We start from the raw sequence: 144,179 nt of genomic DNA, 5'->3' as shown, positions 1-144,179 counted from the left end.
AGGAAAAAAAAAAAAAAAAAATAGGCAGAACTGGAATCAACTTGAAGAAAAGCAGATTCCAAAGCAAATAAATAGTTTCATTAACATATCTTAAGAAAAGCATTTCCATAAGCAAAACGCATTGATTAGCTCAAAGTTTGATAAAAGTTAAGTTAATGTAGAACCAGGTGTCATCAACAGAAAAGGCAAAAAGGTCTGTCACTTGCAGTTTATTTCCTCTTGCCACTTGGGGATCTCTGGCCTCCCTACAGAGGCTGTTAACACTCTCAGTGTCATCTGCATATTTTAGGTTATTAGTATTTCTCCCAGAAATCTTGATTCCAGCTGGATTCGTCCAGCTTGGCATTTCAGATGATGAACTCTGCATATAAGTTGAATAAGCAGGGTGACAAAATATAGACTTGACATACACTCCTTTCCCAATTTGGAACCAGTCCATTGTTCCATGTCTGGTTCTAACTGTTTCTTCTTGACCTGCATACAAGTTTCTCAGGAGGCAGGTAAGCTGGTCTGGTAGTTTCATCTATTTAAGTACTTTCCACAGTTTGTTGTGATCTACACAGTCAAAGCCATAGTTAATGAAGCAGATGTTTGTTTATTTGTTTGTTTGTTTAATCTTCTTGCTTTTTCTATGATCCAATATATGTTGGCAACTTGATCTCTGGTTCCTCTGCCTTTTCTAAATCCAGCTTGTACATCTGAAAGGTTTCAGTTCATGTACTGTTGAAGCCTAGCTTGAAGGATTTAGAGCATTATCTTCTTAGCTTGTGAATTGATTCTGATTGTGTGATACTTTGAACATTCTTTGGCATTGCCCTTCTTTGGGATTGGAATGAAAGCTGATCTTTTCCAGTCCTGTGGCCTCTGCTGAGTTTTCCAAATTTTCTGGCATATTGAGCACAGCACTTTAATAGCATCATCTTTTAGGATTTAAAATAGCTCAGCTGCAATTCCATCAGCTCCGCTAGCTTTGTTCATAGTAATACTTCCTAAGGCACACTTGACTTCATATTCTAGGATGTCTGACTCTAGATGAGTGATGGCACCATCAAGGGTGTATGGGTCATTAAGACTACTATACCCTACACAGTCAACCTTTTTTTTTTTCCCGCCATTTATACATTGGTTTATTTCCAAGACAAGATAAAGCGTATTCCAATATGATGTAAGTGAATAGCAAATACTGAATTTTGTAGAATCACTCTGGGATCACCTTAGAAAAACACTGGGTCTACTCTTCACTCCTCATGGAAAGAGCCATGCAGAGACACTGCATGTATAACTCTTTACAGTCCAACTCTCACATCCATACATAACTACTGGAAAGACCATATTTTTGCCTATATGGACCTTTGTCAGCAAAATGATGTCTCTGCTCTTTTAATACACTGTTTAGGTTTGTCATAGCTTTTCTTCCTAGGAGCAAGCCTCCTCTAATTTCATGGTTGCAGTCACCATCCATAGTGACATTGGAGCCATAAGCAGCTGTGCCACTGAAGCCCAAACCCTGCCCCACTCTGGGCCTCAGTGGTTCTGTCTGAAGAGGACCAGTTTTTTACATTTTCAAGCTCTACACCCTGATGCACCTTTTTGCAGGCTCATTTAAACCAAATTTTGTCCCCACTTTGCCCTGCCTATTCAAGTTTGTGTGCTCTGGGGAAGGGACTACTGGCTTTCTGTCACCCAAAGAATGGTAAGAACTGTCATGAGGGAAACAAAAGCCTCTTATTTGAAGTGTCACATCAGCTTCTACAAAAAGACTTTTTTAAAAAGTACTATGGTTCTTGAAAGAACAAGATGGCAGAGGAGTAGGTGGATGTGGAGTACATCTGTCTCCACAGATACATCAGGAATACACCTTCAGACACAGAAGTGTGTGCTGAACACCAGCTGAGAGTGGACAGGAGTACCTGACCAGCCAAAAAGAATATATAGAACCATGCAAAACTTGGTAGGATGAAGGAACTAGGGGGGAAAATAGAAGTGTTAGTAAGACTGGACCTGCCCTTGGTGGGTTGGGGAACAGAAACAAGGGTCCAATCCCCACATCAGGGCAATTGTCTGAGTCAGAGGAGAAAAATTTAAGGCTGATAGTGAAAGAGCTGAACTGTGGCAGCCTAAATGGAATGAGAAATCAGACAGTTCTTGCTGCAGACATACACATCCCAGGTAGGGACACAGTTCCCCTGGAAAGCGCAGTGGCTGGGAGCTGGAGTTTAGGTATTGTGGAGTAATCCCAGGGCAAGGGCTGCTGTTGACTGAAGAGAGATGGATCAAGGGGATGTTAGGGAGGAGACTGTGGTGGGAAATGCCTGTGAAGGAAAGCCAGGCAGCCATGGAAGCAAGACAATACAGCTGAGTCACACATAGGGGGTAGAGCCATCACCAAAGTCTCTCTCTCCCCATACAGCCAGCATCCTATTGGCAGCTGAACAATAAAGAGACTGGCCCATTAAAAGCCAGACACACTGGACTACAGAGTAGGACCCCACCCAGGGTGCCCCTTTAAGTGCCTGATGCACCGATCTAGAGAGTAGGACCCCAGCTAGAGGAGCCCCTCTATGTGCCTGATGCACTGAACAACAGAGAAGGACCCCAAGCAAGGGAGTCCTCTAAGTGCCTGAACAGGAGGAGCTGCAGAGAAAAAACTGGCCAAAGAGGCCTTCTGATTGCCAGCTACAAGAGGCTCGAAAAAAGACTCTGATAGGGCCATAATTTCTGTGATGGAGGCAGTCCGTGTCCCTGCACACTTGGTGCTGCCAGGGTCCTCACAAGCCAAGCAGCTGTGCCACCTTCATGCTCAACTCACACTGGGGTAGAGCTGCCACAAGCAAAAAAGTCTTGCATCTGTGTGCACAGGGTGACTTCAGTCATGTCCAACTCTTTGAGACCCTGTAGACTGTGGCCTGCCAGGCTTCTCTGTCAGGGTTTTTCTCCGGTACTGGTTAGAGCACTATATTTCCTGCTGCCCTAGCTGCCAACTCCCCTGAGTACCTAGTGCTGCCAAAACCCATGCAACCCAAGCAGCTGCACCACCTTCACACTTGGCCTTCATAGGGCAGACCCACATCTTCTAGGGCAGCCTCAGGGGCAAACCCCAGTGAACGACCCACATGCAGAGGTGGAAATAAAACCACAATTGAAACCCAGGTCAGTGTGGCTAAGGAAGAAGACCAAAATGTTTCTACCAGCTGTATAAGCTGTAGATTAAACCCACATGATTAACTAGGTAGATTCTGTGTCTTTGGAATATATAAAAGGTCATTGAGAGCTCCCCCAAAAGAAAGCACACTAGTTCTGATAGCTGTGGCCATTGGAAGCAAGAACACAAGAAGTAGGACCAGATTAGAATCTGAGCTGCCCCCACAGAAGGTCCATAAATCGGCACAGTGTTGGAGAGTATCATAGGGATGTGAGGTGGGCTCTGACTCCCAGTGAGGGAAAGGACTCTTACAGCAGTGACTCAAGAAAAACATGTATTATATTTATGTTTTGACCTGTTCTGTAGATTCCTTTGAATTTTTTTTCTTTTTTTTTCTCCCCACACTCTCATGTTGTAGTTGTCAATTTTATTGTCACTATGAAATCTAATTAGGCTTTTGAGCTTTTTTTGTTTTGTTTTGTTTTGTGGTCACTTTTTTTATTGTTTTTATAAACCTCTGCATCTTTGTTGGGCTTTTGCTATTCTGTGGAGTTTTCCTTTTTTTTTTTCCCCTCTTTCTTTTTTAATTTTTTAAACTTATTATTATTTTTTATACATCTATTCCTTTGATTGCTTTTTCTACTGTTCTTTCCCCCCTTGCAGTTAATCTTTAATGTATATACATCTTTGTTATCTACCTCTATTTAATTTTGCATATCTATTCTTTCTTTCTTTTCTTTTTTTCCTTTCCTCTCAATATATTTGTTAGTTTTGTTTTCATTGCTTTATTCCCCCACTTGGCACCTTGATTTAGTTTTGTTTTCCAGTTTTCACTGTATTTATTTTTCTTCTTAACTGGTAAATATAATTTTTTGTTTCCTTTGTTCACTGGGTCAATCTACTATACTTTATTTTTGTTGGACTGGTTTGACATTGGTTATGGGTGTCTATGTATATGAATATATTCCATTATTTTAATTATTATTTGCCTGATTTTGTAACTGCCATTTGTCTGGGGCTCATCTTTGGTTTCTCGTTTTGGGGTACTTGTTTTAATCTCACTTAATGCCATAACAAAATACTTGTGGAATCTTCATTCCTGACCAGAGATCAAGCCCTGAGCCTTTGATGTGGGAGTACTGACTCCAAGACCCTAGACTACCAGAGAACTAACTCTAGGGAGTATAAAATAGTGAGAACTCAAACAAAGAAAACCACTTGAATACAAAATGTGGCATCACTCAACTACCAGTAGCACCTATACGAGTAAGACACTTCATATAAACAACAAACAAAACAAAAATACAAACCCAATATTCAGCAGACAGGATTATCATCTCATTCAGCCTTGCCCATTAGAGAAAAACAAACAAACAAAAAACTCAGCACAAATCCCACCTTATACAAAGCTTACACAAACCACTGGACCAACTTTAGCAGGGCAGAAACCAAAAGGAAGAAAGAATTCAACCTTGAAGCCTGGGAAAAGGAGGCTGGAAACACAATAACTTAAAAAAACAAAATAAGGAAAATGCAGAGAAATACTACACAAATTAAGGAAAAAACTAGAAACACGGAAGTCCAAATAAATGAAGATAAAATAAGCACACTACCTAAAAAGAATTCAGAATAATGACAGTAAAGATGATAAAAAACCTTGAAAATGTAATGGAGAAAATACATGATTCATTAACAAAGACCTAGAAAAATTAAAGAATAAACCTACAGAGACAAACAACACAGTTACTTATATTAAAAATACTCTAGAAGGAATCAATAGCAAAATATCTGAAACATAAGAAAGAATCAGTGAGCTGGAAGATAAAATGGTGGGAATAACTCTGAAGAGCAGAATAAGGTAAAAAGAATGAAAAGAACTGAGGATACTCTCAGAGATCTCTGGGACAATGTCAAATACAATAACATTCAAATTATAGGGGTCCCAGAAGAAGAAGAGAAAAAGAAAGGGTATAAGAAAATTTTTGAAGAGATTATAGTTGAAAATTTCCCCAACATGGAAAAGGAAATAGTCAAGTCCAAGAGGCACAAAGAGTCCCATATAGGATAAACCCAAGGAGAAACACATCAAGACACATACTAATCAAACTAACAAATACTAAATACAAAGAAAGAATATTAAAAGCAGCAAAGGAGAGGCAAGAAGGAACATACAAGGGAAACCCCATATGCTTAACAGCTGATCTTTCATCAAAAACTCTGCAGGCCAGAAGGGAATGGCAGGATATATTCAAAGTACTGAAAGGGAAAATCTACAACCAAGATTACTGTACCTGGCAAGGATCTTATTCAAAATTGATGGAGAAATATAAAGCTCTTCAGACAAGCAAAAGTTAAGAGAATTTGTACCACCAAACCAGTTTTACAACAAATGTTAAAGGGACTTACATAGTCAAGAAATACAAGAGAAGAAAAAGATCTACAAAATCAACCCCAAACAACTAAGAAAATGGCAATAGGAACATATATATCAATAATTACTTTAAATCTAAATGGATTAAATGCTCTAACACAAACTAGCTGAATGGACTCAAAAACAAGACCCATATATATGCTGTCTATAAGAAACCCACTTCAGACCTAAAAACACATATAGACTTGAAGTGAGAGGATGGAAGAATATATTTCATGCAAATGGGAAGCAAAAGAAAGCTGGAGTAGCAATCCTCATATCAGACAAAATAGACCTTAATATAAAGAAGATTACAAGAGATGAAGAAGGACACTACATAATGATCAAGGGATCAATACAAGAAGAAGACAAAACAATTATAAGTATCTGCACCCAACATAGGAGCACCCCAATACATAAGACAAACACTAACAGACATAAAAGGAGAAATTGACAGTAACACAATAATAGTAGGAGATTTCAACACTCCACTCACACTAATGGACAGATCATCAAAACAGAAAATTAATAAGGAAACACAAGTCTTAAATGAGACTGATCTCATTGATATCTTCAGGACATTGCATCCAAATGTGGAAGAATACACCTTCTTCTCAAGTGCACATAGAACATTCTCCAGGATAGACCACATCTTGGGTCACAAATTGAGCCTCAGTAAGAAAATTGAAATCATATCAAGCATCTTCCCTGACCACAACACTATAAGACTAGATATCAGTTAAAAAAAAAAAAAAAAACTAAGAAATACAAACACATGGAAATTAAGCAACACATTTCTAAATAACTAACAGGTTACTGAAGAAATCAAAAGGGAAATCCAAACATTTCTAGAAACAAATATCAATGAAAACACAACTCAAAACCTATGGGATGCAACAAAAGCCGTTGTAAGAGGGAAGTTTACAGCAATACAATCATACTTCAAGAAACAAGAAAAACATTGACTAGATAACCTAACTTTACACCTAAAACAACAGGAAAAAGAAGAACAAAAAAACACACCAAAATTAGTAGAAGGAAAGAAATAACAAAGATCAGAGCAGAAATGAATGAAAAAGAAATCAAAGAAACAATAGCAAAGATTAATAAAACAAAAAGCTGGTTGCTTGAGAAAATGAACAAAATTGGCAAACCTTTAGCCAGACTCATCAAGAAAAAACAAGAGAAGAATCAAATCAACAAAATTAGAAATGAAAAAAGAGAGGTTGCAAGAGACAATACAGAAATACAAAGGATTATGAAACTATTGTGAACAATTACATGGCAATAAAAGGGATAACCTTGAAGAAATGGACAGATTCTTAGAAAAGTTCAATCTTCCAAGACTGAACCAGGAAGAATTATAAATTATAAACAATCCAATGTCAAGCACTGAAATTGAAGCTGTGATCAAAAATCTCCCCCCAAAAAACAAAAGCCCAGAACAAGATGGTTTTGCAGAAGTTTATCAAACATTTAAGAAGAGCTAAATGCCTATCCTTCTGAAACTCTTTCCAAAAATTGCAGAGGAAGGAACACTTCCAAACTCATTCTATGAGGCCACCATCACCCTGATACCAAAACCAGACAAAGACAACACACACACACACACAAAAACTACAGGCCAATATCACTGATAAACATAAATGCAAAAATCCTCAACAAAATTTTAGCAAACAGAATTCAGTAACACATTGAAAAGCTCATACACCATGATCAAACTGGATTTATTCCAGAGATGCAAGGAGTCTACATAATACAAAAATCAATGTGATACACCATATTAACAAACAGAAAGATTAAAAACCATATGATAATCTCAGTAGATGAAGAAAAAAAAACACATTTGACAAAATTCAGCACCCAGTTATGATCAAACTCTTCAAAAAATGGGTATAGAAGGAACCTACGTCAGCATAGGAAAGACCATATATGATAAGCCTATAGCAAACATTATTCTTCATGGTGAAAATCTGAAAGCATTCCTAAGATCAGGAACAAGACAAGTGTGTGCACTTTCACCACTACTATTCAACATAGTTCTGGAAGTCCTAAGCACAGCAATCAGAGAAGAAAAAGAAATGAAAAGAATCCAGATCAGAAAAGAAGTAAAGCTCTCACTATTTGCAGATGACATGATACTGTACATAGAAAACGCTAAAGATAGTATCAGAAAATTACTAGAGCTAATTGGTGATTTTAGCAAAGTTGAAGAAAGCAAAAGCAATACACAGAAATCACTTGCCTTTATATATACTAACATTGAAAAATCAGAAAGAGAAATCAAGGAATCAATCCCATTCATCATGGCAACAAAAATAATTAAATAAGAATAAACTTACCCAAGGAGACAAAAGAACTGTACACAGAAAATTATAAGACACTGATGAAAGAAATCAAAGACAACATAAACAGATGGAGAGATAGTCCATGTTCCTGGGTAGGAAGAATCAATATTGTGAAAATGACTATACTACAAAACACAATCCACAGATTCAATGTTATCCCTATCAAATTACCTATGACATTTTTTAACATAACTAGAACAAAAAATTTCACAATTCATATGAAAACATAAAAGGCCCTGAATAGTCAAAGCAGTCTTAAGAAAGAAGAATGGAGCTGGAGAAATCAACCTTCCTGACTTCGGATTATACTGCAAAGCTACAGTCATCAAGACAGTATGATACTGACACAAAATAGAAATGTAGACCAATGGAATAAGATAGAAAGCCCAGAAATAAGACCATGCACCAATGGATACCTTATTTTTGACAAAGGAGGCAAGAATATACAATAGGAAAAGACAGCCTCTTCAATACATGGTGCTGGGAAAACTGGACAGCTACATGTAAAAGAATGAAATCAGAATACTTCCTAACACCATGCACAGAGATAAACTCAAAATGGATTAAAGACCTAAATGTAAGACCAAAAACTATAAAACTCTTAGAGGAAAACATAGGCAGAACACTCGATGACATAAATCAAAGCAGGGTCCTCTATGACCCACCTCCTAGAGTAAGGGAAATAAAAACAAAAGTAAGCAAGTGGAACCTGATTAAACTCAAAAGCTTTTGCACAGAAAAGGAAATTATAAGCAAGGTGAAAAAACAACCCTCAGAATGGGAGAAAATAATAGCAAATGAAAAAATGAATGAAGGATTAATTTCCAAAATATACAAGCAGTCATACAACTCAACACCAGAAAAACAAACAACCCAATCAAAGAGTGGGGAAAAGACCTAAACAGACATTTCTCCAAAGAAGACATAAAGATTGCTAGCAAACACATGAAAAGATGCTCAACATCATTCATTATTATGAGACCAGCGCCTTATCACTTAGCTACCACACCTGCGTTACATCACTCATTATTAGACAAATGCAAATCAAAATGACAATGAGATATCACCTCAGACTGGTCAGAATGGCCATCAACAAAAAGTCTGCAAACAATAAATGCTGGAGAGGGTGTGGAGAAAAGGGGACGCTCTTGCACTGTTGGTGGGAATGCAAATTGATACAGCCACTATGGAAGATGGTATGGAGATTCCTTTAAAAACTAGGAATAAAACCACCATATGACTCAGCAATCCCACTCCTAGGCATATACCCCAAGGATACCAAAATTGCAAAAGACACGTGTACCCCATTTTTCATTGCAGCACTGTTTACAATAGCTAGAACATGGAAGCAACCTAGACGTCCATCAACAGATGAATGGATAAAGAAGTCTGATTCATATACACAATGGAATACTACTTAGCCATAAAAAGGAAGAGATTTGAGTCAGTTTTAATGAGGTGGATGAACCTAGAACCTATATATAGTGAAGTAAGTCAGAAAGAGAAAAATAAATATCATATTCTAACACATATATACAGAATCCATAAAAATGGTACTGAAGAATTTATTTACAGGGCAGCAATGGAGAAACAGACATAGAGAATAGACTTATGGACATGAGGAGAGGAGAGGAGAGGGTGAAATGTATGGAAAGAGTAACATGGAAACTTATATTACCATGTGTAAAATAGATAGCCAATTGGAATTTGCCGTATGGCTCAGAAAACTCAAACAGGGGCTCTGTATCAACCTAGAGGGGTGGGATGGGGAGGGAAATGAGAGGGAGGTTCAAAAGGGAGGGGATATATGTATACCTATGGCTGATTCATGTCGAGGTTTGACAGAAAACAACAAAATTCTGTAAAGCAATTATCCTTCAATAAAAAAAAAAATTTTAAAAAAAGTACTATGCTGTCAGGGAAACATCTGTTTTTCCTTTTTACTCTATGAAAATACAAGGTTCCTTATAACCTAGTGATTCGCAGATTTGTATTTGGATTAAAGAAAACTTCGAGTTATTTTATGCACTATTATCAATGAAATCTTTATAGCAAATTATAGTATAAGGTACGACTTTCACTCTGTGGCTGACTAACTTATTTATAGGGTCATAAAACATAAAGTATAGATTCAAGGGAACTGTAAGTCATTGGCCTGAAAGTCAGGGATCTTCCAAGCTTTCTTGAGGAAGATTATCCACTCTCTGCCTTACCTAGTCGAGTGAGAGCAGCTTCCCAGTCTCCAGGAAGGTGGTTCCATTCTGGGATAGCCCTTCCATTGCTTAGCATCACACTGCTGCTTTTGTAAAAGCCCTAACAATAACTTGCAATGATATAGCTTATTTTCAGCTTGTCCAAATATTGTACCTTTTACCAGAAGGATTAATTGCCCATAGGATACTCCCAAAACTAAATGAAGATTCACCTGAAGTTCTAGACAAAGAGACAGTCACTTATATTAGGCACAGGCTTACACTTCCCTGAGGTTCAGGGTTTCAACAGCACTCTCCAGTTTCCAATACCCATCACATGCTCTACCTCAGTGGTCCTTCCAAAGACTACTGCAGAAAAAGGGCAGTATTGATCAAAGCCATCAAGAGAAAAGAAGTCTCAGTGGAAAAAGGTGATGAATCCCAAACTACATGCACCTGGGAATGGCCAAGGTGCATGGCTCTTCATCCTATTCAGTTCAGTTCAATTGCTCAGTCATGGCCGACTCTGCAACCCCATGAATTCCAGCACGCCAGGCCAGTCCATCACCAACTCCAAGAGTTCACTCAGACTCACGTCCATCGTGTCGGTGATGCCATCCAGCCATCTCATCCTCTGTCGTCCCCTTCTCCCCCTGCCCCCAATCCCTCCCAGCATCAGAGGCTTTTCCAATGAGTCAACTCTTTGCATGAGGTGGCCAAAGTACTGGAGTTTCAGCTTTAGCATCATTCCTTCCAAAGAACACCCAAGACTGATTTTTAGAATGGACTGGTTGGGTCTCCTTGCAGTCCAAGGGACTCTCAAGAGTCTTCTCCAACACCACAGTTCAAAAGCATCATTTCTTCGGCACTCAGCTTTCTTCACAGTCCAACTCTCACATCCATACATGACTCCATCGGGAAAGGAGTACATCAATGCTATATACTGTCACCCTGATTATTTAACTTATATGACCACTGGAAAAACCATAGTCTTGACTAGATGGGCCTTTGTTGGCAAAGTAATATCTCTGCTTTTGAATATGCTATCTAGGTTGGTTATAACTTTCCTTCCAAGGAGTAAGCATCTTTTAATTTCATGGCTGCAATCACCATCTGCTGTGATTTTGGAGCCCAAAAAAATAAAGTCTGACACTGTTTTCACTGTTTCCCATCTATTTCCCATGAAGTGATGGGACCAGATGCTATGATCTTAGTTTTCTGAATGTTGAGCTTTAAGTCAACTTTTTCACTCTCCTCTTTCACCTTTCTCAAGAGGCTTTTGAGTTCCTCCTCACTTTCTGCCATAAGGGTGATGTCATCTGCATATCTGAGGTTATTGATATTTCTTCCAGCAATCTTGATTCAAGCTTCAGCTTCATCCAGCCTAGTATTTCTCATGATGTACTCTGCATATAAGTTAAATAATCAGAGTGACAATATATAGCATTGATGTACTCCTTTCCCGATTTGGAACCAGTCTGTTGTTCCATATGTAGTTCTAACTGTTGCTTCCTGACCTGCATACAGATTTCTCAAGAGGAAGGTTAGGTGGTCTGGTATTCCCATCTCTTGAAGAATTTTCCAAAGTTTATTGTGATCAACACAGTCAAAGGCATTGGCATAGTCAATAAAGCAGAAGTAAATATTTTTCTGGAACTCTCTTGCTTTTTCGATGATACAGTGGATGTTGGCAAGTTGATCTTTGGTTCTTCTGCCTTTTCTAAATCCAACTTGAATATCTGAAGTTCACGGTTCTCCAAGCCTGGCTTAGAGAATTTTGAGCATCACTTTGCTAGTGTGTGAGATTAGGCAATTGTGCGGTAGTTTGAGCATTCTTTGGCATTGCCTTTCTTTGGGATTGGAATGAAAACTGACCTTTTCCAGTCCTGTGGCCACTGCTGAGTTTTCCAAATTTGCTGCCATATTGAGTGAAGCACTTTCACAGCATCATCTTTTAGGATTTGAAATAGCTCAACTGGAATTCTATCACCTCCACTAGCTTTGTTTGTAGTGATGCTTCTGAAGACCCACTTGAGTTTGCAACTAGGATGTCTAGCTCTAGGTCAGTGATCACACCATTGTGGTTATCTGAGTCTTGAAGATATTTTTTTGTGTAGTTCGTCTGTGTATTCTTGCCACCTCTTTTTAATATCTTCTGCTTCTGTTAGGTCCATACTATTTCTGTCCTTTATTGTGCCTATCTTTGCACGAAATGCTCCCTTGGTATCTCTAATTTTCTGATGAGATCTATAATCTTTCCCATTCAATTGTTTTCCTCTGTTTCTTTGCACTGATCACTGAGGAAGGCTTTCTTATCTCTCCTTGCTGTTCTTTGGAACTCTGCCCTCAAATGGTTATATCTTTCCTTTTCTCCTTTGCCTTTTGCTATTCTTCTTTTCACAGCTATTTGTAAGGCCTCGTCCAACAACTATTTTGCTTTTTTGGATTTCTTTTTCTTGGGGATGATCTTGATCCCTGCCTCTTGTACAGTGTCATGAACCTCCATCCATAGTTCTTCAGGCACTCTGTCTATCAGATCTAATCCTTGAATTTATATCTCAGTTCCACTGTATAATCATAGGGTTTTGATTTAGGTAATACCTGAATGGTCTAGTGGTTTTTCCTACTTTTTTCAATTTAAGTATGAATTTGGCAATCAGGAGTTCATGATCTGAGCCACAGTCAGCTCCTGGTCTTGTTTTTGCTGACTGTATAGAGCTTCTCCGTCTTTGGCTGCAAAGAATATAATCAATCTGATTTCGGTATTGACCATGTGGTGATATCCATGTCTAAAGTTTTCTCTTGTGTTGTTGGAAGAGGGTGTTTCCAATGACCAGTGTGTTCTCTTGGCAAAACTCTATTCTCCTTTGCCCTGCGTCATTTTGTACTCAAAGGCAAAAGTTGCCTGTTATTCCAGGATTTTTTGACTTCCTATTTTGCATTCCAGTCCCCTATAATGAAAAGGGCATCTTTTTGGGGTGTTAGCTCTAGAAGGTTTTGTAGGTCTTCATAGAACAGTTCAACTTCAGCTTCTTCAGAATTACTGGTCAGGGCATAGACTTGTATTACTATGATATTGAATAGTTTGCCTTGGAAATGAACAGAGATCATTCTGTCATATTTGAGATTGCATCCAAGTACTGCATTCCAAACTCTTTTGTTGACTGTGATGGCTACTCTATTTCTTCTGTTCACAGTAGTAGATACAATGGTCATCTGAGTTAAATTCACCCTTTCCAGTCCATTTTAGTCCTCTGATTCCTAGAATTTCTATGTTCACTCTTGCTATCTCCTGTTTGACTACTTCTAATTTGCCTTGATTCATGGACCTAACATTCCAGTTTCCTATGCAATATTGCTCTTTACAACATCTGACTACTTCCATCAGCAGTCATATCCACAACTGGGTGTTGTTTTTGCTATAGCTCTGTCTCTTCATTCTTTCTGGAGTTATTTCTCCACTGATTTCCAATAGCATTTTGGGCACCACCGACCTGGGGAGTTCCTCTTTCAGTGTCCTATGTTTTTGCTTTTTCATACTGTTCATGGAGTTCTCAAGGCAAGAATACTGAAGTGGTTTGCCATTCCCTTCTCCAGTGGACCACGTTTTGTCAGAACTCTCCACCATGACCCGTCCATCTTGGGTGGCCGTATGTGGTTAGCTCAGTTTCATTGAGTTAGACAAGGCTCTGGTCTATGTAATCAGATTGGTTAGTTTTCTGTGATTGTAGTTTTTAGTCTGTCTACACTCTGGTGGAGAAGGATAATAGATGTGTGGAAGCGTCCTGATGGCAGAGACTGACGGAGGGGGAAACTGGGTTTTGTTCTGATGTGTGGGGCCAGGCTCAGTAAATCTTTAATCCAATGTTCTTTTGATGGGTAGGGCTGAGTTCCCTCTCTGTTATTTACCTGAGGCCAAACTATGGTCCCATGCATGCACTGCTATACTCAGTGCCCCCAACCCTGCAGCAGGCTCCTGCCAACCCAGGGCTCTGTCAGAAGCTCCTCAACACTCTAGGCAAGTCTTAGTCAGTCTTTTGTGGGGTCACTGCTCCTTTCTCCTGGGTCCTGGTGCACACAACTTTCTGTTTGTGCCCTCCAAGAATCTGTTTCCCCAGTCTTGTATAAGTTCTGGCAGCTCTGTGGTGTGGTTAATGGCGGCCTTTTCCAAGAGAGCTTATGCAATACCCAAGTCTACTGCATCCAGAGTCCCTGCCCCTGCAGCAGTCCACTGCTGACCCGTAACCTCCTCATGAGACACTCAAACACAGTTCTATCTCAGTCTCTGTGGGGTCTCTGGGTCCTGGTGTGCACGATGTTTATTTGAGCCCTCTGAGGGTCTCTGGCGGGTATGGGGTTTGAGTCTAAACACGATTTTGTCCCATCTTACCATCTTGCTGGGGCTTCTCTGCCCTTGGACATGGGATATCTCCTCACAGTCGCTCTAGCACCATGCAGCCACCACTCTAGCCAAGTTTCCGGTAGGTGTATCCAAATTTCCCCTGGATTCTCAACTTGGATGTCCACAGGTACCTTAAAATCAACAAGTCCAACACAGAATTGACTATTTCTTCTCACTTCCCACAAAATCAAAACAAAGCAAATCAGAATACAACATGCTCTGCCTCTCAATTTTCCTATCTCCAATACACTGCCATCAAGCAGTATCTCATTATCTCTGCCCCTCTTCATCATCACATCCAGAAAATATCCAAGTATTGTGATTTTACTTCCTAAGTGTCCCATATGAGGTTAAGAAGTTTTTTTCACAATCATTCCCTTTTTCAGATGGAGCATAGAGAGCAGATGTGGCCTGACTAAGGACACTTTCAAAATTGCTGATGAGTGTTTGCTTCAGAAAAGATGTAAGAATCAAGCTGAATACATTATAGGCTGGGTGTGCTCTGCTGCAGTAAAACCCCAAACTCCATTGATTTAACAAAGAAAAGACTTATTCCTCACTTAAGCAAAGTCCAAAGGTGTTAGGTGGGACCCTTTTCCCTGTTTACACCTTGAACAGGGAACCCAGTGTTGTCCTCATCACAGAAGAAGAAGAAATGGCTAGAGTATAGGTGGGAGAGCTTTAAGGTCCAGATGTGGAATTGGTTTACATCACATGTGGCTATAACCCACTGCCCACTTGTAAAAGTAATGGAGAAGGCTGGGAATGGACATTTCCAACAATCTCTGTGAGGAATATGTTTTGGTGTAAATGACCATATGAACTGGAAAGAACTCTAAGTTGATCAAGTCCTGAGTATAAAGAGTTTAAATGTCAGTTAAATCTGACTGTCTTTTAGTAAGATAAAAATGCAATACCTTGCTTCTCTGATGAGGTTTAGAAGAAATGGTGGGCCCTCCTTCACTGAAGAGACTGGTGAGCCCTGCTTCACTGCAGCACCTCTAGAAGACTGTGTCCTGGCCACTTGCCTTGTTCTGATCATCAGGAGCTGGAGAGAGAAGCACACAGAAACCTGAGTTTCACCAGTGTTGGGACTTATTTGTTGGTTGTTTCAGCAGCTCACATGATATTTGATGATAATTTAACCTTTTATGAGTTATTCTGTGGAATTAACCACTGAAAACCTGATGTTTAGGGCAGTCATGGTCTCAGATCATCTCCTGATTTTTGCACCCATGTGAGGCCTCAAGAAAGTCTTTCAATGGGAACAAAGTTAGAAGGAGAGGTAGTGGGTGGGGAATTGGTGCCAATAGTACCTACTTTTCCCAGGAAGTCTGGCCCCTCTTCCTTCTGAGAGCAAGCAATTTGTTAGGTGAGGAAGAATTTACCCTACTGATCAGAAGGAATTTTTGATACGCAACTTTAGGTTACAAAACTTGCTTTAACCTACTGAGAAAAACAATCTACCATGTTGCCTCTATAACTCATCTGTAATCTCAATTTTGTCTGCCTCTCCTGATGTTCACAGCAGCATTGTCTGAGTTACTAAAATGAACTCTTAAGTGGATTCTCAGCTCCCCTGGTCCCACCAGACCCGTTCTACAGAGAAGAGTTATTTCCTGCCCCACTTTGAATCCATTCTCCATATCATAACCAAAAGCACTGCTTTTTCTCAGTCTGAAATCTAAATGTTATGCCCACCTTTAAAATGTTTCCAACTGTCCATCCTGTCTAATCTGAGTCCCATAGCCTAGCATGATCAGGCCCTTCTCACTTCTTGATTCTCACCTCTCCTTCCCCCTTCCAGGCTCTACTTAAGCTCAAATTCTTTCACTTCCTTGAAAGTGCCAACATTTTTCTAATTTCTCATCCTTCACATATGCTCTCCCTTCCACCTGAAATGCTGTTCTGTTCACATACACCACCTAACTCCTGCCAAGCATTCAAGTCTCATTTTAAGACATTCCCAATACACCTCCACCCTGCCCCTGCCAACCAGGTTAGAGATACAATGGTCATCCTTTAGCAACTTCCACCTCCCCTTTAGAAGCACCTGTGACTCCATGCCTTCACTGCCTCCTTGGACAAAGGTTCTGTCTTATTCATCATTTTGTAATTGGAGCACAGGACAACAGAGAAGTGCTAAACCAGTAATTATTGAATGGTTGTTTTTTCAGTCACCAAGTCATGTCTGACTCTTTATGACCCCATGGACTGCAGCACGCTAGGCTTCCTTGTGCCTCATCTCCCAGAGTTTGCTCAAGTTCATGTCCATTGAATTAGTGATGCCATCCAACCATCTCATCCTCTGTCACCTTCTTTTCCTTCTGCTTTTAATCCTTCCCAGCATCAGGATCTTTTCCAATGAGTCAGCTTTTCACATCAGGTGGCCAAAGTATTGGACTTTAAGCTTAAGCATCAGTCCTTCCAAAGAAAGGTTGACTTCCTTTCAGATTGACTGGTTTGATCTCCTTGCTTTCAAAGGGAGTCTCAAGAGTCTTCTCCAGCAGCACAATTGAAAAGTATCAATTCTTTAGCACTCTGTCTTCTTTATTGTCCAACTCTCACATAAAAGATCATAACCTTGACTATACAGTCCTTTGTAGGCAAAGTGATGTCTTTGCTTTTTAACACACTGTCTAGGTTTGTCGTATCTTTCCTGCCAAGAAGCAAAGGTCTTCTAATTTGACAGCTTCAGTCACCATCCACAGTGACTTTAGAGCCCAAGAAGAGGAAATGTGTCACTGCTTCCCTTTCCCCTTCTATTTGTCATGAAGTGATGGAACAAGATACCATGATCTTAGCTTTCTTAATTTTGAGTTTTAAGCTGCCTTTTTCACTCTCCTCCTTCACCCTCCTCAGGAGGCTCTTTATTTCCTCTTTGCTTTCTGCCTTTAGAGTGATATCATCCACATATCTGAGGTTACTGAAATTTCTCCTGGCGTTCTTAACTCTAGCTTGTAACTCATCTAGCCCGGCATTTTGCAAGTTGTCATCTGCATATAAGTTAAATAAACAGTGTGACAGTAAATAGCCTTGTTATATTCCTTTCTCAATCCTGAACTAGTCAGTTGTTTCATACAAGGTTCTAAATGTTGCTTTTTGGCCCACATACAGGTTTCTCAGGAGACAGGTAAGATGGTCTGGTATTTCCATCTCTAAGATTTTCCCACAGATATTTATGATCCACACAGTCAAAGGCACTGGTATAGCCAATGAAACAGAGATAGATGTTTTTCTCGAATTCCCTTGCTATCTCTATGATCCAGCAGACACTGGCAATTGGATCTCTGGTTCCTTTGCAATTTCTAAACCCAACTTGAACACCTGGAATGATTGCATGAAGAGGTTCCCATTTCCCCCTTTTCCATCTGCCCAATTCCTACTTGTCTTTCTGACCTTAGTTCAGGTATGACCTCACTTTTTGAAGTCCCCTGTGGTCCTTGTATGGACTTAGCACAAAGTAATTCCCTCCATCATTCATCTCACTCTACTGTAATTGTCTGTTCTCATGAATTGAAGAGGGCTTCCCTGGTGGCTCATATCTGCCTGCAATGCAGGAGAACTGGGTTCAATCCCTGAGTCAGGAAAATCCCCTGGAGAAAGGAATGGCTACCCACTCCCATATTCTTGCCTGGAGAATTCCATGGGCAGAGGAGCCTGGTGGGCTACAGTTCATGGGGTTGCAAAGAGTTGGACACCATTGAGTGACTAACACTTTCACTTTTTCACTTTTTTCATCACTGGAAGAAAGGACAGGAATGGTGCTCACTCAATGTTTTATCCCCAGATATTGCTACAATATCCAGTAAAGATTAGTACCAATGAGTAACCATGGGATGCAAGAATGAATCCAGCATAACCTTGGTGCCTAAGTTGGTATATTTATGTAATCTGAAATGCAGACAGTGCATGATTGGAATAATCTTATTTAAGTGATCTTAATAGAAGGAAACTCTGCTTTATTGACCTATCTGAAAAGTATCTGCCATCCACCTGTGCAGTATCTAATCATCTGTGCATGATTAGGGAGCCCTTCTAGGCAGAGCCAGGATCATTCTGTATAACCTTTCTTGTTCTGCTTCAGTGCTCAGCCAGGCTCTCAGGCAAAGCCCAAAGGCTTACCACTCATGGCGGGGATCACTTTTTGTTGACCTAAACACTATGGAGGGACCTTTACAATGACCTTCAAGTCACTGTAATTTCACTTTCTGATACCCAGCAACACAGTCAAGCCCATTTCTTATAGGAAATGTCAGTGCAGAATGAGAAAGATGAATCCTAGTATAACAAACAGGGACTTTCAAAGAATGCTGCATTCATTTCTTTTTTTCCTGTGAGCATTTATTGAACCTAGGGTGAGCACCAAAGGGATGGGTTAAACTCTACACATGCATGAACGCTTCACTCCCTATGACTCCTTTGAGAAGCAGATATTATTCCTGTATTAATGATGAAGAAACTGAAGCTGAGAGAAGTTAAATAAACGGCACAGGTACTCAGCCCCATGTTTGTATAATCCCCAAGCCTATGCTCTGTGCACCAATATCCTCTCAAGGACAGGATGTGTTCGACCATTAAAAGAGGACTGTACTGAAGAACAATCTCCCTGAGTTGGTCAGGTTCACATTGTTCCTAACTCCTCCTTTCACTTGTTCTCCCTAAATCCTTGAGACTTGCAAAGCCTCATCCTATTCCATCTAGTCAAAACTATGGTTTTTCCAGTAGTCATGTAAGAATGTGAGAGTTGGACTATAAAAAAAGCTGAGCACTGAAGAATTGATGCTTTTGAACTGGTGTTGGAGAAGACTCTTGAGAGTCCTTTGAACTGAAAGGAGATCAAACGAGTCAATCCTAAAGGAAATCAGTCCTGATCATTCATTGGAAAGATTGATGTTGAAGCTGAAACCCCAATACTTTGGCCACTTGATGCAAATAACTGACTCATCGGAAAAGACCCTGATGTTGGGAAAGATTGAAGGCAGGAGAAGGGGATGGCAGAGGATAAGAATGTTGGATGGCATCACCGACTCAATGGACATGAGTTTGAGCAAGCTGAAGAGTTGGTGGTGGACAGAGAGGCCTGGCAGGTGCAGTCCATGGAGTCACAAAGAGTGGGACATAACTGAGCTACTGAACTGACTGACTGATGCCATATAGGAATCACCAAGAAAAGCCTCATACATGATCATGTGTCCTCTACTTCCAAAGTACTGTTGTTGTCTTCTACCCAGAATAGACCTCAGTGTGCTGTGGTAAAGATTTCTCCCTTTGTAGGCAGGATCTCAGGATCTCACCACTCAGGGCCTTGTGTCCCTTCTAGTTTTTAGCAGAAATTAAGTCCTGCTACACTGCACTCTATGAATCCCAGCCCATATCCACAGGGAGCATGGGCAGGGGCTATGATCTGCCTCTGCCTGGGCTGCTAGACCAGTCTCCCTGTACCTTGAGCCTTTTTTCCTTCTCCCTGCCATCTTTCAGACACTGTGAAAATAGACTTCCCTTGGCCTATCCATGTACTCCCTTTTAGGGTCCGGTTTGGGATCTTGCTACATAAGTACCTTCTTCATATAGTTAAGGATCCCAACCCAGATTCTGTATGTACAACCAAGGACAGATAAGAACACAAAGGTCTATTTAAGCCTCATACTATAAAGGACAAGGAGACTGAATCAAGACTCCCAGTCTATTTTGTGCTTTTAGTTCAGCTCCTGGGCTCTTCACTCTCCTCCTTCACAGGAGGTTGTCCTGTGGCTTTGAAAAGTGCCAAGCTGCAGAATTCTGTTACAAAACTGCAGCAGTGGTGATATCCTGCCCCCTCATCTCAGAGTTCATGGGCATTCTCATGTGATTCCCTCTGTTCATTCAGAGAATTCTGCTCCAGCACTGCTCCAGAGGCACTTATGTTGTTGCCACCACCCACCACCAGTGAGAGTGACTCTCTAGGATTTAGGAGTGTCCCAACATGCCCACTCTGCAGGGCATCCATCTGTAAGCACTGCCCTGACACTACTGGTTCTCTGAGTAGGTGATCAGGGAGCTCTCAGCCTTTTTTCTGAAGACCACTTGCAAGATTTGGCTGCCAGCTGCCTTAAAGGGGGAGTCAACAAGAACAATCTCTGGGAATCAGTGGGGAGAAAGGGAGAGAACACACCAGCAAGAAATAACCTTGCAGATCCAAGTGAAGAGAGGTCTGTGGACAAAAACATACCAGTTTCAAGGTTGAGAACAAAGTCCCATGAAAGGTAACATGGTCTGAGCTCAGAGGAAACTGGCCTGGGGCTCAACTGCTGTGGCTTTGTCCCCACAAGCATGTAGACTGATGTGGGACTGTGTGCCCTTATAAAATTGCTTCTGGAACTCTGGGACCTTTGTTTACTATCCTGAGGAACCACTACTGGTTAAAGACAATGACATAAATAACTGTATGGGTCTTGTGGCATTTGGAAACACACACAAACACACACACATACACAAACACTGCATTATTTTATACTGCTTATGAATCCCTGAAATAAATCATCTAAGTTACGTGGCTTAACATTTGAGTGGAGATCCTCAATGATTTTACAAAACCCTCCCAAGAAACTAGTAAATTGGCCTTGAATTATTTGTAGTGTTTATCTGAATATTTAATAGAAGTGGCTGGAAAACTGTTTTACTCAGACTGGTAGGTGGCTTTCTGCTTTCTTTGGAGGACTATAAACATGGTAATCTTGCTATACATAAAATGCTTTCATAGAGAAACAAAGTTATGTTTCAGCCAAGAAACCCCAAGATGTGGACCACTATATAAAAAAAAATGGGTTGGTAAAGGAAAGATATACCCATCTGAATGCAGGGTTCCAAAAAATATCATGAAGATATAAGAAAGCTTTCCTAAGAGAACAATGCAAAGAAACAGAGGAAAGCAATAAAATGGGAAAGATTAGAGATCTCTTCAAGAAAACTAGAGATACCAAGTGAGCATTTCATGCAAAGATGGGCACAATAAAAGACAGAAATGGTATGGCAGAAGATATTAAAAATAGGTGGCAAGAATACACCAAAGAACTATATTAAAAAGATCTTAATGAGGCAGATGACTATGAAGCTGTGATCACTCACCTAGAACCAGACATCTTGGAGTGTAAAGTCAAGTGGGCCTTAGGAAGCATCACTATGAACAAAGCTAGTGGAGGTGATGGAATTCCAGTAGAGCTATTCCAAATCCTAAAAGACAATGCTGTTGAAGTGCTGCACTCAATATGCTAGCAAATTTGGAAAACTCAGCAGTGGCCATGGGACTAGAAAAAGGTCAGTTTTCATTCCAATCTCAAAGAAAGGCAATGCCAAAAATACTCAAACTACCACACAATTGCACTCATCTCACACTCATTCTCCAAGTGAGGCTTCAACAATACGTGAAGTGAGAACTTCAGATGTGCAAGCTGGATTTAGAAAAGGCAGAGGAACCAGAGGTTAAATCACCAACATCTGTTGGATCATTGAAAAAAAGCAAGAGAGTTCCAGAAAATTATCTACTTCTGCTTTACTGACTATGCCAAAGCCTTGGACTGTGTGGAATACAGTGGAATACAACAAACTGTGGAAAATTTTTAAAGAGATAGGAATACCAGAGCACCTTACCTGCCTCTTGAGAAATCTGTATGAAGGTCAAGAAGCAACAGTTAGAACCAGATATGGACCAACATACTGTTTCCAAATAGGAAAAGGCTGTATATTGTCACCCTGCTTATTAACTTCTATGCAGAGTACATCATGAAAAACGCTGGGCTGGATGAAGCACAAGTTGGAATCAAGATTTCCAGGAGAAATATCAGTAACCTCAGATATGCAGATGACACCACCCTTATGACAGAAAGTGAAGAGGAACTAAGGAGCCTTTTGATGAAAGTGGAAGAGAGTGAAAAAGCTGGCTTAAAACTCAACATTCAAAAAACTAAGATAATGGCATCCAGTCCCATCACTTCATGGCAAATGGACGGGGAAACAGTGAGAAACTTTTTTTTTTTTTTTTGGATCTGCAAAATCACTGCAGATGGTGAGTGCTTTCATGAAATTGAAAGATGTTTGCTCCTTGGAAGAAAAGCAATGACACACCTAGACAGCATATTAAAAAACAGAGACCTTACTTTGCCAACAAATGTCCATCTAGTCAAAGCTATGGTTTTTCCTAATCATGTATGAATGTGAGAGTTGTACCATAAAGAAAGTTGAGCACCTAAGAATTGATGCCTTTGAACTGTGGTGTTAGAGAAGACTCTTGAGAGTCCTTTGGACTTCAAGGATATCAAACCAGTAATCCTAAAGGAAATCAGTCTTGAATAATCACTGAAAGGACTGATGCTGAAGCTGAAGCTCCAATATTTTGGACACCTGACATGAATAACTGACTCAATGGAAAATACCCTGATGCTGAGAAAGGTTGAGGGCAAGAAGAGAAGGGGATGAGACAGAGGATAAGATGATTGGATGGCATCATTGATTCAGTGGACAAGAGTCTGAACAAACTCAGGGAGATAGTCAAGGACAAGAAAGTCTGACCTGCTGTGTTTGTGGGGTCACGAAGAGTTGGACTTGACTGAGCTCCTGAACAACATCAACAACTGTGGGGTTTATGAGCACAATTACATTTTTTCCATCCACTTGGTTTCACTGCCAATATTACTATAACTTGCACAGATCACACACCTGATATGTTTTAGGTCCTGTGTTTTGTACTTTGGATCTACAGTAAGTGACATAAAAACAGATATTGTATAGGATAGAAATATGTTACTTTTTACTTAATTTTATTTTACCAATGCTTTAAAGAATAATTATGAAGCAGTCTTTAAATTTTCTAAGTATCAATTTCATCTTACATAAAATGTGACTAATAATATCTACTTATAGAGTTGATATTGAGATAAATAAGATGGTCTTCTGGTCTGATTTTGGTGTTATAGGGTTGCAGAATCAGTGGGCTGGAATGCTATGAACGTAGAGCTTAAAGTAGGGTTAGGCACATGTTGAGAGGCTGATACCCTAAAGACTTGATGGAATGCCTTTTCTCAACATCCAGACTGATCTAGAATTTCATGGTTGATATGGATGACATGGCTCTTCTCCACACTGAGAACTGTGATGAAACCCTCTCTGTTCCCAGTACATTCTATAGAGCTTGGTATAAAGCATGAGCTCATGACATTTTAATCAAACTGAAGTGCAGTCACTACTATGAAATTCCAGGACTATGACTAGATCTCTTTAGGAACTGGAGATGACCTCAGACTTTGAAGATAACAGGAAAATACACAGAATTAGCCAGCAGGGGAAATACGTGTGTGGATTTGGTGGCCAATGCAAAGCCCCTGGTGGCAGTTTTGTTAAAGTGTTTGTGTGCTTACTGATAAAGCTCCATCTCTAAAAACTGCTTGCAGACTTATACTTAGCTGGAATAATGAAACAGAAACCCTCCTGCACGGCGGGGGGGGGGGGGGGGGGGGGGGGAGCTAATGACAACACCACCATAAATAATCAGACCAAATATATAAACCAGTGATTTTCAAGATACCAAACATCTGAGGATGAAACCTGGATCATTTAGCAGGGGTATATTTTAGGAAGCTGTCAAACTTTCCCAGGATGGTTGTACCATTTCCTTCTTCCCCTCCTTCCTTCCTTCCTTTTTTTTCCTTACACTTCAACCAGCAGAGTTCTGGTTCCTATACATTCTCATCACTAATACATATGGTCAGACTTTCGCATTTAATCTAATCACACTTACAGTGACTTGTGGTTTTAATTTGCATTTCTCCAGTACTCCATAGATTGTGCCTTTGATGTCGTTACTAAAATCCAAGGTCACAATTTTTTTTTTCTTTTCTGTTGTCTTGTAGAAGTTTCATAATGTAGGTTTTAATTAGGTGTATGATCCACTTTGAGTTAAATGTTGCATATAGTATGAGGTAAGGATCCTTGTACTACAGTGTTGGATTCCATTTGATAAAATTTTATTTAGAACTTTTGACTATATGTTCATGAAGGATATCAGTTTGTAGATGTTTTGTTTGTTTTCAGGGCAAAAAAAAATTAATGATAAAAAAGCCAGTCTCCTTATTTTCTGCATCTAATTTTTCAAGATAATAATACAACTCCAAAGTAAAAGCATTTGTCAATCAAGGTAAAATTAAGCTTTTAATTTTGTTGAAATTTCTATTTTGTTTTTATTTCCAAGAGTGAGAGCTAATAATGAGGGAAGGAAAGTTAACTTTGATTTAGCATGGCTTAATATATATACCATGTTTATAAATTAAAATTAATGCAAATGAAAGCCCTGATATATGTTAGTAAAATCAAGCAAGATGTGTTGGTTTAAGGGGATCAGTTTTTTTGGTGGAAGGCATAGCCAGTAATCTGAATTACCTACCTCCAGCACTCCCATTTATAAAACTAGTGTCCAGTAATGAGTGGTTGGTGTTGATTTAATTATATCTGTTTAAAATAATATGGATGTTGAATTCTAGATGGGGCAAAGGGATAAAAATAATAATTAGCAGCCTAACTAGAAGCCAGGCTTCCATCTACAGTATTTAAAAAAAAAAAAAAAAAAGGAGCAAATGATCTGGGGAACATAAGTAAAGTAAATCCAACAAGGGAGCAATAATGCAGATATATCAAACTTAGAACTAGGAAATGATGACTGTCACCTTCTGATGGCTAACAGAACATTCTGAGTTATGTTTTTCTTGCTGTGGATGCTTTCTAGGGAGATGAGTTACTGACGGTCTCTCCTCTGCAGAAAGTAACCATCTAGGAGAACAGCACTCGAAGATCAGGTCCAGAGGGTGTCTGATGCAGTGCAAAGATTGTGGGATATGGAATCAGTATCTTACTTGCTGGGGACATCAGCAAGCAACTTCACCACTCTCTCTGATCATGTCCTTTCCACTGATGATTGGAAGCAATTTTCCTCTCTCACTGGAGTGAGGAATATACCAGCCATCAAAAGGGTGTCATTGGCTTTGCCAGTAGAGCTGAATGACCACCCTGTGTACCCACTGCATCTTATCAGTCTGCATGAAGGCCCTTTAGGCACCTGCTATCCTCTTCCCGACCCTGTGCAGGAGCAGTTCCAGGTGAGGTCCCCCACCCAGCTGGCCCCAACATGGTGAATGATCTGGACCTAGAGAGGCTCTTGCCTACACACTCACCCTTGCCGGTCCACAAGACCAGGCCTGACTCAAGGCAGTACCTAAGGAAACATTGAAATGGAGACCCACCAGCTCTTGACTGAATGCTGCCAATTATTTTTATGAATACTTCAGAAGTCAAAATCTGGCAGAAAGGAAAAGCATACAGAGATATTTACCCCATAAATAAATAAATCAACCTTTCTTCCTTGTGAATAGCATAAAAATGTCTTTGCTTTAGTGGAAACTTTGTAAGTGTGATCTTGGCTTTTTGCCATCAGCAGATGTCTATAATAAGCTTAAGGTCTCAGACAGAGATGAATTGATTTTTTTTTTTTTTTTACCTCAAAGCCTCACAAAAGACAGTGTGCCTGAGAGTTCACTAGAAAAACAGGATTTGTTGTTGTTTCTAGTTTTATTATTTAATGGCAAACAGTTTAAAGCTTCAAGTAATTGGTTTTTTTGTGTTTCATTGACTGCCTTTGATTACCATGCTAATTATATTGTAAACAGACTCCTAGATTCTCAGACAGTAGTGACTTTAATGTTCTTTCAAGGTAAAGAACCATTTCAGAGATCAGCAGAGCAGGACTCACACACCATTCTTCTGTGCATTGAAAAGAAAACAGAAAATGTCCTGCAAGCTAATTTTATTCTTTTCACATATATTGTGAGGCATGCTTGCAACCCTAGGGGCCAGGCAGTTGATTTCCGTATAGGTCCAAAGCAGAGTGTAGTGTGTGTGCCTGTGTGTGCATGTGTGTACAAATGGGTGTGTTAGGGGCAATTGCCAGGTCTTGGATATGCCTCTGAAGTCTGCATGAGTCCATTCACTCCACCTTGGAAAGCTCATGGGATACCCCATGCTGCTACCATACCCAAAAGTATACCCTGGGCTCCTACAGCACTTCTTCTAAGATACAATAAATAAGGCACAGCAGGCCTCTAATTAGGGGGTAAAATGCCTATTTATTGTGACATCACATGACCAACAAGCTAGAAGATAAAAGATCAACCCTTGGTCTGTTATTCTTACCCCCAGGTTTAGAGGGCAAGGTCCATATTCTATGACTGATTCCTTGCTCTATAATTTCATATGATTGACTTCTCCCCATGTATAATTGTTGCTTCCTTCCCTGACTCTCATTAACAGGGAAAAAAGCATGGAGTTAGGTGGTGCTTGAAGGTGTGTACCAGCCCCCACATTCCTGCCACCTAGTACCATGGAGACCAAGGTCATGTGCATGGCAAAGAAAATCTTTGCCTATGTCCAGATGCTTATGACGCAATGGGGTTCGCTTCTCCTTCTCTACACAGTGACCCAACATCACCTGACTTGTTCCTCATGTCAATCTCAGGACTCTGGAGAGCTCAATCCCTTTGTCTTTCCACTGAACCTGGTGGATTGAATGGGATCTGTGATAGACAGGAAGGACACCAATAATCAATGCTCCCCTCCTGTGGTAACTGTGGCTAGAGCAGAACTGCCTATCCCAGCACTCACCTCCCAGCTCTCTTTTCATTCAAGTGTAATCACATCACTGGTTCTTGCTGGAGCAGTGCCAGTGGAGATGATGTGAACCATTCTTAGGCTTAGGGTGTTAAATATTAGATGTGAGAACCTTTGGTCTGCCTATCTAGGGACATCCACAGTGGCATGGGTGAGAATGAAACTTCATGAGAGTAAATCACTGAAATTTGCAGGCTGCTAATTAGAGAAGTTATGAATACAAATCTGCTGTATAAATGGTCAAATTGTTCTAAATTTGAATCTAGTCTGTGCCATGTGACTGTTAATCCTGGGCAAGACTACAGTCAAGATTATGTGTGGTTGTGAACACAATATATACATGGAGCAAAACCCAAAAAACTTCTACAGACCTTTCACTGGACTTAACTATAAAGGGGAGGCATAGGCTCACAAAATCAACAAGGAAGCCTATGGAATAGAGAAGGAAATGGCACCCCACTCCAGTGTTTTTACCTGGAAAATCCCAAGGACAGAGGAACCTGGTGGGCTACAGTCCATGGGGTCACAAAGAATCAGACAAAAGTTAGCTAAAACACTAAACTACAACTAACCACAGAGAGAAGGGAAGGCTTTCCACTGGAAGATGACCAGTCCCAAGCTTCTGTGTCAGGGCCAATATCACTGTGTCACAGTCTAATTCTCATCTTTGCAGGCTGTGGATACCATTCTAATTTTCACTCACTTGAGATTACCTTTCTCTACACCACCAAAAATGTAAAAATAGAGCTGCCAACAACACTTATGCTTTATTTCCACTTCAGGAGAGGAGTGATTTGATTTTCCAGTTCCAAGTCCAAGATGCCAACACAGAGATCTATGGCCAGTGCTTGTGTTTGGAGCAATAGGCTATAGCAGGTGGGAGTGGGGTGGCAAGTGGCGTGTGTGTGGGGGGAGGCAGGGGGCACGAAGGTACAGGCCGCATCCCAAAATAATCAGATTTCGTGGAAGCCAGATGCCCAGAGTAGGATCCACACTGCCAATGTCCACCGTATAATGCAAACGCTGGGGAATCAGCAGTAGAAGGAAAGAGACAGATAGCCCGAGCACTAGCTCTCCTTCAGAGTGGAAATAATTTCTGTAGTTCCAGGTTTCAGACGCCTAACCAACCTCACCACAATCTGTCTGAAGCTGACCGTTAGTGTCTCCAGCCAGCTGGCCTCCCTGGGTCCCTGCTCTTGTGAAAAGTCCAACCACATAGCCACAGGCTGAAAATCAGAGGCACGGTGTACCTCTCCCATCTCTGGCCAGTCCCCAAGCCCTCTTGTTGTCCAGACAATAAAGCGTGGTTTCCCCAAACACTCAGCAGTGAGCTGTCTCTGGCCTCAGGTCAGCTATGCCCCTTCTTGGAATGCTCGTCCCTCACCCATTCTCCCCTCTGATCGCGATCAGCTCGGTGTAAAGCCTCCAGAAATCCCATGGTCCTGATCTCAAGCAGGTTGCTCTGGAGAGCTGCCTGTTTCAAGTCCACCTTGTATTTTAATAACCTCCCCAAATCCAACTCTTCCGCTGGACTCTGCCTCTGTAAAGACTACATGGACAGTTGTGTTCCTGTGGTAGTATTTTATCACTGACGTCCAGCAGGGCACCTGGCATGTGGCAGGTGCCCTAAAACTTCATGAAGTTGCAGCAAGTCCAAAGGAAAAAAATGTGATACATCTAAGCGATCTGCTCCAGAGTTCCTCCTCTAACTGCCTCCCCCCGCCCACCCCCCTGCTTTGTGGTTCACCTGGAGTGGCTCTCTCCAAGCAGCCTCCTGCGATCTCTGCAGTCACAGGGCATGCCCCACCCCTCTACCCCCAGGCTTGATAAACGTTGTCATGCTGAGGTTTCACTGGCCTCCCTGGATTACACTTGCCTGGACTGAGTTTTTTCACAGCACAGCACAGGGACTGGAACAAGCACAAACCAGATACAACTTTTACTGAGGAAACTGATAACTTGTAGAAAATAAATCTTACATTATATTGTATTACAATACAATTAACAGTAAAAGGTATGGGGTTTGATAAATTGTACCCAGAATCTTCCCTTTATAGCTGAGTAACTTTGAGAGATTCACTGGCCCTCTGTGATGGCAGCTGTGACTTCTGTCAGACAAAGGTAAGAATAGGATCTCTGGAGTTGTGCAGACTATGTGAGATGAGGGCCATAAGGATTGCACCAGAATCTGTGGAATGGGGAGCCCTCAGCAATAGCAAGTTGTTGTCATTACTGACCTCAAAGAATGTCTCTTAGTTGATACATTTTACTAATTTATATTCCATAGTCAGCAAGTGCTTCCCTGGTGACTCAGATCTTCCTGCAATGCAAGAGACCGGGTTTGATCCCCAGGTCAGAAAGATCTCTTGAAGAATGGAGTGGTTACACACTCCAGTGTTCTTGCCTGGAGAATTCCATGGACAGAGGAGCCTGGCAGGCTACCCAGGGTCACAAAGACTCAAACACGCACAAACAACTAACACTTTGACTTTTTTCATTCTTCAGTAGGTGAGTAAATACAATAGTAAGATTTTAGAACATTTTATAAAATGCAGTTTTAAAGAGTACTAATAATAGCTTACCCATACACCAGGTCCATTCCAAATACTTCCATAAATTGTGTAGCTTAATCCTCATAACAATCCCAGAAGTAGAATTACTATTATCCCTGTTTTGAAGATGAGAAACTAAGACTAGAGAAGTTCAGTAACTTGACCAAGGTCCCCCAGGTTTAATGGGCAAAGGTGGAATTTAAAGAAAACCATGGAACTCCAGACTCTATGCCCCTAAGAGGGTGTTGTGGAATCAATGTATCCCTATGAAGTTCCTTTGTAGAAGCGATAACTTAAAGTACGGCTGTATTTGGAGATAGGACCTCTAAGAAGGCAATTAAGGCTAAATGAGATCATAAAGGTGAGGCCCTGATCTGATAGGATTAGTGTCCTTGTAACAAGTAATGCCAGAGAGCTCACCTTCCATCCTACACCCCTCCTCTCTTCTCTCAACATGTTCTCCTCTCTTTTCTTCCTCTTCCCTCCCCTTCCTTCTGCCTTCTTCCCTCTCTCTCTGTCTCACCTCTCACTGTGTCAGGACACCGTGAAAAGGCAGCCATCCATAAACCAAGAAAAGATCCTTCATCAGAAACCAAATCTGCCAGCCCCTTGATTTTGGCTTTCCTAGCCTCTAGGACTGTGAGTTTCAAAAAACTAAGATCATGGCATCCAGTGCCATCGCTTCATGGCAAATAGATGTAGAAAAAATGGAAATAGTGGCAGATTTTATTTTCTTTGGCTCCAAAATCATTGCAGATAATGACTGTATCCATGAAATTAAAAGATGCTTACTCCTTGTAACAAAAGTTATGACCAATCTAGACAATATATTAAAAAGCAGAGACATCATTTGCCAACAAAGGTTTCTATGGTCAAAGCTATGGTTTTTCCAGTGGTCATGTGTGAATGTGATAGTTGGACCATAAAGAAGGCTGAGTACCAAAGAATTGATGCTTTTGAGCTGTGGTGTTGGAGAAGACTCTTGACAAATCTTTGGACTGTAAGAAGATCAAACAAGTCAATCCTAAAGGAAATCAATCCTGAATATTTATTGGAAGGACTGATGCTGAAGCTGAATCTCCAATACTTTGGGCACCTGATGCAAAGAGCTAACTCACTGGAAAAGACCCTGATGTTAAGAAAGACTGAGGGCAGGAGAAGAAAGGCAGGACAGAGAATGATATGGTTGGATGGCATCATGGACTCAATGGACATGAGTTTGACCAAATTTAAGGAGACTGTGAAGGACAAGGAAGCCTGACATTCTGCAGTCCATGGGGTGGCATAGAGTTGGACAGGACTTAGAAACTGAGAAACAAATAAGAACATAGGCAAAACACTCTCTGACATACATCACAGCAGGATCCTCTATGACCCATCTCCCAGAATATTGGTAATAAAAGCAAAAATAAACAAATGGGACCTAATTAAACTTAAAACCTTCTGCACAACAAAGGAAACTATAAGCAAGGTGAAAAAACAGCCTTCAGAATGGGAGAAAATAATAGCAAATGAAGCAACTGACAAACAACTAATCTCAAAAATATACAAGTAACTCCTACAGCTCAATTCCAGAAAAATAAACGACCCAATCAAAAAATGGGCCAAAGAACTAAATAGACATTTCTCCAAAGAAGACATACAGATGGCTAACAAACACATGAAAAGATGCTCAACATCACTCATTATCAGAGAAATGCAAATCAAAACCACTATGAGGTACCATTTCACGCCAGTCAGAATGGCTGCAATCGAAAAGTCTACAAGCAATAAATGCTGGACAGGGTGTGGAGAAAAGGGAATCCTCTTACACTGTTGGTGGGAATGCAAACTAGTACAGCCACTATGGAGAACAGTGTGGAGATTCCTTAAAAAACTGGAAATAGAACTGCCTTATGACCCAGCAATCCCACTGCTGGGCATACGCACTGAGGAAACCAGAATTGAAAGAGACACGTGTACCCCAATATTCATCGCAGCACTGTTTATAATAGCCAGGACATGGAAGCACCCTAGATGTCCATCAGCAGAAGAATGGATAAGAAAGCAGTGGTACATATACACAATGGAGTATTACTCAGCCATTAAAAAGAATACATTTGAATCAGTTCTAATGAGGTGGATGAAACTGGAGCCTATAATACAGAGTGAAGTAAGCCAGAAAGAAAGACACCAATACAGTATACTAATGCATATATATGGAATTTAGAAAGATGGTAACAATAACCTTGTATCAGATCAGATCATATCAGTCACTCAGTCGTGTCCAACTCTTTGCGACCCCATGAATCGCAGCACGCCAGGCCTCCCTGTCCATCACCAACTCCCAGAGTTCCCCCAGACTCACGTCCATTGAGTCAGTGATGCCATCCAGCCATCTCATCCTCTGTCATCCCCTTCTCCTCTTGCCCCCAATACCTCCAAGCATCAGGGTCTTTTCCAATGAGTCAACTCTTCACATGAGGTGGCCAAAGTCCTGGAGTTTCAGCTTAGCATCATTCCTTCCAAAGAAATCCCAGAGCTGATCTCCTTCAGAATGGACTGGTTAGATCTCCTTGCAGTCCAAGGGACTCTCAAGAGTCTTTTCCAACACCACAGTTCAAAAGCATCAATTCTTCGGAGCTCAGCCTTCTTCACAGTCCAACTCTCACATCCATACATGACCACAGGGAAAACCATAGCCTTGACTAAATGGACCTTTGTTGGCAAAGTAATGTCTCTGCTTTTGAATATGCTATCTAGGTTGGTCATAACTTTCCTTCCAAGGAGTAAGCGTCTTTTAATTTCATGACTGCAGTCACCATCTGCAGTGATTTTGGAGCCCAGAAAAATAAAGTCTGACACTGTTTCCACTGTTTCCCCATCTATTTCCCATGAAGTGATGGGACCGTATGCCATGATCTTCGTTTTCTGAATGTTGAGCTTTAAGCCAAATTTTTCACTCTCCACTTTCACTTTCATCAAGAGGATTTTGAGTTCCTCTTCACTTTCTGCCATAAGGATGGTGTCATCTGCATATTTGAGGTTATTGATATTTCTCCCGGCAATCTTGATTCCCACTTGTGCTTCATCCAGTCCAGCGTTTCTCATGATGTTCTCTGCATAGAAGTTAAATAAATAGGGTGACAATATACAGCCTTGACGTACTCCTTTTCCTATTTGGAACCAGTCTGTTGTTCCATGTCCAGTTCTAACTGTTGCTTCCTGACCTGCATACAAATTTCTCAAGAGGCAGATCAGGTGGTCTGGTATTCCCATCTCTTTCAGAATTTTCCACAGTTTATTGTGATCCACACAGTCAAAGGCTTTGGCATAGTCAATAAAGCAGAAATAGATGCTTTTCTGGAACTCTCTTGCCTTTTCCATGATCCAGCAGATGTTGGCAATTTGATCTCTGGTTCCTTTGCCTTTTCTAAAACCAGCTTGAACATCAGGAAGTTCACAGTTCACATATTGCTGAAGCCTGTCTCGGAGAATTTTTAGCATTACTTTACTAGCATGTGAGATGAGTGCAATTGAGCAGTAGTCTGAGCATTCTTTGGCATTGCCTTTCTTTGGGATTGGAATGAAAACTGACCTTTTCCAGTCCTGTGGCCACTGCTGAGTTTTCCAAATTTGCTGGCATATCGAGTGCAGCACTTTCACAGCATCATCCTTCAGGATTTGGAATAGCTCAACTGGAATTCTATCACCTCCACTAGCTTTGTTCATAGTGATGCTTTCTAAGGCCCACTTGACTTCACATTCCAGGATGTCTGGTTCTAGGTCAGTGATCACACCATCGTGATTATCTGGGTCGTGAAGGTCTTTTTTGTACAGTTCTTCTGTGTATTCTTGCCATCTCTTCTTAATATCTTCTGCTTCTATTAGGTCCATACCATTTCTGTCCTTTATCAAGCCCATCTTTGCATGAACAAGACAGCATAAGAGACACAGATGTATAGAATAGTCTTTTGGAGTCTGTGGGAGAGGGAGAGGATGGGATGATTTGGGAGAATGGCATTCAAACATGTATAATATCATATATGAAACGAGTCACCAGTCCAGGTTCAATGCACGATACTGGATGCTTGGGGCTGGTGCGCTGGGACGACCCAGAGGGATGGTACGGGAGGGAGGAGGGAGGAGAGTTCAGGATGGGGAACACGTGTGTACCAGTGGTGGATTCATGTTGATATATGGCAAAACCAATACAATACTGTAAAGTTAAAAATTAAAATAAAAGAAAAAAATGTGAGAAATAAAAGTCCATTTTTTAAGCCTCCTTAAACAATGTGTTTGTTTGTTACTGCAGCCCAAGCTGACTAATACAAAGTGGAACACAATGGGCACTGCCTCTTATAAGTGAAAATAACATTTGTGTCATAGATAATTAGCAATAGTTCATCTCATGGAAGAAATCATTGTATCTCATGAAATATTGTCAATATCAGGAGCTAGAGAGAGGTTGGAGTGAGCAGAGGGAACTCTGACCACAGCTTATTCTCCTGCCATACCCACTGGGTGCCCGTCACTCCTAAGAGCTGGATCAGACACATGGTCTCTTCCTCCCACACCCACCAAGGACTTAGAAGGAAGCTGATAGGAGGTATATATTCTCAGCAAGGCTGACATGGCCTGGTTTGGATGGTACTCATGTGGTGACAACACACTGGATGTCTATGTGCTCTTCTCACGTAAGATGCAAGGATTTGTGTCATTGGTCCTCATTGAGTTTATGGAGATTTGCCCTTTGCACTCTGTTATCCTGTTCATCTGCACCCACATTTAAAAACATAGTGCCATCTTTTACTCTTTGATTCACAAGTTCAGCAAAATTGACTTTCCTAAAGTATTTTCTAAGCTGCTATGCAGACTAAAGGAACCGTTTTCTGTCTTTGCTTAAGAGAAAGTGTGTCCAATGTTAACAGTGGAAACAGTTAATGAAAACACATTACTCCCTCACATCCCCTAGACCACGTGTCCAGCCTCACCTCACAGCAGGCAGGCAGAAGCCCATTTGGGGTCACTGGGGTGCATTGTAGGAAAGAACGCAGCTTCAGAGGAGGCAGGCTCAGCCCCAACTGTGCTTTGGTCCTATTGTTGGCTGAATAACCTTAGGCAAATCACAGAGCATTTCTTAATCTTAGCTTCTTAGTTCTAAAACAGAGCTAGAATCACCTGCCCTTTGGGGCTGTTAAAGTAATTAAATCACTGAAAGTGAGTCTGGGGCCTAGCCCCATACAGAGAACTCCACACCTCATAAATGTTGTCTTGAAGCAGTAGTTTAGGTACTAACATCACACATTTCTTGAGGTTCCATCTCTTTGGATGCTTGGAGTGTCTTCCTCAAGTGCCCGCTCTGGAGGGTTTGGGGGTCTGTATACTGTGTGTGCTGTTGAGCCACACCCATGGGCTAGAAGGGGACTCACCCCCCAGAGGGTTGCTGTGCCTTTTCAGTGAGAATAGGGGCTCGGTATATGTTTCATGGTGGTTCTATGCCAGGAGGATTTGCAGGGCCCTACTCTTGCCTGGCAAATCCCATGGATGGAGGAGCCTGGTGGGCTGCAGTCCATGGGGTCGCTGAGGGCCAGACACGACTGAGCGACTTCACTTTCACTTTTCACTTTCATGCATTGGAGAAGGAAATGGCAACCCACTCCATTGTTCTTGCCTGGAGAATCCCAGGGATGGGGGAGCTTGGTGGGCTGCCGTCTATGGGGTCTCACAGAGTTGGACACGACTGAAGCAAATTAGCAGCAGCAGCAGCACAGAGGGTGCAGCCCCTTATGTGCAGAAGGAAGCCCATACTGTTGCCCCCAGCCAGGAGAGATGGGAGGGTTCATATCTGAGCACTTTCTATCAGCTCTGGAGTTTATCATGCTTTCCCCATGCAGTTAGTTTTGATTCTCTGTGTTCCCCTCACTGACCCATTGCAGGGGACCCAGGTACACTGGGAGGTGGGTGGAGTTTGGACAGGGCACTGGCGGCTGCTCTCTTGGAACACCTTCCCTAGGCTGTGGGTTTAGGACAAACTGGACTTTAAAATACTTGCTGCCTTGTACCCCAATTAAATATCAGATTTCCACAGGCATAGATTGGAGCTCACTCACATCACACCCCAAACCACTTTAACACCCGGTAAGCAGCCTTAGCACAGGCAGGCTAAGTGGTCCATAACCCCCAGAGGCAGAACTCCTGGTAAATACTACAATATCAGACTCTGTTTCTGCCTTTTTCTCTAATTTTTAGTTTGATAAAAGTTGTGAGGCAGAAGGGACTTCCCAGGTGACTCTAGTGGTAAAGAATACACCTAGCAATGCAGAAGATATAAAAGACACAAGTTCAATCCCTGGGTTGGGAAGATCCCTGGAGGAAGGCATGGCAACCCACTCCAGTATTCTTCCCTGGAGAATCCCATGGACAGAGAAGCCATATGGGCTACAGTCCATGGGGTTACAAAGAGTCGAATATGACTGAAACAATTTAGCATGCACGCAAGTGAGGCAGAAGAGGTTATAGAAGTGAGATTTGCTTCTCAGTGTCTCTTCCATCTCAGAGAAATGAATATATATATTTTTAAGTATCAAACTTTTCTTAGTTAGACATCACGGTGCTGTGTTTGTCCACAAGGGAAGAAGAGAATTAATGCTCCTCACAGCATGAAGCCTCACAGATTGCAGTGCCAGCCTGCTGACACAGGTATGAGCTTGCCCTGCCTGACACAGAGCTGGCTGAGGTGCACAGTGTAGAGCCCCAGGGGGAGTCAGTTACCAAGACATACTGGGCTCTGCTTGCTGCTGAGAGCTGTCTGTCTGTGGAAGACACAGCCCCAAACACAGAAAAGGACAATCCCACATGCTGGTTTTAGAAAGAGAGAAGAAGGTGTGGAGTCCAGAACTCTGACCCCCTGGAGGAGCTCAGAAAATTTTCACCTGTAGCTGGAGATGTTCCTCTCATCTCTACTGCCTGCAGAAATTCTGAAGGCATCTTATAAACCATGAAAGCTTTCCTTAGAAGAAAGGAATCTTTGAACCCAAAGGGAACTACTCTAACAATATAATTGTGGAGAATATATTTTCATTATTAATTAACTCATTAATGTCTTTATTTGCACTTATCAGTCCCTAGTCTGGGCCAGTTTCTATATTAGAAATAAGGATGAAATAATAGGTGCAGTGTGGACCCTGTGTAGAGTTTAGGAAAGGAGAAGAAAGTAAAAACTATGAATTGCTCCATGACTGAATTTTACATACACTTTTCATCACCAATGACATGTTTTATACCAGACCCTTAACTACAAACATGAGAAGAGCCTCCTAGATGCTTCCTCATTACAGCCTGGCCTTGCGCTGGAGTCTGTGATGAAAAGGGTTTTGAAAGCTTTCTAAACTTTGGGAGGGAGTTGCCTACCCTCAAGGGAGGACCATGGGATCAGTCTGATGAGGAAGCTGACACCTGGGCCAGATCTCCAAGGAGAAGTGGGAAGTTATGAACTGGGTGGACAGTAGAGGAGGACCTTTCTGCAAAGCACAAGTAAGGCAGTCTGGGGACCTGGTCTGGCTCCCAGGAGCTCTGTCAAGAGCCAGTGGGTTCACCTTGTCACATCCACTCATGACTCACCTGGCCTGTCCCTGGGAGTGAGGCCTCAGAAGTGGTAGGTAGAAAAGCCAATTCTGACTTCACAGTTTCTTTGACTTGATTTTCATTGCTTTTATTATTATAATCATACATAATGACCTTCATCAGAGAATCCTGCCCCTCTGCCTGTTAAAATAAAGTGCCTTTGTTCAGAACCCTGTCCACATGTAGATGGCAGGAAGGAAGAAATTAATCCATCCCCTACCTGATGCTTGCCATTCTAGGGGATATGTGCAAGATTAATGGCCTTTTTATTTTGTCTCTTCAACACCCCCATCTCTAATCTCTAAAAGAATCTGGCATCCATATCCCATAAGATGGTTATGCCCAGGTTGGGACATATTCTATTCATTTCCAAATCCTTCCAGGTATCAGAACGTCTGCTTCAGACTCTGAGCTTCATAAAAGTTTGTTAACTGTGAATTAAGAAAACTGGAAAACTTTTCATCCTCACTGAGGAACAGACCTTCTATCAAACCTTAAGTCACTTTAAAGGAACAAAGTAAATTACAGAAACAAAAGTTTCACATGCAAATCAAACTGCACTGGGCAAAGTCTGCCTGGAAATTAAGCTCCAAGAATTCTAAAAAGAACGGCTTCTGTATCAGACCTGGCTTGTATTATCAGGGGTGTTTGTTCCATTGCCACTTATTGGTTGAAAAGTTAAACACTGGAGAAAAGGAAGCAAGATCCTCCAAGTTTTCAAAGTCAGCTGAAGCCAATATTCAAAGACATCAAGCAGCTGACATTTCACAGCTGTGGAATTAAGCAAATGTAATTTGCAGATCCTCTACAAGGTTTAGTAATAAAATGTAACTTTAAATATTACAGTCTCCAGAGAAACCCCACCATTGCTATATAGACTAAAAGCATCCTGAATGTCTCATTAATTTTTGCCTACTGAGAGACAAGATTTCTTTTAACCTATCTAAAGGAATTCAGTTAATGTCATTTGCTTCCAGCTGCCATCTTGTGAAATCCAAGAGTGGGCTTCAGTCTGAGTTGTGTTTCAGACTGCTCAGATGGTCTTTAAGATGTAGATGTGTTCTAGACTTGTGAGACTATTGTAATGTGTCTCAGGGAAGTAAGACAATAAATGAAATTATGACTAGGTTTCTAGAGTTGTATTGCTGTATCAAGACTCAGGGGGAAGGTAAGCAAGTGTCCTTTTTAACTTGTCAGCCTGTCAGAGTTGGGTTTCTGATTCTTCTAAGCAGCCCAGGCTCTGGGTGGAATTTCAATGGCCATCGATTAGTTTGTTTTGTTAATACTGAAACATCCATTTTGCTTCCCAGGTGGTGCTAGTGGTACAGATCTTGCTTGCCAATGCAGGAGATGTGAAAGATGCAGGTTTGATCCCTGGGTCCGGAAGATCGCCTGGAGGAGGAAATGGCAACCCATTGCAGTGTCCTGTCCAGGAGAACCCCATGGACAGAGGAGCCTGGCAGGCTATAGTCCATAGGGTCACAAAGAGTCAGATATGACTGAAGTTACTTAGCACTCAACCATTCATCTCAGAATGTAAAGAACTATGTACAGAGAATCTGTGTTGTATGAGGATATTATCTATAGATCTGGGGTTCAGAGGGTTTCGGTTTCTCCTTTTAATAATTGTACTTGGCTGATCTCATTAATGGTCTTCTGGTATCTGCATGTTTGTTTATGTAATTTTATAATCTCTGATTACAAGCTAAACCATGTAAGTTGCTTTGACAAAGGAAGCGATGGTATCAAGACTGACACAAGAAAATTCTTGACAAAGTGCTTATGTATTTCATTTCTTGCTTGCTTCTCTGCCATTGCTATTAATCAACAATAACAGAATTCTTCCAAATCCAGTGAGATAAATGGGAGGTGAGACATTTACACAGAACAGTTTCACAGAGAAGACCAACTTGTCCTAGCTGAGTCATTCTGAACCAGATATGTGAGTGAGCCCAGCCAAGAGTAGCAGACTTGTCTGCTCAATCTGCCACTGAGCATAGACACAAGAGACCAGGGGAACCACCCAGCCACCTCATTGACTTGGGAGGCATAGTAAATGCTCATTATTCTTAGCCTCTGAGTTTTAGAGCAGTTTGTTACACAGAAATAGACAGTGAAACACTAACTATGAGGATGTAAGCAAAGTAATATGACATCACACACACATGCACAAACACACAGACGTGTGCATGCTCATCTCTTTGTATTGTTTTGAGTACTAAGATAATATACCCAAAACTGAGGTATCTAAAACATAGAAGTCACTCTATCTGTTATCCTGCAGTTTCATATTCATATGGGTTTCTCTAATCCCTCTTCTATTCAAAAGAGTTTTCTGTTTGCTACTTGATAAAGTTCAAATTTACTGATGAGCTATTCAAAAGATTCTATCCCATATATATTTCTCTATTTCCTCTATTTCTATTGTTGTCAACTCTACTCAGAGAATATTGTTTATTAGAAGAGAGATGGTAAGACTGAAAGCATTTTCATTTGAACACGTGTGGCATGATTTTTCAAGCATGGTACTGAATGCTCTATATACATGATCTCATTTAATTCATTCCACTGGATAAGTGTGGCCATGTCACTTTGTTAGTAAGTATACTGAGACTTGGAGAAATTAAGGAGCCAGTAATTAGTGGCTAAACAGGGGGTTGAGCACATAAGGGTGGGGCATTAAAACAGGCGCTTTCGGAAATATTCCCAAAAGTCCTAAAATTTATGTGGACTGGACCAAGTTAAAACACCAAGGAGATTGTAGATATAATCTCAGTCAGAACTCTGTGGACAATGAAAGTGAAGTGAGCATTAAGTGAAGAGTTCTCAAAATTTTAGAACTTACTTCTTGGAGATACTGTGCCAAGGGATTGGATGGGGGAATATATATAATGGATATTGAGCCAAAAGTTAAAATATTAGCATATATTCTGGGAGAATGTGTTCCTTGAGAAGAAATGTAAAATAAGTGGATAAGGACTTGTATCTCCTGGCTTGGTGTTCAGGATCCAAAAGGGAGAGTTTTAGTAGACAGGTTTATAATGTGACAGTAAATCAGTCAAGTGGGCCTTAGGAAGCATCACTATGAACAAAGCTAGTGGAGGTGATGGAACTCCAGTTAAACTAATTCAAACCCTAAAAGATGATGCTGTGAAAGTGCTTCATTCAATATTCCAGCAAATTTGGAAAACTCAGCAGTGACCACAGGTATGGAAAAGGTCAGTTTTCATTCCAATCCCAAAGAAAGGCAATACCAAAGAATGTTCAATCTATGACAAAGTTGCACACATCTCACACTCTAGCAAAGTAATGCTCAAAATTCTCCATGCCAGGCTTCAACAATACGTGAACTGTGAACTTCCAGATGTTCAAGCTGGATTTAGAAAAGGCAGAAATCAAATTGCCAACATCTACTGGAAATTCAAAAAAGCAAAAGAGTTCCAGAAAAACATTTACTTATGATTTGTTGACTATGCCAAAGCCATTGACTGTGTGGATCACAACAAACTGTGGGAAATTCTTCAAGAGAAGGGAATACCAGACCACCTCACCTGCCTCCTGAAAAATCTGTATGCAGGTCAGGAAGCAACAATTAGAACTGGACATGGAACAACAGACTGGTTCCAAATTGGGAAAGGAGTACGTTAAGGATGTACACTGTCACCCTGCTTATTTAACTTATATGCAGAGTACATCATGAGAAATGCCAGCTGGATGAAGCACAAGCTGGAATCAAGATTGCTGGGAATATTGATTATGCAGATGACATGACCCTTATAGCAGAAAGCAAGAAGGATCTGATGAGCCACTTGATTAAAGTAAAAGAGGAGAGTGAAAATTTTGACTTAAAACTCAAAGTTCAGAAAACTAGGATCATGGCATCCAGTCCCATCACTTCATGGCAAATAGATGGGGAAGCAATAGAAACAGTGAGAGACCTTACTTTGAGGGATCCAAAATCACTGCAGATGGTGACTGCAGCCATGAAATTAAAAGACGCTTGCTCTTTGCAAAATAAGCTATGACCAACCTAGAAAGCATATTAAAAAGCAGAGACATTACTTTGCCAACAAAGGTCCATCTAGTCAAAGCTATGGTTTTCCATTAGTCATGCATGATGTGAGTTGGACTATAAAGAAAGCTGAGCACTGAAGAATTAATGCTTTTGAACTATGGTGTTGGAGAAGACTTGAGAGTCCCTTGGACTGAAAGGAGATCCAACCAGTCCATCCTAAAGGAGATCAGTCCTGGGTGTTCTTTGGAAGGACTGATGTTGAAGCTGAAACTCCAATATTTTGGCCACCTGATGTGAAGAATTGGCTCATTGGTAAAGACTCTGATGCTGGGAAAGATTGAAGGCAGAAGGAGAAGTGGATGACAGAGGATAAGATGGTTGGATGGCATCACTGACTTGATGGACATGAGTTTGAGCAAGCTCCGGAAGTTGGTGATGGACAGGGAGGCCTGGCATGCTGCAGTCCATGGTGCTGCAAAGAGTTGGACACCACTAAGTGACTGAACTGACTGACTGAGATCTGTGTTGAAGTCTTACTACTCCCCTCATGTTTTTACCTACTCTCATCCATTCTAATAATAATTTTAAAAAGTGCATAGAGCTTTCTCTTTTAAATAAAATCACAACTTTTCTACTACAAATCTACTTGAAATTATGGTTTTTCTCTGGATATGTGTGCATGAGTGGCATTTCTGGATTATACAGTAGCTCTATTGGAAAACAGTTTTTTAAGAAATCTCCATACTGTTTTCCATAGTGGCTGTACCACTTTACATTCCTACCAACAGTGTAGGAGGGTTTCCTTTTCTCCATAACTTCTCCAACATTTACTATTTGTAGATATTTAGATAATGGCCATTCTGACCTGTGTGAGGTGATACCTTGTAATTTTGATTTGCATTTCTCTAATAACTATTGATATTGAGTATCTTTTCATGTGCCTTTTGGCCATCTGTATGTCTTTGGAGAAATGTCTATTTAGGTTTTCTGCCCATTTTTTGTTTGGGTTGTTTTTATGATATCTAGTTGCATAAGCTGTTTGTATAGTTTGGAGGTTAATATATACACTACTATGTATAAAATAAGCTTTTCGTGGTAGCTCGGCTGGTAAAGAATCTACCTGCAATGTGGGAGACCTGAGTATGATCCCTAGATTGGGAAGATCCCCCTGAGAAGGGAACAGCTACCCACTCCAGTATTCTGGCCTGGACAGTTCCATGAACTGTAGGCCATGGGTCTGAAAGAGTCAGTCATGACTGAGTGACTTTCACTTTAATGTATAAAATAGATAATTAATGAGAACCTACTGTAGTACAGGGAGCCATATTGAATGCTCCATGGTGACATAAATGAGAAGGAAATTCACAAAAGAAGGAATATATGTACACATATAACTGATTCACTTTACTATACAGCAGAAACTAACACAACATTGTAAAGAAACTATATTCCAATAAAAATTATAAGAAACAAAATACCTCACTTATGCCATCTGCTAAAAAACCATAAATTCTTCTATTGCCTTATTTATTATATTTTTAAACTCTTTTATTTTGAAATAAAGTTTTATATAAAACTGCAAAAAAAAATTTCCAAAGAATTCCTGTGCAACATTCATCAGCCTCTCCCAGTGTTAATATCTTGCAAAGCTATCCTTCAGTTTTCAAGCCAGGACACTAACACTGATGCAACCCAAAGGGCTTATTCAGATTTCACCAGTCATACTAATTTGTGTCCAAAATGCAGCACTTGTATACAATCTCAAAAACGACAGAATGATCTCTGTTCATTTCCAAGGCAAACCATTCAATATCACGATAATCTAAGTCTATGCCCTGACCAGTAATGCGGAAGAAGCCGATGATGAACGGTTCTATGAAGACCTGCAAAACCTTCTAGAACTAACACCAGAAAAGATGTCCTTTTCATTATAGGGGACTAGAATGTAAAAGTAGGAAGTCAAGAAATATCTGTAATAACAGGGAAATTTGGCCTTGAAGTTCAGAATGAAGCAGGGCAAAGGCTAACAGAGTTTTGCCAAGAGAACATACTGGTCACAGCAAACACCCTCTTCCAACAGCACAAGAGAAGACTGTACACATGGACATCACTAGATGGTCAATACCGAAATCAGATTGATTATACTTTTTGCAGCCAAAGATGGAGAAGCTCTACACATTCAGTAAAAATAAGTCTGGGGGCTGACTGTGGCTCAGATTATGAACTACTTATTGCCAAATTCAGACTTAAGATGAAGAAAGTATTGAAAACCACTAGACCATTCAGGTATGACCTAAATCAAACCCCTTATGATTATACAGTGGAAGTGAGAAATAGATTCAAGGAATTAGATCTTATAGACAGAGTGCCTGAAAACTATGGATGGAGGTTTGTGACATTGTACAGGAGGCAAGGATCAAGACCATCCCCAAGAAAAAGAAATGCAAAAAGCAAAATGGTTGTCTGAGGAGGCCTTACAAATAGCTGTGAAAAGAAGAGAAGTGAAAAACAAAGGAGAAAGGGAAAGATTTACCCGTTTGAATGCAGAGTTCCAAAGAATAGCAAAGAGAGATAAGAAAGCCTTCTTCAGTGATCAGTGCAAAGAAATAGAGGAAAACAATACAATGGGAAAGATTAGAGATCTCTTCAAGAAAATTAGAGATACCAAGGGAACATTTCATGCAAAGATGGGCTCTAAAGGAGAGAAATGCGATGGACCTAACAGAAGCAGAAGATATTAAGAAGAGGCGGCAAGAATACACAGAACTATACAAAAAAGATCTTCATGACCCAGATAATCACGATGGTGTGATCACTGACCTAGAGCCAGACATCCTGGAATGTGAAGTCAAGTGGGCCTTAGGAAGCATAACTGAAAACAAAGCTAGTGGAGATGATGGAATTCCAGTTGAAATATTTCAAATCCTGAAAGATGGTGCTGTGAAAGTGCTGCACTTAATATGCCAGCAAATTTGGAAAACTCAGCAGTGGCCATGGGACTGGAAAAGGTCAGTTTTCATTCCAATCCCAAAGAAAGGCAATGCCAAAGAATACTCAAACTACCACACCATTGCATCTCACATGCTTGTAAAGTTAATGCTCAAAATTCTCCAAGCCAGGCTTCAATAGTTCATGAACTGTGAAATTCCAGATGTTCAAGATGGATTTAAGAAAGGCAGAGGAACCAGAGATCAAATTGCCAACATCCACTGGATCATCGAAATACAAAAGAGTTTCAGAAAAACATCTACTTCTGCTTTATTGACTATGCCAAAGCTGTTGACTGTGTGAATCACAACAAACTGTGGAAAATTCTTCAAGACATGTGAATACCAGACCACCTGATCTGCCTACTGAGAAATCTGTATGCACATCAAGAAGTGACAGTTAGAACTGGACACGGAACAACAGACTGGTTTCAAGTTGGGAAAGGAGTATATCAAGGATGTATATTGTCACCCTGCTTATTTAACTTATATGCAGAGTACATCATGAGAAACGCTGGGCTGGATGAAGCACAGGTGGGAATCAAGATTGCCAGGAGAAATATCAATAACCTCAGATATGCAGATGACACCCTGCTTATGACAGAAAGTGAAGGAATGCAAAATCTCTTGATGAAAGTGAAAGAGGAGAGTGAAAAAGTTGACTGAAAACTCAACATTCAAAAAACTAAGATCATGGCCTTTGGTCCCATCACTTTGTGGCAAACAGATGGGGAAACAATGGAAATAGTGATAGACTTTATTTTTCTTAGCTCCAACATCACTGCAGATGGTGATTGCAGCCATGAAATTAAAAGACGCTTGCTTCTTGGAAGAAAAGCTATGAAACACCTAAATGTCATTTTAAAAAGCAGAGATTACTTTGCCAACAAAGTCCCTCTAGTCAAAGCTATGGTTTTCCAGTAGTTATGTATGGATGTGAGAGTTGACTGTAAAGGAAGCTGAGTGCCGACGAGTTGGTGATTTTGAAAAGTGGTGTTAGAGAAGACTCTTGAGAGTCCTTGGATAGCAAGGAGATGATGCAACCAGTCCCTCCTAAAGAAAATCAATCCTGAATATTCTTTGGAAGGAATGATGCTAAAGCTGAAACTCCAATACTTTGGCCACCAGATGTAAAGAACTGACTCATTCGTTGGAAAAGACCCTGATGCTTGGAAAGATTGAAGGCAGGAGGAGAAGGGGATGACAGAGGATGAGATGGTTGGATGGCATCACCCAGTCAATGGACATGATTTCATAGGCTCCAGGAGTTGGTGATGGACAGGGAAGCCTGGAGTGCTACAGTCAATGGGGTCACCAAGAGTTGGACACAACTGAGCTACTGAACTGAACTAATGTGTGTGTATGTATATGTGTGTGACTGTGTGTAATTTTAACACATGTAGCTTTGTGGAATCATCACCATTATCTACATACTTAACTGTCAAATTACTACAGTATCTGCTCAGATATCCTCTATAGCCTCACCTACCCTGACAGTCACTTCTCTGTTTTTCACATCTGCAGCTTTGTTATTTCATGTATTATCTTCTATAAGACATCCTGCAGTTTGAGTTATCTTGAGATTTTTTTTTTCATTCACCATAACTTCTATGAGGTTCACCCATATCATATGTCTATAAATAATTTGTTTATATTTAGTAATAGGGATAATCCATGCTGCTGCTGCTGCTGCTGCTGCTAAGTCGCTTCAGTTGTGTCCGACTCTGTGCGACCCCATAGACAGCAGCCCACCAGGATCCCCTGTCCCTGGGATTCTCCAGGCAGGAATACTGGAGTGGGTTGCCATTTCCTTCTCCAGTGCCTGAAAGTGAGAAGTCAAAGTGAAGTTGCTCAGTCGTGTCTGACTCAGCGACCCCATGGACTGCAGCCTACCAGGCTCCTCCGTCCATGGGATTTTCCAGGCAAGAGTATTGGAGTGGGGTGCCACTGCCTTCTCCTAATCCATGCTATGGATATACAAATTTATTTATCCATGCAGGACATTTAGGTGGTTTCCAATTAAGTCTATTTACAAATACACCTGATGTAAGCGTTTGTTTATAAATATCTGCCTGGAAATAATCTTTAATTCCTTTAGGATATATGCCCAAGAGGCAATTGCTGGGTTGTATGGAAATTTCATCTTTACATTGAAAAGGAACTGTTGAGCTATTTTCCAGAACAGTTGTACTATGTTACATCCTTAACATTAATGTATGAGAGATCTAGTTTCTTGGGCATCTTCACAAGCACATAGTAATCATTTTTATTTTATTTTATTCTGATGGGTATGTAACATCTCTCATGTTTTTTTTTTTCATTTATCTAACTAATAATGATGTTAAACATCTTTTCATTTACTTTTATGACATTTATATAATGTGCTTCTTCAGTGAATTGTCTGCATTTCTTTGCCCATTTTCTTTTGAATCCCTTGGGTTTTATTGCTGAGTTTTGAGTCTTTTATCACATGAATAATTGGCAAATATTTCTCAAGCTGTAGTTCATATTTTTATACTCAACAGAATACTTCACAGAGGAAAAGTTTTTAATTTTCATAAAGTTCAATTTATCAATTTTTCTTTTTAAGTATAATACAAATGGTTTCATGTCTAATAGTTTTCATAGTTTTATTCTAGAAGTTTTACAGTTTTATATTTTATATTTAAAATTGATGATCCATTTTGAGTTAATTTTAATGTAAAGTGTGAAGCCAAGATTCACTTTTATGCTTATGAATATCCAAATACTGTTGAATATTTATTGAAAGGCTGTTTCTCTTCAATTGAGTTCCTTTAGCTCGTTTGTTGAAAATTAATAGGGCATATTTGTGTTGATCTGTTTCTGGGTTTTCTGTTGATCCCTGAATATCCCTCTGCTAATACCACAACACTTTGATCACTGCAATTATATAGCAAGTCTTAATGTGAGAAAGAGTGATTTCTCCATGTTTATACTTTTGAAACTTGTTCTAGCTATTCTAGAGTATTTCCCTTTCTTATAACTTTTAGAACATGTTTGTCTACAAGAAACACCTTGCTGAAATTTCAATATTAATTTTATTAAACCTACATTTCAGTTTAGGAAGCATTGACTTCTTTACTATGTCAAGCCATCCACTCCTGGAACACTGCATTTCATGAAACATTTAGGTCTTCCTTGATTTTTTTCATTAGCAATTTGTAATTTTTATCAGATAGATCTGTGCAGGTTTCATCATATTTATACTTCTAATTCATTTTTTAAGCAAGTATTGAATTTCTAAATAGGTTTCCACTTGTTCATTCCATTTGTTCATCAGTGTATAGAAATGCAATTGATTTTTGTGTTTATTGTTTTAAACTTTTTTTATTTTGTATTGGAGTATAATTGATTAATAATGTCATTTTAGTTTCAGGTATACAGCAAAGTGATTCAGTTATGCATATACATATATCTATTCTTTTTGTAATTCTTTCCCCATTTAGTTTGTTACATAATATTGAGATTTCCCTGTGCTATACAGTAGATCTTTATTGGTTATCCATATGAAAAATAGTAGTGGATACATGTCATCTCAAACTCCCTGATGACCCCTCCTCCCCTACACTTCTCCTTGAAAACCATAAGTTCATATATATCCACAGAAAAACATTATCTAAGAGAATATATGCACCCTAATTCCATTGCAGTCTGCTTTACAGTAGCCAAGACATGGAAGCAACCTACATGTCCATCAACAGAGGAATGAATAAAGAAGATGTGATGCATACATGCAATAGAATATTACCCATCCTTTAAAAAATAAAATAATGTCATTTGTAGCAACACTGAAGGACCTAGTGATTGTTATACTGGGTGAATGGAGTCAAACAGAGAATGAGAAATAGTGTGAGATATCACTTATATGTGGTATATTAAAAACAATGTTTAAAAAACTTATTTACAAAAGAGAAACAAACTCAGATGTCGTATGATTATCTTATATCTTATGACCTAATTTAACTCAGTTATTGGTTCTGCAAGTCATTGGTCCCTAACTTTTTACCTTCATTCTTTAGCATCATCTCTTTGCTTGTTGTATAATTTCCGTGGTATTAGGGCTTCCCCTGTGGCTCAGCTGGTAAAGAATCCTCCAGCAATGCAGGAGACCTGGGTTCAATCCCTGGGTTGGGAAGATCTTCTGGAGAAGGGAAGGCTACCCACTCCAGTATTCCAGCCTGGAGAATTCCATGGACTGTATAGTCCATGGGGTCGCAAAGAGTCGGACATAACTGAGCTACTTTCACTTTCACTTTTGTTGGATTTAGAGAGATGCAAACAAGACTGCTTGTCAGAAAAAGTAAGTCTTTTCCACTTTGTTTTGGAACTGATCAAGAATATTTTTTGCCTTTTGTAAATATTTTTAGCTGTGGTCTGGTATGGGGAAGTGGTTGATATTCCCATTTAGTTGCTGGACTCAGTATGAACCGTATCTCAAGAAAGAGAAAGAAAAAAGCTACCTATCCATTGCTGTTTAGTCCTTAAGTCACATCTGACTCTTTGAGATCTCATGGACTGTAGCCTACCAGTCTCCTCTAACCATGGAATTCCCAGGCAGAATACTGGAGTGGGTAGCCATTTCCTTCTCCAGGGGATGAGAAGGAAACCACATCTCCTGCATTGGCAGGTGGGTTCTTTACCACTGAGCCACCAGGGAAGCTACTACCTATACATAGCAACTATGAAAATCTTTCCCCATACCTATTTTGCAACATCTGGAATTAATTATTTTCCCCTTGAACTGATGTGTCAGTCTTTAAAGTTATCCTTCCTTGTAGTAAAAGATACCTACAATTTTTAGTCATTAACATTGTGGTAAAGATAGATTAGTTGGCCACTATAGTCACTGCCAGCTGGAGACTGCGAGGTTTAAAGATTTTCTCAAACAATAAATGGAAGAATTCTTAGATAGCAGATGTTTTCTGAAAGAAAAAAAGTTAAATAAGCTTTTCAAAAAGAAGAAAAAATTATATAGAACAGCAACTTGAATCTATATAAAGCAAGGAAGAGCATCAGAGAAGGAATAAATGAAGATAAAGTAAATATTCATTGTTTTTTAATCTTTGGGGCTTCCCTGGTGGCTCAGACGGTAAAGCGTCTGCCTGCAATGCGGGAGACCCGGCTCGATTCCTGGGTCGGGAAGATCCCCTGGAGAAGGAAATGGCAATCCACTCCAGCACTCTTGCCTGGAAAATCCCATGGACAGAGGAGCCTGATAGGCTACAGTCCATGGGGTCACAAAGAGTCGGACAGGACTGAGCGACTTCACTTTCACTTTTTAATCTTAATTGATTTAAAAGATAACTGATTGATTAAAGCAAGAATAGTGATAACGTACTGGATAATTTAGCACATGAATAAGTAAAATGAATCACAGCAATGTCCCAGGGGATGGAAGGGGAAAATTGTAACTATAAGACAACTATACTACACATTTAATGGTATAGTCTTTTACTATTTGAAGGCTTACTGCGGTTAGTTAAGAATTTACAGAGTAAACTCCAAGAAAATTGTTATTTTTAAAGTGTAAATGACATTTGCCAGGAGACAAAGTGAAGTCATATAAAATGCCCAAAACAGAAGAAGGCAGAAAAGGAGGGGAAAAGAAACAAAGAGCAAATGTAGTGAATAGAAAATAGTTACAAGAAGGGAGACATTGATCTAGCTACATCAATAGTCACTTAAACTGTAAATGATATAAATATACCAATTAAAACATAGAGAAATCCAGAGTGGATTAAAAAAATAAACCCAACTATATGTTAGTATAAGAATCCAATTTTAAATCCAGAGATTCAGGTTAAAAATAACATTTGCCCTGCTAACATTTAATCAACAGAGAGCTGTAGTAGCTCTATTGTTTAAACAAAGCAGACTTCAGAACAAGGAAAATTATCAGGATTAAAGAGGGACATTGCTTAATTTTAAAGAATCAGTTTTCTAAGAAAAACAAAACAGTGATCCTAAATGTGTATGTATTTAACAAAAAAGCATAAAAATATGTGAAAAATTACTAACAGAAGTGAAAGGAAAATCAGACAAATCCTCTTTTAGCTGGTTGCTTCAACATGTCTCTCATTAATACACAGAAAAGCAGACAAAAATAAGAAAAAAACAAAAACAAAACTGTAGGGATATAGATGAGCAACACTAATTGACACAATATAATTGACCCTTATAGACTAGGTCATATATCAACAGCAAAATGCACATTTTTGTCAAGCTAACATGGAAAGTTCAACAAGGTAGACCATGCATGCTAAGTCATTTCAGTCATGTCTGACTCTTTATGATCCTATGGACTGTAGCTCACCAAGTTCCTCTGTCCACGGGATTTTCCAGTCAAAAATACTGGAGTGGGCTGTCATGCCCCTCTCCAGGGGATCTTCCTTAGCCAGGGATAGTACCCACATCTCCTGCATTGGCAGACAGGTTCTTTACCACTAGCACCACCCTGGAAAGCCCCAATATAGACCATATGCTGGATCACAAAAAACACCCAAATTTAAAATAATAGAAATTGTTTCCAGATAATTTAAGGTTCTTTCCTTGTCATGAGAGAATTTGGAGATGAAGTAATAGGTAAGAACTTGCTTTATTTAGAGAGAAATAGGCTCCACAGACAGAGCAGGGGCCATCTCAGAAAGTGAGAGGCTCTGGAATATGGCATGGATAGTTTTCCTGGGTTAGGTAATTTCATAGGATAATTTAAGTGGGTGGATTATTTCAATTATTTGGGGGATTTCCAGGAATTGGGCCACACCCACTATTTAACCTATTATGGTCAGTCTCAAAACAATCATGGGTCTTTCTGGATATGTCATTTAGCTAATGTATTATAATGAATGTATAATGAGGGTCAAGGTCTACTGGAAGTCAACTCTTTCACCATCTTAGATATGTGCATGAGAAGTCACTTCAGTTGTGTCTGATTCTTTGTGACCCCATGGACTATAGACCTCCAGGGTCTTCTGTCTATGGGATTCTCCAGGCAAGAATACTGGAGTGGGTTACCATGCCCTCCTATAGGGGATCTTCATAACCCAGGGATCGAACCCACATCTGGTACATCTCCTACATTGGCAGGCAAGTTCTTTATCATTAATGCTACCTGGGAAACTCATCTTAGACCTATGTACTTCTAACCATACTTTGTCACTATGTCACCATAGTCCTATGGCTATACCACTCTTTTAAATGTTGTGCCCTGCTCAATTTCCTCCTGTTTCAAAACCATACAGAGTACATTTATAGATGACAATGAAAATAAATTAGAAGTCAAGAGCAAAAAGAAAGCTGGAAACTCCCCTAATACTTGGAGATTAAATAACACACATTTGAGAGAAATTTTAAAATATTTTAAACAAAACAAAAATGCAACTCATCAGAATGGGAGGAAGGGCAGCTAGAACAATATTGAAAGGAATATTTATGCCATTAAGTTCATTATATTAGTGTAAGTGAGAAAAACTTGCCACTCTAAAATGTCTCTATGACATGTGGATTATTTTGAGCTGAAACAGACAAGGCCCAAAAGACTCAGGAAGAAACTTTTTGACCTTCCTCCTGTTTAAAGAATGTATTAGAGGGCCTGTACCAGGAAGAGAGCTAATACCATACGTAACCAGAGGATAAGCTAGATTTATAAACAGAAAGGAATCTAGCAAAGTCTGTTTGTTAAAATTCTTCTCTGTGTCTAATTGTCTCTGATGGCCCTGCAGAGGTTTGTTTATCAAACATTTGCTTTTCCATCTCCATGTGAATTACCTTTTTCCCCTTCAGAAGTCACAAACCCCTGCACCAAACATCCTCTTTGTCTTCACTTGAAGATGGCATTTAAGGCAAAGCTTTCAATCATTTTGGTTAGTTACTCAGTTATTTTGAATTTCTTCCAAGAATACATATTATATAAATATTATTTAGCTTTCTTTTATCTGTATCATGCCAATTTAGTTCTTAGACCAGCCAGAAGTACCTGGAAGGGTAGCTGAAATTTTCTTTCTCTCTGACATTAGAAAATAAAAAACCTAATATCAATTACCTGAGCTTCTACTTCAAGATATTAAGGAAAAAATAAGGAAGTTAAATTTCAACATTCAGAAGAAAGAAAATAATTAAAACTAGAAGAAAAATGAATGAAATTGGAAATAAAGCAACAACAACAAATAGAAAAACAACAAAACCAAACTCTAGGTTTTTTTTAAAAAAGAACAATAACATTGAAAATTCTCTTGCTTATCTAATCAAGAGAAAAAGAGATAAGACATAAGTTACTAGTATCAGGAATGAAAGAGGATTCAATCATCACTGATTCCATGGGCACTAAATGGATAAAAAGGGAATACTATGAAGAATACTTGGAAGAAAAGTTATGACCAACCTAGATAGCATATTCAAAAGCAAAGGCATTACTTTGCCAACAAAGGTCCGTCTAGTCAAGGCTATGGTTTTTCCAGTGGTCATGTATGGATGAAAGAGTTGGACTGTGAAGAAAGCTGAGCACCGAAGAATTGATGCTTTTGAACTGTGGTGTTGGAGAAGACTCTTGAGAGTCCCTTGGACTGCAAGGAGATCCAACCAGTCCATTCTGAAGGAGATCAGCCCTGGGATTTCTTTGGAAGGAATGATGCTAAAGCTGAAACTCCAGTACTTTGGCCACCTCATGTGAAGAGTTGACTCATTGGAAAAGACCCTGATTCTGGGAGGGATTGGGGGCAGGAGGAGAAGGGGACGACAGCGGATGAGATGGCATCACTGACTTGATGGACGTGAGTCTGAGTGAACTCTGGGAGTTAGTGATGGACAGGGAGGGCTGGCGTGCTGCAATTCATGGGGTTGCAAAGAGTCGGACACGACTGAGTGACTGAACTGAACTGAACTGATGAACAATTTTGGGATTCCCAGGGGGCTCTTTGGTAAAGAATCCACCTGCCAATGCAGGAGATATGAACTTGATCCCTGGGTCAGGAATATCTCCTGGAGAAGGAAATGGCAACCCACTCCAATATTCTTGCCCAGGAAATCCCATAGACAGAAGAGCCTGGCAGGCTACAGTACATAGGGGTCACAAAAAAGTCAGACACAACAGCAATTAATAAAACAACAGCATGAACAGTTTCATGGTCACAAATTTGAAAACTTAGATGAAACAGACCAATTCCTAGAAAGAGTCACACAACTAAAACCTATTCCAGGAGAAATGAATAACTACTGAATAAGTATGAATAACTTGAATATATATTAAGTATAATATATATAAATACTATTAAAGAAATGAGATTAATAATTAGAATCTTTCAAAGCCCAAAAAGTTTCATTGAAGAATTCTATAAATATTTTGTGTGAATTCATAATAATAATAATAAAAACTAACTTTTAAAAAATGAATGGATAAGAAAGCAGTGGTACATATACACAACAGAGTATTACTCAGCCATTAAAAAGAATACATTTGAATCAGTTCTAATGAGGTGGATGAAACTGGAGCCTATTATACAGAGTGAAGTAAGCCAGAAAGAAAAACACCAATACAGTATACTAACACATACATATGGAATTTTAAAAGATGCTGACAATAACCCTGTAAGCGAGACAGCAAAAGAGACACAGATGTATAGAACAGTCTTTTGGACTCTGTGGGAGAGGGCGAGGGTGGGATGATTTAGGAGAATGGCATTGAAACATGTATAATTCCATATATGAAACAAATTGCCAGTCTAGGTCCAGTGCATGATACTGGATGCTTGGGGCTGGTGCACTGGGACAAACCAGAGGGATGGTATGGGGAGGGTGGAGGGAGAGGGGTTCAGGATGGGAACACGTGTATACCTGTGGTGGATTCATGTTGATGTATGGCAAAACCAATACAATATTGTAAAGTAATTAACCTCCAATTAAAAAAAAATAAAATAATAATAATAATAAAATAAAATCTAAAAAAAATAAAAATGTAGGTTTAAAAAACGCTCTAAGTTAATAAAGGAATATGTGAAAACATAGAGCTAACATCATATTCAAAGATGAGCAACTGAATACTTTCTCTCCTAAGATAGGGAGAAAGACAGGATGTCTTATGTCACCAGGCCAATTCAACATTGTCCCAGAAGTCCTATTTAGAGTAATAAGCCAAGAGAGAGAAATAAAGGAAACATAGATTGAAAAGGACAAAAGAAAACTGTTTATTCCTTGATAATGTTATAGGCCATATAGAAAGCCCCAGGGAATCTACAAAACTTCTTAGAAATAATAAGCTAGTATAACAAATTTGTAGGATGCAAGGTCAATATACAAAATTTAGTTGCTTTCCTGTATATCAGTAATAAACAACTGGATTCTGAAATTAAAGAAACATTATTTTTTACAATAGTGTCAGAAAAAAAGGTGCTCAAGTATAAATTTAACAAATTATGCATGGGATCATGGAATTTAGAAAGATGGTAACGATAACCCTGTATACGAGACACTGATGTATAGAACAGTCTTATGGACTCTGTGGGAGAAGGAGAGGGTGGGAAGATGTGGGAGAATGGCATTGAAACGTGTAAAATATCATGTATGAAACGAGATGCCAGTCCAGGTTCAATGCACGATACTGGATGCTTGGGGCTGATGCACTGGGACGACCCAGAGGGATGGTATGGGGAGGGAGGAGGGAGGAGGGTTCAGGATGGGGAACACATGTATACCTGTGGCGGATTCATTTTGATATTTGGCAAAACTAATACAATTATGTAAAGTTTAAAAATAAAATAAAATTAATTAAAAAAAATAAAAATGTTTACTGGAAAAAAAAAACCCTACAAATATTAATAAAATAAGCCTTGACACAGACCTTTATGCAAAAATGAACTGAAAATGAATCATACATCTAAAGGTAAAATGAAAACATAAACTTTCTTGCATAAAACACAAGAAAAAAATCTCTATGACTTTGGATTTGGTATTGAGCTTCTAGATAAAACACTAAAGTATAATCCATAAAATAATAATTAGATGTGTAATACTTTATTAAAACTAAAAGCTAATTCTCTGAAAAAAATGATTTTGAGAAAAGACAAATGATTTATTGGGATATTGGGGTATATGTGTATATATACACATATATTTGTATAGCATCTGTGTGAGCTCAGTTGCTCAGTCATGTTTGGCTCTTTTGCAACTCCATGGACTGTAGCCCACCAGGCTCCCTTGTCCAAGGGATTTCCTGGGCAAGAATAAATGGTGGATTGCCACTGTATAGTACAATACTGTCTTATTCTATTTGATACCATGAGGATAGAGAGATAGATGACAAGATGCTTTTGTCAAAACTCATAGAATTTGAAGCACAAATAATGAAACTTGATGTGTACAAATTTAAAAATCATTTAGGAGTTTGGGGAATTCAGGGTGGGATACAGATAACAAACTGAATCAAACTGTTTTACAAGTGTATGATGCATCCTTACTGAAGGGGAGTTGGGAAAACGTGTTGACTTAATTAACCTTGAAAATGAGTCCAGTTTTTTGTAGTATCCAGTTCTTTGTGAACCCATGGACTCCAGCATGACCAGCTTCCCTATTCTTCTCTATTTTCCAGAGTTTCCTCAAGCTCATGTCCATTAAGTCAGTGATGCCATCCAACCACCTCATCCTCTGTAATCCCCTTCTCCTCCTGCTCTCAATCTTTCCCAGCATCAGGGTTTTTTCCAATGAGTCAGCTCTCCCATTAGGTGGCCAAAGTATGGAAGCTTCAACTTCAGCACCAGTCCTTCCAGTGAATATTCAAGGTTGATTTCCTTTACGACTGACTGGTTTGATCTCCTTTCTGTCCAAGGGACTCTCAAGAGTCTCCTATAACATCACAGTTCAAAAGTGTCAATTCTTCGGCACTCAGCCTTCTTTATGGTCCAACCCTCACATCCATACATGACTACTGGAAAAACCATAGCTTTCACTATACAGACCTTTGTCCGCAAAATAATGTCTCTGCTTTTTAATATAATGTATAAGTTTGTCATAGCTTTCCTTCCAAGGAGCAAGTGTGTTTTAATTTCATAGCTGGAATCACTGTCTGCAGTGGTTTTGGATCCAAGAAAATAAAGTCTGTCACTGTTTTTTTTTTTGGGGGGGAAAGGTGTTTACAATTTTTCCTCATCTATTTGCCATGAGGTGATGGGACTGAATGCCGTGATTTTATTTTATTTTTTTTAATGTTGAGTTTTAAACTAGCTTTTCCACTCCCCTCTTTCACCTTCATCAAGGGGCTCTTTAGCTCCTTTTCATTTTCTGCCATTAGGATGGTATTATCTGCATATCTGAGGTTGCTGATATTGCTTATAGCCATCTTGATTCCAGCTTGAATTTCATCCAGCCTGGCATTTAACATGATGTACTTTCACCGACTCGATGGACATGAGTTTGAGCAAGCTCCAAGAGTCGGTGATGGACAGGGAAACCTGGCATGCTGCAGTCCATGGGGTCACAAAGAGTCGGACATGACTGAGTGACTGAACTGAACTTTGCATGTAAGTTAAATAAACAGGGTGACAATATACACCCTTGATGTACTCCTTTCACAATTTTGAATGAGTCTATTGTTCCATGTCTGGTCCTAACTGATGCTTCTTGACCTGCATACAAATTTCTCTGGATGCAGATAAGGTGGTCTAGTATTCCCATATCTTTCAGAATTTTTGACAGTTCTTTCTGCACAGTCAAATGCTTTCTTATAGTCAATGAAGCATAAGTATATTTTTTTTTCTGGAATTCCTTTGCTTTCTCTATGATTCAACAGATGTTAGCGATTTGATCTGTGATTCCTCTACCTTTTCTAAATCCAGATTGAACATCTGGAAGTTCTTCATTCACCCACTGGTGAAGCCTCGCTTGAAGGATTTTTAGCAATATGCTGCTTGCTAGCATGTGAAATGAGAAAAAGTGGGTGGTAGTTAGAACATTCTTCGATATAGCTCTTCTTTGGGATTGGAATGAAAACTGACCTTTTCCAGTCCTGTGGCCACTGCTGAGTTTTTCAAATTTGCTGGCATATTGAGTGTAGCACTTTCACAGCATCATCTTTTAGGATTTTAAATAGCTCAGCTACAGTTCTATCACCTCCACTAGCTTTGTCCATAGTAATACTTCCTAAGGCCCACTTGACTTCACACTTCAGGATATCTGCCTATAGGTGAGTGACTACACCACTGTGGTTATCCGAGTCATTAAGATCTTTTTTGTGTGTGTTCTTTCCATCCCTTCGTAATATCTCTGCTTCTGTTAGGTCTTTGCTGCTTCTGTCCTTTATTGTACCCATCTTTGCCTGAATTATTCCCTCGATATCTCCAATTTTCTTGAAGACATCCCTAGCCTTTCCCATTCTATTGGTTTCCCCTATTTCTTTGCTTTGTTTTGCCATCCTCTGGAAATCAGTATTCAGTTGGTTATATCTTTCCCTTTCTGCTTTGCTTTTCATTTCTCTCCTTTTCTCAGCTATTTGTATGGCCTCCTCTAACAACCATTTTCCTTCTTACATTTTTTATCTCTTTGGGATAGTTTTGGTCACTGCCCCCTGATACAGTGTTATGAACCTCCATCCACAGTTTTTCAGGCACTCTGTTTATCAGTTCTAACCCCTTGAACCTATTTGTCACTTCTACTGTATAATCATAGGGATTTGATTTAGGTCATACCTGAAAGGCCCAGGTCTTTCTCTACTTTCTTCAATTTAAGTCTGAATTTTGCAATAAGGAGTTCATGATCTAAGCCACAGTCAGCTCCAGGTCTTGTTTTTGCTGACTGAATAGAGTTTCTCCATCTCTGGCTGCAAAGAATATAATCAATCAGATTTCAGCATTGATCATCTGGTGATGTCCATGTGTAGAGTTGTCTTATGTTTTGTTGTGATAGGGTGTTTGCTATGACCAGACTGTTCTCTTGAGAAAACCCTATTAACCTTTGCCCTGTTTCATTTTGTACCTCAAGGCTAAACTTGCCTGTTCCTTTAGGTATCTCTTGACTTCCTACTTTTGCATTTCAATCCCTTGTGATGAAAAGAACATCCTTTTGATGTTAGTTCTAGAAAGTCCTGAAGTCTTCATAGAACCATTTGACTTCAGCTTCTTCGACATTACTGCTTGGGGCATAGACTTGGATTACTGTGATATTGAATGGTTTGGCTTGGAAATGAACAGAGATCATTCTGGCATTTTTGGATTGTGCCCAAGTACTTCACTTTGGACTCTTTGTTGACTATGAGGGCTACTCCATTTCTTCTAAGGGATTGTTGCCCACAGTAGTAAATACAATGGTCATTTGAATTAAATTCACCCATTCCCATCCATTTTAGTTCACTGATTCCTAAAATGCAAATGTTCATTCTTGCCACAGCCAATTTACCTTGATTCCCAGACCTAACATTCAGGGTTCCTTGCAGTATTGTTCTTTATATCATCAGATTTTACTTTCACCACCAGACACAACCGCAGTAGATTTTCATTTCTGCTTTAGTCCAGCCTCTTCATTCTTTCTGGTGATATTTCTCTGCTCTTTCTCAATAGCATATTGGAGCATTTTTATACTGTTCATGGGGTTCTCAAGGCAAGAATACTGAATAGGTTTGCCATTTCTTCTCCATTCCATTTCTTCTGACCTTTTGTCAGAACTCTCCATCATGACTCATCTGCCTTGGGTGGCCCTGCACGGCGTGGTTCATAGTTTCATTGAATTACACAAGACTGTGATCCATGTGATTATTTTGGTTAGTTTTTTGTGATGGTAGTTTTTGTTCTGGAGAGAATGCAATTATATTTCTTGGTTCTTATAAGAGGCTTGCGCCAGCTTCTTGATGGGAGGGGCTGGCTGTGGAGTAGACTGCATCCTGCTCTGGTGGGCAGGGCTATGCTTGGTAAATCTTTAATCCAGTTTTCTGTTGATGAGTGCAGCTGTACTGACTCTTTGTTAGTTGACTGGCCTGTGGCTGCCCAGTCCTGGAGTATGCAGATTCTATAGTAGGGTGAAAGGTGACCTCTGAAAGGAGTTATGCCATCACGGACCTCTCATTACTGCTGCTGCCAATGCTCCTGATCCTGAAGCAGGCCACTGTTGACCCATGCATCCACAGAAGACCATCAAACACTCACAGGCAAGTCTGACTCAGTCTTTTGTGCGTCTACCTCCTTTTCCCTGTGTCCTGGTGTGTACAAAGTTTTGTTTGTGCCTTCCTAGTGTTTCTGTTTCACCTGGTCTTGTAGAAGTTCTGTAATCAAATCCTGCTGACCTTCAAAGTCAAATTACCTGGGGATTCCCAGTCTTTTTGCTGGATTCCCAAGTTGAGAAGTCTGATGTGGCACCTAGAACCTCACAACAGTGCAAGAGCTTCTTCAGCATAACTGTTCTTCAGTTTGCAGATCGCCCACTTGGCAGCTCTATGGTAGGGATAATGGTGACCTCCTCCAAGAGGACTTATGCCAATATGCTGCACCTCCCAGGACTGTTGGTACCAGTGTTCCTGTCCCCATGGCAGGCCCATGCTTACTGATGCCTCTGCAGGAGACCCGCAAACAGTCATAGGCAGATCTGGCTCAGTCTCTTATAGGAGTCACTGCTCCCTTCCCCTGGTTCCTGGTGTGCTCAAGATTTTGTTTGTGTCCTCCAGGATGGGTATAGGATTTTATTTTAACATGATTGCCACCCTCTCTACAGTCTTGTGGCTTTTCCTTTGTCCTTGAATGTAGGGTATCTTTTTTTAGTGGGTTCCAACATCCTCCTGTTGATTATTGTTCAGCAGCTAGTTGCAATTTTGATGTCCTCGCAGAAGAAAAGTGTACTCTTTTAGAAGACAGCACCTTTCATCTGGTTATTCCTGAATTATGTTCTTTTATTAGCAAGCTATTGATCTATAAGTAAAATGTTTCTCTGTGTTCTGTGAGCAGCTCTTTTGCAGAGAAGAAGCCAATTCTGGCTCCATGTTGGAAACTGTTTTTTTTTTTTTTTTTCTTGCTTTTCACTGCTTTTGTATTATAAGTATACACTCTGCACCCAACCCCTCTGCCTGACTGTAAACTAAAGTTCCTTTGTTCAGCTCATAGATAATCTGGCCCTGCCTACCTGTGAAAGGGGCTTCCCTGATAGCTCAGCTGGTAAAGAATCCACCTGCAATGCAGGAGACCTAAGTACAATCCCTGGATTGGGAAGATCCCCTGGAAGGGGGCATGGCAACCTACTCCAGTATTCTTGCCTGGAAAATTCCCAGGGACAGAAGAGTCTGGCAGGCTACAATCCATGAGGTTGCAAAGTCAGACACGACTGAGCAACTAAGCACAGACCTGTTAATGACTGTAAGAAAGAAGAGATTAACACACCTCTTCCAAAAGTTTACCCTTCACAGAGATGTTTCATGAGACTGAAAACCTTTTCACTTTACTTCCCCACTGCCTCTCCTTCTCTATTTTGCTTTTGACTTTAGTTCCTCACTGCCCCTCTCTCCGGCTCTGTAAAAGAACTTGGCTTCCAGACTCTGACAAGATGGTTATTTTAAGATGTTAGTCTGCCATCTTCTCTGTCAGCTGGCTCTCCAAATAAAGTTGTATCCATTGCCTCTACACCTCATCTCCTGGATTTATTGGCCTATCATGCATTGAGCAGAAAACACTTGGACTCAGTAACAGCTCTAACACTTTAGAGGGACAATCTTGTAGGACTGAGCCCTTAACACATGGGAACTGAGGTTCTCCACAGGTAGATAGTATCAGAATTAGTTGATTACAGGATACCCAGTTGAAGTCCAGAGCATATTGATGGTGATGGGGCAACTCCACATCTGAAATTGGGAGAAGAGCCATTTTATCATGTGTGCTAGCGTTGACATAAATGATTGACAGACTGTGAGAGGATTTCTTACTTTGGGAGTAGAAGATTACAAATAAGCAAGAGGCTAGAATTGAAATCATTTTCCTCAAATTTGGACTCAAACCTATTCAAAGCCAAGTTTGGGACTCTAAGCCATGTGACTGTGACATGAACACAGCCAAAACCTAGTTTAATACTCTAACCCACATAACTGGGACTCGAATCCAGCCAAAACCCATGATACTTGATTTTAGGACCTAATGAAGCTCGGTTTCTTAATGTCTCATCACAAAAAGAATTCAATAAGAGACAAAGAGATAGGTAAGAAGTGGATTTATTTAGAGAAAAACACATTTCACAGACAGAGTGTGAGCCATTGCAGATGGCAAATCTGGCAGCCTCAAAATATGCCATGGTTAGCTTTTATGGGCTGGGTAATTTTATAGGCTAATGAGTGGGAGGATTAATCCAAATGTTTAGGGGAAGGGGTAGAGATGGTCTTTTGATATTGCCTTGGAACTATCATGGTGACTCTGGATGTGTCATTTAGCTTGCTGACTGAGGGTCAAGTTTTAGTCAAAGTTGACTTGTCTGCCATCTTGGACCCATTTGATTCTAATTAGGTTATGTTGTATACTTGAGCTGTGTCATTCTTTCAGAAGCTTTTGGTCTACCCTTTCCACCCTTTCCCTCTTGTTTCAGAATGATCAGTGTGATACTATATTGTGTTTGGATGTGTCAGTATCAGTTCACATTTCACCTGATATAGGTACAAATAGACTCATACTAAAACATCTTTAGATATGTATGCATACAATGGATAGTGTATGCACACATTTTCGCTTGCTATGTCAGCTGAGAGGGCCTAGTGGCAACCATACATACCCCATTAGTATGAATACAACTAGTATTTGCATCTTCACTGTAGATCTTCTATCAAAGAAATAAGAACTCTCTGGAGAAATGATGGATTTCACGATTGGCCTGGAGCAGCTTGTAGAATCAGACTAAGAAAGTAAGCAGAAAAAAAAAAAAGAAAAGAAAATACAAGCTCACATTAGTGAAGAAAGTCAATGGGACACAGGACTCAACTGAAAGAACTCCAAGTGGCCAAAGCTGGAACAATCTGAGTAACTCAATAAATAAAGTAGTATATTATTTTAGACCAAAGTGAAAAATAAACACCAGTCCATACTCATTTAACCACATTACTGAATAAACATAAAGCAGGAGAGTCTAATCTCCTGTGCAGAAGAAATCCCCAAACAATGTATGTAATGCTCCCCTCTCAATTATGTGGAGTGTCACTGTCCCCTTAAATGTGGGTTGTGCAGACAGAGTGACTTTCTATCAGAGAGTTCAGTACAGAAAGGAGTGTGGAGAAAAATAATTTTACAGTAGAGAAAGCTAATGAACAATCCCTCAGCCCTGTTATCAAGTTTAACATCAATAGTGATAAATCAAGCTCTTAGGATAGACAGTTGGAATATGATATGCCTCTGTGGTTTTCCTTTCCAAAACTCATAACTTCAGTCTGATTGTGAGAACAACATCAGATAAATTTCCATAGAGGGCATGCTCCAAAACACCCTCTCAGCACTCCTCACAAATGTGCTAAAACTTCAATTAATGTGCCTAATGTAACAGACATAGATAAAATTCAAGAACTCAGAAAAACAAAAGGAAAGGAAACACAACAACACAGAAAAAGAACAAAAATTAAAGCCAAAAATGAAGAAAAATGTAAAATGTGGGGATACCATGGGGGAAGAGGGAGAAAGCTAGTTTGATAGTCGATACACTATTTTATTCAACAGGTAAATAGTGTGGGACCACTCTGTGCTAGACAATACTCTAGCACTGGGAAAACAGCACAGAAATCAGACAAACCACCACATCCCCAAAATGTCAGTGCATTGGGTGGGAAGACAGATCATTAACATCAGTGAGTAATATGGTGGATCAGTTGATGGCAAGTTCCATGGAGAAGGAATAAGCATGGGAGAAGAGAGGTGATACAGTTTTACAAAAGTTTTCAGGGAAGATCTCACTGGAAACTAATATTTGAACAAGGAAAGACAGGCAGGAGGATGAGCAGGCGCAAAATCTTGGGGTCTGAATGTGTTTGCTGTCTTTGAGGAACACTATGGACTCCTATATGCAGAGTACATCATGAGAAATGCTGGACTGGAAGAAGCCCAAGCTGGAATCAAGATTGCTGGGAGAAATGTCAATAACCTCAGATATGCCGATGACACCACCCTTATGGCAGAAAGTGAAGAGGAACTAAAAAGCCTCTTGATGAAGGTGAAAGAGGAGAGTGAAAAAGTTGGCTTAAAACTCAACATTCAGAAAACGAAGACCATGGCATCGGGTCCCATCACTTCATGGGAAATAGATGGGGAAACAGTGGAAACAGTGTCAGACTTTGTTTTTCTGGGCTCCAAAACCACTGCAGATGGTGACTGCAGCCATGAAATTAAAAGACTCTTACTCCTTGGAAGGAAAGTTATGACCAACCTAGATAGCATACTGAAAAGCAGAGACATTACTTTGCCAACAAATGTCTGTCTAGTTAAGGCTATGGTTTTTCCAGTGGTCATGTATGGATGTGAGAGTTGGACTGTGAAGAAAGCTGAGCACCAAAGAATTGATGCTTCTGAACTGTGGTGTTGGAGAAGACTCTTGAGAGTCCCTTGGACTGCAAGGAGATCCAACCAGTCCATTCTGAAGATCAGCCCTGGGATTTCTTTGGAAGTAATGATGCTAAAGCTGAAACTCCAGTACTTTGGTCACCTCATGCGAAGAGCTGACTCATTGGAAAAGACTCTGATGCTGGGAGGGATTGAGGGCAGGAGGAGAAGGGGACAACAGAGGATGAGATGGCTGGATGGCATCACTGACTCGATGGACATGAGTCTGAGTGAACTCCGGGAGTTAGTGATGGCCAGGGAGGCCTGGCGTGCTGCGATTCATGGGGTTGCAAAGAGTCGGACACGACTGAGCGACTGAACTGAACTGAACTGATGGACTCCTGAAAGACAATGCAGTCTGAACAGCCACAAGTACCACTGTGACTGCTGTGGAGTATGTGAGAGGCGCCTGCCTGTGTAAAGTGAGTTTAGCTTTAAATGAAAGCACTGGGAAGCATCACAGATGACAAACATGTACCATTCTCTCCATCCCAGCATTCATTGCAGACAGTGGTGATTAATCACACTCCACTTTCCAGGTGTGGCGTAAGCCCTGTTGACACCAAATACTGCAATCCACTGTCACCTACCGATCAGAGGTGACTGAGTTCTCTTCTAAAAGATGATGGCTTTCCTGAATCAACCCAGTAGCTAACTGTCATCCAGAGGTACCTTGGAAAAACACGAACTCAGGAATGGGGACTGAATTAGAATATGGTGAAGGAAGAAATTTGGCACTATATGTAATAGCCAAAGTGGCAGTGTAGGAGGTCACCAAGCACACCCAGGTAAACATCTCTCAGTGTGGACTCAGGACACTGGAGGTTCGAAGAGGCACAAAATGAATGATCTCTATTCCAAAATGCCTGTAAACTCTAGGGCCAGAACAACCTCTCTGGCCTCTCATTTTGCTTGATCTTACTTTTGTTCTTGACCAACACTGCATTTTCATCCTTCTTGCATTTTCTTTAATTTAGTAAGTAACCACAGTCTTCTGTTGAAAACAAGGCCTTTGACTGTGTGGATCACAACAAACTGTGGAAAATTCTTAAAGAGACGGGAATACCAAACCACTTAACCTGTCTCCTGAAAAACTTGTACGCAGGTGAAGAAGCAACAGTTAGAACTGGAAATGGAAAAACAGACTGGTTCCAAATTGGGAAAGGAGTACATCAAGGCTGTATATTGTCACCCTGCTTATTTAACTTATATGCAGAGTACATCATGAGAAACACTGGGCTGGAGGAAGCACAACTGGAATCAAGATTGCTGGGAGAAATATCAATAACCTCAGAGATGCAGATAGCACCACCCTTATGGCAGAAATCTAAGAGGAAATAAAGAGCCTCTTGATGAAAGTGAAAGAGGAGAGTGAAAAAGCTGGCTTAAACCTCAACATTCAAAAACGAAGACCATGGCATGGCATTCAGTCCCATCACTTCATGGCAAATAGATGGGGAAACAATGGAAACAGTAACAGACTATTTTCTTGGGCTCCAAAATCACTGCAAATGTTAACTGCAGCCACAAAATTAAAAGATATTTGCTCCTTGGAAGAAAAGCAATGATCAGCCTAGACAGCATATTAAAACTCAGAGACATTGTTTTGTCAAGAAAGGTCCATATTGTCAAAGCTATGGCTTTTCCAGTAGTAATGTATAGATGTGAGAGTTGGACTATAAAGAAAGCTGAATGCCAAAGAACTGATGCTTTTGGTAACTGTGGTGTTCAAGAAGACTCTTGAGAGTCTTTGGATTCTCAAGGACTGCAAGGACATCAAACCAGCCAATCCTAAAGGAATCAGTCCTGAATATTCATTGGAAGGACTGATTCTGAAAGTGAAGCTCCAATACTTTGGCCACCTGATATGAAGAACTGACTCATTGGAAAAGACCCTGATGCTGGGAAAGATTGAAGGCAGGAGGAGAAGAGGACCACAGAGGATGTGATGGTTGGATGGCATCACTGACTCGATGGACACAAGTTTGACCATGCTCCAGATGGTGAAGGACAGGGAAGCCTGGCGTGCTACAGTCCATTAGATCACAGAGATTTGGACATGACTGAGCAACTGAAATGAACTGAACTGAACCACAGCCCTCTGTTGAAAACACCACTTTGTTGAGGGAAAAAAATCTATTGTTTTTTATTTGCATTGTGAACTGATAAAACAGGATTAATATATCTGTTGGTATCTTGAATGAGTCAGTTTTGTAATTTCTCCCAGTTTGATATGGTCCAAGAATTAAAGAGATTTAAAACATTGCAGTGTAGTATAAAATGGACACTTGATTGATGCAAAAATAAAACAGATTTTAAAATGTTTTTCTACTGATGTTAAATTTCTTCTACCGAGGGAGGATGGATAAGTACCATTTGATTGTACCAATTGATGCCAGGGGGCAGGGGGGAGGGAAAAGTAAGTTCCCTTTTCATTGATAAGAGCAACATCATTTAAATGTATATTTAAAGTAAAGTTAAATAGTAAGTGTTGATAATGGAAGTGGCCGAAATGTGGCTGCTGCTGCTGCTGCTGCTAAATCGCTTCAGTCGTGTCCGACTCTGTGCGACCCCATAGACAGTAGCTCACTAGGCTCCTCTGTCCCTGGGATTTTCCAGGCAAGAATACTGGAGTGGGTTGCTGAAATCTTGGGACCAAAAGCCCCAAGTAAATTCATCTCTGACTCATTTCTGATAATTTGAGACTCACCAAAGGACTTTGGATTCCAAACCATCCTGGCTTGCATGTTGTGACCTAGTTCTCTCTCTCTCTCTCTCTCTCTCTCTCTCTCTCTCTCTCTCTCTCTCCCCTGCTTGGTAGATAGCTTGGGTTATTACTAATCCAGGAAAGGGCTCTGAGTTTTATTATCTCAAAAAGTGATGAAAATATTCTAACATGAAATAGTGGTAAAGATTGCACAACTCTCTGAGTATACTAAACAACCATAAATTGTATAATTTAAAATGGAAAATTTTTGGTATGTGAATACAGACATCATTTAAAAAAATAGGTTGTCTATTTTTGGAATTTAAATTCAATTTAAAACATGGAAAGATTAAAAAAAAAATCATGATTTGAAGTCAGGTCAAGAAGTCCAAAGGTTTTCCAGGTGACTCATAGGTAAAGAATCTGCCTACCAATGTAGAAGAAGCAGGAGACACAGATTGGATTGCATTGAGAAGATCCACTGGAGAAGGATTGCTTACTACTAATCCAGGAAAATCTACTTTAATATATTTTATTAATCTGCATTAATCTACTTTATCTTTTCTTAGAATTGTCTATTACAGACAATGCATACAAGTGGAATCATATAATATGTGTTTTTTTTTATGACTGGCTTCTTTCACTAATGTTTGTTCATCCATGTCAGAGCATGTATCAGTGCTTCATTTCTTTTCCTTGACAATTCCTTTGTATATGTGATACACAAAGATTAGTACTTATATAATACTTTGTATATGTGTATAGGTGGGATGAGTAAGTGGGAGAAAAGACATTTATTTAATGAGTACATATGACCAATCTTGCATGCCTGGCACCATCCTAGTGTTAAGTACAGGATTACAAATACAAAAAATATACATATAGAGTCCCTGACTTTGTAGACCTTAGAGCCTGGGGGTATGAGTAGCACATAAGGGGAAGCCTGCCTCTGAGATATGGACCACAAGCACAGTCATCTACTGATGGATACAAAGAAGTGATCATTGGACTTCTGGCATGCTTATGTGCTCAGTCATGTCTGACTCTTTGCTACCCCATGGACTGTAGACTGCCAGACTTCTCTGTAATGGGATTTTCCAGGCAAGAATACTGGAGTGGGTTGCCATTTCTTTCTCCAGTGGATCTTCTTAACGCAATTCAATCTGTGTCTCCTGCTTCTCCTACATTGGCAGGCAGATTCTTTACATGAGTCACCTGGGAAGCCCTTGGACCTTTTGACCTGACTTCAAATCATGATTTTTTTTTTTAAATTTTTCAGTGTTTTAAACTGAATTTAAATTCCCAAAATAGGCAATCTATTTTTTTAAATGACATCTGTATTCACACATCAAAAATTCTCCATTTTAAATTATACAATTTATGGTTGTTTAGTATACTCAGAGAGTTGTGCAACCTTTACCACTATTTAATGTTAGAATATTTTCATTTCCTTTTGAGGTAATAAAACTCTGAGCCTCTTAGAAAATATTCCCTAAATCTTTCTCTCCAGTCCAGGAAAACCATTAATCTGCTTTATCTTTTCCTAGAATTGTCTATTACAGACAATGCATACAAATGGAATCATATAATATGTGGTCTGTTATGACTGGCTTCTTTCACTTACATTTGTTTACAAGGTTCATCCATGTCAGAGCATGTATCAGTGCTTCATTTCTTTTCCTCGACAGTTTCTTTGTATATGTGATATTGTGATTTAAAATAGGAAACATATATTTGTCCTACATCCCCTTTACAGCACAGAACTACTAAAATCCAAATGTGTTTTTTGTTACATTAACGCGGTGGCTTTTTATTCTTAGAGCAACTAAGAATAGGGACTGAGTTTAAGCATCAGTGGCCAATGATTTAAGCAAGTGTGCCTATCTAATAAAGACTCCAAAAAAATCATAAAAGGATTGAACTCGGAGAGCTTCTGGGTTGGTGAATGCATGGAGATTTGGGTAGAATAGAGTGCTCTAAGAAACCATGGGAGCTCCAAGCCATTTCCTCAAACCTTGCTTTCTGTGTCTCTTCCATCTGGCTGTTCCTGAGTTATATCGTTTCATAATAAATCAGTGATCTACTGAGTAAAATGTTTCTCTGAGTTCTGTAAACCACTCCAGCAAATTAATCAAACCCAAGGAGAGAGTGGTTGAAACCTCTAGTCTATAGCTGCTCAGTCAGTCACACAGGTGACACCTTTTTTTTGTGTGGTGTCATTAGAAGCATTCTATTAGGGCTTCCCTGGTGGCTCAGAGGGTAAAGCATATCCCTTGAATGCAAGAGACCCGGGTTTGATCTCTGGGTCGGGAAGATCCCCTGGAAAAGGAAATGGCAAACCACTCCTGTATTCTTGCCTGAAGAATCCCATGGACAGAGGAGCCTGGTAGGCTACAGTTCATGGGGTCTCAAAGAGTCGGGCATGACTGAGTGACTTCACACACATTAGAAGCACAGGGCAATCTTGTGGGACTGAGCCTTTAACTTGTGGGATCTGATGCTACCTCCATGTAAGTGGTGTAAGAATTGAGCTGAATGGTAGGACATCCATAAGATATCAGAGCATTGTTTGGTGATGTAGGATAACCCTTTCCAAATGAAATTGGGTTGATCAAAACTTTTATCATGGATATGTCTCATTTTATTTATCCATTAATTGGTTGATAAGCATTTTGGTTATTTCTATTTGGGGCTTTACTAAATATTCTCACTAGAAACAGTTGTGTAAAAGATTTTCTGTGGTTGTAGGCTTTTAGTTGAATTGCTCAGTCATGTGATAACTCAGTATTTAATATTTTGAAGAATTACCACTATTTTCCAAAATAGATGTACTATTTTATATTCCCAAAAGCTATGAATTAGGTTCCTAATTTTTACACATCCTCACCAAGATTTGTCATTTTATATCTTTTTAATTGTAGCCACCTTATCACAAGTGAATGGAAGCTTAATATGGTTTTCTTTGTATTTATCTAATAGCTAATGATGTTTATCATCTTTTCATTTGCTTACTGCTCATTTGTATTCCTATTTTGGAGAAATATGTATTCAAATCTCCCCATTTTAATGATATTTTAAAAAATTATATTTAAAGAAAAATTAAGTAAAAAGTGCTGATTATATAAATAACTGATGGAAATGACCTAGAGTTGGCTATAATAACTTAATCTAGGGAATATAAACCCCTGTAAACTCACCTCTGATTCATTCCTTTGGCCTTGATCTGTGCCATGACCAGGCTCACCAGCAGACTTTGGCTTTCTAGCAAACCTGTACATCCACTCTAAGGCCTGTTTTTCTCATCTGCATGGTAGATGTTTTTGTTGTTATTCAGTCATTCAGTCGTGTCTGACTCTTTGTGACCCTATGAACAGCAGCACACCAAGCTTCCCTGTCTTTCACCATGTCCTTGGAGCTTGCTCAAACTAGTGCCCATTGAGTTTGTAATACTATTCAACCATCTCATCCTCTGTTGTCCCCTTTTCCTGATGCCTTCAATCTTTTCCAGCATCAGGGTCTTTCCCAATGAGTCAGCTCTTTGTATTAGGTGGCCAAAGTATTGGAGCTTCAGCCTCAGCGTGGGTCCCTCCAATGAATATTCAGGATTGATTTCCTATAGGATTGATTTGTTTGATCTTCTTACAGTTCAAGGGACTCTCAAGGATCTTCTCCAACTACACAGTTCAAAAGCATCAATTCTTCTGTGCTCAGTCTTCTTCATGGTCCGCAACCTCACATCCATACATGACTACTGGAAAAACCATAGCTTTGACTATATGGACCATTTGACAAAGTAATGTCTCCACTTTTTAACATGCTGTTTAGGTGTGTCATAGCTTTTCTTTCAAGGAGCAAGTGTCTTAATTTTGCAGCTGCAGTCACCATCTGCAATGCTTTTGGAGCCCAAGAAAATAAAATCTGTCACTGTTTCCATTTTTTCCTCATCTATTTGACATGAAGTGATGGGACCAGATACCATGATCTTAGTTTTTAGAATGTTGAGTTTTAAGCCAGGTTTTTCACTCTCCTCTTTTACTTTCATCAAGAGGTTCTTTAGTTCCTCTTTGCTTTCTGCCATAAAGGTGGTGTCATCTGCATATCTGAGGTTATTGATATTTCTCCCAGCAATTTTGATTCCGACTTTTGCTTCATCCAGCCCATCATTTTGCATGATATACTCTGCATATAAGTTAAATAAACTGGGTGACAGTATACAACCTTGATGTACTCTTTTCCCAATTTGGAACCAGTCCATTGTTCCATGTTAGGTTCTAACTGGTGCTTCTTGACCTCCATATAGGCTTCTCAGGAGGCAGGTAAAGTAGTCTGGTATTTGCATCTCTTTAAGAATTTTCCACAGTTTGTTGTGATACACACATTAAAAGGTGTTAGTGTAGTCAATGAAGCAGACATAGATGTTTTTCTGGAACCCTCTGGTTGTTTTTTTTATGGTCTAATGGATGTTGGCAATTTAATCTCTGGTTCCTCTGCATTTTTTAAATCCAGTTTGTACATCTGGAAGCTCTCAGTCCACATGCTCTTGAAACCTAGCTTGGAGGATTTTGAGCATTACTTTGCTAGCATGTGAAATGAGTGCAATTGTGCAGTAGTTTGAACATTCTTTGGCATTGCCTTTCTTTGGGATTAGAATGAAACGGGCATTTTCCAGTCCTGTGGCCACTGTTGCATTCTCCAAATTTGCTGGCATATTGAGTGCAGCACTTTAACAGCATGATCTTTTAGTATTTGAAATAGCTCAACCGGAATTCTATCACCTCCACTAGCTTTGGTTATAGTGATGCTTCCTAAGGCCCACATGACTTTGCACTCCAAGATGTCTGGGTCTAGCTGGTCTACCATCACGGTAGACCATGATGTATACTTGTATACTTCTTCTTTGTATTCTTGCCACCTCTTCTTAATATGCTCTGTTTCAATTAGGAACATGAGGTTTCTGTCCTTTATTGTGCCCATCCTTGCATGAAATGTTCCCTTAGTATCTGTAATCTTCTTAATGAGATCTCTAGTCTTCCCATTCTGTTGTTTTCCTCTATTTCTTTGCACTGTTCAGTTAGGAAGGCTTTCTTATCTCTCCTTGCTATTCTTTAGAACTCTGCATTCAGATAGGTGTATCTTTCGTTTGCTCCTTTGCCTTTCATTTCTCTTCTTTTCTCAGCTGTTTGTAAGGCCTCCTCAAATACCCTTTTGCATTTCTTTATCTTCTGGATGGTTTTGATCACCACCTCCTGTACAATGTTACAAACCTTCATCCATAGTTCTTCAGGCAGTCTGTCTATCAGTTCTAATCCCCTGAGTCTATTTGTCACTTCCACTGTATAATTGTAAGTTATTTGATTTAAGTCATACCTGAATGGTCCTTTGGACTGCAAGGAGATCAAACCAGTCAATCCTAAAGGAAATCATTCCTGAATATTCATTGGAAGGACTGATGCTGAAGCTGAAGCTCCAATACTTTGGCCACCTGATACAAAGAACTGACTCATTAGAAAAGATTCTGATGCTGGGAAAGATTGGAGGCAGGAGAAGAAGGGGATGACAGAGGATGAGATGGCTGGATGGCATCACCAACTTGATGGACATGAGTTTGAGTAAGCTCCATGAGTTGGTGATGGACAGGGAAGCCTGGTATGCTGCAGTCCATGGGATCACAAAGAGTCATACACGACTGAGTGACTGAACTGCCTGAATGGTCTAGTGGTTTTCCCTACTTTCTTCAGTTTAAGTCTGAATTTTGCAATAATGAATTCATGATTCAACCACAGTCAGCTCCCGCCCAGTCTTGTTTTGGCTGACTGTATAGAGTTTCCATATTCAACTGCAAATAATATAATCAATCTGATTTCATCTGATTTCAGTGTTGACCATCTGGTGATGTCCATGTGTAGAGTCTTCTCTTGTGTTGTTAGAAGAGGGTGTTTGCTATGACCAGGGCATTCTCTTAGCAAAACTCTATTAGCCTTTGCCCAGCTTCATTTTGTACTCCAAGGCCAAAGCTACCTGTTACTCCAGGTAACTCTTTACTTCCTACTTTTGCATTCCCATCCACTATGATGCAAAAGACATTTTCTTTTCTTTCTTTTTTCTTTTTTTTTGCCGTTAGTTCTAGAAGGTCTTGTAGGTCTTCATAGAACCATTCAACTTCAGCTTCTTTGGCATTAGTGCCAGGGGCATAGACTTGGATTACTGTGATATTGAATGATTTGCCTTGGAAACTAACAGATTATTCTGTCATTTTTGAGATTGCACCAATGTACTGCATTTTGGGGTCTTTTGTTGACTAAGAGGGCTACTCCATTTCTTCTAAGAGATTCTTGCCCACAGTAGTAGATATAATGGTCATCTGAATTGAATTCACCCATTCTGGTCCATTTTAGTTCACTGATTCCTAAAGTATCGATGTTCACTCTTGCTATCTCCCATTTGACTACTTCCAATTTACCTTGATTCATGGACCTAGCATTCCAGGTTCCTATGCAGTATTGTTCTTTACAGCATTGAACTTTCACCACCAGACACATCCACAAGTGGGCATCATTTCTGGTTTGGTTCAGGCTCTTCATTCCTTCTGTAGCTATTTCTCTACTCTTCTCCAATAGCATACTGTGCACCTATTGACCTGGGGAGTTTATCTTTCAGTGTCATATCTTTGTACCTTTTCATACTGTTCATGGGGTTCTCAAGGTAGTAATGCTGAAGTGGTTTGCCATTCTCTTCTCCAGTGGTAGGTGTCTTGGTTTGCTACTAAATCATTAGCAGTAAATTATTATTGAAGTTTAAGAATTCCTTATTGATTCTGAATAGAAGTCTCTGATCAGGTAAATGATTTATTGATTTTTTTCCTTATTATTTTTGCTATTTTATTAGAATCTTGATAACACTTATTGAAGCACAACAACTTTTAATTTTTGATAAAGTTTCATTTTTCTAATCTACTTTTGCTTTAGTATTATATCTAAGTTTAAATGTCAAATTGAAGTACATAAAGGTGCAATCCTATGTTTTATTCTAAAAGTTTTATAGCACTCTCATCTTTAGGTCTTTGATTAATTTGTGTTAAGTTTTCTGTACATGTGAGTAGAGCTTCAGATTTTCTCTTTGCATGTGGTTTGTAGTTGTCCCAGCACCATTTGTTGAAAAGACTATTTTTCCCCCAGAAATATATTGGCATTCTTACAGAAAAGTAATTGACCATACATTTAAGTATTTATTTCCAAATTCTCATTTATACTCCACAGATATTTGTTTCCAGCCTTATGCCAGTAACACAGTGTTGCAATAACTATAGATTTACTGTTGGTTATAAAATCAGAAAATATGAGTCCTCCAAGTTTATCTCTCCAAGATTATATAATCCTGGATCCTTTGTATTTCTACATGAATTTTAGGATTAATTTGTTAGCTTCTATAAACAACAAAAACTTTTGAATTGAACTGAATCTGTATATCAGTTTGGGAAGTATTTCCAGGTTAACAACATCAAACTTCTTATCTATGAACACTGAAAGTTTTTCCATTTATTCAGATTTTTAATTGCTTAAATGATGCTTTGTACTTCTGAGTGTAAAACTCTTGCAATTTTTGTTAAATCTATTCCTAATTATTTATTCTCTATGATAAAAATATAAGTGAAATAGTTTTCTTAATTTAATTTTAAGATTGTTTACTTTTAGTGTATAGAATACAACTGGTTTCTGCATATTGATCCTATCCTTCAACCTTGCTGGACTTCCTTATTAGTTCTAGTATTTTGTTCATTCCTTATGGTTTTATATGGGCTTCCCTGGTAGCTTAGCTGGTCAATAATCTGCCTGTAATGCATGAAACCTTGGTTCAATTCCTGAGTCAGGAAGATATGCTCCAGAAGGAATAGGCTACCTACTCCAGTATTTTGGGGTTTCCCTGGTGGCTCAGGTGGTAAAGAATCTGCTTGCACTGTGGGAGATCTGGGTTTGATCTCTGGATTGGGATGATCCCCTGGAGAAGGTAAAGGCTACCCACTCCAGGATTCTGGCCTGGAGAATTACATGGACTGTATAATCCACTAGGTCACATAGAGTTGGACAAGACTGAGTGACTTTCATTTTCACTTATGGTTTTATGTGTACATGTAATCATGTGTTCTGTGAATATAGATAGTTTTACTCCTTCCTTTCCAATGTGAATGTCATTTATTAATTTTCTTCCCTAATTATTATGACTAAAATTTCCAATAAAATATTAAAAAAAAAAACCAAACAAACAAACAGAAGAGCCATCCTTGTCTTTTTCCTGATCTGAAGGGGAAAGCATTCCTCACCATCAAAACGATGTTAGTTAATGAGTTTTTATAGATTTCTTTCACTAGGCTCCCTTATAATTTGCTGAGTTTCAGTTTTGATTTTGTTTTGTTAATGACGGAATAATGGAGTTTGTCAAATACCTTTTCTGTGTCTATTGAGATGCTTTTTATGTTTTCTGTCCTTTATTCTATGAATATGGTATATTTGATTGATCAATCTTGCTATGTTAAATAAACCTTGCATTTCTGGAATAAATTATACTTATTTATAACATATAATCTCTTTTATGTATTGTTATTTTCAATTTACTAGTATTTTATTGAAGATTTCTGCAATTATCTTCATTAGAAACTCTAGTCTGTAATTTCTTTTCTTTAGAGGTCTTTATTCGGTTTTGGTATTTGGGTAATATTGGCTTCATAGAGTAATTTGAAAAATATTCTTCTATTTTGCAAAATATCTGTGGTTAATTACTATTATTTCTGCTTTAAAACTTCAGTAGAATTCATCTGTGAAACTATAGCTATGAGATTTCCTTTGCAAGGGATTTTTGGTCACTATTTCAATCTCTTTGCTTGTTATAGACATTCAGGTTTTCTGTTTATTTTTGATTCAGAGTTTGGAGTTGGTGTCTTTCAAGGAAAGTGTCCACTTCATGAAGGTAATTTAAACTATTGTCACAAAATTGTTCATAGTATTCCTTTTAAGTGCTGCTTTAGCTGCACCCCCTAAATTTATGTATGTATTTTACTTGTTTTCATTCATCTCAAACTATTTTGTAATTTTCTTGCTCTAATCCATTAGTTATTTTAGAAATAAGGTGTTTAATTTTCATATTTCCCTATATTTCTGTGAATTTTCCAAATTGCTTTCTGTTATTTATATGTGATTTAATTCCAATGTGATCAAAGGATAGTCTTTACATGAATACAATTATTTTAAAATTTACTCAGGTTTATTTTACAACCTAGCATATGGTCTATCCTAGAGAATGTTCCATGCAAGCTTAAGAAGAATATGTATTCTGCCGTCTTGAGGTGAAAGTTCTATAAAATTGTGTTAGGTCTAGTTGTTTTATACTTTTATTCAAATATTCTACTTCATTGTCTATTTTCTTTTTTTTTTTGAGATTTTATTATTTTTTATTTTTTTTAATTTTTTTTTTTTACTTTACAATAATGTATTGGTTTTGCCATACATCAACATACATCCACCACAGGTGTACACGTGTTCCCCATCCTGAACCCCCCTCCCACCTCCCTCCCCATACCATCCCTCTGGGTCATCCCAGTGCACCAGCCCCAAGCTTCCTGTATCCTGCATCGAACCTTACTCTACATTTTCCCCTGGTGCTCTTCCTCCAACAATTCAGGTGATAAAGAGGTGTTTAAAAATGACAGAGCACCTCTTTATCATGCAAACATGAATATAAAATGTGAATAAAAATTCAATCATAAGTTATAAATTAGAGAAAAAATAAAAAACATTAAAATTGTTCTGAAAACTCCACTTTTCTCAGAGGAAATTAACCTTGCAAAAACATTCCCTTTTCCTTTCAGAAAAGAATTTATTTTTTGCTGAAACAGATGGGAAATCAGAAAATACTTTAAAATGAATTTTGATTCTAAGCATATATATCTCCTTGTTTACCATAGATATTCTGTGAATTTGAAGAGGAGTATAAGGTCTCAGTGAAGATCCCACAAACATACAAAGCAGAAAGACGTGGCAGAAAGGAATTTTTATTTAAAGAGAATGTTGTTTTTATTTTTTATTTTTAATTTTTATTTTATTTTTAAACTTTACAATATTATAAATTAGTTTTGCCAAATATTGAAATGAATCTGCCACAGGTATACCTGCGTTCCCCATCCTGAACCCTTCACCCTCCTCCCTCCCCTACCTTCCCTCTGGGTCGTCCCAGTGCACCAGCCCCAAGCATCCAGTATGCCCACTTTCACCATTACTATTCAACATAGTTTTGGAAGTTTTGGCCACAGCAATCAGAGCAGAAAAAGAAATAAAAGGAATCCAAATTGGAAAAGAAGAAGTAAAACTCTCACTGTTTGCAGATGACATGATCCTTTACATAGAAAACCCTAAAGACTCCACCAGAAAATTACTAGAACTAATCAATGATTATAGTAAAGTTGCAGGATATAAAATCAACACACAGAAATCCCTTGCATTCCTGTACACTAATAATGTGAAAACAGAAAGAGAAGTTAAGGAAACAATTCCATTCACCATTGCAACGGAAAGAATAAAATACTTAGGAATATATCTACCTAAAGAAACTAAAGACCTATATATAGAAAACTATAAAACACTGGTGAAAGAAATCAAAGAGGACACTAATAGATGGAGAAATATACCATGTTCATGGATTGGAAGAATCAATATAGTGAAAATGAGTATACTACCGAAAGCAATTTATAGATTCAATGCAATCCCTATCAAGCTACCAACGGTATTCTTCACAGAGCTAGAACAAATAATTTCACAATTCGTATGGAAATACAAAAAACCTCGAATAGCCAAAGCGATCTTGAGAAAGAAGAATGGAACTGGAGGAATCAACCTACCTGACTTCAGGCTCTATTACAAAGCCACAGTTATCAAGACAGTATGGTACTGGCACAAAGACAGAAATATTGATCAATGTCTATTTTCTGTTTAGTTGTTATATCTATTATTCAATGTGGGATATTTAAGTCTCCAACTTTGTTGTTGAATTATAAATTTCTTTTTTCACATCTTTCTATCAGCTCATGTTTTGTGTATTCATATTCATATATGATTGTAATTTTTTTATGTTTACCTGATTTATTGACCTTTTTATCTTAAAATATCCCCTCTCTTTTTCTCTCTAAGCTCCTTATTGCTTTATGCCACAGTTTTTTGAATTATAATAATTATAGCAGAAAATGGATAAAAACAAAAACATATGCATACTGTCTTTTATATTTACAAGTGTAGTTAACTTTCTGGTGGTCTTATTTCTTCATGTAGATACAAGTTACTGTCTAGTGTTCATTCACTTCAGTGTGAAGGATTCTCTGAATCATTTCTTGTAGGACAGTTCTTCTGGTGATGAACTCTCCCCATTTTTATTTAACTGGAATGATTTAATTTCTGCCTCATTTTTGAAGGATAGTTTTGTTGTGTATAGAATTCTCATTTGACTTTTTTTATTTTTTCTTTCAGTACTTTAAACTTGTTATCTGGCCTCCCTGATTTCTACAGAGAAATCAGCAGTTAATTTTTGAAAATCCCTTGTATGAATTTTTTGTTTGTTTGTTTTGTTTTTCTTATTTTTATTTTTCTATCTTCAAGATTCTATCTTGGTCTTTGGCTCTAAATAGTGTGTCAATTGTGAGGACTGACATAAAAAAACAAGCTTGGTGGTTTATACAACCAAAATTTAGTTTCTCACACTCTCAAAGCCAGAAGTCCAAGATCAAGATGTCAGCATGGTTGGCTTCTCCTGAAGCCTCTTGCTTTACCTTGCAGATGGCCACCTTCTCACTGTGTCCTCACAGGGTCCTTCCTTTGTGTGCACATCCCTGTTGCTTCTCTATGCATTCAAATCTACTCCTCTTATAAGGATACCAGTTAGATTAGATCAGGGCCTACCCAAACAGCCTCATTTTAGTTTAATTATCTTTCAGGGCCCTATCCCCAATTATAGTCACATTCTCCAATTTTAGGGGTTAGGGTTTTCACATATAAGTTGGGCAAGGGGGACTCAACTCAGTCCATAACAGACAGTTTCATGATAATGTTTCTGTGAATCTGTTCTAGTTTATCTTACTTGAAATTCATTTAGCTTCTTGGGTATATAGATTTATGTGTCTCATGAAATTTGGGCAGTTTTCAATTATGATTTCTTCAAATGTTCTTTCTTCTAATGCTTGTCAATTATCTTTTGCATTTCAGCCCCTCTGGTATGTGTGTAATGGTATTAAATCATTGTTTTAATTTGTATATATGCTCTTTATGTATTATATGTCTTCTTTTATAATGTCTTTATAGAATTTTGACTATTTTTCAGTGAGTTTGTCTCTATTCTGTTTGCTGATTTGTAGTTATTTATATCCTGGATAAGAGCTCTACTTGGCCTTAACTGTACTTTAATGTGACTGTAACAAGAAATTTATTTTTTGCATTTAGTATCCTGAACTCCTGTGTTTCCCTGGGTACTGTCTACTGTTTTCTTTATATGATAAATAATGAAGTGAACTATAATCCCCAAGCCATATTCTTTTTCTCTTCTCTATTATTATAAAGTGATATCCTTACTCTCGACTTTATCACCATCATTGAGCTTTAGATCTAAAATTAAATATATTTAATATTCAATATCACACTTTAATCCAAACCTTCACCTGATTTCCTGGTTGGCTAAGCCTTATTCTTCTGATTCCTTGTGTGCATGCAGACTGTAGTGTGCCAAGCTCCTCTGTCCATGGGATTCTCCAGGCAAGAATACTGAAGTTGGTTGCCATGCCTTCCTCAGGGAAATCTTCCCAATCTAGATATCAAACCTCTACTTCTTGTCTCTTGGATTGACAGGCAAGTTTTTTACCACTAGCGCCACCTGGGAAAGAAAAGAAATTCTATGCACTCCTGAAAATAACATGCCTGTTTAATTTTAGCTTTTATAGTTGTGTGTCAGTTTGACCAAATATGACATTCTTGATTCTTATTTTCATTCTTTTGCATCTTAGATATGTTTCTTTATTGTTTTCTGTTATGAAATCTTACTTTGAAGAAGCATGATAATCACCTAATTTTTTCCTTATAAATTGAATATTTTCATCCTTTTTCAAAAAAGTTTTTTCTACATATTTAAGGTCTTACAACTTTATTGAAATACATCTCAGGATTGATTTTTATGCCTTGATTTTCACAATTACACAGTGTGGCATTTCAATAAGTATCTGATGTCGTTTCATATATAGAATATTTCTTGAATTATAGTTTTGGTTTATGTTTACTTCTTTTTTCCTTTGGGAATACTGGCTATGAATATAAATATAGATGGTATATTCTTTTGTCTTCTACATCTATAATTTTCTCTAATTTAAAATTTTATTTTTCTTTATTTTTTGTCTTATTCCTCTAATTCTTTTATTATACATTCTTTATCACCTATTCATTTCCTTCTAATTCTTTCTTCATTAGTATGTATGTATGTGTGTATATATACATATATTTACAATTTCTAGCATGTCTGCTCTTTTTCATATACTTGATTTGTTTAGTAATTAAAATTCTAAAATTGTCTACATCTCATCTTTGGCATTTTTTTCTGCTCTTCATATTTTTTAAAATTTTATCTTTTTTATATTAGATCATTGTTTATCTACTCAACTATAATTTTAAGGTATGCCTTCATTATCTATTAAATTATAATTCAGTTATTAACTTTTATCATTTTAATCATTTGTTTGATAATATCACTACATGAAGTTCATTTGTCATTTAGTATTGCTTACCAAAAATGAGGTGGTTTCTTCACTTTTAGATGGAGTTCATGCCTCATCAGAGGGATGGGACAGGGAAGTTTTTCCAGTTTTCAAATATTCTTTGTGGTCATCTCCATAGTTCCCCTTTATGTTTCATCCTTTATATCAGAACCTTCTCTTTTATTAATCCTATTGTTACTATTTTGCTAAGTTTGGATTCTCCTTTGACTGTTTTTCATACTGGTTCATCTTGCACTTCTGGAAATATTTTAAAGTGTATTTGAGAAAATCAGAGCACAGGCTACATTCTCATAGTTTCACTGCTTGTTCTCAGATCAGTCCTTAGATTAGGTTCCTCTCTATTCTGTGGGAACAACCACTAGTAACCCCTGGATTTTTCAGTAGCAGCAGAACACCCCATCATCTTATCTCTCCACACAGTTTCTTATTCTACAATGAAATCTCCATGAGTTCTACTGGTGGTTTACACCATTTATGCATATTCTGGGTTAACTGGGATAATTTCTCACCTAATATTTTGAAGTATTTTTTTCTGAGTTATCTTTGCTTGTCCATTTTATCTCCTATTTTGGTTTTTCATTTTGAGATATAATTAACATATCAAAATGTATCAAAAATTCAAGTGTTATAAGTATAAAATTAAGTGCTTTCTAGTGTATTTACAAGGTTGACTGACCATCACCAATACCTAATTCCAGAATATTTCACCACTCCATTACAAAATGAAGCCTTATCTATATTAACTATAACTCCCCATTTTCCCCTTACCCTATCTCTTGACAACCAGCAACAACTTTTGGTTTCTGTAGATTTTCTATTATGGATGTTTCATGGAAGTGGAATTGTATAATATGTGGTTAATGTATCTGTTATTTTTCATTTAGCCCAATGTTTTCAAAGTTAATTCATGTTCTAGTATGTATCAGTACTTCATTTTTTAATGACTGAACAATTTTCCATTGTATGGATACTCCACATTTTATCTGCCCATCTATTGATGCACATTTGGGTCATCTTTATTTGAGGCTACCATGAATAATGGCACAATGTATAAGTCTTTATGCATTTTATTATGTTATTTTTAGTATAATTCTAGTATCACAAGTGCTGGACCATAGACTAATTATCAGTTTAGTTTTGGAGGACTGCCATACTGTTTACAAAGCCAGTTCACTGTTCTATATTCCCATCATTAATGCATAACATAAGCATTTATTGCTATGAATTTTCCTCTTAGAATTTCTTTTGTTACATCCCACAACTGTTGGTACATTTCCATTTTGTTTGTCCTGAGGCATTTTTTAAATTTCTTTTCTGATTTCTTCTTTGACCAATTGGTTGCTCACTAGCATGTTGTTTAGTCTCTACATATTTGTAAATTTTCCAGTTTTCTCTTTGAAGTTAATTTCTGATTTCATACCACTGTGGTGGGAAAATACACTTGATATAATTTCCACCCTCAAATTTATTGACTTGTTTTTTGGCCTAACATATGATCTATCCTGGAAAAGGCTTCAGGTGCATTTGAGAAGAACATATATTCTGTTGCTTTTAGATGAATGTCCTGTGTGTGTATCTGTGTTTGTCTGTATGTGCATATGTGTATTAAGGTCATATGTTCTATTATGTCATTTAAGGGTCATGTTTCTTTATTGTTATTTCTGTCCAGATAATTTACCTATTGATGTAAGCAGGATATTAAAGTCCTCTACTATTATTGTTGCTGTCAGTTTCTCCCTTTAGGTCTGTTAATATTTGCTTTATATATTTAGAAGTTCTTATGTTGGATGCATAAATGTTTGCAAGTATTATATTCCTTTATTGGAGTGACCCCTCAATTTTTGTAGAATGCTTCTGTTTGTTTCTCATTACAGTCATTTTAAAGTCTATTTTGTCTGATATAAGTATAGCTACTCCAGCTTTCTTTTGGTCTCCACTTGCATGGGATATTTTTTTCCATACCTTCACTTTTAGTCTGTGTGTATTCTCCATCTAAAGTGAATCTCACGTGGGCAGCATATAGATGGGTTTTGTTTTTGTATCCATGCAGCCACTCTATGTCTTATGATTGGAGAATTTAGTGTACTGGTATTATGCTATCTTTATTTTACAGGAAATCATTTGCAGTAAATGCTCACACTGTTGCTGTAATTTGAGAATTATAGTTTTCCTGGGTTGTTTGATTGTGCAAATATTCACACAGGAGAGACCTGCTTCATTCATACTGAGAGTTAAGATGAACTCTGAGATTTTATACATCAGTGTTAAATTTTTTATGGCTACTCACTGTGATATAGAATTTTGCCTTTTACATTAGTTGAGTTATTTTAGTGGAAAACTGATAAAATGTTTCAACATTTTCACTTAGGATATCATCTTGATTGATCCTGGAGAACCTTAGGTTTATTTCTTTTAAATATCATCTTAGAGATTACTCTGTGTTGATTCACTTCATATAGTGATAATAGTATTTTTTTTTAATATTTTTTCTCTCTCTCTGTCACACACACAGACATCCACACAAATCCCCTCCCTGGAAACTTGTGTATGATCCTGGGCTCAGGTGGCAGTTTGATTCCATTCTACTGTTCATAATTTCTGTTGCTTTTTAGTCTCTCAGTCATGTCCAACTCTTTGCAACCCCAAGGACTGTAGCCCACCAGACTCCTCTGTCCATGGGATAAAAAAAATTCATGTTAATTGTTGTTGTTTTAAGAGAAGAACACAGATAAGACTTGGAGTGCAAACTTTTTATGTGGATGATTTAAATGCAGAGGCTACATTCCCCAGGTGTCATGCTCTGTGAGGTGGCACTTACCAGAACTGCAGCATGCCTGTATAAGATGCTCATCTACCTGGTGACTGGAGCCACTCACCATCACTAATGCCTCTGAATATCATGGTACAGAGGTTCCCTAAACTACCAAAGGCCTCACTGCTTTCTATATTAAAGGAGCTCATACCTGCCTATCCTGCCAAGCCACAAATGGTCAACACTTTTATATCTAAAGAACTTTCCCCAGAAAGCCTACTCATTGATTTTGTGTAAAATTTATAAATATTCTCAACATAGTGTCCAGAAATTTTCTACATTGCTTTTTACCCCTTCATTTCCCTTCTCAGCCAAAGACTCTTTGCTTCTCATTTGGCTCTATTTCTTGGCTCTCTCTATATACAGTACTTTGAAAGGAAGACTTTACACTGTGACTTTCTCATGAGATTCTCTGGTATCCACTTGCTACTTCCATTTCTCACAGCTTTAGGTCCATGGAGCCCTACCCATGGCACATTCCAGCCCCAGGACACCTTCAAAGCAGCCCTGTCTTTATCTAGTCCACATCAGATAGGGGGATGTCTTTAGAGAGCTGCTTCTGAGTTGGCCCTGTGTCATTTCTGAAGGCTAACAAGGTACCCAGTAGGCTCAGTGCACACTCAGGCTTCCTCTTCACACTATGCTGACCACCCAAACAGCTCTCTGTCCTGTGGCAAGTTTCACTGGTCTAATACTTATCACTGATTAGCTCTCGTAGTTCTCTTACACCTTGTCTTATTTTTATTGTGCCATCATATCAGATGTACTAACTTTTGTGCATTTAGTCAGAACGCATATCCATTAAAGTTTTTTTTTTCATAAATTGCAGATATGTTTAGAGCTTGAACTTTAGAAAGACTCAGGTTTAAATGTACTCTATTTGTTTCTTTCTATGATACCTTGACAAGATGCTCAACCTGGTCCAACCTCAGAATCTTTTGCTTTTAAATTGTGATAATATCAGTCAAGAAGAATTAAGTGATATCTGGAAATAATACTCATAGAATATCTCTTATTCAGGAACAATTTTATTAATAGCTAGTTCCCTAGAGTAGTGCTTTGTGATAAAATATGCACCCTATACCCATGTTGAATAAACAAATAATGCACATTGTACAAGAATAATGCTTGCAGCTTGAGAATGTATAATGTACCTCTCCTGCCCCATCCTTCAGTGCCCCTTTCCAACCACGGTTTCAGGCCTCACAATCCCTCCTCTTGGGGGCTCCAAGAGTCCTTCTAACATCCCACCCAACCAGAGTCAACCCTGGACTATCTAGGAACTATAGAAGAAGTGTTTAAAAAGAACTCACCACCTAGCAAGACTAATGAAACACAACACACTGTGATGTGCCTTAGGAACATGTGCTGTGCATGTGTGTATGCAATCTGACTGTTTTCTCTGGGGATGAGCATAGCTTTGAGGAGGAAAATGATCACATAGGTAGATCTGGCTTGAACACAAAGGACAGCTCCATTGTGTCCTATTATATGCACCCTTAGATCATCCTCATCCATAGAAGGAGATAACAATGCCTCTTCCCTCCCCTTCTGCTGTGAATATGGTATTTGCAAAGCCCTTTATACTTTATTTATCCCATAGTTGTTAACCATTTAAGTATAATCAATATGCATTAAATCCCTGAAAAATCATTGAGGTTGACCTAACTTCATTCATTCATATAGTTGTCATTTCTTAGACATCTACCCTCTGCTAATGGAAGAGAATGTAATAATGAATAAGACACATTCCCTGTCCTTATCCTTATGGTTGAGATAAATGAGATGAAAACATATCTCCCACTAGGTAATAGTGACAGGTTCTGTAATTAGGTAACCGGTGCCAAAGATGAAGTCATTGAATATTAAAGTGCCCCTTCCTTCCACATAATTGCTAACAAGATTTGGGTGGGCAACTTTCTAGTCCATGTGTAGAGAGAGGGCCAGAATCCCTGCAGGAACCCTGAAACTTGTAGTTTAGGAAACAGTCCATTCCCCAAGCCTGGAATACAATGCCAAGGTTATGGTATGTAGCAATAAATTATAGTGTAAATCTTAGCTACCCTCTGAGTCTGACTATAAGCCAAGTCTAGGAATGCAATGATGAAAAACAAAGCATCCCTCTCTTCTTTCTTTTAATGCCTCTGAACTGGAGAAGCTGGCTTCTACAGCCTGATTTATAGATCCCTGAACACTTTGCTGGATCTCCTTGATCAGCTCAGTTGTGCATCTGGCACAGAAGACTACAGGAGCTGTGTTTGCATCACAAACACTTTCCAAAGCCTGCAAGAGTATCATCTAACTTCCCCTAAGTAGAACTAAGAATCAGAAGATGAAGGAATGACAGTTCCTGAGAGAACGCTCTGACTTTTCCTGCTGGTATTTATAACCGGCCACAATTGGTATATTTCATAATTTAATGCCTTGTCATTAGAGCTCTGATCAATGAGTGGCTTTTGAGTATTTCTTTAGTGACTTCACACACTGTAAATGGAAAAAAAAAATGCCAAAATAAAATAGCTTAAATTTGACCACAAATAAGGAAATACTTAAACATCAATGAACTTAATAAGTGCTTAAAAAGTGCTAAAATTTCTTAAAAAGAAAATTATTAAAATTAGTCAGAATTTGCCCTTCACTTTGGAAATCTCATAGTCTGGAAGGTAAGAAAAAATGGAACCAGAATTCTAAGATGGAAGCCTTCAAGTTCACACAAGGGGCTCTGGGAGCAGCAGCCATGGGAAGTGTGTCAGGGAAAACTTCCTTGGCAGAAGTCAAGGAATAAATGGATAGGAGTTAGCTGGGCAAGGAGTAAGGGTGGGGGTGGGAGGCTCCTGTGGACCTGCAAAAGTAGGAAGAAATCTAGCTTGTTGTTATGAACTGCCTTCCTGCAATGGGTGGATAGCTTACAGAGAAGACTGGAGGTGAGCAAGAGTGGCACCATGGGGAGCTCTGGTGCCAAGGTCAGGTTTGTAAAACAGCATTTAATCACTTGAATGACACAAAGACTAGGACTGAGAGGAAAGAGACCAAATTTTTCTTACAGCACTTTGGGGCCAGAACTCAAGGTTTGTCTTCTTTTGAAAACACCCCAGGAGGCAAGAGGACCTGTTGGGAGGTAGACCTGTTCGCCAGAACCATCTCTTCACAGAGTGGTCCTGAAAATGAAGCTATATTGCTATACTGTTCTGTTGAAATCTGTTGCCTCGGGCCCCATGCACCATCTGTTTCAGAGGACTCAGCTCCTCTCCCTCCCTGGGTGAGAGCTCTCCCTGCCAGCCTCTCCGCCAGTCAGTCCTTGGCCCAAGCTTGTCCACACTCCTTCGCAGCTGATTTACACTGCCACCTCATTGCCAACCAACTGGTGACATCACTCACATTGGCTGCCAGCCACAGAGGGAAGTGAGTTTCCTCCAGAATAGAATTCTGTCCAGACATGCACACCGAAATGGCTGGCACCTTCCACTTAATGGTCCATGTGAAATTTCTCTTTCCTGGATCTGATGGAATGCGGTTCTGTTCTAGTCTGCTTTCATTCCCACAGTTTCAAATTCCTGGGCCTGTCAACTGGATTCCTACTTTCACTTCTCCCCAGCTTCCAACCTCACCCTTTCCCTTAGCCTCTGAGGCAATATCTCCCAGAATGAAATCCATGTTTTCCAGGGGTCTGAGCATGCCAGCATCCTTTAGGAGGGAAAAGCAGTATTCACACAGACCTATGGCAGCCCAACTAAAGGCCAGCACCATGCCCTCACACGTGCCTAAGGGTTAGTGCACCTCTTGCTTGTGTGTGTTACTTCTGTGTGCCATGTTTTCCTCAGGTGGCAGGCTATGGATAGTTTGCGAGTGCTCTTTATTGTGTGTGTGTGTGTATATATATATATATATATATATTTATTTATAAATATTTTATAATATATATATATATATACATATATATATTTTTTTTTTTTTTTTTTTTTTTTCTGGCCACACCTTGTGCCATGCAGAATCTTAGTTCCCTGACCAGGGATGGAAACCATGTTCCTTGCAGTGGAAGTGTGGATTCTTAACCATTGGACCACCACGAAAGTTCCTGTGAGTGCTTTTTATTTTAGAATATAGAATAATCAGTTCTGGCAAGTGGTATCTTCTGATGTCACTGCTTGTATGTGGAACCCAGTTCAACGGAGATGAGTGGCTTCTTGTTTGGAACAGAATTAGTGCTGCCCTGAGGAAATCTTTTTTTCTGATAGATGTGTTACAGTTGTTGCTCTGATCATACAAATAGAGCTTCTGGTGGTTATTACCATGAGTAAGTCTCTCAGTTTTTCTTTGGCTTGTTGAAGAAATAAAGCCATGAATGCTTTGTGTATTACTATCTCTTACAAGATGGTGGTGAGCAGAACTCAGTGAAGACCCTTATGCCTTGACCTGTCTGTTATTTTCAAATTCCAATCTCAACCAGGAAAGCTCTTTGGCTCTTTCCTAGAGACAGGACAGTGCAACCTGCCACTTGTCATAGTCTTGTTTGATCATAGCTTAAGGACACAAGAGGCCTTTGTCACAAGCATCCTGCTGAATTGCAAATTAATGTGCCAAAGAAAGACACCTCAGGCATTAGTGGAACATCTGTTGCACTGAAGGAGGAAACAGAACAGGCTCTATCTTGAAAGCAGGACTCCATCCTGGGCAGGACTGTGGACTTTGAGCTATATGCCCAGTATCTATGGAAACGACATACCAACTGGAAAACCAGGCCCCCGGAAGGAAGAGCCCCAGGACTCTCCAGCACCTAAAAGAATACCCTAATTATCTGTGTGACCGAATAGAATCATACATTCTATTATGCTTATTGGGGAACGACCACAAGCCTATTGATAGTTGTCCACTGTTAACTACCTAGGTTTAAGGCATATGAATCACAGGTTGACTTTGATTGTATCTTTCTTTTTCCTTTGTTCAGACTAGTTTCAGGGAATTTGGGGACGTAGGTTTGGGCACTTATGCTTAGGGTATACAAGGTTTTCACCAAAACTGGTTGGGGTCTTTGGCTAAGAGGAGACTCTGCCTTGGGCCCATCAGTGTAATGAACTGCACTCCACTATCTGCATTGTCCTTCTAAGTGAGCTTGTTTCCTGGAACGCGTGGCTACAACAGCACTTTTTTAGTGATAAATGGCAAAAGTAACATAAAATAACATGGGCCAGGAAAAGCTGAGAGCAGCTTCAGCAGGTTCTTTGGTTAAATTGCATAAACCTTTCTCCAACTTCCCAAGAGAGGGGAGATCCTGCAATACTTCATAGAAGGTAACAAAGCAAGTCCTCCTTAAGTGGAATACTCAGATCTCTTTGGCTCCTGGTAACTCTAAGGAATTTTAAAGAGATCATTTTAAAAAATGGTGAAAGTTTGGAATAAAAGGAATAAAAAAGAATTATTGTGCATGATCTCAACAGAGAATTAAAGAATAGAGCGGGTTCATTTAGAATCAGCAACATTCTGCAACACAAGAATAAAGAGTGTGGAAAAAGAGTTCCTTGTATGATCTTCACTTCCATATATTTGCCAAAAAAATACTGCCCCTGTAATTGCAAGAGGTTTTCTCTACTCAACTAAACAGTATCATGATCAAGGGCATGGTCCAAGCCAATGCCCCCATAGTGGCGTTGAGTTCTCTGTGCTTCATCACAGCCTCAGACTTTTTAAAATTATCTGAAATTTCTTTCATCTATTCATTCCTTTGCCTCTAACCAGTAATGTGGTTGACAGTTTTGTACATGGAACATTTATTATTTACCTTGTGCACACAGCTCACATATTCAGCACCTCAGTGACCAGCCACATGAATGTGTTAGGTGGCATTGTCAGGAATGGCTCCAAAGAAACTGTCTGATTTATCAGATCACTTCCTATTGGGTATTTCAGTCATGCTCAGCCAGAGTACACACTGCAACCACCTGAGGAGCACTTTAAAGATACAGATGGTGATATCTTAGGCCACACATTTGGTATAGTAATTAGTCTGGAGTTGGTTCAGACATCTAATTTATCTCAGAGTCCACAAAAAGTGAATCCAACCTGCAGCTGCAGTTGAGAACCTCTGAGCACTGCCAAAAGAAGAAAGAAGAGTGCCCAGTTTTCCTTTTCTTTAGAAAATAGCAATATGTTTTAAAAGAAATGATTACTTTCACAACAGAAGTGACAACATTTGCCACCTTTAAGTACAAATATTTTTCATGCAAATTTCCCAAACTCTCATTTGGAAAGCTTTACCCCTCTCTGCCTGACTCCCTCTTCAGTGTTAGTGGTTGGGGTCAGGGTGCAGGACTGCTGCAGGGACCTGAGGACCCAAGGATGGAGCTCCAGACATGGCAGCTGCTCCACCTCCCTGCCTTTGATCTCCACTCTTCTCAACAGCTGACCTGCTTTGCAAAGGTCAGCAGGCTCCTGGCCAGCAGAGTTAAAAGTCACACATGTCCATGTAGTTGAAAGAGCGTTCATTCAGAGGGTTTTACTCTAAGATCTAGAGCCCCTCTGATTTAGACAGGAAGCTTGCAGAGGCCCAGCCACACTCTCTGTGATTCCATTTAGGTTGTTAGGCTCAAAACCTCATAACAATGGTTCATTTGATAACCACTTTTTCCATCTGTAAGGAACCTGATAGGAAGATACAGCTAAGCCAGGAGAAACATGAGTGTTTGTATACCCATGTCTCTGGCAAAATACAGTTGTTTTCACAAACCCATAGCAACAGCACCAAACTATTGTGGGGTGGTGGTAGACTTCTCCAGTATAGGTAATGGTGTAGCATTGTCAGCTGTTGTTTTTGCTTAGTCACTAAATTGTGTCAGATTCTTTTGCAACCCCATGGACTATAACCCACCAGGCTACTCTGTCCATGGGATTTCCAGTAAGAATAATGGAGTGACAATAGAGGACTATAAAACAAACAAAAAAAAAAACTTACTAAAAGTTGATATGCTTTTTGTTATCACCATTCTGAAGAATGTCAATAATATTTCTTCACCTTTAAATATCTTATGTTGGTCTAAGTCCTAAATAACTGCTGTGGTTACTGCTAAGTTTTAATAATATAAATGTCAGCCTCAAATAAGCATATTTTTATGACTTATCCTTAAATGAACATTGTATTCTACATGGAAGTTGATTCAGAGTATGTCCCAACACACACCAACTCAGCCACCCCTGTGTGTGTCTGTCATAAGATGAGAGCCCTCCAGACTCTTCTAAGGGGTAGCTTGCAGCTCTAACCTATGTGGTACTTCATACCTTTGTGTTTTGACAACACATTTAAAATAATCAATTAAAGCACAAAGTTCAATACACAAAACTAAAGCTTTTTCAATACTGTTCAACATGGAGTTTACATATGTGTGGAAAATTTAAAACAGTGAAAGAGTATAGAAGACAAGGTATAATATCTTTATTTAGTAAGTGCAAGATTTATTTAATATGTAATATTTTATTGAATATAATAATATATATAAAATTGAATGTAAGAACATAGTGTTACTGGGTACAACAGGATTACTGTTACCGAGTCCAAACTTGCTCTACCCACCACAAGATAAGTCAATGAATTCAAGGCGAGGTGTTGGGATCAGGAAGGGACTTCATTCAGGAGCCAGCTGACTGAGAAGAACAGTCAGCTAACACCTCAAAATAGCCAAAATAACCAGGGGCCTGGTTGCCAGGTTTTTATAGGATCAAAGATGGGGACGGGTGAGGATACAAAGTAAAAATACTATTCAATCTTTGCAAATGTCCCTTAGACTGGCAAGGGAATGAGTTAGTTTCACTTCCTTACAGTCACTCACCGGCGGGCTGCTCAGGTTGTCTCCCTGAGGCAGGCCATTATGTATGCGTACAGTAACAAGAAATGGGCAGGATGAGAGTTAGTCACAGAAGCAGATCCAGCATTAGTTCAAAATTAACTTTTCCCAGTTACAAGATGACAATAATTTTGTTAAGCAGAGGATGGAAGCAAGGCACCACCTGTGTTTGCAGTGCAACCCAATGTTGACAATTGTTCATCTGTACAGAAGCTGTGACCCACATCCTGGGTAGCCTCGGGGAACTCCTTTAAACTCTCAAGCCAGTTCCCTCAACAACAAAGTAAAACCCAGTGAGAAAAGCCCCTTTCAGGAATTGAGATCTAATATTGATTCTAAAACTCCTGGTTCAATCACTACTTTGAGGCACTTGTAACACAGATAGAAAGATGAGACATGCAACTCACAAAAAGTTAAACAGCTATAAAAGATGCCAGCACAAAATAAATAAAAAATCAGAAAATGGTAAGTGTGGAGTAAATGGAGCCCACAATTCCTGCCCTCAAAGCCTGGAGAGACCACATGGCCCAGAGGGGGCTGGGGAAGCTTTCTGAACACTTTGGGCAGCTCCTGGAAGCACTTCTGCTTAGTTGTCTGTAATTTACAACCCTAGGCTCATTTTTCTATGGTTTAAAACTGGATTGATGCAGTCTGCTTTAGAGGTGAGGATTGGGGTAGTGGGGGGAGGCGACTTTAGAACCCAGAGATGGTGCTGACATAGCAGGAGGACAGAATGCATGCCCATGGACAGGCAAGCACAGCCAGTTCCAAGGATGCAGGAGGCTTTTGGCTCTCCATCACTGTGATGTCTCCTGTAGACTATAAGAAACCCATGTCTCCCCAGACACCAGCACATATTCTTCCAACACAACAGGAGCTGTGTCTATGCTTCCCCATTAGCCCTAGGCTTGTCAGCCCTTCTGGCTTCTCTCCCACAACTACTTCATGTGGGGCCCACATGGCTGATTCCCAGGGATGACTGCTGCCCTCTGCTTGGTCTGTCCTGATGACCACTGAGTTGGTGACCCAGATTCACCACCTACCCTGTGCTCAGGGAGCTCAGCAGAAAGTGGCATTCGGCAGCCCAGATATGTTTGGGGTATAGGAGAATGAGCACATGTGCTCAGATATGCCTTGAATCTCTTCACACCAGAAAGTTGGTTTGGTTTTTCTCCTGTACCCCCAAAACTAGCTTGCTTCCTTTCCAACCAGGCCATGTGTGGCTGTCCTCCCTATAATTCCTCTGGTTTATTTATAAGATAGCTTTCTGCATTCTTACTTCTCCAGATTGCCTGTTCCCCTGGGAGCAAATGGAAACCAGGCTGCCCCACATTTAGGGCAGCTCAGTGCTCTCTGAAATGCAATTAAAATGTTAAAGAAGATGGACAATCAATATTTTATAAACTACACAAAAAATTCTGTTTCTAATGGACTGGTGTGTGTTACAAAACTGGGAGAGCCTGAGGCTGTGTCTACAAAATGCCAAAGCAACTAGTTGCAAAGTGAAAAATTTCTCTCTCCTTGTCAATCTCCAGGACTTAGTTCCCTCGCTAGCTCTCCCTCCCATATCTGATTAACTGGACAATTTGTTCTGACACTGGGGATGACAGGGCCACAGAACAGGGAGACCCAGATTCAAAGCAAGAGTGAAAGCCTAACAGAGACTTTATCAGGCTTCTCTTCACTCTCTCCAGGAGAAGAACAACAAACATCATTTTTCTGAGCTGTTAAAAGCATGTTGTTCTAGAGGGAAATGATACATGCAGGTACCAGGCACATGAGTGACCATTCCAACTTTCTCCATATTCCAGATCTGGACCCAGAATCCTTCCCACACACCCCCAGACAGCTGTGACTAGATAGAGGCAGGGCCCACAGGGTTAAGAATTGTGTCTGGGGCTAAGGTTATGTCACTATTCCTCCCAGCAGCTCAAAAAATAACAAAGTCCCCTATTGTTTAAAAACAGCCAAAAATGGAGCCCAGGGAGCTACTTAGTAGCTTGTCATTATCCACAGCTGGGAAGAAGCAGAGGGAGTTTGGAATCAGCTGTCTGCAAAGCCCCAGACTCCTCCTGGCCCACATGCTACTCAGTTTCCGCATTGTGTGAGGATTGGCTGAGCCCCAGGCAACATGTCAGACATCAGGATGAAGTGAGACAGAACAATCTTTCCTTCAGAGCACTCACACCATGAGGATAACTTGGCCCCTACTCAACAATGAGGCACTGCCCCTGCTTCTGCAAGGAAAGACAAAGCTGTTGTCCACATGCATGCTAAGCCAGGAGGCTGGGAGCACAGCTCAATACCCAAGGTGGGGCAGGGAGCTGGCTTTCAGGATGACCTCAATGGGTGGGGCCTGGACTGCAGTCACCAAGGTAGACATAAGTATGAAATCAGATCTTGGCAAATGAGGAGGTTTTAGATGAGAAGATGAGACAAAGGCAGGCAGCCTGACACATTTCAAAGCACAAATGCTGAGAAGTTCTTGCAAGTGAGACTAGAGGACAGGGAAGGTACAGGAACAGAGTAGAGACTTGTGTCAAGAGGAGAAAAGGCTCAGGGCTGTGCAGGGGCCATCTGCATGTGAGGAGGCATTTCCAGCTCCAATGTCCCTGTGAGGATAGCAGGCTGGCTGTAAAGTGGGTATTATGGATGAGGGCACTGAGTCTAGAGAGGTCAGGGACCTGTACCAGTCACACATCATGGAAGTCTCAGAGCAGACTGGAAGCAGGCCTATGGTCCTCACCTCCTGCCCTCACAGGAATGGCCTCCAGGCAGCAGACCCTGAGAACCACACTCTGTGTGAGATGAGAGACTGTGAAGATTGGCTTGATTATTCAGACAATGAGAAACTGATAAATATATTTGATAAGGAAGATTAAATGACATGATCAAAATTACATCTTATAAAGATTGGCCACGGCATTAAGGGGTACAGAGAGGCAGAATAAGATGGGAAATTTGGGAGATGATCCTCTATCCAGGTAGAATACAGTTTAGACCATTGAAGAGAGAAGAGAAGAGGTAGTTCAGGGGTGGGGAGGGGAACATAGGGTCTTGTGAGAGGCCAACCACTGACTGACTAGAAGAGGGTGGAGCTGAATGAAGAAGAGTCAAAGGAGATTTGAGTCCTGGTGCCTGGGGGAAGAAGCAGACATGTGGGATGGAGGCAGAATAGGTGCTGGAGGGAAGATGCAGCTTTCTTCCATTTGCATACGTTCCCACTAAAAATGCACCAGAAGTGACACTATTTTCTCAAGAGCACTTGGCAAGCATGCATGCTAAGTCACTCAGTCATGTCTGACTCTCTGTGAACCTAAAGACTGTAGCCCACCAGGTTCCTCCATCCATGGGATTTTCCAGGCAAGGATACTGTAGTGGGTTGCCATTTCCTTCTCCAGGGGATCTTACCATCCTCCAGGGAAAGAACTCACGTCTCCTTTTGTTTCTTGCATTGGCAGGCACATTCTTTACCACTAAACACTACTTCAGTTCAGTTCAACTGCTCAGTTGTGTCCGACTCTTTATGACCCCATGGACTGCAGCATGCCAGGCTTCCCTGTCTCCAACTCCTGGAGCTTAATCAAACTCATGTCCATCGAGTCAGTGATGCCATCCAACCATCTCATCCTCTGTTATCTCCTTCTCCTCCCGGCTTCAATCTTTCCCAGAATCAGGATCTTTTCAAATGAGTCAGTTCTTCGGTGGCCAAAGTATTGGAGTTTCAGCTTCAGTGAATATTCAGGACTGATTTCCTTTATGATTGACTGGTTGGATCTCCTTGTTGTCCAAGAGACTCTCAAGAGTCTTCTCCAATACCATGGTTCAAAAGCATCAGTTCTGTGGTGCTCAGCTTTCTTTATAGTCCAACTCTCTCCTTTATAGGAGAAAAGAGCAGTGACCCCACAAGAGACTGACCCAGACTTGCTTGTGAGTGTCCAGGAGTCTCTGGCACAGGGGTGGGTTGACAGTGGCATGCTGCAGAGTCGGGGGCACTGAGTGTGGCAGTGTGCATGGGAACTTTTGAAGGAGGTCACCATTATCTTCATTACCTCCACCATAGTGTGGCCTCAGGTTAAACAACAGGAAGGGAACACAGCCTCAGCCATCAATAGAAAATTGGGTTAAAGATTTACTGAGCATGGCCCTGCCCATCAGAACAAGACCATTTCCCCCTCAGTCAGTCTCTCCCATCAGGAAGCTTCCATAAGCCTCTTATCTTTATCCATCAGAGGGCAGACAGAATGAAAACCACAATCACAGAAAACTAACCAAACTGACCACATAGACCACAGTCTTGTCTAACTCAATGAAACTATAAGCCATGCCATATAGGGCCACCAAAATGGATGGGTCATGGTGGAGAGTTCTGACAAAACTTGGTCTGCTGGAGAAGGGAATGGCAAACCACTTCAGTATTCTTTTCTTGAGAACCCTATGAAAAGCATGAAATGACAAAAAGTGCCATCTGGGAAGCCCAAATAATTTTGCAAATAAAGTCAAGAATGTTTGCCCAGCAACCATATTTCCCTGAGAGTACTGAGTTTCAGAATGATCAGAAGACTCCGGCTGTGAGCAGGAATGTAACAGGTGAAATGCTGGGTGGGGCTTCTGCTCTGAGGGCCTCACCCTTCTCTGTCTGCACTGGCTGAAGGCAGGTACACTCACCTGTAATCCTAGCCCTCCCTGCCTCCTTGTGCCTGCCCTCACTCTATCCTGGGACTTCAGGGTTCAGTTGAATGGGGAAGCTAAGCTGGAGACCGACCAGCTGCACCCAGGCTCTGCCAGAGCTCAGGTGTGGTTACCCTGCTTCTGGGTATCCTCTATATAAAAGCAGGGAGTCATATATGTTAATCCCAACCTCCTAATTTACCCCTCCTCCTCTTTGTCCCCTTTAGTAACATGTACATACTAATGTATATAAAATAATCAACAAGGACCTACTGTATAGCATAGGGAATTCAATATTCTATAATAACCTAAATGGGGAAAAGATCTGAAAAAGAATGGATATATGTATATGTATAAATGAATCACTTTGCTGTACTCCTGAAACTAACACAACATTGGAAATCTATACTCCAATATGAAAGAAAAGTTAAATTAAAAAGTAAAAAGAGATAACACTACAAGAGAAAAAAGAATAAGAGATTAAAAAATAAAAGTAGAGAATCTGATTATGTTGTGTCTGCAGTCCTTCTAATGAATTTTGAATATTTCCAAATACCTTAGACGGGGCCAGATTCACAAACAGCAGAACATTATCATGGGCACTTAAGACTTGGTGAGAAGATGACCAAATATCTAGGAAAGACAGCTGGGGGCTGGCTGCCTCTCTGCAGAGGATAAGCCACGGGCCTGGGGTTTAATCCCTAATTGGGGAAATAAGATCCCACAAGACTCGGGGTGCAGCTAAATACATAAACAAATACAAGATGTCAGAGAATGTTGTTTTGATTTGGATCTTTTGGTTTCTTTTGGAGACTTGCCTCTAGCCTTCTCAGCCAGGAGCAAGACTGGTCAATTAATGCTTGCTGTCTTCCTCCACTCTCACCTTGACCTAAGAGGCTCAAAGACAGCCAAAAAGGCTAGGAGACAGGCATTGAGTTGGTTCTGGAATTCTTGTGGCCTCTCCTCTGCCTTCCATGTGGAGCCCCAAGAAGTTCAGGCAGCCAATATGTCCTTACACAGGATCCAGATGTTGCGCTTCCCCACCCATACCTGCCTGCCCACACTGTCTCCTGAGGGGCTGCCCAGAACCTGTGTTCTCTCTTGCAGTGCTGTTCTGAGTGAATGCTCTCCTTCTTTCACACGAAGGTCTGAGCACAGGACTTTCAACAACCACACTCCCACTTGTGTTCAATTCTGACTTGGGGTATGCATTCAAACCTGGGCTTATTTAAGAAAAAGAACACATAGCTGAGCCCAAAGATTTGTATTTCCAAGCCTAAGCCATGTGCTGGAAGGGTGGAACCCCTCTAAGGGCCTCAGACTTCAATGATTCATTAGAAATCTAGAAAAGAAATATACTTATGAGTCATGAATTTATTCCAGACCCCTTACTCTGAACAGAAAAAAAAAAAAGAATGAAATATAATTTTTCATCAGAAAACATTTTTTCCTAATATCATGTTTCTCTTACCTGAAAAATAATGATATGAACTCTTTGTGACTGTTCCTCCTCTTTTATGAAGAATGTTTTCTTGCTTCTTGCCCTGACATGGAGGGCATATGTTCTGAAGAGTGTAAGGATTATAATTCACATTAGCAATGCACTCAGTGGGCTTCATTGACAAGTGTTTTAACAATGTGCCCACAACTCCAGACCCAGGAGGAATATGAAGGGTGGCCACAGTCCCCTAAACATGTGCAACTCATCTTTTATTTTTCAGTTTATTATTAACATCTTAATTATGTGTTTCTTATTACAAGATAACCAGATCAAGAACATCAAGGTCCAAGTTAACCTAGGTACCTGGTTTAGGGTCTCATCAGTGAGTCCTTCTAGTGAAACTAAGCAATCCCCTGTGGTGCTCCTGGGCACAAAAGGGTTGAACCATAAAGAAGGCTAAGCACTGAAGAATTGATACTTTCAAATTGTGGTGCTGGAGAAGACTCCTGAAAGTCCCTTGGGCTGCAAGATCAAATCAGTCAATCCTAAAGGAATTCAACCCTGAATATTCATTGGAAGGACTGATGCTGAAGCTGAAGCTACAATACTTTGGCCACCTGATTCGAATAGCCAATTCATTGGAAAAGACTCTGATGCTGGGAAAGATTGAGGAGAAGGGGACAACAGAAGATGAGATGGTTGGATGGCATCATCAACTCAATGGACATGAGTTTGAACAAACTCTGGGAGATGGTAAAGACTGGCATGCTGCAGTCCATGAGGTCATAAAGAGTCAGGCATGACTTAGTGAATGAACAACAAAAACAATGACCTGCAATAAATTATATGTATATTACAAGTATTGGTAAAATTAGTAATGTGTTTAGATCTTTACCTCAAAATAATCAATGCCTACAGATATAGAACCATTAATATCTATACCTAAAACTAATGTAATTTTATAATCAATTATACCTCTAAAAAATAAAAAAAGATAAAAAAGAATCAATGCAGAAATGCTACCAATAAGTGCATGTCCCTAGCATGTATATAGTATGCTTGTGTGTACCCCATATCTATGCCCTTCACCTCAGCACACCCTGTTCTTGGTCTGGCACCCTGCAAAAGTGGGTGCAAACTCTGAAGGAGCACCCAATTCAGTTGTGGAAAGAGAATTGTAACAGATGAAGAGGTAAATGCTGCAGAATGAGTAAGACAAGGTTTCCCAAAAAGAGGTGAGATTTCAGTTGGGTGTTAAAATGTCACCTGATTGCTGTGCATTGCCTGAGTGAGTCTATGACCATCCAGTACCCATCTTCCGTCCCAGCACTCTGATTTTTCTTCAGCAATCCCCTTGATCCCATTAATCTACCTCATTTAACACAGTGTTTGTTCCTGGGGTGTGCACATGTCCCAGTCAGGGCCAAGAAGAGTGATGTGTGGGCCTCAGCTGGCACTTTTGGAAACAGAGACTCTCTTTCTTCTGGACATAACAAGTGAGGGATGTCAGCACAGAGCCCCAGAGGAGACTCAGGAGACTGAGACTAGCAGGTAGCAGATGAAAGACATCCTGACCCATCATGGAGCCTGATCCAGAGGCAACCATGCAACCCTTGACTATGGACTTTTCAATTATTCCAGCAAACAAAGTCAATCCAATTTGAGTGAGATTTTCTTGAACAGAACTTTGAAGGGCAAAGACATCAAGTGTGTTTGAACAGATACTTTCCATTGCTTCTAAGGGAAAAGCTGATGCAAACCCTTATCTAAGTGTATCTAAGAGAAGACTGTCTAGTCTGCTCTGCATCTTTTTCTTTTGTATCATCAGGTTCTGCAATTTCCCACAGCTCTGCACTGAATTTTCATTTACATTTTACATAGTTCTAATGTTTAAATTAAAAATATACAGTTGCAGTCTCCTGCCATAAAGTTGATCTAAGTTTGGAGTAATTTTCAAGAGTATAACCTGTGTTGCCAAGGACCAAGCCCTTCCTAGGGTCATGCAGAATTAAGACTGCCTTGTGTCCACCATTTGTCATAACTGGAGAGACACTGGCTGTTTGCCACTCTTAAAAAGGGCTCAGCCCTGACTTATCAGGGTGTTTTCTGTCCTGAATTTTCTCACTTCTGCATACAATTTTGTCTCTAACAGTGGTAAGCAGTTATTTACTCTGGTCACTTTGTTATAGTTAAAGGAACACCCTGAGTGAATCTAACCTGAGACACACCTTCCTGGTGGAAAGGATTCCTGTGTTGCACTATGAAACATCCCCCTTGTCCTGGCAACTTTGGGCTTCATATTTAATATTCATCACTTGCTTTCACATGGGCTATATCGCTTATTCAAAAGCAGAGACATTACTTTGCCAACAAAGGTCCATCTAGTCAAGGTTTTTCCAGTAGTCATGTATGGATGTGAGAGTTGGACTTGAAGAAAGCTGAGTGCCAAAGAATTGATGCTTTTGAACTGTGGTGTTGGAAAAGACTCTTGAGAGTCCCTTGGACTGCAAGGAGATCCAACCAGTCCATTCTAAAAATCAGTCTTGGGTGTTCTTTGGAAGGAATGATGCTAAAGCTGAAACTCCAATATTTTGGCCACCTCATGTGAAGAATTGACTCAGTGGAAAAGACTTTGATGCTGGGAGGGATTGGGGGCAGGAGGAGAAGGGGACGACAAAGGATGAGATGGCTGGATGGCATAACCGACTCGATGGACATGAGTTTGAGTGAACTCGGGGGTTGGTGATGGACAGGGAGGCCTGGCGTGCTGCAATTCATGGGGTCACAAAGAGTCAGATACGACTGAGTGACTGAACTGAACTAATATCACTTATAGCCTTCCCTTTGTCTGAAATGTCCTCTAACCCAACACTTTCCCATGATTCTCCAGGTTTTCTTCTTTCCAGGAGCAGATGAAATCATTTCTTCTCCAAGGAGTCTTCTTTTCCTGTATTCTGAGGAACTGACCTTCCCTCTGTATTTGATACCCTTTATGCCCTGACCTTGTTGTTTGTGCATGTGCCTTTTTCATTAATTTATGAGAGCTGCTGAGAACACAACTTTTGATCCAATCTCTTGGGACAATTTGTGGCTAACAAATGTATGTTAAAATAAGTGTAACTGAACCAAGCCTAAATAATCTAAAAACTAGCAGTAGAGAAATAATTTAGTAAAATAACATCTCTAGATGTGTGTGGTTCCAGGGTTTATAGGGGGCATCCAGCATTTAATGATTTGATGCATCCTTTCAGAATGAGCTGTGCACAAGCTGTGTGGGCACTGTTGGTGGCCTGAGCATCATTAATAATTCAGAGTCTACATTTGGAGAGGTCCTTGTCTGCCAAGTTTGGAAGAAGAGGCAAAATGAATCAAGCTGAGAAAGAAGGGTGAAAGAAAATGCAAGAGCACAGTCATAATCTTGATGACTATTAAAAATCTCCAGCTATTGATTTTATATGCAGAACATGTCAGACTCAGAAATGAACCAGGAGAGATTTCTTTAATAACAACCAAGGAAAGAATATAATTTATGTGGGATATTGAAAAAGAAGCATTAAAAATTACATCTTGATTAATAATTTGGAGAATTTTAAAAATATTTGGAATGGCAATTTTGAAGTGTCTCTGGGTATATTCATCACTGAAGTGGTTTCCCCAAGGCTTTGTGCTGTCTTGGTACAGAGAGAACAGCATTTCTGTGAAACCCTGCAGTCATAATGAAGTCAGGGCACCCTGGGAAAAGAAAGCAGTCTAAATGCAGAAGTGGAGGAGGAGAGGAAATGAATTTCACTAGCTCTTCAAGTCAACAAATATTTACTGTAGCCACCACTTCTAGGTATGGGCTGCTAAGATGGAAGCTCGGAAAATACAACCAAGCCCAAGGCTCTGCCTCTCACAGCCCTCAGTATCTCACTGTGAAAAGCAGGAGACAAGGCAAGGACCTATGAAAAAGCAAATAATGATCTAATATCTACAGGGCACTGTGAACATGGAGAGGCAGAGAAAGCTGTTCCTTATGCACAACAGCACCCTTGGAAAAAAATTCAAAAACCCACACACAATCACACAATAGAAGTTTGCTAGTGGCACAAAACAATGAAGAAAGATACAGTGTGTATACCACAGGCAGAGGGGAATCGTGAGCTCGGGAATTAGAGCTCAGGCCGAGCCGTCCTCTTTCCCTGCCAGAGTCTCCATTTCCCCATCCATAAGACAAAGTGTTAGAGGCTCATGATGGACAATTCTAGTTCAGTATTCTGTGAAGTAGGTAGGTGGAATGTTGGGGTTTGCAGAGGGTGGAGGCAAAATAGCAGGGAAACTAATTCAATAAATGTGAAGGGAAGAGTAGTATTTGGTTGCCAGGACAGAGAGAATCAGGCTTCCCCTATGGCTCAGGGGCAAAAAATCTGCCTACAAAGCAGGAGACATGGAAGACAAGGCTTCGATTCCTGGTTTGAGAAGATCCCCTGGAGAAGGAAATGCCAACCCATGCCAGTGTTCTTTCTGGGAAAACCCCATGGATAGAGGAGCCTGGTGGGCTATGGTCCATGGGGTTGAAGAGTTGGACATGATTGAAGCAACTGAGCACAGAGCACACACAGAAAGAATCCAGCAGTCGGCTCTGTAATGGCTGTAACTCTGTTAGCTTGGACTCACTGTACTCAGATATCTAGCATATTGTCAAGGATGCTTGTTTATGGGTTGAAAAGTGTTTTGAAAAAAACAGTAGCAAAAATAATAATTTTTAAAATATAGATCATAAAAAAAAATAAAAAAAATTAAAAAAATAAAATATAGATTATGTTATGATAGGTTTTGGCTATGTTATGATAGTTTTTCAAAGTTCAACTGAGTCTACAATTTTTCCTATCCAGCATAATTTCTGAGACAAGTTGGGTGAAGGGAAGACAGGAGATATAACCACCATCATGATTCTGGGGTAAGAATATCAGAATTTCATCATCTCACTCCCTTATGACTACTTTAACCTTTAAACAATGTTCGGTTTAACTCACAAATATTAAACATTAAGAAAAGATAAGAAAGGAATATAAAAAGATATATCAGGAAAAGCATTAATTAAAATGGTTTGATAAAATATGTTTTAAAACAAAAGACAATTGTTACTGAAAAAAAGTATTTTGAACATGAAAAATGATGAATGAATTCACTGGAAAACTATAGCAACCCAGAGCCTAAGATAGTTTTAAAGTATATAAAGGTAAAACACACAAAATTATAAGGACAAGTTGAGTAATCTAAATACATAGGTGTGAATATTTAATTCATCTCTCAGAATCTGAGCACTCAGTATTATTTTAAAAATCAGTAAAAATATAGAATAATATAAGACATGCAGAATGTCACAAGCAATAATTTTAAAAATGTGGTAACATCTCACGCTGGTCAGAATGGCTGCGATCCAAAAGTCTACAAACAATAAATGCTGGAGAGGGTGTGAAGAACAAGGAACCCTCTTACACTGTTAATGGGAATGCAAACTAGCACAGCAACTATGGAGAATAGTGTGGACATTCCTTAAAAAGCTGGAAATAGAACTGCCATATGACCCAGCAATCCCACTGCTGGGCATACACACTGAGGAAACCAGAACTGAAAGAGACATATGTACCCCAATGTTCATCACAGCACTGTTTACAATAGCCAGGACATGGAAGCAACCTAGATGTCCATCAGCAGATGAATTGGTAAGGAAGCTATGGTACATATACACAATGGAATATTACTCAGCTATTAAAAAGAATGCATTTGAATGAGTTCTAATGAGTGGATGAAACTGGAGCCTATTATACAGAGTGAAGTAAATCAGAAAGAAAAACACCAATATGGTATATTAATGCTTATATATGGAATTTAGAAAGATGGTAATGATGACCCTGTATGTGAGACAACAAAAGAGACACAGATGTAAAGAACAGACTGTTGGACTCTGTGGGAGAAGACAAGGGTGGGATGGTTTGGGAGAATAGCATTGAAACGTGTATTATCATATGTTAAACAGATCGCCAGTCCAGGTTTGACACATCAGACAGGGTGCTCAGGGCTGGTGCACTGGGATGACCCTGAGAGATGGGATGGGGAAGGAGGTGGAAGGGAAGTTCAGGATGGGGAACATATGTACACCCATGGCTGATTCATGGGAATGTATGGCAAAAACCACCACAATATTTTAAAGTAATTAGCCTCCAATTAAAATTTTAAAAATAAATAAAAATTTAAAAAATAAAAATAAAAAATAGACCACATGCAGAGCAAGGATAACCAGATATCAAATCATTTACACTATATTTTTTCTTGTTGTAACATATGAGTAAAGGACAAATAAGCAAGAAACAGCACAAAGTAGCCTTCACATTTCCTTAGAAATGTGAAAAACATATATTTGTGAAAAGAATCCTAATGAAAATTACAAATTAGTAAAAACTGAACAATTTTTATTAGATAGTCAAAGTCTAAGGACTAGTTGAGTTGTATATATTAGAAAAGAAAAAAGATTATCCAAACTTGCAAAACAAGAGATTAGAAAAAGAACAGAACATAAAACTTAAAGTGCAGAACAATGAAAACGTTGATAGGTTAAAATTTATGAAATATAAAATAAAGAAATAGTAATAAAGATTATGAAAAACAAAAGTATATACTATTTTAAAAACTAATAGCATGGACAGACTCTAAATATAAAGAAAAAGAAGAAATAAAATACTCAGAAGAGGGCTATAGCTATAGAGAGATTTTTAAATCATAAGATAAGTGAACTATTTCATACCACTTAATTTATAAGTTATAATATGAACACTTTGTTAGATTAGAAAAAAAAAAAACCTTGACAGATGAGAAACACATGAAGGGATGTAATGTGCAGTATGTTGACAATAGTTAATAACACAATATTATATATTTGAAAGTTGCTAAGAGGAAATCTTTAACATTCTCATCACAAAGAAAAACTTGTAACTATAGCAACTTTCAAATACATAATACTGTATTATTAACTACTGGGGGCTTTCCTGGTGGCTCAGATGGTAAAGAATCTGCCAGCAATGCAGGAGATCCAGGATGATCCCTGGTTAGGGAAGATCCCCTGGAGAAGGAAATGGTAACCCACTCCACTATTCTTGCCTGGAAAATTCCATTGACAGAGGAGCCTGGCAGGCTCCATGGGGTTGCAAAGAGTCGGACATGACTGAGCAACTAATATACACATTAATTATTGTCAACATGCTACACCTTACATCCTCAGGACTTACTTATTTTGTAACAGGAAGTTTGTATCTTTAACTCCCTTCACCCATTTAGCTGCCCTTCCCCATTCCCTGCCATTGCTTTGGGCAACCACCAATCTGTTCTTGTAACAATGAGCTAGTTTATTTATTTATTTTTAAAACAGTCCACATATAAATGAGTTCATATTAGCTTGATCATTTAAGCAGTCAGCTCTGTAACAGCTGTGGCACACTGTTAGCTTGGATTCACTGTGTTCTAATATCCAGCATATTGTCAGGGATTCTTGACATATAAATGAGATCATATGGCATTTGTCTTTGTCTGACTTAGTTCACTGAGCATAATGCCCTAAAGAGTCATCCATGTTGTCTGAAACATCAAGGTTTCCTCTTTACACACAGCCGTTGATAGATGCATGCTTCCCAGGTGGCACAGTGGTGAAAAATCAACTTCCCAATGCAGGAGACGCAAGGGACTGGGGTTCAATTGGCTATGACTGAGCCACTGAGCACACAGCACACACAACACATATGACGATGGATGTTAAGTAGACGTATGGTGATCATTTTGGAATACATACAAATATATAACCATTATGTCATACATCTGAAAATAATGCTATATTTCAATGAAATACAATAAAATAAAATAAAGTAGGTAGAATAAAGCAAAAAATTATAGTCCTATCGTATGAAATAAATACAAAGATACCAAATAAATTATATTAAGGTGGGTTTATATCAGAATTGTTAAATAGTTAAATATTAGAAAACCTAAAATGCAGCTCACTTAATATGAAATGCTGTTGAATATCAAAGAAAAACATCTCCATTCAAGTAGTCTAACAGACTATAACTGTAAGACACATTTTCAAAAATGTTAAAAATTCATGTAAATGCATAAAAAATGTATGTTATAAAGATGTTAAGTAGTAGTTAAAATAAATCAGAGAAAATCTGTTAATATATTCATTAATTAATTTTGATTGGAGGATAACTACTTTACAATATTGTGATTGTTTTCAACATACATTTCTTTAATTAATTAATTTATTTTAATTGGAGGTTAATTACTTTACAATCGTGGTGGTTTCTGCCATACATTGACATGAATCAGTCACAGGTGTACATGTAATCAAGGAAAATAATAGAAAAGATTTAATCAACATTACCATATATCATTTATGGTTTATAAATAAACAATTTAAGGAAGTAAGAAAAAAATGAAATTTCCTAGTTTGATAAAAAATAATCTATAGCAAACACTTAATATACTGTTTGACCATTTAAAACTTTCCCTTCAACATGGAAGCCATGATCACCATGAGGTCAAATAAAATAAACAAACAACAAAAAGCAGAAATATTCTAGGCACTTACTTAGAAAATCCAAGAAAGGTTATTAATTGCTAAATGTAATTTGAGTCAATGGATGGATGTAAGATGATACAAAATTTAATAACATTTTTAATAACTATTTAGTCTAGGCAATAATTGGAGAAGCCCTCATAGTCATCAAAGAAATGTAGGACTTGGGTGTATTTCTCAAAAACAACAGAATGATTTTGGTTCACTTCCAAAGCAAACTGCTCAATATCACAGTAATTCAAGTCTATCCAACCACTCATGCCGAAGAAGTTGAATTTGACCAGTTCCATGAAGACCTACAAGACCTTCTAGAACTAACGTCAAAGACAGATGTTCTTTTCATCATAGGGGATTGGAATACAAAGGTAGGAAGTCAAGAGTTACCTGGATTAACAGGCAAGTTTGGCCTTGGAGTACAAAATGAAGCAGAGCAAAAGCTAGCAGAATTTTGCCAAGTATTTGCACTGGTCATAGCAAACACCATTTCCCAAAAAACACAAGAGATAACTCTGCACATGGACATTACCAAACGGTCAATACCAAAATCAGATTGATTATATTCTTTGCAGCCAAAGATGGAGAAGCTCTATACAGTCAGCAAAAACAAGACCTGGAGCTGACAGTGGCTCAGATCATCAGCTGCTTACTGCAAAATTCAGGCTTAGATTAAACAAAGTAGGGAAAATCACTACGCCATTCAGGTATGGCCTAAATAAATCCCTTATGATTATACAGTAGAAGTGGAAAATTCATTCTAGGGATTAGATCTGGTAGACAGACTGCCTGAAGAACTATGGACAGATGTTCCTAACACTATACAGAGGCAGTGAATAAAATCATCTTTAAAAAAGTAAATAAATAAAAGAAGAAAAGAAATGCAAGAAGGAAAAGTGGTTGTCTGAGGAGGCTTTACAAATAGCTGAGTAAAGAAGAGAAGAGAAAAGCAAAGGAGAAAGGGTAAGATATATGCATCTGAGTGCAGAGATCCACAGAATAACAAGGAGAGATAAAAAAAAAAAAAGTCTGCCTAAATGAACAATGCAAAGAAATAGATGAAAACAATAGAATGGGAAAGACTAGAGATCTCTTCAAGAAAATTGGAGCTATCAAGGAAACATTGTGCAAGGATGAGTACAATACAGGACAGAAATGGTAAGGACCTAACAGATGCAGAAAAAATTAAGAAGAGATGACAAAAATACACAAATGAGCTATACAAAAACATTCTTAATAACCCAGATATCCACCATGGTGTGGTCACTCCCCTAGAGCCAGATATCCTAGAGTGTGAAGTTAATAAGGCCTTAAGAAGAATTACAACAGAGATAGTGGAGGTGATAGAATTGTAGCTGAGCTATTCAAAATCCTAAAAGAGGATGCTGTTAAAGTGCTGCTCTCAATATGTTAGTACATTTGGAAAACTCAGCAGTGGCCACAGGACTGGAAAATATCGGTTTTCATTCCAGTCCAAAAGAAGGGTAGGGCTAAAGAAGGTTCAAACTATCAGACAATTACACTCTTTTCCTATGCTGATAAAGTGAAAGTTGCTCAGTCATGTCCAAGTCTTTGCAACCCTATGGACTATAGAGTCCACGGAATTATCCAGGCCAGAATACTAGAGTGGGTAGCCTTTCCCTTTTCCAGCTGATCTTCCCAAGTGGCTGCCCCATCATTTCATGGCAAATAAAAGGGGAAAAAGCAGAAGCAGTGACAGATTTTCTTTCCTTGGGCTACAAAATAACTGTGGACAGTGACTGCAGCCATGAAATTAGAAGACACTTGCTTCTTGGAAAGAAAGCTATGACAAGCCTAGAAAGTGTATTAGAAAGCAAAAACATCACTTTGCCAACAAAGGTCCATATAGTCAAAGCTATGATTTTTGTAGTAGTCATGTATGGATGTGACAGTTGGACTATAAAAAAAACTGAGTGTCAAAGAATTGATGCTTTTGAATTCTGATACTGGAGAAGATTCTTGAGAGTCCCATGAACAGTATGGAGATCAAACCAGTCAATCCTAAAGGAAATCATTCCTGAATATTCATTGAAAGGACTGATGCTGCAGCTGAAGCTCCAATACCTGGGCCACCTGACTCACTGGAAAAGACCCTGATTTGGGGAAAAATTGAGGGCATGAGGAGAAGAGGGCAGTAGAGGATGAGGTGGTTACATAGCATCACTGACTCAATGGACATGAACTTGAGCAAATTCTGAGAGATAGAGGAGAACAGGGAAGCCTGGTATTCTGTGGTCCATGGGGTCACAAAGAGGCAGACATGACTTAGCAAATGAACAATAACAGCAATAGGCTAAACAGAAGTTCAGTTCAGTTCAGTCACCCAGTCATGTCTCACTTTTGGCCACCCCATGGACTGCAGCATGCCAGGCCTCCCTGTCCATCACCAACTCCTGGAGTTTGCTCAACTCATGTCCACTGAGTCAGTGATGCGATTCAACCATCTCATCCTCTGTCGTCCCCTTCTCCTCCTGCCTTCAATCTTTCCCAGCATCAGGGTCTTTTCAAATGAGTCAACTCTTTGCATCAGGTGGCCAAAGTATTGGAGTTTCAGCTTCAACATCAATCCTTGCAATTAATATTCAGGACTAATTTCCTTTAGGATGAACAGGTTGGATGTCCCTGCAGTCCAAAAGACTCTCTAGAGTCTTCTCCAACACCATATTTCAAAAGATTCAATTCTTTGGCACTCATCTTTCTTTATAGTCCAACTCTCACATCCATGTATGACCACTGGAAAAACCATAGTCTTGACTAGACCAGATGCCATGATCTTTGTTTTTGAGTGTTGAATTTTAAGCCAACATTTTCACTCTCCTTTTTCACTTTCATCAAGAGGCTTTTTAGTTCTTCACTTTCTGCCATAAGGGTGGTGTCATCTGCATTCCTGAGGCCATTGATATTTCTCCCAGCAATCTTGATTCCAGCTTAGGTTTCATCTAGCCCAGCGTTTCTCATGACTTACTCTGCATATAAGTGAAATAAGCAGGGTGACAATATACAGCCTTGATGTACTCCTATTCCTATTTGGAACCAGTCTGTTGTTCCATGTCCAGTTCTAACTGTTGCTTCCTGACCTGCATACAGATTTCTCAAGAGGTAGGTCAGGTGGCCTGGTATTCCCATTTCTTTCAGAATTTTCCACAGTTTACTGTGATTCACACAGTACAAGGTGTTGGCATAATCAATAAACAGAGGTATACGTTTTTCTGGAACTCTCTTGCTTTTTCAATGATCCAGCACATGTTGGCAATTTGATGTCTGGTTCCTCTGCCTTTTCTAAAACCAGCTTGATCATCTGGAAGTTTATGGTTCATGTATTGTTGAAGCCTGGCTTGGAGAATTTTGAGCATTACTTTACTAGCACGTGAAATGAGTGCAATTGTGCAGTAATTTGAGCATTCTTTGGCATTGCCTTTCTTTGGGACTGGAATGAAAACTGATCTTTTCCAGTCCTGTGGTCACTGCTGAGATTTCCAAATTTGTTGACATATTGAATGCAGCACTTTCACAACATCATCTTTTAGGATTTGAAATAGCTCAACTGGAATTCCATCACCTCCACTAGCTTTGTTCATACTGATGCTTCCTAAGGCCCACTTGACTTCACATTCCAGGATGTCTGGTTCTAGGTCAGTGATCACACCATCGTGATTATCTGGGTCAAGAAGATCTTTTTTTGTACAGATCTTCTGTGTATTCTTACCACCTCTTCTTAATATCTTCTGCTTCTCAGGAGACTTAAGTCCAAACCCTGACTCCAGGGAACTCCTGACTCCAGGAACATTAATTGACAGGAGCTCATCAAATGCCTCCATACCGACACTGAAACCAAGCACCGCACAAGGGCCAATAAGTTCCAGGGCAAGACATACCAAGCAAATTCTCCAGCAACAAAGGAACACAGCCTTGAGCTTCAAGATACAGGCTGCCCAAAGTCACCCCAAAACTATAGACATCTCATAACTCATTACTGGACATTTCATTGCACTCCAGAGAGAAGAAATACAGCTCCACCCACGAGAACACCGACACAAGCTTCCCTAACCAGGAAACCTTGACAAGCCACCTGTACAAACCCACACACAGTGAGGAAACGCCACAATAAAGAGAACTCCACAAACTGCCAGAATACAGAAAGGACACCCCAAACTCAGCAATTTAAACAAGATGAAGAGACAGAGGAATACTCAGCAGATAAAGGAACAGGATAAATGCCCACCAAACCAAACAAAAGAGGAAGAGATAGGGAATCTACCTGATAAAGAATTCCGAATAATGATAGTGAAATTGATCCAAAATCTTGAAACTAAAATGGAATCACAGATAAATAGCCTGGAGGCAAGGATTGAGAAGATGCAAGAAAGGTTTAACAAGGACCTAGAAGAAATAAAAAAGAGTCAATATATAATGAATAATGCAATAAATGAAATTAAAAACACTCTGGAGGCAACAAATAGTAGAATAACAGAGGCAGAAGATAGGATTAGTGAATTAGAAGATAGAATGGTAGAAATAAATGAATCAGAGAGGATAAAAGAAAAACGAATTAAAAGAAATGAGGACAATCTCAGAGACCTCCAGGACAATATTAAACGCTACAACATTCGAATCATAGGGGTTCCAGAAGAAGAAGACAAAAAGAAAGACCATGAGAAAATACTTGAGGAGATAATAGTGGAAAACTTCCCTAAAATGGGGAAGGAAATAATCACCCAAGTCCAAGAAACCCAGAGAGTCCCAAACAGGATAAACCCAAGGAGAAACACCCCAAGACACATATTAATCAAATTAACAAAGATCAAACACAAAGAACAAATATTAAAAGCAGCAAGGGAAAAACAACAAATAACACACAAGAGAATTCCCATAAGGATAACAGCTGATCTTTCAATAGAAACTCTTCAAGCCAGGAGGGAATGGCAAGACATACTTAAAATGATGAAAGAAAATAACCTACAGCCCAGATTATTGTACCCAGCAAGGATCTCATTCAAGTATGAAGGAGAAATCAAAAGCTTTTCAGACAAGCAAAAGCTGAGAGAATTCTGCACCACCAAACCAGCTCTACAACAAATACTAAAGGATATTCTCTAGACAGGAAACACAAAAACGGTGTATAAACTCGAACCCAAAACAATAAAGTAAATGGCAACGGGATCATACTTATCAGTAAGTACCTTAAACGTAAATGGGTTGAATGCCCCAACCAAAAGACAAAGACTGGCTGAATGGATACAAAAACAAGACCCCTACATATGTTGTCTACAAGAGACCCACCTCAAAACAGGGGACACATACAGACTGAAAGTGAAGGGCTGGAAAAAGATTTTCCATGCAAATAGGGACCAAAAGAAAGCAGGAGTAGCAATACTCATATCAGATAAAATAGACTTTAAAACAAAGGCTGTGAAAAGAGACAAAGAAGGTCACTACATAATGATCAAAGGATCAATCCAAGAAGAAGATATAACAATTATAAATATATATGCACCCAACACGGGAGCACCACAGTACGTAAGACAAATGCTAACAAGTATGAAAGGAGAAATTAACAATAACACAATAATAGTGGGAGACTTTAATACCCCACTCACACCTATGGATAGATCAACTAAACAGAAAATTAACAAGGAAACACAAACTTTAAATGATACAATAGACCAGTTAGACCTAATTGATATCTATAGAACATTTCATCCCAAAACAATAAATTTCACCTTTTTCTCAAGCGCACATGGAACCTTCTCCAGGATAGATCACATCCTGGGCCATAAAGCTAGCCGTGGTAAATTCAAAAAAATATAAATCATTCCAAGCATGTTTTCTGACCACAATGCAGTAAGATTAGATCTCAATTAAAGGAGAAAAACTATTAAAAACTCCAACATATGGAGGCTGAACAACACGCTGCTGAATAACCAACAAATCACAGAAGAAATCAAAAAAGAAATCAAAATTTGCATAGAAACGAATGAAAATGAAAACACAACAACCCAAAACCTGTGGGACATGGAAAAAGCAGTCCTAAGGGGAAAGTTCATAGCAATACAGGCACACCTCAAGAAACAAGAAAAAAGTCAAATAAATAACCTAACTCTACACCTAAAGCAACTAGAAAAGGAAGAAATGAAGAACCCCAGGGTTAGTAGAAGGAAAGAAATCTTAAAAATTAGAGCAGAAATAAATGCAAAAGACACAAAAGAGACCATAGCAAAAATCAACAAAGCCAAAAGCTGGTTCTTTGAAAGGATAAATAAAATTGACAAACCATTAGCCAGACTCATCAAGAAACAAAGGGAGAAAAATCAAATCAACAAAATTAGAAACGAAAATGGAGAGATCACAACAGACAACACAGAAATACAAAGGATCATAAGAAACTACTATCAACAATTATATGCCAATAAAATGGACAACGTGGAAGAAATGGACAAATTCTTAGAAAAGTACAACTTTCCAAAACTGGACCAGGAAGAAATAGAAAATCTTAACAGACCCATTGCAAGCACGGAAATTGAAACTGTACTCAAAAATCTTCCAGCAAACAAAAGCCCCGGTCCAGACGGCTTCACAGCTGAATTCTACCAAAAATTTAGAGAAGAGCTGACACCTATCCTGTTCAAACTCTTCCAAAAAATTGCAGAGGAAGGTAAACTTCCAAACTCATTCTATGAGGCCACCATCACCCTAATACCAAAACCTGACAAAGATGCCACAAAAACAGAAAACTGCGGGCCAATATCACTGATGAACACAGATGCAAAAATCCTTAACAAAATTCTAGCAATCAGAATCCAACAACACATTAAAAAGATCATACACCACGATCAAGTGGGCTTTATCCCAGGGATGCAAGGATTCTTCAATATCCACAAATCAATCAATGTAATACACCACATTAACAAACTGAAAAATAAAAACCATATAATTATCTCAATAGATGCAGAGAAAGCCTTTGACAAAATTCCACATCCATTTATGATAAAAACTCTCCAGAAAGCAGGAATAGAAGGAACATACCTCAACATAATAAAAGCTATATATGACAAACCCACAGCAAACATTATCCTCAATGCTGAAAAATTGAAAGCATTTCCTCTAAAGTCAGGAACAAGACAAGGGTGCCCACTTTCACCATTACTATTCAACATAGTTTTGGAAGTTTTGGCCACAGCAATCAGAGCAGAAAATGAAATAAAAGGAATCCAAATTGGAAAAGAAGAAGTAAAACTCTCACTATTTGCAGATGACATGATCCTCTAAATAGAAAACCCTAAAGATTCCACCAGAAAATTACTAGAACTAATCAATGATTATAGTAAAGTTGCAGGATATAAAATCAACACACAGAAATCCCTTGCATTCCTATACACTAATAATGAGAAAACAGAAAGAGAAATTAAGGAAACAATTCCATTCACCATTGCAACGAAAAGAATAAAATACTTAGGAATATATCTACCTAAAGAAACTAAAGACCTATATATAGAAAACTATAAAACACTGGTGAAAGAAATCAAAGAGGACACTAATAGATGGAGAAATATACCATGTTCATGGATTGGAAGAATCAATATAGTGAAAATGAGTATACTACCCAAAGCAATGTATAGATTCAATGCAATCCCTATCAAGCTACCAACAGTATTCTTCACAGAGCTAGAACAAATACTTTCACAATTTGTATGGAAATACAAAAAACCTCAAATAGCTAAAGCGATCTTGAGAAAGAAGAATGGAACTGGAGGAATCAACCTACCTGACTTCAGGCTCTACTACAAAGCCAGTTATCAAAGACAGTATGGTACTGGCACAAAGACAGAAATATTGATCAATGGAATAAAATAGAAAGCCCAGAGATCAATCCACGCACATATGGACACCTTATCTTTGACAAAGGAGGCAAGAATATACAATGGATTAAAGACAATCTCTTTAACAAGTGGTGCTGGGAAATCTGGTCAACCACTTGTAAAAGAATGAAACTAGACCACTTTCTAACACCATACACAAAAATAAACTCAAAATGGATTAAAGATCTAAACGTAAGACCAGAAACTATAAAACTCCTAGAGGAGAACATAGGCAAAACACTCTCCGACATACATCACAGCAGTATCCTCTATGACCCACCGCCCAGAATATTGGAAATAAAAGCAAAAATAAACAAATGGGACCTAATTAACCTTAAAAGCTTCTGCACATCAAAGGAAACTATTAGCAAGGTGAAAAGACAGCCTTCAGAATGGGAGAAAATAATAGCAAATGAAGCAACCGACAAACAACTAATCTCAAAAATATACAAGCAACTCCTACAGCTCAACTCCAGAAAAATAAACGACCCAATCAAAAAATGGGCCAAAGAACTAAATAGACATTTCTCCAAAGAAGACATACAGATGGCTAACAAACACATGAAAAGATGCTCAACATCACTCATTATCAGAGAAATGCAAATCAAAACCACTATGAGGTACCATTTCACACCAGTCAGAATGGCTGCGATCCAAAAGTCTACAAATAATAAATTCTGGAGAGGGTGTGGAGAAAAGGGAACCCTCTTACACTGTTGGTGGGAATGCAAACTAGTACAGCCACTATGGAGAACAGTGTGGAGATTCCTTAAAAAACTGGAAATAGAACTGCCTTATGAACCAGCAATCCCACTGCTGGGCATACACACTGAGGAAACCAGAAGGGAAAGAGACACGTGTACCCCAATGTTCATCGCAGCACTGTTTATAATAGCCAGGACATGGAAGCACCCTAGATGTCCATCAGCAGATGAATGGATAAGAAAGCAGTGGTACATATACACAATGGAGTATTACTCAGCCATTAAAAAGAATACATTTGAATCAGTTCTAATGAGGTGGATGAAACTGGAGCCTATTATACAGAGTGAAGTAAGCCAGAAGGAAAAACATAAATACAGTATACTAACGCATATATATGGAATTTAGAAAGATGGTAACAATAACCTGGTGTACGAGACAGCAAAAGAGACACTGATGTATAGAACAGTCTTATGGACTCTGTGGGAGAGGGAGAGGTTGGGAAGATTTGGGAGAATGGCATTGAAACATGTAAAATATCATGTAAGTAACGAGTTGCCAGTCCAGGTTCGAGGCACGATACTGGATGCTTGGGGCTAGTGCACTGGGACGACCCAGAGGGATGGTATGGGGAGGGAGGAGGGAGGAGGGAGGAGGGTTCAGGATGGGGAACACATGTATACCTGTGGCGGATTCATTTTGATATTTGGCAAAACTAATACAATTATGTAAAGTTTAAAAATAAAATAAAATAAAAAATATCTTCTGCTTCTGTGAAGTCCATACCATTTCTGTCCTTTATTGAGCCCATCTGTGCATGAAATGTTCCCTTGGTGTCTCTAATTTTCTTGAAGAGAACTCTAGTCTTTCCCAGTCTATTGTTTTCCTCTATTTCTTTGCATTGATCACTGAGGAAGGGTTTTGTTTTGTTTTTTTTTTTTTTTTTTTTAATCTCTCCTTGCTCTGCTTTGGAAGTCTGCATTTAAAGGGTATATCTTTCCTTTTCTCCTTTGCTTTTCACTTCTCTTCACTTCACAGCTATTTGTAAGGCCTCCTCAGACAGCCACTTTGCTTTTTTGCATTTTGTTTTCTTGGGAAAATCTTGATCCCTGCCTCCTGTACAATGTCACAAACCTCCATCCATAGTTCATCAGGCACTCTCTCTATGAGATCTAGTCCCTTAAATCTATTTCTCACTTCCACTGTATAATCAGAAGGGATTTGATCTAGTTCATACTTGAATTTTCTACTGGTTTTTCCTACTTTCTTCAATTTAAGTCTGAATTTGGCAATAAGAGGATCATGATCTGAGCCACAGTCAGCTCCTGGTCTTGTTTTTGCTGACTGTATAGAGCTTCTCCATCTTTGGCTGCAAAGAATATAATCAATCTGATTTTTGTTGACCATCTAGTGATGCACATCATAATAGCAAAGAAATGTTATATAAAAAAGTATAAAATAATTTTATATAAAACAGATTTAAATAAATATGGGCAAGTCCTTTGTGTATAAAAATTACAAGTTAATTGAATGGCAAAAGAAAAAGTTGAATAACCTGAGAGCTATATCATGCTGTTGCTGCTGCTAAGTCATGTCAGCTGTGTCAAACTCTGTGCAATCCCATAGACAGCAGCCCACCAGGCTTCCCTGTCCCTGGGATTCTCCAGGCAAGAACACTGGAGTGGATTGCCATTGCCTTCTCCAAGGCATGAAAGTGGAAAGTGAAAGGGAAGTCGCTCAGTCATGTCGGACTCCTAGCGACCCCATGGGCTTCAGCCTACCAGGCTCCTCCATCCATGGGATTTTCCAGGCAAGAGTACTGGAGGTGGGTGCCATTGCCTTCTCCTATATCATGCTAATATACCAAAATTCAGTAGTTTAAACATGTCAGTTCTCCCCAAACTAATTTTAAAATTGAATGTAAATCTAACCTGAATCCCAACGGATTTGTTTCTGAAATTTGCTAGCTGATCTTAATATGTATGTAGAATTCCAAAAGCCAAGAAAATCAAGGATGATTTTAACAAAAGAATTATTTTAAAAATTGCATACCGTTTTAGAGTCAAGATTTGCTATAAAGCAAAATAATTTTTTAAAAACTCAGCAGAAGCAGAAATAATAATAGAATTAGATAGAGAGGGTGGAAATAGTCTTGCACATAGACAAAAAATTGATATATGGCAGTAGTATTATTACAAATCAGTGGGGAAAGGTGTGTGTCCCAGTAGATGATGCTGGGACAGTTGCCAAATGTTAGACTTATGTGAGGAAAGCAAAACTAAACTTCTAAAGAAAAACATGAAATGATATCTTTGGGTACTATGAGTCACCGAAAGCAAAATACATGAAGAAAAACACCAGATGTTTGACAAGAGGGAAACATAGTTCATTTGTTTCATTTTAGCAAACTAAGGCATGGAATGATTTACACAAAGGTCACTGAGGGTGCAGGATCACCCCCTCATTTCACAGGATTTTGAGTTATTAGAGAAGAAATGTGATGAATTCATACCCACAATGTTAGGCAAGCACACCCTCATTGGAGATTGGGTGATGACTCAGTGAAAATCCAAGGCTCCCGGTTGTCAACCCATTGGTTTACCTTTCAAGATTGACATTTTTTAAATCCAGATATGATTGTTGTGCACCAGATGAATATATGAGAAAAACTCAGGTGAAGAGTGTCACCTCTTTTCTATTCACCAGACACCCTGTCAGGACTATCCTGTGTGTGATTGGGCTATGAAATCCACAAGGTCAAGAACTTGCCTTTACTCTCCTGAAAGTTTGAGCATGCTTTAGGATTAATCATGCTTTAAATTAATTAATTAGGATTAATATAATGCTTTATATTAGTTAATTATTATAAACCCACTGTAATGAAGTCAATGTTTTGATGATATCATTGTCTAAGGGGCAGGAAACCGGGTAGAGTCAAGTGGGATGGCTAGTCCAGGACAACTAAAACCAATTGCATTTTACAGTTAGACCTGTGGTACTGTGAGGATACAGGTGAAAAAGGCAGCATCGTGCCTTTCAAAATGGTAAACCTACTTCCCTGGCAATCCAGTGGTTAAGACTCCCAGCTCCCAGCGCTGGGGGCACAGGTTCAATCCTTGGTCAGGGAACTAACATCTCACAGCCTGCAAGGCATGCCGTCCCCCCCCCCCAAAAAAAACAGCACACACAGGTAAATTTGGTGAATATGAATGAATAAATGATGAGATATGGCATAAGTGCATGAATGCTCTATAAAGTACTCTACAAAAAAGGGATGCCTATAAGACAGGAAATTTATATTATTATAACTCATTTAATAGTAAAATCATCCCTTAGAATAAGCGTTGTTCTTCACATCTTCAGTTCAGTTCAGTTTTCAGCTTAGTCGCTCAGTCGTGTCTAAATCTGCGACACCATGAATCAAAGCATGCCAGGCCTCCCTGTCCATCACCAACTCCCGGAGTTCACTCAGACTCACGTCCATTGAGTCAGTGATGCCATCCAGCCATCTCATCCTCTGTCGTCCCCTTCTCCTCCTGCCCCCAATCCCTCCCAGCATCAGAGTCTTTTCCAATGTGTCAACTCTTGGCATGAGGTGGCCACAGTATTGGAATTTCAGCTTTAGCATCAGTCCTTCCAATGAACACCCAGGACTAATTTACTTTAGAATGAACTGGTTGGATCTCCTTGCAGTCCAAGGGACTCTCAAGAGTTTTCTCCAACACCACAGTTCAAAAGCATCAATTCTTCAGCACTCAGCTTTCTTCACAGTCCAACTCTCACATCCATACATGACCACTGGAAAAACCATAGCCTTGACTAGACGGACCTTTGTTGGCAAAGCAATATCTCTGCTTTTGAATATGCTATCTAGGTTGGTCATAACTTTCCATCCAAGGAGTAAGTGTCTTTTAATTTCATGGCTGCAGTCACCATCTGCAGTGATTTTGGAGCCCCCCAAAATAAAGTTGAACACTGTTTCCAGTGTTCGCCCATCTATTTCCCATGAAGTGATGGGACCAGATGCCATGATCTTAGTTTTCTGAATGTTGAGCTTTAAGCCAACTTTTTCACTCTCCTCTTTCACTTTCATCAAGAGGCTTTTTAGTTCCTCTTCAGTTTCTGCCATAAGGGTGGTGTCATCTGAATATCTGAGGTCATTGATATTTCTCCCAGCAATCTTGATTCCAGCTTGTGCTTCTTCCAGGCCAGCGTTTCTCATGATGTACTCTGCATGTAAGTTAAATAAGCAGGGTGACAATATACAGTCTTGACGTACTCCTTTTCCTATTTGGAACCAGTCTATTGTTCCATGTCCAGTTCTAACTGTTGCTTCCTGACATACATATAGGTAGAGGCAAGTAAATGAGGTTAATTGATGCTGCCCAAGGAAACTAGTAAAGGATTTTGGTACAAAAACCTGTACTTTCTCCTTTTTCTCCTCAGTGTAACTCATGGAGGTAGGTGGAGCTGGAGAAAATTGGAAAACTTTAGAAAATGGTCTGGAGGCCTTAAAAAATGCAGGGTTGCAGGTGTCATTTACATAAGGGGTCTGAGAGAAAGACTTCCACCAATTGGGTGTGTGGATAGCAGGCAGACACTAGTCCCACTTGAAGAAAGGAAGGAGTGAGCTCCACTGGCCAAAAGACCTAGCCTAAGGCTAAGTGCAGCTTCTCCCCAGGCTGAGGTCAGCATTTATAACTGGTGTTCATTCAGCTTAACACAGGTAATATTTGATTCTCCCTCTCTAATTAAACTCTGCAGTTCTATCAGTCATGGGTACCACTTTGTCATAACAAATACACAATTACGTTTCTATATGTCAACACTAGTTTGTAATGTAAAAAGGGATCATTTATACTGGTAATTCTGGAAGGGAAAAAAAGCAAACAGAGAAATCTTTCTGTTCCTGTTTCAAGCTTTTATCTTATTTTTGCACACTTTTTCTTTTCAGATATAATGTGTTTGAATTGCCATCTTTCACAGGGAATAAGTTTGACTCCTTAAAATGTTGTTCCCAAACAGTGCATCTACTGTGGTTTAGGTGGTCATCCCCCACCTTACACACATCCCCAGAGCTCCCCACAACTCACCTACAAGTCTTGACCCAGCTTTCCTCCATGATTCAAGGGGCTCTCCAAGACCCTGCCCTCTCCAAGGCAGAAAGTTGCAGGATTCTTCCAATCACACATACACAGAACAAGAATCCCTTTGCTCTTGCTAACAACCCCACCCCCACTCCTGCAATCCCAGGCTTTTGCTCTGGCTTCCACAAGAAGTGAAAGGTGGAACCATTCTAAAATGTTGCCACTGGCCCAAGGAGGGAACTAGATAGAAACCAAGTCTTGGGGATGACTAGGGTGGAAGATGTGTGTCCAGGTGAGAAAGGGCATTTTGAGAAGGTTTATGAAATGATTGTCAAACTAAGGTAGCAGTTAGGCCAACAAATGGACAGTAGGTCTTCTGAAGAAAGTTTGATCCCAGGGAAGGAAAGATGGGGAAGCAGGCACATGGCCTCCTATGGCCATGCCAAGGAGGAAGCCCAGGTCAGGGCAGATGGACAAGATGTGTCAGTGTTGCAGGATTGTGGGGGTTAGGGTACATACAAATAAGGTGCCCTGGAGACAGGAGTTAGCTTACAGAATTGGTGTTTCTGCTTCTGTGCCGCTGGTTTGTCTTTAATCAAAACCTCAAGTTTCCATCCTCTTCTTAGAGTTTCCACCAGTCCTGAAACAAAACATATGTGTGTGCATACACACACACACATACCAACTGTTCTAAGCATTAGAGACCTCCACACAAATTGCTAAAGGCTCTGTATGAGAAGGAAAGGTAACCCACTCCAGTATTCTCGCCTAGAGAATCTCATGGACAGAGGGGCCTCGTTGATTGCTGTCCATAGGGTCACACAGAGTTGGTAACAACTGAAGCGACTTAGCATGCATGCATGCATTGGAGAAGGAAATGGCAACCCACTCCAGTATTCTTGCCGGGAGAATTCCAGGGACAGAGGAGCCTGGTGGGCTGCTGTCTATGGGGTCGCACAGAGTTGGACACAACTGAAGCAACTTAACATGCATGCATGTTGTAGGGGAGGAAGATGAGGCCCTTTCCCCTCAGTCACTAGCCTAACATTTTGAGGGGTAATAAATTGTTATTGGAGAGGAAATTTTCTTCTCCCCTTCTGGGTTCTTCTGGCTGGTCTAAGAACTAAATTGACATGACACAGATTAGCAGAAAAAAATCAAACAAAGTTTAATAGCATGTACACATTGGAGAAGGCTTCCCTAGTGGTTCAGTGGTAAGGAATTTACCTGCAATGCAGGAGACATAGGTTCGATCCCTGGGTCAGGAAGATCCTCTGGAGGAGGACATAGCAACCCAATACAGTATTCTTGGCTGGACAATCCCATGGACAGAGAAGCCTGGCAGGCTACAATCCACAGGATTACAAAGAGTTGGCCATGACAGAAATGACATAGCTTGCACACACACACACACACATGGGAGAAACACAGGAAAGCTGAATAATTCACCAAAATGGCTGAAACTCCCATCTTAAAAATCATCCGTGGCTAAAAACAGAAAAGAATTTTGGGTCAGGGGTTTGGGTTGCTGTTGTTCAGTTGCTAAGTCATGGATGAATCTCTGCAATCCTGTGGTCTGTAGTAAGCCAGGCTTCCCTGTCCTTCACCATCTCTCAGAGTTTGCTGTGATTCATGCCCATTGAGTCAGTGATTCTATCTAACCACCTCATCCTCTGCCACCCTCCTCCTTTTGCCTTAAATCTTTCCCAGCATCAAAGTCTTTTCCAATGAAAAGAAAAGGGGTTTGGGACTTTGACATAAAAATAGAAAAACAAATGTTTGGTTAACAAATGTTTACTGGGCCATCAGATACAGTGGGACGCAGAGAAGACTCTTAACAAAGAGACTTTGCTGGGTTTCTCCCAGTCTGCACACCTAGTTCACATTATAGTGACCCTATGCCAATAACTCACTTCCTGGAACAGGTCCTCAAGGTATATGCTTCTAGGCATTAAGGAGTAGTTCAAAGTTTCTTCCAGAGTCTTTTGGGCTTTGATGGCTCTCAGTTTGAAATAACTCACATCCCATAGTGACATTTGCAGTGGAAGCTTTTGCCTCCATTCACTGTCTTCAGTCACTCTGTTTCTCCTGAGAGTCTTGTCCTCTGCATCCCTACTCTCTCCCTCTATGCTGGCAGAGAATCTGGCTTCTGTCACCAAGAACCAGAGCTCCAGCCTGAGGCTACCACCCTCAGCTGGCTTATCAAAAGTGCTTGCCAATTAGGATTGCCAGGCCAGCTGCTGAGGAGACCCTGTGTCTATCCATCTATGACAATCTAGCTTGTATTTCATTTTGCTTCTATCAGACCAGAGCTGAAAGTGAAAGAAAGTGGAGGTGAAAGTCGTTCAGTCATGTCTGACTCTTTGCGATCCCAAGGACTATACAGAGAATTCCTGGACATGGAATTCTCCAGGCCAGAACACTGGAGTGGGTAGCTTTTCCCTTCTCCAGGGTATTTCCCCAACCCAGAGAGCAAACCTAGGTCTCCAGCATTGCAGGCAGATTCTTTACCAGCTGAGCCACAAGGGAAGCCCAAAAATACTGGAGTGGGTAGCCTATCCCGTCTCCAGCAGATCTTCCTGACCCAGGAATCTAACCTGGGTCTCCTGCATTGCAGGCAGATTCTTTACCAACTGAGCTAACTTGCTGCAAACAAGCTCCTGAAGTAATTCTGGAGTTTCAGAATCACTCTGCAGAGTAGAATGACCTGGGAGAATTGCATTGCAGGAATTTAAGAAGAGGGTCAGGAGATCTGTCCCTAAATATTTATAAAGTTACAGGCAAGTCACAAAAGATATAAACCTCAGTTTCCTTGGCTGCTGAATGGAGATAATAAAGAGCTGCATTCCAAAACCTGGAGAGTGAGTAGAATGTATAGGAAATTTCTTTTTAGTAAAACCAGACAATGGCATGGTGGTGGGAACCAAAGGATTTGCTAGTGATGCCCTGTGCCTAATCCAAATGGGATTTGCACCAACCACTACCTCCTCCACGAATTGAAACCCCTTTGACTTCCTTGACTGCGTCTCCTTTTCATTCCCCACCTGTATTAATTACCTCTGACCTGACCGTCAAAATAAATCGGAGAGGGCAATGGCAACCCACTCCAGTGCTCTTGCCTGGAAAATCCCATGGACGGAGGAGCCTGGTAGGCTGCAGTCTATGGGGTCGCGAAGAGTCGGACACGACTGAGTGACTTCACTTTCTTTTTTTTTTTTTAATTTTATTTTATTTTTAAACTTTACAATATTGTATTAGTTTTGCCAAATATCTAAATGAATCTGCCACAGGTATACCTGTGTTTCCCCATCCTGAACCCTCCTCCCTCCTCCCTCCCCATACCCTCCCTCTGGGTCGTCCCAGTGCACCAGCCCCAAGCACCCAGTATCATGCATCGAACCTGGACTGGCGACTCGTTTCATACATGATATTGTACATGTTTCAATGCCATTCTCCCAAATCTGTCCTCCCTCTCCCTCTCCCACAGAGTCCATAAGACTGATCTATACATCAGTGAGTAACTTCACTTTCACTTTTCACTTTCATACATTGGAGAAGGAAATGGCAACCCAGTTGCCAGTGTTCTTGCTTGGAGAATCCCAGGGACAGGGGAGCCTGGTGGGCTGCCATCTTTGGGGTCGCACAGAGTCGGACACAACTGAAGCGACTTAGCAGCAGCAGCAGCAAACCAAATAAATACCACAGACTGGGTGAATTAAACAACAAAAATTTATTTCCTCATAGTTCTGGAAGGTAGGTGTGCTGGATCAAGGTGTTGGCCAGCAAGGTTGGTTTCTCTCAGGATCTCCTGCCAGATGGCCATCTTCTCTCTGTGTCCTCATATGGTCTTTCTTTGCATGATTGCATCTTAATCTTGTTTTATCTCCTCTTGGATTAGGAAGAAATCCTTTAAAATAATAACCTCTTTAAAGTCCCTATGGAGCAGAGCTAAGATGGCTGAGGAATAGGACGGGTAGACCACTTTCTCCCCCTACAAATTCATTGAAAGATCATTCTAGCGCTGAGCAAATACCACAAAACAACTTCTGAATCCTGGTGGAGGACACCAGGCACCCAGAAAGGCAGCCCATTGTCTTTGAAAGGAAGTAGGACAAAATATAAAAGATAAAAAGAGAGACAAAAGAGTTAAGGAAGGAGACCTGTCCAGAAGAGGAAGATGTAAAAAAGGAGAAGTTTCCAAACACCCGGAAACCCTGTCATTGGTGGGTCTGTGGGGAGTTTTGGAATCTCAGAGAGCAACATAACTTGGAGGAAAAAATAAATAAAACCCACAGATTACGCGTCTAACTGCAACTCCCAGTGGAGAAGTAGTTCAGACACTCACGTCTGCCACCAGCAAGTGGGGGCTGAACAGGGAGGCAAAGGCTGCATTGCTTAGGGTAAGGACGGGGCCTGAATGCCCTGAGGGCAATCTGAGGGAGCTAACCTGAGATAGCAACCCAAACTGGGGGATACTCAGAGAGAAAAAAAAAAAGAGAGAGAGAGAGAGAAAGAACTTTCCTGGGAAGAGCTCTAACCTAAGGCACTGCTGGCCCACTCACAGAACAAAGGACTGAGCGAATACCAGAGGAGAGCTAGCCAGCAGCAGACCAGACAATCCCCCGCCAGAGGCAGGGAGGCAGGCGGGTGGCAGCCAGAGCCAGAAAGGGGCAAACTCAGCCCCAGAGAAGGCATCCCCTACCAAACTGCGAACACGTTCCCAGTTGTTAACCGAGCCTTCCTGGGATCTTGGACAGTTGACATCCACCAGGAGGGTTGCAGCCAGAGATCAGCTCCCCAGAGGAGACACACAGCACACCTGAGATGGTGCTCCCGCTGCGCTTCCAGGAAACCGAGCGGCTGGGACCAGGGAGGTGATAAGACACACCGCCCCACCTGGGGAATGTGCACTCTCCAAGCACCTGGTCGCCTGAGCTGCTCAGACCTGGGAAGGGCACAAAACGGAGGCCCAAGAGAGTCTGTGCCTTTGTGGAGTACCCAAAAACCTGAACCTGAGCTGTTTCGACCTGGGAAGTACATGCAACCCAGGGGCCACTTTAGACAGTTCCCCTGCAGAGCAACCTGGAGCCTGAGCAGTGTAGACCAGGAAAGCACACACACCGTGAGTGGGGGCAAACCCAGTGTGGCCCAGACACTGCGAGCACTTCCCACATACACCAATGATTTGTGTTTGCAGTGTTCCTCTCTCCCCACAGCACAATTGAACAAGTGAGCCTAAATAAATGACCACCTTTGCCCCCTTGTGCTTGGGGCTAGTGCACTGGGACGACCCAGAGGGATGGTATGGGGAGGGAGGAAGGAGGGTTCAGGATGGGGAACACATGTATACCTGTGGTGGATTCATTTTGATATTTGGCAAAACTAATACAATTATGTAAAGTTTAAAAATAAAATAAAATTAAAAAAATAAATAAATAAAATTAAAAAATTAAAAATCTACTATTACCTTGTAAAAAAGACCCTATTTTAAAGGAAACTTTCATATTTTTTTATAACTTCTGAGATTTTTTAAAACTATTGTATTTTGAGAGTCTAATCTCTATATTTTTAATCTTTGCTTTTTGGTATTTGTTACCAATTCTGTACCTTTAAGAATCCAATCTTCAGTACCCATTTTTACTTAGGAGTGTGATTACTGGCTTGATTTCTCTCTCCTCTTTTGACTCTCCTTTTTCTCCTCCAGGTCACCTCTATCTCCTCCCTCCCCCTTCTCTTCTCTACTTAACTCTGTGAATCTCTTAGGATGTTCTGGGCTGTGGAGAACACTTAGGGAACTGATCACAGACTAGACTGGTCTCTCTCCTTTTGACTCCCCCTCCTCTCCTCCTGGTTATGTCTATCTGCTTCCTCCCTCTTCTCTTCTCTATGGAACTCTGTGAACCTCTCTGAGTTGATTACTGGGAATTGATTACTGGCTAGCTTGTTCTTCCCTCTTCTCCTCCTGGTCACCTTTATCTCCATTCTCCCTCTTCTCATCTCCATGTAACTTTGTAAAACTCTCTGGGTGTCCCCCACTATGGAGAATCTTTCACCATTAACCTAGATGTTATATCATCAGTGCTGTATGGATGGAGAAGTCTTGAGGCTACTGTAAGAATAAATGAAATACAGAGGCAGGAGGCTTAAATGCAAAACTTGAGAACACCAGAAAACTCCTATTCCCAGGGAACATTAATCGACAAGAGCTCATCCAAAAGCCTCCATATCTACACTGAAACAAAGCTCCACCCAAGAACCAACAAGTTTCAGAGCAAGACATACCAAACTAATTCTCCGACAAAGCAGGAACATAACCCTGAGCACAAAAATACAGGCAGCCAAAAGTCACACCAAACCCATAGACATCTCAAAACTCATTATTGGACACTTCATTGAACTCCAGAGAGAAGAGATCCAGCTCCACGCACCAGAAAACCGATGCAAGCTTCCCTAACCAGGAAACCTTGATAAGCCACTCATTTAACCACATCCACAGGGAGGAAACTCCACAATAAAGAGGAATCACAAACTTCCATTCTACAGAAAAGTCACCCCAAACACAGGAGCCTAAACAAGATAAAAAGACAGAAAAATACTCAACAGGTAAAGGAACATGATAAAAGCCCACCAAACCAAACAAAAGAGGAGGATATAGGGAGTCTACATGAAAAAGAATTCAGAATAATGATAATAAAAATGATCCAAAATTTTGAAAACAAAATGGAGTAACAGGTAAATAGTCTGGAGACAAGGATTGAGAAGATGCAAGAAAAGTTTAACAAGGACCTAAAAGAAATATAAAAGAGTCAATCAATAATTAATAATACAATAACTGAGATCAAAAGCACTCTGGAGGGAACCAACAGTAAAACTGAGGCAGAAAATAGGATAAGTGAGATAGAAGATAGAATGGTGGAAATAAATGAAGAAGAGAGGAAGAAAGAAGAATTAAAAGAAATGAGGACAACCTCAGAGACCTCTGGGACAATGTTAAATGCCCCAACATTTGAATCATAGGAGTCCCAGAAGAAGAAGACAAAAAGAAAGTCCATGAGAAAATACTTGAGGAGATAATAATTGAAAACTTCCCTGAAATGGGGAAGGAAATAGCCACCCAAGTCCAAGAAAACCAGAGAGTCCCAAACAGGATAAACTCAAAAGAAAACACCCCAAGACACATATTAATCAAATTAATGAAGATCAAACACAAAGAACAAATATTAAAACCAGCAAGGGAAAAACAACAAATAACCCACAAGGGTATCCCCATAAGGATAACAGCTGATCTTTCAAAAGAAACTCTTCAAGCCACAAGGGAAGGGCAGGACATACTTAAAGTGATAGAAGAGAAAAACCTACAACCCAGATTATTGTACCCAGCAAGGATCTCATTCAAATATGAAGGAGAAATCAAAAGCTTTACAGACAAGAAAAAGCTCAGAGAATTCAGCAACACCAAACCAGCTCTTCAACAAATGCTAAAGGATCTTCTCTAGACAGGAAACAGGGAAAAGGTGTATAAACTCAAACCCAAAGCAACAAAGTAAATGGCAACGGGATCCTACTTATTAATGATTACCTTAAATGTAAATGGGTTGAATGCCCCAACCAAAAGAAAAAGACTTGCTGAATGAATACAAAAACAAGACCCCTATATTTGCTATCTACATGAGACCCACCTCAAACCTAGGGACACATGCAGACTGAAAGCAAAGGGCTGGAAAAAGATATTTCGTGCAAATGCAGACCAAAAGAAAGCAGGAGTAGCAATACTCATGTCAGATAAAATAGACTATGAAATAAAAGCTGTGAAAAGAGACAAAGAAGGACACTACATAAAGATCAAAGGGTCAATCCAAGAAGAAGATATAACAATTATAAATATATATGTACCCAACATAGGTGCACCACAGTATGTAAGGCAAATGCTAATAAATATAAAGGGTAAATTAACAGTAACACAATAATAGTGGAAGACTTTAATACTCCACTCACACCTATGGATAGATAAACTAAACAGGAAATTAGCAAGGAAACACAAACCTTAAATGATAAAATGAAACAGTTAGACCTAATTGATATCTATAAAACATTTCACCCAAAAACAATAAATTTCACCTTCTTCTCAAATGCACATGGAAACTTCTCCAGGATAGAGCACATCCTGGGCCATAAAGCTAGCCTTGGTAAATTAAAAAAATTGAAATCATCTCAAGTACCTTTTATTATCACAATGTGCTAAGATTAGATGTCAAGTACAGGAAGAAAACTATTAAAAATACAAACATATGGAGGCTAAACAACACACTTCTGAATAACCAACAAATCACAGAAGAAATAAAAAAAAGAAATCAAAATATGCATAGAAATGAATGAAAATGAAAACACAACAATCTAAAACCTATGGGATTCAGTAAAAGCAGTGCTAAGGGGAAGGTTCATAACAATATAAGCCTACCTCAGAAACAGGAGAGAAATCAAATAAATAACCTAACTCTACACCTAAAGCAACTAGAAAAAGAAGAAATGAAGCACCCCAAGGTTAGTAGAAGGAAATAAATCATAGAAATTAGGGCAGAAATAAATGAAAAAAAAAATAATAAGAGAGAGAGAGAGAGACCATAGCCAAAATCAACAAAGCTAAAAGCTAGTTCTTTGAGAAGATAAATAAAATTGACAAACTATTTGCCAGACTCATCAAGAAACAAAAGGAGAAGAATCAAATCAACAAAATTAGAAATGAAAATGGAGAAATCACAATGGAAAACAGAAATACAAAGGATCATAGACTGCTATCAGCAACTATATGACAATAAAATGGACAACTTGGAAGAAATGGATACATTCTTAGAAAAGTATAACTTTCCAAAAGTGAACCAGGAAGAAATAGAAAATCTTAACAGACCCATTGCAAGCACAGAAATTGAAACTGTGATCAGAAATCTTCCAACAATCCAGCAAACAAAAGCCCAGGACCCAGATGGCTCCACAGCTGAATTCTACCAAAAATTTAGGGAAGAGCTAACACCTATCCTACTCAAACTCTTACAGAAAATTGCAGAGGAAGGTAAATTTCAAACTCATTCTAAGAGGCTACCATCACCCTAATACCAAAACCAGAAAAAGACGCCACAAAAAAAGAAAACTATAGGCCAATATCACTGCTGAACATAGATGCAAAAATTCTTAACAAAATTATAGCAAACAAAATCCAACAACATATTAAAAAGATCATACATCATGACCAAGTGGGCTTTATCCCAGGGATGCAAGGATTCTTCAATATTCACAAATCAAAATCACAATGTGATACACCACATTACCAAATTGAAAGATAAAAACCATATGATTATCTCAAAAGATGCAGAGAAATCCTTTGACAAAATTCCACATCCATTTATGATGAAAAAAAACCCTCCAGAAAGCAGGCATAGAAGGAACATACCTCAACATATAAAAACTATATATGACAAATGCACAGCAAACATTATCCTCAATGCTGAAAAATTGAAAGCATTTCCTCTAAAGTCAGGAACAAGACAAGGATGCCCATTCTCACCACTACTATTTAACATAGTTTTGGAAGTTTTGGCCACAGCAATCAGAGCAGAAAAAGAAATTAAAGGAATCCAGATTGGAAAAAAAAAAAAAGAAGTAAAATACTCACTTTTTGCAGATGACATGACCCTCTACATGGAAAACCCTAAAGACTCTATCAGAAAATTACTAGAGCTAATCAATGAATATAGTAAAGTTGCAGGATATAAAATTAACACACAGAAATCCCTTGTATTCCTATATACTAACAATGAGAAAACAGAAAGAGAAATTAAGGAAGCAATTCCATTCACTGTTGCAATGAAAAGAATAAAATACTTAGGAATAAATCTGCCTAAAGAAACAAAAGACCTATATATAGAAAACTATAAAACACTAATGAAACACTATGTTCATGGAGGAAGAATCAATATAGTGAAAATAAGTATACTACCCAAAGCAATCTATAGATTCAATGCAATCCCTATCAAGCTACCAATGGTATTTTTCAGAGAATTAGAACAAATAATTTCATAATTTGTATGGAAATATAAAAAACCTCGAATAGCCAAAGCAATTTTCAGAAAGAAGAATGGAACTGAAGGAATCAACCTGCCTGACTTCAGGCTATACTAAAAAGCAACAGTCATCAAGACAGTATGGTACTTACACAAAGACAGAAACAAAGACTAATGGAGCAAAATAGAAAGCTCAGAGATAAATTCACGCACCTACGGAAACCTTATCTTTGACAAAGGAGGCAAGAAAATACAATGGAGAAAAGGCAATCTCTTTAACAAGTGGCACTGGGAAAACTGGTCAACCACTTATAAAAGAATGAAACTAGAACACTTTCTAACACCATATACAACAATAAACTCAAAGTGGATTAAATATCTAAATGTAAGATCAGAGATTATAAAACTCCTAGAGGAAAACATAGGCAAAACACTCTCTGACAAAAATCATAGCAGGATCCTTTATGACCCACCTCCACAGTAATGAAAATAAAAGCAAAAATAAACAAATTAGACCTAATTAAACTTAAAAGCTTTTGCACAATGAAGGAAACATCAAGGTGAAAAGACAGCCTTCAGAATGGGATAAAATAATAGCAAATGAAGCAACTGACCTAGAATTAATCTCAAAAATATACAAGCAACCCCTGTAGCTCAATTCCAGAAAAATAAATGACCCAGTCAAAAAAATGGGCCAAAGAACTAAACACACATTTCTCCAAAGATGACAAACAGATGGCTAACAAACACATGAAAAGATGCTCAAGATCACTCATTATCAGTTTGGTTCAGTTCAGTTCAGTTGCTCAGTCGTGTCCGACTCTTTACGACCCCATGAATTGCAGCACGCCAGCCCTCCCTGTCCATCACCAACTCCTGGAGTTCACTCAAACTCACATCCATTGAGTCGGTGATGCCATCCAGCCATCTCATCCTCTGTTGTCCCCTTCTCCTCCTGCCCCCAATCCCTCCCAGCATCAGGCTTTTCCAATGTGTCAACTCTTTGCAAGAGGTGGCCAAAGTACTTGGAGTTTCAGCTTCAGCATCTTCCTTCCAAAGAAATCCCAGGGCTGATCTCCTTTAGAATGGACTGGTTGGATCTCCTTGCAGTCCAAGGGACTCTCAGGAGTCTTCTCCAACACCACAGTTCAAAAGCATCAATTCTTCGGCGCTCAGCCAGTCCAACTCTCACATCCATACATGACCACTGGAGAAACCATAGCCCTGACTAGACGGACCTTTGTTGGCAAATGCCTCTGCTTTTGAATATGCTATCTAGGTTGGTCATAACTTTTCTTCCAAGGAGTAAGCGTCTTTTAATTTCATGGCTGCAATCACAATCTGCAGTGATTTTGGAGCCCCAAAAAATAAAGTCTGACACTGTTTCCACTGTTTCCCCATCTATTTCCCATGAAGTGATGGGACCAGATTTATCCATCTTCAAAGCACGACCAGTTGAGCCTTTTTCACCATGCATCATTCTGACACTGATTATTCTGCCTCCTTCTTCCCCATTTCGTATTCCTTGTGATTTCACTGGTCTCACTAAGATAACCCAGATAATGTTCTTGTTTTAGGTTTATTAGCAATCTTAATTCCCTTTTGAACACATTCACAGTTTTCTAGGGATTAGGACATCTCCTTGGTGGCTTTATTCTGCCCATCACTATTAAATATCACCTAAGTATTGCATGAGGCATAATTATACACAAATGTGTCCACAGTTACTCTGAACTTCAAATTTATCTAGGCCTTCTGTATTTTATCTGTCCTACCTGATAGCCTTCACTCTGATCCTGGGATCCTGTTTCTACCAGTCTTCTTCCAGGGATTGGTATTGAGAACTCAACCTCTGTGCACTGGTACTGAATCAAGTCTCAAGGACAGAGGCTTGGGTGAAACAGAAAAGAATTGCTAAATTGCTTTTTTCAGGGAAAGGGAAAAAATGCGTGTCCTTCAAAACTGTATGTCCCAACCCAGTTATATTTCATGAAGAATTTTATAGCAGTGGTTTAAGGGCAGGTTTTCTGATAAGGATTAGCATGTGTGAAGGGCTTGCACTCTTTGAATCTGGCCTCAGATGGTCTTCTCTGAAATGAAGAATGCAAATGTCTTCCATTTGTTAGAGGTATTAGTTCTGCAAAGGCTTCCCTCGTGTCTCCGATGGTAAAGAATCTGTCTGCAATTCAGGAGACCTGGGTCTGACCCCTGGGTTGGTAAGTTCCCCTGGAGAAGGAAAAGGTTACCCATTTACCCATTCCAATATTCTTGCTTGGAGAATTCCATGGACAGAGGAGCCTGGTGGGCTACAGTCCACTGGGTCACAGAGTTGGAAATGACTCAGCAACTAACACTTTATTTCTTAGTTATGCAAAGAGTTCAAAGATATTGTTATGTGTATCCCTTAAGGGGGATCCAGGACCCTGCCTCTTGACTGCACTGTTGTTTCTTGGCTGCTCCTCCTTCATCTTTGTATCCTTTCCCTTTCCTGATTAGTAACCCTTTACTAAAGGCTTCCATGCCTAGGACCCCCACAGGATCCTGCTTGATTTCAGGATCACAGACCATGTGTCAGGCTTCATTCCACATCAGGGCTTTGTGCTAACATCATCCCTGGAAATTCCCATGTTTCCTGGGTTTTGTTGGATTTAACAGCTCAGACTACCAGCCCCTCCTAGTGATGTCGTCTACCCAACCCAGCTCCTATGTGCTTTGCAGGACTCCTGAACTGCCAGCACCTCCCAGGGGTGTCACGTGTATAGCCTAGCTCCTGTTTGCCTTGCAAGTCTCCTGTCCAATCCTAGCATCTTTCACAGGGAGGCCAGGAAGTAGGTGATGCAAACACTCCACATTTCTCAGACAAGAGATGTACTCAGGACTGAGTTCAGGTCAAGCTGGGCAGAGATATCAGAAATAGAGCTGTACCAGGAAAAGTGGGTGGTCAAGGCACATAGCACACATCAAACCAAAAGTTTTCAGTATCAGATGGGTGGCATGACTTCACTGGGGCTGGGTGAGAAGACCCATGGGGAAGAAGACGTTGAGAGGAGACCCACATTGGAGGGTGGGTGGGAAGGATGTGTGAGGAGGAGGAGAGTTAATGAGATGGAGATAGGGAGGTAAAGGAGAGGAAGAAGGCTAACTAGCTGACTTAAGAAAGAGAAATTTAGGCTGGCATAAAAGCAGGAGGCAGATCCACAGTCTGAGCTGTAACACGTGAGGCAGAAGCAATATCCTGCATCCCAAGTCCCTCCATACCAACGTGGAAACCTTGTGAGACCTTCCCCTTTCAGAGGAAGACTACCTGTACTGTCCTTCTGGGGCAGGATCACTCACCGCAAGTGCCTGTGCTGCTATCTTCTTCTTTCACCTGCATAAACCTCCAGGAGTCCTGAAACTCCCTGCAGTGCTGCCCAGCATGTTAGCTGGAATTGCATAGCCTCTCATTTGTTGTTTTTGTTCAGTCACCAAGTCGTGTCCAACTCTTTGCAACCCTATAGGATGGAGCACGCCAGGCTTCCCTGCCCTTCACCATGTCCCAGAGTTTTCTCAAATTCATGTCCATTTTGTCGATGATACTATCTAACCATCTCATCCTCTCCCACCCCCTTCTCCTTTTGCCTTCAATCTTTTCCAGCAACAATGTTTTTTCCAATGAATTGGCTCTTCACATCAGGTGGCCAAAGTATTGGGGTTTCAGCTTCAGTATCAGTCCTTTAAATGAATATCCAGGGCTGATTTCCTTTCAGATTGACTAGCTTGATCTCCTTGCTGCCCAAGGGACTCTCAAGAGTGTTCTCCAGCACCACAATTCAAAAACCATCAATTCATCAACATTTAGCCTTCTTTGTGGCCCAACTCTCACATCTATACATGACTACTAGAAAAAACAGAGCTTTGACTATATAGACCTTTGCAGACAAAGTGATGTCTCTGCTTTTTAATACACTGAATGGTTTATCATAGGTTTCCTTCCAAGGAGTAAATGTCTTTTAATTTAATAGCTGCAGCCACCATACGCAGTGATTTTGAAGCTCGAGAGAATAAAACCTGTCACTGCTTCTACTGTTTTCTCTTCTATTTTCCATAGAGTGATGGGATCGGATGCCATGATCTTAGTTTTTTTAATGTTGAATTTTTTTTCCTGTAAAATGTTTCAGTTTTATTACACATCTATGATAACTCATTAAAAATAAAAGAAATACATGTATTCGGGGCTTTCCATATAGAATTTCATTTTTGAATTTTAAGCCAGCTTTTTCACTCTCCTCTTTCAAGCTCATCAAGAAGCTCTTTAGTTCCTCTTCACTTTCTGTCATTAGTGGTATCATCTGCATATCTGATGCTGTTGATATTTCTCCTGCCAATATTGATTTAAACTTGTGGTTCATCCAACCCAGCATGTCTTATGATGTACTCTGCATATAAGTTAAACAAACAGGGTGACAATCTACAGCTTTGTTGTATTTCTTTCCCAATTTTGAACCAGTCCATTGTTCCATGTCTAGTTTTAACTGTTGCTCCTTGACCAGTATACAGGTTTCTCAGGAGGCAGGTAAAGTGATCTGGTACTACCATCTTTTTAAGAATTTTCTAGTTTTTTTTTTTTTTTTTTTTTTTTTAGTGAGTGCAATTGTACAGTAGTTTGAACAATCTTTGGCATGGCCCTTCTTTGGAATTTGAATGAAAACTGACTTTTTCCAGTCCTGTGGTCACTGCTGAGTTCCAAATTTACTGACATATTGAGTGCAACACTTTAAGCTATATCATGTTTTATTATTTTAAATAGCTCAGCTGGACTTCCATCACCTCCACTAGTTTGTTCTTAGTAATGCTTCCTAAGGCCCATGTAACTTCACATTCCAGAATGTCTGGCTCTAGATGACTAACCACATCATCATGGTTATATGGGTCATTAAGATGTTCTTTTGTATAGTTCTTCTGTTTATTCCTGCCATCTCTTCTTAAACTCTTGTGCTTCTGTTAGGTCCTTATCATTTCTGTCCTCTATTTTGCCCATCCTTGTATGAAATTTTCCCTTGATATCTCCAATTTTCTTGACGAGATCTCTAGTGTTTTCCAGTCTATGTTTTCCTCTATTTTTTGCATTGTTCATTTAAGAAGGCCTTCTTATCTCTCCTTGCTATTCTCTAGTACTCTGCATTCAGGTGGGTATATTTTGCCTTTCTCCTTTGCCTTTTGCTTTTCTTCTTTCCTCACCTATTTGTAAAGCCTCCTTAGATAGTCACTCTGCCTTCTGTATCTCTTTTTCTTTGGGATGGTTTTGGTCACTGCCTCCCATATAGTGTTAGAAATTTCTGTTGATAGTTCTTCAGGCGGTCCGTCTGCCAGATCTAATCCCTTGTATCTATTCAACACCTCCAGTGTATAATCACTGAGGAATCTGATTTAGGTCTTACCTGAATGGCCTAGTGGTTTTCCATACTTTCTTTAATCTAAGCCTGAATTTTGTAGTAAGCAGTTGATGATCTGAGCCATAGTCAGCTCCAGGTCTTATTTTTGCTAACTATACAGAGTTTCTCCATCTTTGACTGCAAAGAATATATTCAATCTGATTTCAGTATTGACCATTTGGTGATGACCATGTGTAGAGTCCTCTCTTGTGTTGTTGCAAAAGGGGGCTTGCTATAACAGGTGTGTTCTCTTGATACAATTCTCTTAGCTTTTGCTCTGTTTCATTTTGTACTCCAAGATCAAACTTGCCTGTTACTCCAGGTATCTCAGCCTCTCATTATCAGGGCACATTTTTCCCAAAGAAAATTCTCAGTTTTCCAGGCTTGGTGAGGAGAGATCAAGAAGCACAGACACAGTCTCTTCAAACACCTGCATCACAGGCAGAGGTGGCCATACAGATGGGAACCAAAGAGTGGGACACCACTGCATGTTCCTATCCATCTCCCATGAAGAGGGTAATGCTTGACATTCCTGCTGATCCATTTCTTATTTCTTCCTAGACTGTTGTCTTTTGTTCTAGATTAGCTTGTGACTTCATCTGAGAAAATGCATACATTTATTTTCATTTATCATCCTTTTGGCTTCAGATTCTAGCTGAATCTTACCCTGCTCCAATCACCCATGACTTGCTGGTAATTTAGAGACCAAATTCTTGGGCATTCAACATTTTGAGGGAAAAGGTGTTTTTTTGAGAATGAATTCTAGATTGACTTTGACAAACCAGAATGAATATATCCTGGAAATCTCAACTCCTTAGAAGTCTTTTTTATTCTCTTCTTTCAAGACAAAGGAGCAAATCACACTCACACATACACACACACCCCACAGCAAGCTCTTTTCAAGTAAGATTGCAAAAGTAGCTCTAAGGAACTTTTGATCTCAGAACCTCTGCAGGGTAAAGACCTAGGGATCTGAATTTTTAACAAGCTCTCAGATGAGTCCTTAGGAAATGTTGGGAAACACCAACCAAACAACTGAAATGGGGTAAAGCCTCTTAGCCATGCTGGGCATGATTTCAGGTACTTTACACTATTGTTCTGTTTTATCCTCACATCAAATCAATACATATATAATTTGTCCATTTGGCTGTGAGGAAATAGACACACAGAGGCTTTAAATAACTTATAAATTAAAGTTTATACTGGTAGTAAATGGTAGAGGCAGAGGCAGAATTTGAATTAGTTCTTAAGCTCTTGTACTATGGCATTCACTTACCTTGGAACTTACCAATGGTAGGTGAGAACCAGTGGACCCGTTTGTCCCCCAAGTGGACAAACAGAAAAAGTTTACACAGAAGACCTGTGGGTTGAGCCTCAGTTGATGGTGGCCATGGCTGAATTTTTAATGCTTCCTTATATTGGCTTTCCCCATTGCCCTTCCCCTGCTTCTTTCTCTTGCTACCTGATATTTCTTCCCAAAAGAACTACCTTTATGCAGACTTTTGTTTCAGATTCTGCTTTTTGGAAACCTAAGTTAAATATTTATTTACTTTAATCTAAGTTTTAGAGTTGCAAGAAAAATTCTATAACCCTTAAATGAAAGAGTCAAGTCATCTGCTTAACCACAATATGCTCATTTTCCTGGCTTTGCCTGATGCAAACTTGGAGTCATAGAACAATTGCAGTCATAGAACAATTCAGTCCTGGATCCCTGCTTGTGATTGCCACGCCCTAAGAATTTGTTTGCAAGGATGTTTCTACTGCATAAGTCCAAATGTTAATGACTTGAGTACATGAGGCATTTGAGATAGTCATACCTTTTATTGAAAAACCCAATAACTAGGCATTATGGTGGAGGTTAGACAGTGCAATGTAGAAAGGATATTTTTTAAGACCTGTTTTAGGACTCCCTGCCTTCATAAGATCTTCTGGCCAGCCACGTGAAGACCTTCTCTCCTGTATTGCCAACATGTCTGGTTTCCTCCCACCCTCCTACATAGTTGGAGCGCACACTGCAGTGAGACCAAGAGCTCAAGAAGTGGCATTTCCCTGAGAATCAATCTTACAGTAGATAATCATCCTGTCCACACCCCAGCCACCACATCAGTTTATATTCATAGCATTGGGTTCTTCCTTACACATTTCAATCACATTTTTTGTTGTTTTCTTACATAATTTCTACCTCTTCACTCATTCCTAGAATGGACAGTCATCACTAGCACTGACTTGACAAGAAGCTGACTCTCAAAGCATGTGCTGGACATGTGCATCTCTAGTGTCCCTGGTGAGTCAGTGAAGACAGATACAAGGGAACATTAAGGAAGAAACAATAAGCCACATAAGGGACTATAGAACTGAGAAGGTCACTGCATTTTCACAGAAGCAGGTGAGTATTCAGCAGATGGTGAAGTTGGAAAGGAAAGGAGAAAAGGGCCACCTGAGTATTTGAGGATCTACACTCAATATGGCCCAGTGGGAGCATGGGTACCCAGGAAGTGGTAAAGTGGAGTGACCACAAGTTGTTGGGGTTTCACTCTTCGCACAATTTGCAATTCTAGTTGCTAATGGTGTAATTCAGTCTAAGGGCAGGAAGAGATGGGCATTCCAGGTCAAAAAGAGAGAGGGGGAATTGGTCCTTCCTTTGCTTTTTGTTCTATTTGGACTCTCAACAGATTGAAAGACATTGGTGAGATTGCTCTTCCTAACTCTCTTTACTTATTCAAATGCTAATTTCTTCCAGAAACACCCTCACAGATACCCCCAGAAATGGGCAGGTGGTCCTCAAAGCAAGATACAAGGCACACAGTCCTTTGCTTTCTGGTTCTGAGTAGAGACTCTATTTCTACACTTCCTTAAAAGCTTGGCAGTTTTTAATTTGATATAAGCAACCAAAACTGTTAGAATTATACTGAAAACAGGGGCAAATTGTCTTGAAGGAAAACAAAGATATTTTCTCACTGGTGAGTAAAACCATGAATATGATATATGAATTTTATTTTTTTTCTACTTAATGGTTTTGTTCTTGTTTGGTTGGGTTTTGTTTCTTTATTTGCTTACATACTGATCTTGGTAAGGGAGCAACATTTGCCACCCCAAAATGTCTCTTTGGAGGGTGGATTATTTAGAGATGAGAATAATCAAGGCCCAAAAGACTAAGGAAGAAACTTTGGCATTCCCCATAACTGCCTAAATGAATGTGTAGATAAAGTGCCTGTTCCAGGAAGCTATCCCCATAGAAAACTATGGTGTAAACTGGCTGTGCAGACAGGGAGGAACTCACCAAAGTCTGTCTTAAAATTTCTCTCTGTGTCTCAAGCTGTCTCTGTGTGGGCCCAACAAACATTCATCTACCAAATCCTTGCTTTTCTATCTCATCAATTGCCTTTCTCCCCTTTGAAGTCCCAAACCCCTTCCCCCAATGTACTCTTTTGTCTTTAGCTGAAGACGGAATTTAAGGTGAGGGTTTTGGCCATTTAGATGAGTTACTCAGTTTTCCTGGGCTTCTCTCATGTAAACACGTCATTGAACTTTTGTATGATTTTCTTCTGTTAATCTGCCTCATGGCAATTTATTTCTTAGAACGACCAGAAGAACCTAGAGATTCTTCCTCTCTGCCGTCTAAAGTGATTTTTAGAGAGCTGAGCATATCATGTGACATTTGAATAAGTATAGCATTGTTACTCATTTGAACCAGAGGCTGACAGCTGAGAGCTGCCCCTAAAACCATTGGAGAGTCTTCAGATCAAGCAAAATTAAGTTTATTAATTTACTGCAGCAAAGAAGAACACCACCTTGACAGAATTCTAGGAACATCTCAAAAAGAGAAATCCAGTGGGATAATTATAAGTTTTTAGGATATGAGTCAGATCACTTTAACACAAGCCTTGAGGAAAGAACTGGTAGGTACTAGAAAGAATTTTTGCATAATAGATTTAGGTTAGCAGTCACAGACAGATGAGGGTCTTGAAGTGAATATTGATGTATCAAGAAGTTAGTTTTGATAAGTAATCTATTTTGTGTGACTTCCAGTCTTATTTTCCAAGAGCCAGTGCTTTTCAAAGCAAAGTAGCTGAATTATGTTTGCTTGGTCCAATATTGTTTAATATAGAAAACAAAAAGGCTATTGATTACAATTCTCAGGTGAAAGTGTTAGTCACTCAGTTGTGTCCAACTCTGCGACCCCATGGACTATAGCCCACAGGCCGCTCTGTTCATGGAATTCTCTAGGAAAGAATACTGAAGTTGGTTGCCGTTCCCTTCTCCGGGGGATCTTCCCAACCTAGGGATTAAACCTAGATGTCCTGCATGCCACCAGGAAAGCCCTAGGTATGGGGACAAAAAATTGTTGCCGGTCATCCCAGTAAACAGTGACTGTTGTCCATCATCAAGCCATCAGCTGCCCTCGATGGTGCACCCTGAGGGGAAATCAGGATGGAGGAAAACAAGATACTGTCCCTAGATAGTTAAGATACACATCTAAGGAATAATTTCAATAAACCCAGATTCTGGCATCTTCACATACACAGAAAAGTGTTAAAATTATTAACTTGAGATGTCTATTTTTTTTGTAATTAGAAGTAATCTTTTTATATTGATTTGCTTTTTGTTCTTAGCAAAAACTTCCATATATCCTGGCCTTTATATCTCCCTTTCCTTTTCAGAACTGTTCCTCGGAGTGATCTGAAAGGCTGTGTCCCAGGCTACAGTCCTCAGTAATGACTAGAATAAGACACAGCTTCCAACTTTTAGGTTGTACATGTTTCTTCTGTGTACAGTTTCCATATCTAACTATTACAGAACTTGTTAGGATACTTAAAATTAAATGTTAAGTAAGAGTGATTTGAAAAGTAAATGCTTTCTTCCAGGTAATATACCTGCACAGTTCAGAGCAGTTTACATCTACCCTGAAAATTAGACAAGGCTCATGTACTAAGTTATGCTGACTTGTTCCTTCCAGTGACCAAGGAGTTCAGATGGCTTCAGTTCAGAAGTCAATGTCAGTTCATCTGGTAAGGTCTTTAATAAAGTCAACACTGAAATCAAGTTGTTCAAATTTCAAGCCCCTGGTTCTTCCACAACCTTCAGCCATTACCACTTGTGTAAGCATGATCTCTGGAATAAACCACATCTTCACAAAATCGAGATGATAGCTTACTGTACAACTTCCCAGCACCAGGCGCCATGCTAGAGACCAGTGATGAAGAAAGAAAAGTACCGTATTCTGTGCCTCTAGAAGTTAGGAGCCTAGTGAGAGAGAAATCATTACAGTAGAAGTGACTCATGCAATGATTGGGTTTTCCAGACCCAGTGCATGTCCACCTGAAATATTGTTTATATTGCTGTGTGTATATGTATTTAGGGGTAGAGGTGGCAGGGGTGGTGGTTGTTGTGAAAACAGATAAGAAGGGGAAAGTGTAGTGGAGGATTCAACTGGAATGGACTCTGAAAGGAATGCCTGTTTCCCTAGATAATGAAGGAAAGAAGTGGCATTCCTGGCAAAGGGACTATTGTATGAAACCTTAAGATGTATTGGTGATTTCAAGGCATTATATTCTCCAGGAGTGATTTGGCTCATTTCTGTGGATGACTTTCCCTATGGAAGTCCCCACCTGTGCAGAAGAGCTTGGTGCCATAAATGGAAGATTCCATGACGGGGAGTCCTGCAGAGAGTCCTGTGGTGCAGAGAGCAGAGTAAGCTGTTGAGATCACATTGACCAAGCAGGTGGCATAGAGGGAGAGGCTGGTTTTAATTGAACTTCAACTTAGAGCTTGGGAAGTTAGCACATTCCAAGGCAAAAGAATGAGCTAAAACCTAAAGATCTAACAAGGAGGGACAAATTTCAGAGCAGCCTCCCACTCTGGGCTGAGGATTTGAGGGCAGTGGCCATAGGACCTGGGGCAGAGGGCTACAGTCACACCCTTTGCTTACCCCAGCAAGCTCTCAGACATCAGCATGGGGGCTGTGTGTCTTGTGAAGGCTGTGAATCTATAATATATTACAAAATCAAAATGACTTTCTTTCAAAATGCACATTGCTTCAGGCATGCTAAATGTTCTCTGAGCCCTGGTATACATAATTTATCTGCCATTTACAGTGCCCAGCACTCTTGGCTAGAGTGGCATACCAATGAGGCTGCATGGGATGCCACTTGAATAGGCTTAACTGATTTTAGAGATCCTCAAGTGGAATTAGAGTAACTTTGTAGAAGACTGCCTTTCCTAATGGGGTCTAAGGAGGGAGAAATACAGTGCTGTCAAAGCCAAGGTGTGTGCCCAGTGCAGTGAGATCAAAGAAACCTAAATGTTTGAGGTTGGAGCAGAGGAAAGTTTATTGCTAGGGCCAGGCAAAGAGAATGAGTGGCTCATTCTCAAAAGACCTGTACTCCCTGATGGTTTTCAGGGAAGAATTTGGGGTGAGGGAGCAAAATGCCTGACTTTCTTCTGATTGGTTGTTGGTGAGGTAACAGGTAGTGTTCCAGGAATCTCAATCACCAGTCTTCTGGTTCTGACCAGTCTGGTGTCTCAGCAGGTGGTCACCATCCTCCATCTGGGTGGGAGCCTTAGTTCCTGCAGGAGAACTCAAAGATAGTTTCAGATTGTTATTACATCCTTTGCAGAGGAACTCAAAGACTTTGTTTTATCACTGCAGTATTGTTTCTTGGCAGCATTTCCTTTCTTCCTGCCTTCCCTCAATACCATAGTTAGTAACTGCTTGAGTCTGCTCTTTGAAACTCAGGTAAGGCTAGGAGACTAAAGCCTTTTACTACAAAAAAAGAAATGGGGGCTTTTGTATCCAGGAGGGCCCTGCAGAGCCCTATTCAGTTTCAGTTCCCCCTTTTCTTTGTTCTTTGTTTCTCAGTTTCCCCAGTCCACAAGCAGGAGTTCCAATCCTCAAAATCTAAATTCATTTTTTCTTTTCTGTATTTTACAGGAAAGGGGCTTAAGTCATTGCTTAGATCCACTGGTTTCTGATGCTAGTGCATCTTCATATGCTTGTTCTGTTACATTTCTCATAGTCCAAGTTGGTGTTATAGAAAGCTATGACAAAGACATCTGGCAGGAAGTCTGATTCAGATGCTCATTCACCATCAGAGGTAGCAGAGGTTCTAATAGCTAAAACAAAACCCAGAGTCTACAGAAGTGATTTTTCACTGGCTTGTTCTCCAAAGCATGCCTACATAATCCTCTAGGTTTTCTGAAACTTCATTATTCAATTTACTGAATTTTAAAATACAAACTTATAGAATTAGTTTTAAACTTAGTTCAAATTCTGACTACTTTGCTTAATATGCATATGCATTTTTGAGATGCTTGATAAATTCTAAAGGTTAAGATTATATATGTCTGACAGTCCAGGCAGTATTTCCTCTAATAAGATAGGGAACCTCTTTTAAAATTAGATTCTTGGAGCAGGACCTATGGGGGTGCATTGGGTTATTCAAAGGATGGAGATCTCAGTGATAGCTCCAAATCCATGGTTCTCAAAGTGTGGATCTTAGACCAGCAACATTAATATCACCTGAGATAATTACTGGTTAGAATTAGGCCTGAACCCAGACCTAAGAATATATTTTAACAAGGCTCCAGGTGATTCTGGTGCTGCTCAAATGTGAGAACCATTGCTCTAAGTTCATTTTTAACCACACAACCCCAACCTTTGATTTAGGGAATCTTCATCATCACCCATATGTGAACCAGGTGTCATATACTGTTTTAAGCTTCCTGTATAATCTTATTAAATTAAAAAAAACTGTGGAACACTCTAATTTTACAGATGAGAGAATTGATTCTTAGAGAAGTTAAGTCATGTGTGCCCAAGGGACATAGGTACAAGATACAAGGTACATAGGCTCATTTAAAGCCACCATCTATACCACCACACTAAGAGTGAAATGTGTAGAGCCTCATTTATAGGAGAGTTATCTGTTGGTGAAGAGGTACCAAGGATCAGAACAAGTAGTTATCAATCCTGCTGAATCTTAGCATCACCTGGTAAGTATTAGAGAGTTTCCCTTCATTTTTTATTGTTTTCTATATACATAACACAAAATTTACTATTTACTATTTTAACCAATTACAATTCAGGGGCATTAAGTACATTCACAATGTTGTCCAACTACCACCACTGTCCATCTTAGAATGTTTTCATCACCCTAAACAGCAACTATACCCATAAAATAATAAATCTGAACTCCCCACTACCTTAGCCCTGCTAATCTCTATTTTATTTTCTGTACCTTTGAATTTATATATTCTAGGTACATCACAGATATGGAATCATACCATTTGCTGTTCTTTTGTATCTTGCTGACTTCACTTAGTGGGCTTCTCCTGTGGCTCAGTGGTAAAGAATCTGCCTGCAATGTAGGAGATGCTGCTGATGTGGGTTTGATACCTGGATCAGGAAGATTCCCAGTAGGAGGAAATGGCAACCCACTCCAGTATTCTTGCCTAGGAAATCCCATGGACAGAGGAGCCTGCAGGGTTACAGTCCATGGGATCACAAAAAGTGGGACACAAATAAGCATACACATATGCTATGTTACTTCACTTAGCATAATGCTTTTAGGGCTTATTCATATAGTAATATGTATCAGAATTTCTTTTTAACGATGAAGACTATTTCATTGCATGTGCATACATTGTGTTTATCCATTCTACTAATGATGAATATTTGGGTTGTTTTCACATATGGTGTATTATGAATAATGCTGCTCTGAACACTGGTATAATTATCTGGTTAAAACCTGGATTTCAATGATTTGGGGTACATGCTAGCAGTGGAATTGCCGGGTCAAATGGTAATTCCATGTTGAACTTTTTGAGGAACTGTTTAACTGTTTTCCACAATGGCTGTACCATTTTACATTCTATCAGTAATGCATCAAGGTTCAAATTTCTCCACATCCTTCCAATACTTCAGTTCCATTCAGTTCAGTCACTCAGTTGTGTCCAACTCTTTGCGACCACATGAATCGCAGCACACCAGGCCTCCCTGTCCATCACCAACTCCCGGAGTTTACCCAAACTCATGTCTATCGAGTCAGTGATGCCATCCAGCCTTCTCATCCTCTGTCGTCCCCTTCTCATCCTGCCCCCAATCCCTCCCACCATCAGGGTCTTTTCCAACTCTTCACATGAGGTGTCCAAAATATTGGAGTTTCAGCTTCAACATCTGTCCTTTGAACACCCAAGACTGATCTCCTTTAGGATGGACTGGTTGGATCTCCTTGCAGTCCAAGGGACTCTCAAGAGTCTTCTCCAACACCACAGGTCAAAAGCATCAATTCTTCAGTGCTCAGC

Source organism: Bos taurus, chromosome 2 (assembly GCF_002263795.3).
Source record: "Bos taurus isolate L1 Dominette 01449 registration number 42190680 breed Hereford chromosome 2, ARS-UCD2.0, whole genome shotgun sequence".
NCBI classification, from domain to species: domain Eukaryota; kingdom Metazoa; phylum Chordata; class Mammalia; order Artiodactyla; family Bovidae; genus Bos; species Bos taurus.
Note: the sequence above shows the minus strand (reverse complement) of the source record.